Raw genomic sequence first — 144179 nt, forward strand, 5'->3', positions numbered from 1 at the left:
GTCGAGAGTCCCTTGCAGTATTTCATTTTAATATTGATGGTCATTCAATGTGTACACTGTCACTGAAGCTGTTAGTTGCGTCAATAAATGGTGTAGCGTTTGTCCTTTCCCTATTGTGTTTCGGTTCCAAATGTGCAGTCAGTATACTGAAGGTTTTTACATTTTATATTAATAAATGGCAACTTTATAGGGACTATCGTGTGTACTACGAGAAGATGGTAACAGGTTCATTACTGACTGAGCTCTCCAAGGGTGTTGATTGTTAGGTAATTGATGACAGTAGTAAATTTGTCTCGTAAAGATACATAATTAATCAAACAATGCGATTAACACGCAATATAAATCACTTTTAACGTTAATAACTAAGAAATAGTACAATTTCTAAGTGGAGAAAGAAATACTTCTACTTACGAGGATGTAACCTGCAGTTGTTTCTCCCCCAAATCTTCGAAGTACCATCCAATCCTCATGTGGTCGTGGTGCTAGAGTATTGTTTCTTTAAGTGAGGTTCATTCAATTGAATGTTTAGACACCAAGATCTACTGATGTTAATAGGAAATTAACACAAGCCACACAAAACACTGTGCCATATCTTATTCCAGTCATTCTTATATTTCAGGGCTGGCCACAACGAGGCTCGCGAGCCGCATGCGACTCTTGAGTCAGTCTTGACACCAACCTTAGCGTTAAATTAAATGATATAATTAATGGAATCTAACGACATCTCGCGGCTGGCGTCAGTCAGTAGCAGTGATGTGAGGCTTAACGTTATTAGCGCTGTAGGTCAGTGGTAAGACATGGGAGGTGAAGATAGTTCCGGCGCCTTCCATTTGATAGTGCTTTGAGCGGGAGCGTGTGTCGTGAGGTGAAGCAGTCGCGTTCACGTATAGGCAGTCGTGTGCTGTGCTGAAGAAATCAATGGCAGATTTAATGATTTGAGATCATTCCTGGAAAATCCTTTTTCTGTTGATGGTTTGAGCGATGGCAGTCCTGTTTCATCACCAATAACAAAGGATACAGCAGCTGTAGAGTTGGAGCTACAAGAACTGCAAGAGGACGAAGGATTAAAAGGACTCAAACGAAGTGGTATTTCTACCATTGAATTATGGAAGAGTGTTCCAGAAGAAAAATACGCACTAACAAAACAGTGTGCCAATAGACTAATCTCAATCTTTGGGACTACTTATGTGTGTGAATCACTGTACTCAACGATTAAATTCATTAAATCTACATATCGATCTGAACGAACTCATGAACATTTAAGTGAAATTGTGCGAACTGCGCTTACCAATTATCAGCCAGATTTCAAAACACTAACAGCAAAAATGAACATTCAGGAAAAGCAATTCTCAAAAGTAAAATCTCATTCCTTGATGTGTACCTGAATAATAATGTTCTGTGTAGTGTAGAAAATAAATGTTCCTTCATTTGTTATACAAACCATTTTCTAAACATGCTCCCAATTTTTTGTCTCCTAAATTTGCGGCTCCCAGATGTAACGTTAGTGGCCACCCCTGTTATATACCCAGATAATACTCTACACAAGATATTCAAAGTAATGAGTGAAGTTCACTCTCTCTCCCTCTCTCTCAGGGGAATAATTAGTCACATAGTAAATGTATATGATCTCATTTGATGAAAACTATGTTTTATGTCCACACATCGGGACATGTTTTGTGATGTGACAAACCATTTAACTTTTTTTTCTTTTAGCTGATAAAACATGCGGACATACTTAACATATTATTTATCGCCATTTTGAAAACATTAATTATTTTAAAACCAAGATACCGGGCTGAGTAGCTCAGACGGTTGAGGAGCTGGCCTTCTGACCCCAACTTGGCAAGTTCCATCCTGGCTCAGTCCGGTGATATTGAAGGTGCTCAAATACGTCAGCCTCGTGTCGGTATAATTACTGCCGCGGAAAGAGAACTCTTGCGGGACTAAATTCTGACACATCGGCGTCTCCGAAAACCGTAAAAGTAGTTAGTGGGACGTAAATCCAATAATATTAATACTTATTAAAAACCAAATTGTTGTTCTTGCAGCTGTGATCTTGCATCCGGGAGATTGTGGGTTCGAACTCTACTGTCAGCAGCCTTGAAGATGGTGTCCGTGGTTTCCCATTTTCACACCAGGCAAATGCTGGGGCTGTACCTTAACTAAGGCCACGGCCGCTTCCTTCCCACTCCTAGCCCTTTCCTATCCCACCATCGCCGTAAGATCTATCTGTGTCGGTGGAACGAAGAAAGAAATTCTAAAATCCAAATCAGGCTTGTATATGAACTGAATATCTGAGGTGATTTTTACTGAATTTCCCCAGTAGTTTAGACGTGATTGGGCGTAAAAGAAACAGTCGCCACCGCATTACAAGTTACCTTGCTTCTATTCCAAACAATTCTATAAATAGTATATTTTCAGATCTCCTTCTACCGCTTTTCCCACACTTTGTGTGATCTCCGGTGCGCACATGTGGATTTGCCCTGTTTTACGGCCGTATACCCTTCCTGATGTCAACCCTATGTGCAGGGATGTAATACCTATTGCGTGGTTCAGTGGTGCTTTGTAGTGTAGTGTGGTGTCTGAATATGAAGGGGAGAGCGTTGCGACAAACACAAACCATCACTCCCCGAGCCACAAAAATTAATCACCCGCTGAACCGAAGGCCTCAACGCTGACCACTCAGCAAAGGAGTCGGACATATTTCCAGATCAATCTTTTAAAATAAAACCTAGACTTGTGGCAGTTACCGCTGGAAATATATGACAAAGAATTCGTGAAATTCCGCCCAGAATTTTAGACAAAAGTATACAGACAGAAAAATAGACGCCATTTTTTTATATTCAAGCAATTTCGTTGACATAGGTAGTAATGACATTGATGATGAAATGATGATAATTCAGCTTAAGGGAAATTATAATCCAAGAATTCATTCCTTGAAGTATATTTTAATCTTTTATGATCCATCCTAGGAATTCTAAACGACGAGTTTCCTCGAAACAACTCTGTGAAAAATTCTGCGTTTTTTAAATAAATGGAATTCTGCCCTGCTCCCGATACAAGGCAGTGACCAATTTAAATTGGTCTTCCAATGGAGTGTTTAGATTGCGGTCTAACGTGGACAAGTGAAGCTTGTATTAGACAAGCGAAGTTTGAAGTTTATCAACAATTCCACACGTCAGAAACGGAGGTCGAATTACTGGAAGCCCCTCGAGTACTTAGCCTGAAGCTATGCCTCTCTGCAGTTGTGTTCAATGGCCGCCTCATCTCTGCATTGTTCGTTCAACCTGGAGTCAAACGAAGCGATGATTGTGTCCGTCTCCACCCATCCGCTAGCTGAACCAGGCTCTAATGCAGCACAAAAAGCTGTGTTCTGATGAGTGACTGGTACAACCCGCGTCGATCTTCCTGACTCCATGGTGCAGATCAATAGCGTTCAGTGAGGAATTAATATCTAAAAATAATTTGTCAGATGTGAGTTTGAACTGTGGTAGAGAGCGAAATTTGAACTCCATTTTATAAGCATAAATTGAGCTTTTCCTGTAATGGAAGCTATATCTGGAATTTTGAAGTCAGTCGTAGCTAGGAAGCTACTATATCTAAGTTAAATAAATAAATAAATAAATAAATAAATAAATAAATAAATAAATAAATAAATAAATAAATAAATAAATAAATATTCAAACCAAGCCCCATGGCTCAACAGCCCCTCAGGGCCATGGCCTACCAAGCGAACGCTGTTCAACCCGAAGGCCTGCAGATTTTGTGGTGTCGTGTGGTCAGCCGTTATTCTTGGCTTTCTAGACCGAGGCCGCCATCTCACTGTCAAATAGCTCCTCAATTGTAATCATGTAGGCTGAGTGGACCTCGAACAAGCCCACAGATGCAGGTAAAAATCACTGACTTGGCCGGGAATCGAACACGGGGCCTCCGCGTAAGACGCAGGCACGCTACTCCTACACCGCGGGGCCAGCAAATAAATACGTGAATAAATAAACAAATAAGCAAATAAAATACATACTTGTGTGGAACGATCGTATGGCTTTAAGGTCTCTCCCGCACTTTACGACTATACTTATACCACTTCGTTGAAATGCGGAAATGGTTTCACAAGTCATCTCAGCAGGCATATATCGTCTGATAGCGCTTTAGCAGGGGAAATATACGATTAATTTTGGAAGAATGTATATATTTTTAAATAAATTGCTTTACATCGCAGCGACACAGGTACTGTAAGTGTAATAATAATAATAATAATAATAATAATAATAATAATAATAATAATAATAATAATAATAATAATAATAATGTTATTTACTTTATGTCCCACTAAAAACTTTTACGGTCTTTAGAGACGCCGAGTTGCCGGAATTTAGTCCCACAAGAGTTCTTCTACGTGCCATTGAATCTACCGACAGGAGGCTAGCGTAGCCTATTTGAGCACCTTCAAATTCTACTGAACTGAGCCAGGATTGAACCAGCCAAACTGGGGTTGGAAGGCCAGCGCCTGAAACGTCTGAGTCACTCAGTCCCACACAGATAGTTGTTGCGACGACTATGGGATAGGAAAGGGCTAGGAATGGGAAGTTAGAGGCGATGGCCTTACTTAAGGTACAGCCATTTGCCTGGTGTGAAAATGGGAAACTACGGAAAACCATCTTCAGGGCTGCCGACATTGGGGTTCTTTCTTCTTCTTTTTTTTTTGGCTAGTGGCTTTACATCGCACCGAGACAGATAGGTCTTATGGCGACGATGGGTTACGAAAGGCCTAGGAGTAGGAACGAAGCGGCCGTGGCCTTAATTAAGGTACAGCCCCATCATTTGCCTGGTGTGAAAATAGAAAACCACTGAAAACCATCTTCAGGGCTGCCAACAGTGGGGTTCGAGCCCACTATCTCCCGAATACAGGCTCGCAGGTGCGCGCTCCTAACCTCACAGCCAACTCGCTCGGCTAAAATAATATTAGACATATCATTGTTAAATACCTTATTCTGTTAAAGACTGCAAATAAAAATGACTGAAATACCTGTCCATTGGACTTAAAATGGTAGTTTAGAAATGATTTATAGTCGAATAAATGGTAATAGTACTATAGAAATAAAGCATAATTGTTTTAGCTTATATAAGGAAAATTTATGATCAATAGGGTCCGGATGTTTATGCAGTAATAGGTTAGAATGCAAACTTACTGAAGCGAGTAATAAGTAGAGTCTACCCACATGACGGTAATACTATGAGGTTTCCATAAATATTAGGGCCCATCAGAACCCCTAGTATTTATGTTACTCCCACTACATTACGTTAGAGCGGGCTAGTCGACATTTCCTACTAACAAAATTATTTAGTAACAAAATTACTTACGTTAGTAGGAAATGTCGACTAGCCCACTCTAACGTAATGTAGTGGGAGTAACGTAAATTCTGGGGGTTCTAATGAGCCGAACCCCTAATGTTCATGCAAACCGCATAGTATTACCGTCGTGCGGGTACACTCCACTTATTACTCGCTTCAGTAAGTTTGCATTTGAACCTATTATTGCATAAATATTCGGGCCCTAATGATTAATATCACTACTGGACCTGCCACTGTAGGTAGAGAGTACTGATCAACAGGCCTAGTGTATTTTACAATACCTTTCGTTTCAACCATTCCGTGTAACGTTTTTCATCCTTACCTTCACTTCTCCGTTGTTCACAGCTTAGTGTTTGCGTGTCGGAGATTACTTCAAGCCAATAAAATACTGGCTCACTATAGAATTGGTGTGTTCAAGAAATGATAACGACTTTCTGCCAACATTAGATAAGAGAAGGCAACATTGGAAATTAGACGGTCCGGCACAATTCCGCGCTCTTGACTGTACATTTATGATTTTAATTTCCTTGACGATGTCTATTGTATGAAACAGACTTAATGACTGAGTAAATTACATTATATTCCAACAAGATATTAGAATAAATGTGTACAAACTGAATGTAAGAAGCAATTTACAGGGCGTACTAGAAATATTTCGATCTCGACGAAGACTACGCCCACGGTTTACCCTGCCTGTCGTAAGAGGTGACTAAACGGGACGACCAAGTGATGATATTAGATCCATGAGACTATTTGTGATTAGTACCATTCCGTGCGGAACAATTATGTGCGGAACACTGCGGCTCTGGCGTTACTTATGATATGATGTGTATTCCACTGATCGGTTCCACTGTGTTGAGAATGGGTCTGCGTTACCTATGAGTAGTACCACTTCACCATGTGTCTACAGTACGTTGCCAGTGATTAGTACTACTACGTGAGAACACCACGGGTTTATGCTGCCACCCGTTATTAGTACCACTTTGAGAGAAATATCATTGGTTTGCGTTGCCTGAGAGTAGTATCATTATCCCTTTCCCGCCCGTATTTTCACTCCGCTTATCCCCAGGTTTCAACCTATTATTTAGCAAAAACTGAAACAGAACTTATTGTTTCAGAAAAAGTTAAATTTTCAATAACATTAGAAAATATACCATCACATCCATTTCTCTGTTTATTGAGTCATAATATGTTTTTCGCCCCCCCCCCCCCCTCCTCGTGATACTCGACACAGGGACAGTCTGCATTTGTCACATTCCCATGTTGTCTGAATCCCTCAAAACCAATAATCACGTGATTTTGGAAGTGGAATGATGCCCATGTATATAAGATTTTATTTCATCTGGGCAAGCGTCTTCCCATTCTGTTTTTATCTTAGCGGAATGCGACTGTTTCAATGCTGCATTGTTATATGCGCAATACGCTATGTCACTGAATAACTTTGCTCCTCCTAACATACGTAAAAAACAATCTCTTTCCCCTAATACTCTTTCCGAATTATGCGCAGGTTCAACATCATCCATTTAATCATTCGGAGTAACGAAACGTAATATTTGTGTTACCTGAATTGCCGTTGCATCGCCATCAGGTCCGATTTATCGGTATTCGTTTTCATTCACATCACTGTTATCACTAAAATTATCTTCGTTGATACATTATTCACTCATTAAAAATTCACCTGCACCCCTACTCAAGGATTCTGTGTCACTTTTTTCGCCCATATTCAGCTCAGTTTCAATATACGCGATATTCAATCCCGCCATGTTTACGGACGAAACAGCTGACCCGCGCTCGCGGAAGTTCAAGACCGTTGCCTAGGCAACGTCAAGACAGATTATCTCTCTTCCCTTATTTCCTAAGACTTGTAGATTCCACTGCGTGTTCATAAATGCCTTATAAACACTTCACTGATGAGAAAAATAAAAAAAACTATCGCACAGATCGCAGACGAATGCAGATAATGCAGCCGGGCGCTTTCGGGCGCTAAGGACCGGAAGGCTAAATGAACAGTCGGGCGCTTTCAGGCGCTAAGGGCCGGAAAGGGTTATGTGAGGAAAACCATGGGTTAGTGTTACCTGTGGGTGTTACCATAATACGTGATATACCGTGGGTCTACATTGCGTATGATTAGTACCACTATGTGAGCGGCACCATGAGTATACGTGGCCTGTGATTAATCCCACTATATTAGGAGCATCATGGACCTGCTTTGCTTATGAGTAGTGTCCTCATGTGCGAAACACCATGTGTTTTTATTACGTGCGAGTGGTGCCAATGTGTGTGACATACCATGTGTCTACATTACCTGTGATTAGTAGCACCATGCGAGAAACACCATGAGTCTACATTACCTGTGATTAGTAGCACCATGCGAGAAACACCATGAGTCTACGTTGCCTGTGATTAGGAGGAACATCATGGTTCTGTTATACCAATGATTAGTTCCAGTATGAGGGCTCGGTGGCCTGTATTTTGGATCCCTTTAGATAATACGTATCATCCCAGTAATTAAGACCTTGTGAGTTGGATCCCCTCATAGTTTATGTTTCATTATCATTTTTCATCGCCATTCGTTTTAGATTTTAGTCAGTGGATACATGTTGAAGTTTTAAATTACATTTCGTTGCACCTCGTACCATTAGGGGCTGATGACCTAGCTGTCAGGCACCTTTACATAACAATCATCATCATCAAAAATATTTTGATAAGTGGTGAGACCGGTTTCTTCGCGTCAAACCATAGGAAAATTGTGGCCTTTAAACATTAACCCTGAAATCCTTTTTGAGATGATTATATTATTATTATTATTATTAAATTAAATGAAATGGCGTACGGATTTCTTTTGCTAGTGGCTTTAGGTCGCACCGACACAGATAGGTCTTATGGCGACGATGGGAGAGGAAAGGTCTAGGAGTGGGAAGGAAGCGGCTGTGGCCTTAATGAAGGTACAGCCCCAGCATTTGCCTGGTGTGAAAATGGGAAAACACGGAAGATCATCTTCAGGGCTGCCGACAGTGGGATTAGAACCCACTATCTCCTGGATGCAAGCTCACAGCTGCGCGACTCTAACCGTACGGACAACTCGCCCGGTGCGTACGGCTTTTAATGCCGGGAGTGTTCGAGGACAAGTTTGGCTCGCCAGGTGCAGGTCTTTCATTTGACTCCCGTAGGCGACCTGCGCGTCGTGATGAAGATGAAATGTTGATGAAGACTGCACATACAGTCAGCCATCGTGCCAGCGAAATTAACCAATGTTGGTTAAAATTCACGACCCTTCCGGGAATCGAACCCGGGACCCCTGTGAACAAAGGCCAGCACGCTAACCATTTAGCCACGGAGCCGGACATCATCATTATTATTATTATCTGAAGTGTTCGTTCGAAGTACGCTCCAAGAACTGAGTGTGTTAGAATAATTCCTTTTTTAGGGATAATCGAGTGATGATATAGATAGGTGGTCGGTGCGTGATTAGCGCTTTGAGCCCATAATTCCAAGATTGCATGTTCGAATCTGGCAACGTTTAGCCGATGGCAAAAACATAACGGCCATGTCTTATGTGGTAAAAGAGCAGCAGGCCTTTCCCACACGACAAACTTTAATTCGGCAATGCACCAACTTACGCTCTCCGGTTCCCACCACCATGTGCCGCCACTGTGACTGCGACAACACAGGGATCTAACGGAAACACGTGGACGCGGAGGACATCTTGAACATTTTCTATGGGCTGAACACTTCCTGTGAACTGCCAATGTTAAACAGGTGATGCGGAATTTAAATAGTTATTTTAACAATACCTACTAACCAAAGAGGAGCTGCCTGGCCGAGGCGGCAAAGGCGTGCTCGGTTCGCCCCGAAGGACGTGGGTTCGAATCCCCGTCAGGAAGTCGTAAAATTTAAGGAACGAGATTTCCACTTCCGGACGCGCATGTGGCCCTGAGGTTCACTCAGCCTACACCAAAATGAGTACCAGGTTAATTCCTGGGGGCAAAGGCGGCCGGGCGTAAAGCTAACCACTCTACCCCATCACGTGGCGAGGTTAACAATGGAGGAAGCCTTTACCTTTCCACTCCTCCAAGGGCCTTCATGGCCTGTACGGAGGTGACTTTGCTTTGCTACTAACCAAAGCACTTGTTTAAATTTATAGGACATTTCCCCCTGTTCCCCCTGTTTGGACGTTAGGAATCCCCTCCCCCTGACGTTTGTCCAATTATTCTGGTACCCCTATATATGCAGTGCATACGACGCAGAATTTCACCCCATTTATGAATGTGTGAGGGGGGGGGGCGGGTAATTACGAACTACGGCAAATGAAAAAGTAGGGAAAGTAATTATGATGATAATGATGCCTGTTGTTCAAAGGGGCCTAACAGCTAGGTCATCGGTCTCTAATGGCACGAGGTGCAACGGAATGACACGATAATTAAAACTTGAAAATAAATCCACTGACTAATATCTAAAACGAATTATGATGTAAAAATGACCATGAATCCAAAATAGTCAGTGGATCCATTTCTAATTATTTTCACAGGTGATACGTGGTATACAAAGGGTTCCAAAATCCAGGTTACCAGCCCCTCATAAACGTTGTCACTGGTGAAGCTGAACCATGGTGTTCCTCCTACAGTGGTACTAATCACAGGTAACGTAGACTCATCGTGTGTCTCGCATGGTGGTACTATTCATAGGCAATGAGGACCCACAGGGTATCACACATTATGGTACGACCCACAAGTAACGCAAACCCATTGTATTTCGCACATAAGGTCACTACTCACAAGCAACGCAAATCCATGGTGTTTCTCACATAGTGAGACTAATCACGGGCGTAGGTATTCCCGGGGTGTTCCTCACATAGTGGAAATAAGTACAGGGCCACGTATACTCATGGTGTTGATCACATAATGGTACTTTTGTTTTTGCTATTTGTTTTACGTCGCACCGACACAGATAGGTCTTACGACGACGATGGGACAGGAGAGGGCTAGAAGTGGGAAGGAAGCGGCCGTGGCCTTAATTAAGGTACAGCCCCAGCATTTGCCTGGTGTAAAAATGGGAAACCACGGAAAACCATTTTCAGGGCTGCCGACAGTGGGGTTCGAACCCGCTATCTCCCGAATACTGGATACTGGCCGCATTTAAGCGACTGCAGCTATCGACCTCGATCATAATGGTACTAATCATAGGCAATGTAGACCCACGGTGTATCACACATTATGGTACCACCCACAGACAACACAAACCCATGGTGTTCCTCACATAGTGGTACTAATAGCGGGCTCCAGCCAAACCTGGTGTTTCTCCCACAGTGGTACTAATCACAGGCAACGGAGACCCATGGTGTTTCTCATAAGGTAGTACTACTCATAGGTAACACAGTGGAACCGATCGGTTGAAAGCACACGATAACGCTCACCACAAGCAACGCCCAGAATCTTACTGTTTCTCGCATAATGGTACTGCTTCTATGTAACGTCGACCCACGGTGTTCCGTGAAACTTGTACCACAAGTAGTCTCGTGGTTCTAATATCATCCAGTGGTGACTCCTTTTAGTAGCCTCATACGACAGGCAGGGAATACCGTGGATGCATTCTTCGTTTGCCTCTCCCACCCACAGGGGTAGAAAGTAATTAAAATTGCGGATATCACATCGTGTTACTTAAATACAGGTTGTGCGGTCTTTAGTTCGTTATTTCGCTTCGGACGTGCCGGTGGTTACATCATGAGTTCTGCGCTATGGAATGAGGACTGCAGAAATAATTGCTCTCGGAGTCACGTCAATTGGTTTACCGTCGTAATGACACAGAGCTATCTCGGGTCCTCAGCACAATTAAAACAGCGAGAATCGCAGACAAATTTAATGCGCAGCGTACCGTAAATTTCCAATTTGCACATCCATAATAATTCGGTGGGGTCGGTTCAATTACCCCATCTGAATTTAAGTTAACCCATTTCTATGACATCTCGCTTTACAGCCGTTTGCTTGAATACCATAATTACTTATGAAATCTAGGTAAATTAAATTTTTCATATTAAATAAACCACATGTGACAATTCTCGGTAGTAAAGAAAAAGGGAGACCACGTAAATAGATGATTAAAGATGTGCAGAAAATCACTGGATGTCAAATCAAGAAATGAAGAGAGAAAAGGGGAAAATAATTTCATCGACATTTTAGAAGAAGAATAAGATGATAATCAGTCAGCGACATTTTCGACAGTATTAAATTAGAATGCAAAATTTAACAAGTATACTCTAGCCTGCACGACGGTTATGCCATGAATTTTGCTAAGAGTAGGGGTACGGCCAATCAGAGCCCCTAAAATGTATGTTACTCTCGCTACATTACGGAAGAGTAAGGTAGATGAGACGTCCTACTAACCAAATTAGTTCGATCTTTTGAATGACCCATGCATTTGTCTCCTCGGCTCTTCCAATGAATCAGAGCGTCTCATAATGTGACCAAAATATGACAGCGCTAATCGTATAATGAATGTCTCAAGAGAGAGATCTGGTTTGATCGTTTGAATGACTCATGCATTTGTCTCCCTGGCTGTCCAAGGAATACGCAGTATGCTTCTCAAACACCAGAGTTCAAATGCATCAGCATGCTTCCTATGTCACTTCCTTATGGTATAGCTTTCACTGCCAATGCAGCTATGGGAAATACTAATGCCTTAACCATTATGACTTCAGTGTGCAAAGATACATCTGAATACTTGAAGATCCTATTCAGGCCTTTGAGTGATGCTCTCCCAAGGCCAAGTCTAAGGCGAATTTCTGGACTGCTTGAGTCATTTCTACTATTGGTTGTTCCCATCAAACATAAACTATTCACCTGCTTGATTAACTCATTATTTAATAATAAATTTTATTGCGCACAATGTGCAAAATTTACATATTACATCAATTAAATTACAATTCGCTTAAGGAGCACTTTGTTCAGAGCAAAATTGCTTCAGAGAGACTGTTCTCTTCATGCACTTCATTACGTGATATGTATCACACTGTTCTTTGCACAGTACACATACACACTCCTGGCTGGCCCGGTGGTAGGACTTCTTGGCACAGATACGGTGATGAAAGCCGTGTATTGCAAAGCGTGTCACCAAATGTCTCAACTCATATTCCTCTTTCATCCAATCCTTATTTATCAGTGCGTCTGTACTGTAAAAGCTTTCCTCGATCGAGTCCCTTTTCTCCCGTAGTTCTCGTAACAGCTCCTCGTATGCCGGAGTTTGCTGTAGAGGCATTTGTAATCTTAAATCCTCTATCAAGAAGGTTTCCCGTGCTAAGACATATACGTACCGGGATCGGGTGAATTTAGATACCCCTAGGACCCTCTTAAGGTATCTCGGTTTCATGCTTTCCAGATCTCGTAGCTGTTTACATGATAGGTACTCCCATATTACTTCTAATCTGTATGTGAGCGTTGGTAGCACTTTGACTTGGAAAAGTTTCATGGCCGTCTCCAGCGACATTCTTTGCAGATGTTTGATTTCACTTATGCTTCTAAGTGCAGCAGCTAATCTCTTCTTTATGTGTACTGAGAAGGTCGTCCCGGAGACTTGTAGTGTGATCCCTAGATACGTGAACTGGTTTATCGGTGTTAATGTGTGTCCCCCACATACAATGTAGTCACCTTTCGATAAGTGTCCTCCTCTCCTGAATACCATTAATTCTGTCTTCTTTAGATTCATCCTTAGCTCGTTGTCATCCGCCCATTGCGTGACAAGCTCCATTCCGTTTTGCAAATCTTTTATGTTATCAGCGGCTAGTGCCATATCATCCGCATATATGTATATGCTTACATTTTGTGCTCCCTCTTTGATTTTTGTAGGGAGATCCTGGGTCAGCGCATTGAACAATAAAGGGCTCAAGGGGTCCCCTTGTAGCACTCCGATGGTCTGATCTATCCAGTCTGATGGTGATACCCCGTCACTGATTTGCACTTGGTTTGCCGCTAGTATATTAGCTATTAAATTCGTCATATCCGATCGTCCGACGAGGCTTTCCAGTTTATCGATTAATTTCCTTCTATTGACAGTGTCAAATGCTTTGGTGTAATCAATGAAGATTACATACTTCTTCCCGTGGGCTTGTGTTCTTTCTTGTATGTCCTTTAGCAGGCAGCTCGCCGCTATCAGGGTGGATCTCGCTTTCCGGAATCCAAATTGTTCATCAGGTAACAGTGGTTCCATCAGGTTACTTATTTTCTGTGCTAATAGTTAGGTGAGTATTTTAAATGCCACCGACTCCAGGGCTATCCCTCTGTAAGATTCTGGTTTGCTTGTGTCCCCTTGTCCTTTATATAGCATCTTTATGACTGCCTTCCGCCATGCATTAGGTATGTTACCAGATTCCACGCATTTGTTCATTAGCATTGTCCACACCGGTTCTAGGTACGGTAATGTAGCTTTTAGATGCTCTGCGCAAATTCCGTCTATTCCCGGTGCCTTGTTTACCTTGCTTGTTGAGATGGCCTTTCTCACTTCCTCACTTGTGAAGATTGTAGTTCTTTCTATCACTTTCCTCTCCTCTAACTTCGGTCTGGTTTCCTTAAGGGCTAACACACCTCTCATATGATTCTCCCAGGTCTCCATGGGTATGTCTGCTGGAAATCGCGGCTGCCGTGGTCTGAGTGCCTTATAAGGGTTCTTCTCAGCATCCTTTACAAGCTTTTCGTCTTCCTTTGCCCTAAATTCCCGTTTTTTCAGCTTTAGTAGCGCCTTGAATTTCCTCCTCGCTGTCTGGTAGCATTCCAGGTCTCTTTTGTCTTTCGTTCTCCTAGCTATGTGCAATTTTTCTAGTGTAATTCGCCTTTCAATGTAACACTCCCTGTCGAACCATTTTTTCGCTTTCCTGGTGTCCTCCCTTGGTGCATTTCCTTCTTCGATGAATTCCGTTATTCCTGCTATGGCCTCATCCAGATTTCCCTCGCTGATATCTTGTAGTATGCGTGGTATCTTACTAGTGTTCTCCTGGAGCATATGTGGGTCCAACCTTCTTTGTATCCTTTGTGTTTTTATTTGTTTATTCATGTGTGTGTTTGTCTTGAGTGTCGTTCTTACTGGTATATGTTTCCTGATTAACGCTGCCTCATTTCTTATTAGGACGTTATACTCCAATGCATCGAAACCTCTAATGAGTGTGAGGTCTATGGCGCTTCCTCCATTGTGGCATATGTATGTGAGTGCCTTTTTGTCGTTCACTAACGTGAGCCCTTCCCCTAGCAGATAGTCCAGTACTATGTCCGCTTTGTTATTTGCTTTATTTATTGGGCAGTTCAGGTCGCCTGCAATAATCACTCTTTCATTATCCTGTATAGTATCTAATGCTCTCTGTATACCGTCTACTATGTCTACTGCGCTGCACTCTGGTCTGTAGTATACGCCTACTAGTGTTCCTATTTTTGTTTTAATCACCAATTGATTCTCCTCCTTGAGAATTGTTTCAAACGGGGTAAATTTCGAGTTGATTAGGCATGTTATTCCACCTGACGGCCTTCCTCTATCGCCTTTCCTCGCAAATGCGTGAATGTTATAGAATCCTTTCACTTCACACTTTGATTCCACGGTAATGAATGTCTCTGTCATTATTTACACTAATGTTTGATAGTGAAACTGTATGGGTAGCCATACTACATAGTCTTCAATGTATTGGAACCGCAAGTTCATCGGTGAATTGCTCTTCTCGTAAACAGTTAATTATCAACCTTAATTCTACAATAGCAGAATAATGTTCTTCATTTCCATTCCCAATAACGAATACGTGATTCTCTTGTTTATAATTCATGTGTTTGTACTATTTTACTTTGCTGTTACATTCTTCAGGACCTCGTGAGGACGAGATCATCACCTACTCCTTTATGTGCTAGATGCACTAGCACCGTATTAGACTGAATTTTTATAATCATCAAATACAGGGTCCCTCATGTAAACTAAGACCGTCGAAGCGGCGTTTCTAACCTCCGACTGGAGTTCTGCAGTACGGGACGCGCGCGCATAATTCTTGAGACTGCAAGCAGCCTGCACGTGTTCGACGTCGACCTGGCAAGCATCAGTCGCCATTCTGATTATCAGCTGTTAACATGGTGAGATACTTAGCATTGCTAAGATCGATAGCAAATATTTATGCTGAAGTAAAGTGTACAGTGAGAGCAAACGAAGGAGTGGTAGTAGGAGAGATAATCTCTAAAATGGGACTAAAACAGGGGTGTAAATTGTCACCGATTTTATTTCTTTTGTTTATTAACGATATACTAGAATTTGAACGTGAGGAGAGATTTGCACTGCCATGATTAGGAAGTCAGGATTTTCCTGGTCTATTCTTTGCTGACGACATACTCCTGTTCACACTAATGCCAGCTGCAATGCATAAAACTCTTGATGGTATCGAGAAGTATTGTAAGGAATGGAATATGAAAATTAACGCACAGAAATCTAGAGTAATTGTGTGTAAGAAAGCAAAAATTTAGCAAAAGAAGAAAAATTATATATTAAAGGAGTGAATCTGGAAATAGATAACTAGTTAGAATATTTAGGAATTATATTAGGAAATAGAAAATGATCTGAACACGTCAAGAGGGCAAAAATATTTGGTGCAGCAGCTGTAGCTAGTGTACGAATATTAGATAACAGGATGTCTAATATTGACTTTTGAGTGAAAATTAATGTATTCATTGCTGTGATTAAATGTAAAATGTTATACGGTTCAGAAATACGGAACACAGAAAAGGAAATCGCAATGTTTGATTCAGTCACTAGTAGATTTAGTAAAATAATTACAGGCTTACCAACATGCACAGAGAATAGTAGAGCAAGATTACTGTGTACAAACATTGACATAAAGATGGATATAATTAAAATAGTAATAAAATATTGGCTTAGGTTAAAAAGAGGAGGATGAGGAGAAATTCTAGATATAGCTTACGACACCAAATGAGGATGTGTGCTGGACGGACAACTGAAATGAATTATTGGAAGTAATTGGGATGGGGAACTATTGGAACAAAAATGAAGAAGAAATTGAAGTCTGTACTAAAGTGGCACAGAGGATAGCAGATACAGAAATACAAACGCTAAGAGCTGAGGCTAATAATAGGAGAACTCTGGAGGAATTCATGAATATATATCCAGGTACGAAAACAGTAAAAGTAAAGCGAAGCAAAAGCAAAGTCATCTCCGTACAGGCCATGAAGGCCCTTGGAGGGGTGGAAGTCCGCAACCTTGGCACTTGATGGGGTAGATTGGTTAGTCGCCTTTGCCCCAGGAATTAACCTGGTACTCATTTTTGGTGTAGGCTGAGTGAACCTCAGGGCCATATCCATCTTCGGAAGTGGAAATCTTATTTCTTAAATTTTACGACATCCTGACGGGTATTCGAACCCGCGTCCTTCCGGGCGAGCCGAGCACGCCTTTACCGCCTCGACTAGGCAGCCCCTATAAAAGAGTACATGATAAATTAGCCAAACGAGATGGTAGTTTATAAATGTAAGGCATTTACAGAAGTTGTAAACACATGTTTACCGTGTGAGAAGGAGTTAAGAAATGCAGATTTCTCGAGACAGTGTGAAAGTGCAAGAGCATTACGGGTTAAATATTTGGAAACGGAAGAGATAAATAAAGTGGAAAGAGAAAGTGAATATTATACTCCTGTCAAAATAATTGTAAATCGGTTATAGTTTATATGTATATCCGTCATATTATTGTATTTATAGAACTGATTAGAAGATTCACTAATACAAGCACTGACATCTCCATGTAATGAATCTGTTTTACAGGAAAAGCATTATATTTGGAAACTGGAATCCTTTTTTCGTTCTCTGCTGTGGTGAAAAAGCGCTATTTGCCTATGTACAATATTTTTTCGCATGTACATATTGAATCGTTTGATTCAAAACTATTATAACAATTCCCTCAGCCTCAGTGGTGCAGTCTCAATTCGATCTTATTCTTTCCTTAAATGTAGAAGATGTTATCTCGGCTGAGGCTGGCAGCATTTTAGGTTGTTTACGTGCCACACTTTTTCGGCTTTGGCACGTCAGAGGGCTGCTTCGAATGAACATCATATCTCCTAACATCTATGGCAGGTACTGTAGCAGTGGTGAGGAAGTGCTGCAACTGGGCAGTCATCCTCTATTAACACTAATAAGAGGGAAAACATGGGAGCAGTCCGACATTTCGAAAAATGAAGGTAAGAGACAAAACCACGAAGGCCGTGAAAATAAAACTCTCTCTAGGTCTTGGGAACTCAATAACGTCGATGTAGGAAAAGAACAAGAGTTGACCAAAGAAGATTGAATAGGGTAGGTGATGGTAAGTAGCCTGGCACTAGTAAGTGAAATTAATGCCAGAACTCAGATAAGAATTCCGTGGTCATCAAACACGCTCTCAATTGTTATCTCCGTACAGGCCATGAAGGCCCTTGGAGTGGTGGAAGGTAAAGGCTTCCACTATTCGTAACCTCGGCACTTGATGGGGGATGAGTGGTTAGCTCTGTTGGAGATTCATAGAAAAGTACTCATACACACTCTATCGGGGAATATGTGTGTTTGAATCTGTAATCTCTTTGTACTGGGTTGTGGTAAGTAATATTTTTTTAAAAATGCTAGCCGTAACGAAGTGAAGTGATTCAGTGTTTTATATACTAGTGATATCCCCAACTTGAAGCCGTATTAAACACAAGACACTTGACATAACATGATGACAATGGTGGTGCATTGACTCCAGCCCACTTCCTCGTTGGCGATCGACTCACCACGATACCTATTGGACCAGAACCACCTAGGCGAGACCTTGTTAGAAACTTCAGACTACTCCAGCAAATGACTGACGACTTCTGTAAGCGTTGGAGTAAATATTATTTGCTACTACTACGGAATTTTCACGAAGGTCGCCAGCCCAGAGATCATGGCTCAAGAATTAGGGTCGGTGACGTAGTTTTACTACAAGAGGATACATGCCCAAGACACATGTTGAATAAAGCATGGGTCGAAGAATTACGCGAAGGACGTGACGGGAGAACTAGAACGGTTATTCTTCGTACCTTTGACGGAAACCATGTGACACGGCCTGTCCAGCTGGTCATCCCACTCGAGATAGACCAGGGTGGGGAGGATGTTGGAGATTCATAGAAAAGTACTCATACACACTCTATCGGGGAATATGTGTATTTGAATCCGTAATCTCTTTGTACTGGGTTGTGATAAGTAGTATTTAAAAAAAATGCTAGCCGCAACGAAGTGAAGTGATTCAGTGTTTTATTTACTAGTGATATCCCCAACAAGCTCCACGCCCGGCCGCCTTTGTCCCCAGGAATTAGCCTGGTACTCATTTTTGGTGTAGTCTGAGTGAACCTCAGGGCTATGTGCACCACCGGAAGTGGTAATCTCGTTTCTTAAATTTTACGACTCCTTGACGGGGATTCGAACCCACGTCCTTCCGGGCGAACCGAGCACGCCTTTACCGCCTCGGCCAGGCAGCCCCTATTATAAACTACAGTGCTGAAAAATGTTTTGCACATTATGATTTAGTGCATTTTTTATTTTGTTATGTGTATGTACGTATAGGGCCCATTACACATTACGAATGGTAATAACAAAGACAAATAACATGCGGTCAGCTACGCCAATGCAAAATAAACGCAACAAAATCACAAGGAGGGTTGGTTTTTGAACACAAAATTACCGTTCATTGTAGGATAAATGAATACCGTGTATAGTATAGCCACCGCGAGGCTTGAGGCGTGCTTGAGCACGATGAAGAATGCTTGCCACCCATATTTTTTTCTGGAATCGAAATCCAATTTATGATAGTCATTCATCAGTTCATTTAAAGTGAACAACATTTTGATATTTTATTTGGGCTGGTTAAATATATTTATACAACAATTTGTTTGTTTATATGTGATACATGCGTAATTAACTACATAAATCTACTCGGAAGTAGCATTCTCTGACGTGAACCTCTTCTTCAGGTTCAGGTGACGGCTGAGGGATCTAATGAAGATAGTAGTAGGTAAGTAATTAATACCATTTTATTTGCTTAGGGACATTGGAATGTGAAACAGGATTATGTTTCATTTGTGTGTTTAGATTCTATCTACTTCCGTATAATTGTTATCCTTTATTTATATCTCCCATTCATCTGTTACACCAGTTATAAAATATAAGCTCCGAGAATAACAATATATTCAATTAAGGGGAAAGAGTTAATAATTTTAACTCGGCTCCTTGGAGAAATATAAAATGCTATTTCAAACTGTATATCTTTATTTATATTGTACATTGATGGTAATTGAAGATACCTCTCTTAGAACTGTGAAAACTTCGCACAGTATGGTGGAATACGTTTAAAATTTTGACGCAAGTGTGATCAACTGATATAACTTGAAAACAATATTCTCTCACCCACTGGTAAATAATGCAAGTATCGAGCTCGAATTATTATTATTATTATTATTATTATTATTATTATTATTATTATTATTATTATTATTTATGTAGTCGGATGATCGCATTGTTTGTGAGGTTATGTCATGGAACATGTAGCCTACTGTATATAGACATTTATATGAGTTCAGTTAATGTAAGGACCTGTATGTAATTTATTATTACCTGTATATATTATTTGTAATCCACGACAGTATTGTGAAACACACTGTAACATCCAGAATGGCACCAGGTAGACGAGAACTATGGAGAATAATGTGTACATTATATCTATGTATTAAGCACTCTAGAATTTTCAAGAAGGTATTTTGTAACGTATCTTTCTAGAAGCCTGGCCAGGCACCTATATAAGGAGGGATCTTAATGGTCGAAACGAATTATTGTTTAGTAAGAGTCATGGTTTTGTTACTAGGGGTTTTACGTCGCACTGACACAGATAGGTCTTATGGCGACGATGGGATAGGATCGGCCTAGGAGTTGGAAGGAAGCGTCCGTGGCCTTAATTAAAGTACAGCCCCAGCATTTGCCTGGTGTGAAATTGGGAAACCACGGAAAACCATCTTCAGGGCTGCCGATAGTGGGATTCGAACCCACTATCTCCCGGATGCAAGCTCACAGCCGCGCGCAAGAGTCATGGTTTAACAGGAGTTGTACTTGTGACCTCGTGGCCGACATGTTTGTAAACAGTCAGCACTTTGCAATACAGCAGTCAATTGTCAATTAAGGATGCAATCTCCATGTGGCGTGTGCTTAGTGATAGGCAGTAGTTAAAATGGTGGTTGGTTGATGTTTTCCAAGTGAAGTGTTTTGTTTGCGATGGCAGTGTTTAAGGTTATGTGTATTTAATTACTAAATAATTGTGAATAAATCCGAGTACGCAAGTTGACAGCATTTTGCGTGTGTCATTGTGGAAAATCAGGTTTAGACTGTTAAATAGCAACAATCATTACCAGGTCACTGACGTTGAATACATATAAATTGCCTAAAAAAGACCTAGCAGAAGACCTAAAATTACCCATAGAAGAACCTATAAAGTGGCATAAATGACGTGAAAGTGCGATACAAATTCATTCATAATTTCAGTTTTACTTACTCTTTAATTCCTGGTTGTATGCAACATGCAGTGCAAAAAAAATGAGAGAAGTACTTCTTTTTCAGAGAGTAAATATTTTAAAATAAGTGCTTGTAGAATTTAGAATTTAGTTTGCCCGGCTGAGTGGCTCAGACAGTTGAGGCACTGGCCATCTGACCCCAACTTGGTAGGTTCGATCCTGGGTCAGTTCGGTGGTATTTGAAGGTGCTCAATCACGACAGCCTCGCGTCAATAAATTTACTGGCACGTAAAATAACTCCTGTGGGACTAAATTTCGGCATCTTGGCGTCTCCGAAAACCATAAAAGTAGTCAGTGGGGCGTAAAGCAAATAACATAAATATTATTTAGAAACATCTTTTCGAAGCCTCCGTTGCTCAGGCGGCAGCGCCTTGGCCTCTCACCGCTGGGTTCCGTGGTTCAAATCCTGGTCACTTCATGTGAGATTTGTGCTGGAAAAAGCGGAGGCAGGACAGGATTTCCTACGGGAACTCCGGTTTTCCCTGTGATCTTTCATTCGAGCAACACTCTCCAATATCATTTCACTTCATCCGTGAGCCATTAATCATTGCCCCAGAGGAGTGCGACAGGCCTATCCAGTAATCGGGAGATAGTAGGTTCGAGCCCCACTGTTGGCAGCCCTGAAGGTGGTTTTCCGTGGTTTCCCGTTTTCACACCAGGCAAATGCTGGGGCTGTACCTTAATTAAGGCCACGGCAGCTTCCTTTCCACTCCTAGCCCTTCCCTGTCCCATCGTCGCCGTAAGACCTATCTGTGTCGGTGCGACGTAAAACAACTAGCAAAAACAAAAGTACCATTATGTGATCAACACCATGAGTATACGTGGCCTGTGCTGATTTCCACTATGTGAGGAACACCCCGGGAATACCTGCGCCCGTGATTAGTCTCACTAAGTGAGAAGCACCATGGATTTGCGTTGCTTGTGAGTAGTGCCCTTATGTGCGAAATACAATGGGTTTGCGTTACTTGTGGGTCGTACCATAATGTGTGATACCCCGTGGGTCCTCATTGCCTATGAATAGTACCACCATGCGAGAAACACCATGTGTCTACGTTACCTGTGATTAGTACCACTGTAGGAGGAACACCATGGTTCAGCTTCACCAGTGACAGAAAAATATTTTCCGCTTAGAATGAATTCAGCGAACTTTCAAGGGACATCCTGGAGAAAGAAGTCGAAATTACTATACCCGGAATCATACGGTATTTGGCTTAACCACTCGATGGTTACAGAAATGAGAATTCGGTAAACTTACCTCAGTTGCCTCTACAGTACATCACAATAATCATCTCCAGATTCTTATGTGTAAAGAGTCGTCGGTTTTCAGACAGCGTGTTTCGAAACATCCACAAACTTCTGTCCATATCAACGGATGTTACTGGTTCATACTTCAATCAAGTGAGATCTTCCTCTTCAAAAACTCTCTCATCATATTTTTCTCCTTTCAGTACTTCATTTATGTTGCACATAATTTGTTACTTCGGTTTTTTAAAGCACTAGTTTCATTTTTACTTATTTTGTTCTTTCCGGATATGGTTCAAACACACTACTCACAAAAATTGTATCGCAACTTTGGTATGAACTAGCGTACACACATGCTGTTTAACATCCATGGTGCTCTGCAGGGTTGTTCGTTTATCCCTTGGTGACATTTTTGGGGTGGGATATTCAAGAAACTACATAGCACTCCAGTCGTAGCAGTGACCGCACCCAAACATGAGTAGTTCGTGACGTACGGCATGAACTGTCACTGCTGTGTGAGCTGTCGTATTGGTAAGCGGCACAGGCAGGACACAGCACAAGGCATGGAAAGGCATTTATCATCAGAAAGAGTCATGAGTAGTATAATTGGATGGTTCGGGCGCCGCCTCCACCTCCGGGCTCCCAGGGGCCCCTTCGCCTCCCACAGATAACTTGAATTTTGGCGGGAAATTTGAATTTTGGCGCGAGATTTGAATTTGTAAACAAAGCCACGTGCTTTTTGACAGCTGTCATCCGCCATCTTTAATTCAGAGAGCACCGTGCTGCCCTCTTTATCGCAGTAGCTGCAAATTCGTCACCTGTCATCGGCAGTGCTGCCATCTTGGCGGGCCTAAACCTTAGTGCTACCAACTTAACCTCACTAGCGCGAGATAAACAAATCCACGTGCTTTTCTGACAGCTGCCATCCGCCATCTTTAATCCAGAGAGTACCGTGCTGCCCTCTTTAGTTGAAATGTGGTGGCGGCAAATTCCACGTGCTATTGTTTGGAAACAAATTCCACGTGCTCTTGTTTGGAAACAAGCTCACGTGCTTTTTTCTGACAGCTGTCATCCGCCATCTTGCATCACAAACCTCAGTGCTGCAGTCTGTAGCTAGATACCTTTGAAATGTGGAGGCGGCAAATTGAAAAATTCTATGTGCTCTTGCTTGCAAACAAAGCCACGTGCTTTTTTGACAACTGTTATCCGCCATCTTTAATCAATAGAGCACTGTGCTGCTATCATGCGGGCAATTTCGTCAGCTGTCATCCGCCATCTTTCATCCACAGAACACCGTGCTGCCCTCTGTAGTAGCGGGCAATTTGAACAGTTCTGTTAGCTGTCATCCGCCATCTTTAATCAAGAGAGCCCCGTGCTGCCATCTTTAGCTTTGAAATGTGGTGGCGGCAAATTGAAAAATTCCACGTGCTCTTGTTTAGCAAACAAACTCACGCGCTTTTTGTCAGCTGTCATCCGCCATCTTACATCGCAAACCTCAGTGCTACACTCTTTATATACATACCTTTGAAATATGGTGGCGGATAATTTAAAAAGAAAAATTCTACAGCAGCCATCTCTCGACGCTAATTGCATAAGGTGGTGGCTATACATGACTTCTTAAGGGTGCTTACGCAAGATGGCTGCTATACACAGGTTCTTATGAGACGCCGTTGGGATGCTTGTGCAAGATGGCAGTTATACATGGCGCCTTATGAGATGCCCTAGGGATGCTTGCGCAAGATAGCGGCTGCTCTTATGGGGCGGCTTAAGGGTCCTTGCACAAGATGGCTTGAGACGCCCTAAGGATGCTTGCGCAAGATGGCGGACACAAGATGGCGGCTATGCACAACTCCTTATGAGACGCTTTAAGGGTGCTTGCGCAAGATGGCTGACGCTCTTAGCTTAGAGGCTAACGTGTCGTACTAGTTCGATTCATTAAATTTGGGGCTTAAATGCAAAATGTTAAATATTTCGAAAACGGTGCACCGTAGAGCAAAACGGACAAAATTTTTCTGCTTAATACCCAGGTTCGCAGTATGAGGAACATGATAGCATAAGAAGAACATAGTCTAATGATGGGATCAACGGTTCGGTTCCTACTTACGCCCTTTGGCATTTGCTCTGTTTTAGCTTGTATTGAAGCGAGTCTTCGTAACATGATCAGGTCTAGCTATGGTAGAGAGTATAACGTACCGTGCTGATTCGATTCATTAAATTTGGGGCTTAAATGCAAAATGTTAAATATCTCGAAAACGGTGCATCGTAGAGCAAAACGGACAACAGTTTTCCGCCTAATACCCACGCTCGCAGTATCAGGAACAAGAAAAACGTAGTCCAATGATGAGATCGACGGTTCGATTCCTACTTAGGCCCTTTGGCATTGGCAGCTATCTAATTCTACAAGATGGCGGCTATACATAGCTTCTTATGAGACAGCTTAAGAGCGCTTGCACAAGATACCTGCTGCTCTTATGAGACTCCCTAGGGGTGCTTGCGCAAGGTAGCAGCGACAAGACGGTGACTATACACAGCTCCTTATGATACGGCCTAGAGGTGCTCACACAAGATGGTGGCTGCTCTGAAGAAGAAAGCTAGCTTTGCATCGTGCAGGTATCTTTACAGCACTAAACCTCATACCTTTGAAATGTGGTGGAGAGTAATTTGAAAAATTCGACGTGCATTTTCTTAACAGCAGCTATCTTTAAACAATAGCGGCTGTACATAAGCTGTTAAGGCCTCCTCTTATGTCAAGGCATAGCTCTATCGAACAAGTTTAAACCTGCATCGGGATAGCTAGAGTAAGCACGTGCTGCAGTGATGACGTCATTAAGCATGTCTAGACTTGCAAATCACAAAAGAAACGTAACAAGACTAGAATCGAACACTGCACCCTATGCCGTGAACTTTGTCATGTGATCGGAACATTGATTGAAGTGTTTAGAACACTAAATAAGTAATCAAGACTAAAATAGAACACTGTACTCGATACAACATGTGTTTAGAACATGTCAGGGGATACCTTTGTTCTAAGAAGATTAGATTACCGCACATTCCTTGTAGGGCTAATAGGCTAAAGGGCTAATGGGAAAAAGGGCTAATGGGCTAAAGGGCTAAAGGGCTAAAGGAGCAACAACCTCATCGATCGCTATCAGCAAGAACGCTTGTACTTTGTTAAGTGTAGAAAATTAATCTTTATTTGTAAATGGTTTCATGTTCAGAAGAAGGAATGGAACCTAGGGGTTACGTCTTACATAATAAAATCTCCGAGGAGCGATGAGTTACGTTTTTCGAACTAGTGTTTGGAAAACTGAACTTTTCAAGATGATAGCAGAGAGTTTAGCAATGTTCTGTTGTTGGATTATAAATTCCGCGCTACAACATGCATAAGGTGACAGCCTTGAGGTTTACCGCCGTAAAGATGACAAGAGTGAGGTTAGCAATGTTCCGTTGTTGGATTTTAAATTCCGCGCTATAACATGCATAAGGTGGCAGCGTTGAGGTTTACCGCCGTCAAGATGGCAGCAGTGAGGTTAGCGACGCTCTATTGTCCTTCAAAGTGATGTTAGGGTCCGTCGAGACGACAGCTGTCTAAAAAGCACGTGGCTTTGTTTACTAAACAAGAGCACGTGGCTGTGACGTCACGGTCACGCCGTATGCTGCGTCAGCATGCAAAGTTCAATGTCTACATCTACGTAGTTAACATTCTGCTATGTTCACAAGATTTTTTACACATAACTATTCTTTATGCTTTAAGTTCATGTACATAGGTTATGTTAAGATAGCAGCAGATACAAGCGATGGTCACGTGCTCTAGTAGAGGATGCATGCATTATCAAAAGGTAGTGTGTACACGCTTTTAAACCTTGCTATTCTTACCGCTGCGATGTTCACAAAATTTTTAAACATCGTTATTCTTTGTACTTTAAGTTCATGCACATAGGCTATGCTAAGATAGCAGCACAAACAAATGCGAACTTTGTACATTCTAGTGGAATAAGTTTAGTACTGCGCGCATCATGGATACATGATGTGTACACGCATTTAAACATGGCTATACTTAATGCTGCTGCTTTGTTTACATGATTTGCTATTCTTTATGCATCAAGTTCGTGCACACGCAAGCGATAGTCGAACGCTCTGGCAGGAGAAGTTTAGTACGATATTCGATACATACATTATAGATAGGTGATGAGTACACGCTTTAGAATATAGCTCTTCTTTGTGCTTTAAGTTCGTACACATGGGTTAGGGATACACAAAAGCGATTGCTATATGCTCTAGCGGAAGAAGCCTAGTACGATAGTCGATGCATGTAAAATCGATAGGTTATGCTAAGATAGCAGCACACTTACAGGTTTTTAGCACAATCTACTGGAAAAAGTTTAGTATGATAGTCGTTTCGTGCAAAATCATTAGGTAATGTGTACGCGCTTTGAAACAAGGCTATTCTTTGTACTTTAAGTTCATGCGTACAGGTTAAGCTAAGATAGCAGCACAACATAGCGCAAGAAGTTTAGTACGATATTTGATGCATGCAAAATCGATAGGTGATGTGTACACGATTTAATACATGGCTATTCATTGTACTTTAAGTTCATGTGTATAGGTTAGGCGAAGATAGCAGCACAATCTAGCGTAAGAAGTTTAGTACGAGAGTTGATGCATGCAAAATCGATAGGTAATGTGTACACGCTTTTAAACATGGACATTCTTTGTACTTTAAGTTCATGTGTATAAGTTATTCTAAGATAGCAGCATAACCTAGCGGATGAGGTTTAGCACGATATTTGATGCATGCAAAGTCGATAGGTAAAGTGTACACGCTTTGAAACATGGCTATTCTTTGTACTTTAAGGTCATGCGTATAGGTTATGCTATGATAGCAGCACAATCTAGCGGAAGAAGTTTAGTACGAGAGTCGATGCATGCAAAATCGATAGGTAATGTGTACACGCTTTGAAACATGGCTATTCTTTGTACTTTAAGGTCATGCGTATAGGTTATGCTAAGATAGCAGCACGATCTAGAGTAAGAAGTTTAGTACGAGGGTCGATGCATGTAAAATCGATAGGTGATGTGTACAAGATATGAAACATGGCAATTCATACTGCTGCTCTGTTCCCAAGACTTTTAAGCATAGCTAATCCTAATCCTGCTCTTAACGACGTCGAGCTAAGGATTGATTACGTGACCGTGACGTCACAGCCACGTGCTCTTGTTTAGTAAATAAAGCCACGTGCTTGTTTGACAGCTGTCGTCTTGACGGACCCTAACCTCACTTTGAACGACAATAGAGCGTCGGTAACCTCACTGCTGCCACCTTGACGGCGGTAAACCTCAAGGCTGCCACCTTATGCATGTTACAGCGCGGAATTTAAAATCCAACAACGGAACATTGCTAACCTCACTCTTATCATCTTTACGGCTGTAAACCTCAAGGCTGCCACCTTATGCATGTTGTAGCGCGGAATTTATAATCCAACAACAGAACATTGCTAAACTCTCTGCTATCATCTTGAAAAGTTCAGTTTTTCAAACACTAGTTCGAAAAACGTAACTCATCGCTCCTCGGGGATTTTATTAGGTAAGACGTAACCCCTAGGTTCCATTCCTTGTTCTGAACATGAAACCATTTACAAATAAAGATTAATTTTCTACACTTAACAAAGTACAAGCGTTCTTGCTGATAGCGATCGATGAGGTTGTTGCTCCTTTAGCCCTTAAGCCCTTTTGCCTATTAGCCCTTTAGCCGGTTAGCCCTTTTGCCCATTAGCCCTTTGCCCATTAGCCCTTTTGCCCGTTAGCCCTTTAGCCTATTAGCCCTACAAGGAATGTGCGTTAATCTAATCTTCTTAGAACAAAGGTATCCCCTGACATGTTCTAAACACATGTTGTATCGAGTACAGTGTTCTATTTTAGTCTTGATTACTTATTTAGTGTTCTAAACACTTCAATCAATGTTCCGATCACATGATAAAATTCACGGCATAGAGTGCAGTGTTCGATTCTAGTCTTGTTACGTTTCTTTTGTGATTTGCAAGTCTAGACATGCTTAATGACGTCATCACTGCAGCACGTGCTTACTCTAGCTATCCCGATGCAGGTTTAAACTTGTTCGATAGAGCTATGCCTTGACATAAGAGGAGGCCTTAACAGCTTATGTACAGCCGCTATTGTTTGAAGATAGCTGCTGTTAAGAAAAAGCACGTCGAATTTTTCAAATTACTCTCCACCACATTTCAAAGGTATGAGGTTTAGTGCTGTAAAGATACCTGCACGATGCAAAGCTAGCTTTCTTCATCAGAGCAGCCACCATCTTGTGTGAGCACCTCTAGGCCGTATCATAAGGAGCTGTGTATAGTCACCGTCTTGTCGCTGCTATCTTGCGCAAGCACCCCTAGGGAGTCTCATAAGAGCAGCAGGTATCTTGTGCAAGCGCTCTTAAGCTGTCTCATAAGAAGCTATGTATAGCCGCCATCTTGTAGAATTAGATAGCTGCCGATGCCAAAGGGCCTAAGTAGGAATCGAACCGTCGATCTCATCATTGGACTACGTTTTTCTTGTTCCTGATACTGCGAGCGTGGGTATTAGGCGGAAAACTGCTGTCCGTTTTGCTCTACGATGCACCGTTTTCGAGATATTTAACATTTTGCATTTAAGCCCCAAATTTAATGAATCGAATCAGCACGGTACGTTATACTCTCTACCATAGCTAGACCTGATCATGTTACGAAGACTCGCTTCAATACAAGCTAAAACAGAGCAAATGCCAAAGGGCGTAAGTAGGAACCGAACCGTTGATCCCATCATTAGACTATGTTCTTCTTATGCTATCATGTTCCTCATACTGCGAACCTGGGTATTAAGCAGAAAAATTTTGTCCGTTTTGCTCTACGGTGCACCGTTTTCGAAATATTTAACATTTTGCATTTAAGCCCCAAATTTAATGAATCGAACTAGTACGACACGTTAGCCTCTAAGCTAAGAGCGTCAGCCATCTTGCGCAAGCACCCTTAAAGCGTCTCATAAGGAGTTGTGTATAGCCGCCATCTTGTGTCCGCCATCTTGCGCAAGCATCCTTAGGGCGTCTCAAGCCATCTTGTGCAAGGACCCTTAAGCCGCCCCATAAGAGCAGCCGCTATCTTGCGCAAGCATCCCTAGGGCATCTCATAAGGCGCCATGTATAACTGCCATCTTGCACAAGCATCCCAACGGCGTCTCATAAGAACCTGTGTATAGCAGCCATCTTGCGTAAGCACCCTTAAGAAGTCATGTATAGCCACCACCTTATGCAATTAGCGTCGAGAGATGGCTGCTGTAGAATTTTTCTTTTTAAATTATCCGCCACCATATTTCAAAGGTATGTATATAAAGAGTGTAGCACTGAGGTTTGCGATGTAAGATGGCGGATGACAGCTGACAAAAAGCGCGTGAGTTTGTTTGCTAAACAAGAGCACGTGGAATTTTTCAATTTGCCGCCACCACATTTCAAAGCTAAAGATGGCAGCACGGGGCTCTCTTGATTAAAGATGGCGGATGACAGCTAACAGAACTTTTCAAATTGCCCGCTACTACAGAGGGCAACACGGTGTTCTGTGGATGAAAGATGGCGGATGACAGCTGACGAAATTGCCCGCATGATAGCAGCACAGTGCTCTATTGATTAAAGATGGCGGATAACAGTTGTCAAAAAAGCACGTGGCTTTGTTTGCAAGCAAGAGCACATAGAATTTTTCAAATTGCCGCCACCACATTTCAAAGGTATCTAGCTAAAGACTGCAGCACTGAGGTTTTTTTTTTTTTTTTTCTAGCGGCTTTACGTCGCACCGACACAGATAGGTCTTATGGCGACGAACACTGAGGTTTGTGATGCAAGATGGCGGATGACAGCTGTCAGAAAAAAGCACGTGAGCTTGTTTCCAAACAAGAGCACGTGGAATTTGCCGCCACCACATTTCAACTAAAGAGGGCAGCACGGTGCTCTCTGGATTAAAGATGGCGGATGATAGCTGTCAAAAAAAGCGCATGGGTTTGTTTCCAAACAGGAGAATGTAGAATTTTTCAAGTTGCCGCCACCACATTTCACAGTTATCTAGCTAAAGAGTGCAGCACTGAGGTTTGTGATGCAAGATGGCGGATGGTAGCTGTCAGAAAAAATCACGTGAGTTTAAGAGGGCAGCACGGTGCTCAAAGATGGCTGCTGTCAAAAAGCATTTTTCAAATTATTCGCCACCACATTTCAAAGGTAAGTAGCTAAAGAGGGCAGCACTGTGCTCTATGGATTTAAGATGGCGAATGGCAGCTGTCAGTAAAGCACGTGGATTTGTTTATCTCGCGCTAGTGAGGTTAAGTTGGTAGCACTAAGGTTTAGGCCCGCCAAGATGGCAGCACTGCCGATGACAGGTGACGAATTTGCAGCTACTGCGATAAAGAGGGAGCACGGTGCTCTCTGGATTAAAGATGGCGGATGACAGCTGTCAAAAAACACGTGGATTTGTTTTCAAATTCAAATCTCGCGCTAGTGATGTTAAGCTGGTACTACTGAGGTTTAGGCCTGTCAAGATGGCAGTACTGAGGTTAGCGATGCGTTGTTGTCTGTCAAAAAGCACGTGGCTGTCAAAAAGCACGTTGATTTGTTTACAAATTCAAATCTCGCGCTAGTTAGGTTAAGTTGGTACCACTGAGGTTTAGGCCCGTCAAGATGGCAGCAGTGAGGTTAGCGATGCGTTGTTGTCGATGACAGCTGTCAAAAAGCACGTGGCTTTGTTTACAAATTCAAATCTCGCGCGAAAATTCAAATTTCCCGCCAAAATTCAAATTTCCCGCGGGAGGCGGAGGGGCCTCTGGGAGCTCGGAGGAGGAGGCGGCGCCCGAACCATCCAATTATACTACTGTAATGCATGCAGTATCCCTCTTGCAGGAAGGACGCACGCAGCGTTACGTGGCAGAGCGACTGGGAGTGTATCAACCAGTCATTTGCAGGTTGTGGTAGCGATATCATGAGATAACAAATGTCAAACGTTGACCTGATTCAAGGAGAAAACGGAATACAATGCCAGCTGAGGACCGATTTCTTCGTTTACAGGCCTCCGAAATCGTCACAGTACAGCCAGGAACCTACGAGGTGAGCTAATTAACGCACATGGGACTGTCGTCAGTACACAGACACATCGCAAAGGAAGGTCAGCTCAATTTCGGAGACAGCTCCAAGTGACCCGATTCATCCCTCATCACTGAAGATGCCGTGTCCAGTAAACACAACAGAATATCAATTGGAAGCTCCGGCACTGTACTCCTGTATTCTTTGCGAATGAATCCAGATTCCAGTTTTGTGGGTCAGATAGTTGTATTCGAGTCTGGCGACGTCAAGGAGAATGAAATTTGCCTTGCAATGTGCAGGAAACAGTCGCCTACAGTGGCGGATCAATGATGGTTTGGGGATGAATTTCTTTGAACCATAAAAGTGACCTGGTATTCATTCAGGGACGATTGATAGCTATGCGCTACACTGAGAAGGTTCTGGAGAACCATGTGCTATCAGTCGAAGACAATATTGGGCAACATTTCACATTGGTGCATGATGGAGCCACTAGGGATTCTGCTAGGGCCACCCGGGACTTCCTTGCTGCTCCTGGAATTCAAGTAATGGACTGGCCCGCATGTAGACCCGTCCACAATTGTATCGAGCATCTGTGGGATCAACTCGGTAGGCGTATCCAGAATCGCCAACAACAACCCTGCACACTCCAGGAGCTGACAGCAGCATTATTTGGAGATGGGGAGCCATCCCCCTTTATGCAATTTGGAGGCTTATCAGAAGCATATCACGCCGGTGTGCTCCTGTGCTACGAGCCAGAGGTGGAGACACAGAGTACTGAAAAATGTTAACTGTAAGTTTCAGTTTGTTTTTAGTTGCATTCGAGTGCAGTGACTTTCGGTTTTTGGACCACTGTGTCTGTTTGGGACAGTAGGTCGTAAACGTGTGTGTATTCTGTGTTCATTTTTGGTTTCTCTACAAATAAATGAACATGTTTTGGTTCTGTATAATTTACGCCTGCAAAATAAAGGCACACAAAATATTACCGCGTGTGTGTTGTGTCTCACTAATCCGTAAGTGCACCACTCACTACCGTCTGCTGCGAGTCAGCTGAATCGTGTGCCGTGAGCTCGCCGTTGCTGCGATTCGATTCACTCTGACAGTTGAATTAATAGATGAATGCTTCGAATCATACACTGAGTAGACAACGTACTGCACAGTAATTTCTCAACAACACTTACACTGTTGTAGATTGCTGCATGACTCCATTAGAATGTAGAACCATCTTTGAGAAAGTTTGAATGGTAGCTTTAAAAGTAGAAAAGTTCACAATATGAAAATTAAGTTGGATTTCAAGAGGACAAACTGGGGCAAGTGTTCATTTATAGGAAGGGGAGTTAGTGATTGGAATAACTTCCAAGAGATATGTTCAATAATTTTCCAATTTATTTGCAATAATTTAATAAAATACTAGGAAAGCAACAGAGAGGGAATCTGCCACCTGGGTGACGGCCCTAATTAAGCATCAGTAGTGTCTGATCTGACATCTGCCAGAACAATAATTGGTCATCGCCTTATGGAGGATTTCTAAGGGTAGTCGGCCTTTGGGCCTTCCGTCCCGTAAGTACAAATGCAGTGGTATCGACAACGACGTAGTTAAATAAAGTAATAGTGATCTAGTCCCGTGGTGTAGGGGTGGTGAGTCGGTCTTTCACCCGAAGGCCTCGGGTTCGACACCCGGCCAGTTCAGAGATCTGGCGGCTGCTTCGAGGTCCACTCAGCGTGCATGATAATAACCGACGGTGAGATAGCGCCCCCGGTCTAGAAAACCAAGAATAACGGCTGAAAGGTCCACACGTCGTCTCGCAATCTGTAGTTTTTGGGAAGAGCAGCGGTCGCTTGGTTCGCCAAGACACTTCAGGGCTATAGCGCTATGGAGGTTTGCAAAAAGGCTCTTCTGCCTGGACGTGTGTGAGGCGCGTAATTGTGTCCGTCATTGGCTGAAGACAGATTTCAGGCGCCTATTCTATGGGACATGTGTTAGTTTGGACTGTACAGCGTGTTCTACGTTTGGAACAAGGGTTCGCGATACGGTCAATAAACGGAGTTGCGCAGATTAAAGTTCGTTAAACCCGCACGTTCAATAGAGTTATGGCATTCTGTAGAGAATCTACTACCTGTATAGTCATTAGCAATCATAAAAAAATGTCGGTTGGTTGAATATCTTAGGTGAATCCTCTAAAAATTATTTTCACTTTACATTCTTTCTACAACATATGCAGGCTGCCAAAATAACAAATTTTGGCTCGCCATGAACCTATTCATTTTCGAAATAGAATAATTAAAAAAAGCAACAAGTGATAATGTTTAAAGTCCCTATAGCCTACTTGGTCCTTAAAAATGCAGATTACCGGGCGAGTTGGCCGTGCGCGTAGAGGCGTGCGGCTGTGAGCTTGCATCCGGGAGATAGTAGGTTCGAATCCCACTATCGGCAGCACTGAAAATGGTTTTCCGTGGTTTACCATTTTCACACCAGGCAAATGCTGGGGCTGTACCTTAATTAAGGCCACGGCCGCTTCCTTCCAACTCCTAGGCCTTTCCTATCCCATCGTCGCCATAAGACCTATCTGTGTCGGTGCGACGTAAAGCCACTAGCAAAAAAAAATGCAGATTGTGCCTTTTAGAGCGCTAATTTCAAACGTTAGTAATGAAAGTTTTGAAAGTCCAAACTGCTTACAGAAATCTGCAAAACGTTTTGGGATGGTGCATCTCACTCCAGTCCTAAAACCAGTGACTGATTTATCTGTGAAGGGATACTTTTCTTTGAAATATTCAACAGTATGTTCATAGATGATGTTCTTATCTGCTTTAACTTACTCGAATAGATTGACGTGAGTCTGAAACCTTGTGGTAGGGTCTATGACGTATTCCTGTGAAGAATTTGGCTGGTAGGAGATAATGTCTATTCACCGATTGCTGCTATCACAGGAAGTCAGCGGATGCAGAGTGGCCTACAATTGGCCACAGCTGGTCCGTGGTCCGACAGCTCTGCACTCCGACTAGCCATCAGCGCAGAGGAAGGGTGGACACGGCTCTACCATAGCTCTGCACCTCTGTATTCGGGAGATGGGGGGAGGGGGTTTGTTCCTCACCGTCGGCTGTCCTGAGAATGGTTTTCCATTCTCGTGCACGAAGGTGAATGCCAGTATACTCCACAGCCGCCAACTCCCTGATCTTCTCCGCACATCTCCGATACAGATCTCCTGGCCTGAGAGCCGGCCTCACTATCAAGGAGGCCCGCCTACTAACAGCAGTAGTAAGGAGAGTCCATGAACTTTTTGCTATACTCTGAATCCCTTATCCTTCAGAGCATCAGCGATGGCTGATTTGGCAACATGACACGAGTTACACAAAAGTTTATCTTGAGGAGAGGCTCCCATGACATGAACAAGTAGCGAGTCACACTGCAACGTTACTTACACGCAAAATGATTTAGAAAAGTTCATTATACATTATTATTAGTGACACACAAACAAGAGTAATATTACTCTAATGTATGTATGTATGTATGTTCAGTCTTCAGCCCTAAGGCTGGTTGGATCCTCAACAGCTCTGCCATCAGCTGTCATAGATGGCCTAGGCATCACTGAAGAGGCGTACTAGGGAAACGAGGAGTGAGGTAGTTTACCGTTTCCTCACTGAGCCAGAAGTTGCTATTACATATCAGTCTGCCAAGCCCACTGAAATGCATGCACCAACCAACCCTATGAGTAACGTTTTCACACCATTCATAGCAGGGACTGGCTGCACAAGGAATGACATTACTAGCATCGCTCATACCTCAGTCACTTTCATATTGTCAAAGCCAAGGATGAGAAAGTATATTTTTATAAATATTTCCTACCTACATTATTGCAGATTAACTATGCTTGTAAGTCAACAGTAGCGCCGTGTATTTTGGTATTATATTGTTTCTGGCAGGACCTAGTGTTTACAGTGCGCTATGTCTTCTGGTATGGGCTAGAGCAATTTTGTTACTTGAACAAGGACCTCCCTGCTGATAGGCTCGGCTCACAGCAAGCACGCTACAGTGGCATTGGCTAAAACCCACAGTGTGTTAGTGTTCGATGCTCATTTCTCGGCGTGACTCTCAAGGCCTGTATGAGAAGGATCTTCCCACCTATATGTCCTTCTACGAGAGTTTAATCCTGATGTAAACAATTAGGCGGTGCACGTTGCCTTTGCACGTGGACATAGTCATAGCTGATTGGAGAAGCAACCGTCACACTCACTCGACTGTATCCGAACACGAAGAAAAGTAGTACGTGGCATTAATTTTAGTTTATTACATTTAGAGTGTTTGGAAGAGTACGTAATCAAATCAAAACATGGTTGTCATATATACCGGTATATATTGAACCCATAATTCTACGATGGGTAAGTCTATGGTTCAATATATGGTTTTGTTTTAATAAAATAGTGATTAAATGACGAGAAATGAAGGCACAAGACGTGGTGGAATACAGGAAGACTTCTCGTAGTGAGAGAAAGTCCCAAGCTGTACAGCGTAGAGATAAGGTGTTGCATCTTGCAGCAGCAGTCAGTGTCAGTATTCACAGTGAGAGAAATGGAGCAAGAGGTAAGACCATCGTGTGTAGTGAAGCACAAAAGAGGACAATAAACTAAGTAAACAGAATGCAGCTTTAGTCGTTTATTCAGAAGTTCACATCTTCGCACTGTTGTATGCGATGCGCAGCCCTGTACGTCCGAACACGAGACGTTGGCGGGGTGGAGGTCGGTACTACACGCTCAGCGAATCACAACTCTTTCTTTGGCGGAGGCGTGGACATACCATGTTTACATCAGGATTAAACTCTCGTGAAAAGACATTTATCAAGGTGTTGCAGTCCAACAGTACGCTGATGATATAGCCATTTATACCTCTCAGAAGAGAAGTGACTATGCCATCGGAGCGCTGCAAAATGGATATCACTGTTCTGGAAATGGTGCGTCCGGAACAAGATGAAAATAAATCCTGCGAAAACCCAGGCAATTATTTTCACTAAGCGCCGGCCTACACTTTAGACCCACTGTCCTGGTCTAATAAAGTTAAATATCTGGGTTTAATTATGGACTGTGGTTTGACCTGGAGACAGAAATAGAACAGACCTTACAGCGGGTCGCGGCACGGGTGGCAGTCCTGAGACCTCTGCTTTACAATAAGTACATCTGTAATAGTATGAAGAGACCCCTTCAGTATAATTAGCATGTGTCAGGCCCATAGTGCTGTGGCCTGGTGCTATATTCCGAAAACTCACATGTCGAAAGTACAAACTTTACAAAACAAAACCCTGAGGAGAATGATAAAAGCCACACTCCTGAAATCGAATAAAAAGGTATGAACAGAACTTGGTATTCGGCTTAATAGATCTCACGTAAAGAAAATAGTGAAGATGGCCAAATCTACAATCCTCCTAAATCAATCTTCCGACCCTGGCGTCCTACTCTTAAAACAGGTGTGAGCACTAAGAAGCCGAACACTCGTTTCAAACATCGCGGCCCTTGACTAACTCACGACCTGTTTTAACTGGTCACCTTCCCCACTTTTAGGCCTAATCTGAATTAATAATCTAAATTACTAAACATCTAAATTACCCCCCCACCCCAAAAGGCCCGCTTGTTAAGAAAGGAAGCTTTCCACCCTCTCTAAATTCTTCTTCGCCTAAATTACTCCGACCCCACGATTAGATTTTTCATAGAGTAGCCCTTTCTGACACGGGGGATCATTTTCTTCTTCGTGACAGATCGCTTCTCCTCCTCCAGTGTACGTGATGGAGATTTTACGACTCACTGGCACGTCGCGGAAACGGATGAGTAGAAGGGTATAGTTTTCACCCTGGGGCTCACATGTACTCGCTCTCAGAAAGAAAAAAATCCCGACGAAGCCACGTGAAGATTTAGCAACATCGCATTTTGTAGCCCATTTGAATTCTCCCGCGATGAGATCTGACTGGTTAATTTCAGCAATTGATAAATGACACGGCGCGAGATATTCCTCAACAGTATGACCAACGCTCTCACGATCATATAATCGTTTCACATTGTTTCCGACCATTCTCGATATAATAAACTTCCTCTTATTTTTAATTATAACTTTTTAACCAAGAGTGTTACATGAATAATTACAATGTGAAATATTGATGTTGATCGAGATATGTATTTTAAAACTCTTCCTCCCAACCGGTCTTAAATTTGTAGCATAGTAAATAATCGAATATTCAAGTGAAATTAAATACACCGGGTGCCTCAGAAGTCACGCTTGAGTTAAATGCGTGACATTGATAACGTTTATTGCTACAGTGATATTTTTATCGCATTCTCCTAAAGGAAAGCCGAGAAAGTAATCAGAGAGAAAGAGAGCATCGAACAACGAATGAAATTTTGGATATCAATAGCCCATTACTGTGGCACCTCCACATTTGAGAGCTCCGTATAATTTTCGTTTGGGATATCTTAAAGAGTGCAGGTATGTCAAAAATCCACCAAAGATTCACGAGCTCAAGCTCGAGTTTAAATTCATGCACTACAGTCAGAAACTCGTGACGAACTTATTAAGAGTTCCCTAAAAATAACAGGTCTTCATGACGAAGCACCTGGTGATCACGCGAATGACATAATTTTTCACAAGTAGTATACAAGCATTTCCAAAGCATGCATTTAACATTCATCCGCTCGCGCGGCCCGGTGTCACGTTCGCGCGGACAGCCACTTGTCTGCCCTTCATGTTTGGTCATTTTCATTAAACTTTCTCCACTTGATCCTCACCGCTTCAAAATATTCAGGTCTGCAATTCTGACAAAACTTCACAAGCACAGTTTCGACCAAATATATTTATTAAATAATTCACAGAAATATTTATTACGTAGCCTACAGCGCAGAAGTCTTCAAAATGAATTTAGTTCTTATTTTTGGTTAGTAAAATGATAACACATTTTAAGTCGCTCAAGTTTATTTTTTTTTTCACTATTTCACCCAAAAAATAGGTATAAAGTGTATAAAATTAAAAATAGTTTAATGTCTGTGTACTGTAGTTACATTTTTTACATCATTGATTTTAAAATAATAACATTGTTACGTCCGATTCGTTGGCTGAACGGTCAGCGTACTGGCCTTCGGTTCAGAGGGTCCTGGGTTCGATTCCCGGCCGGGTCGGAGATTTTAACCTTAATTGGTTAATTCCAATGGCACGGGGGCTGGGTTTATGTGTTGTCTTCATCATTATTTCATCCTCATCACGACGCGCAGGTCGCCTACGGGAGTCTAATGGAAAGACCTGCACCTGGCGAGCCGAACCCTTTCTGGGATATCCCGGCACTAAAAGCCATACGACGTTTCATTTAACACTGTTACTTCCTATTTTTTTCTTCCCCAGTTCCTCCAGAAATCAAGAATATAATTGATTTATCATTGAGCTCGAGCAAAAGAGTACGTAACGTGGTCGGTAACTCATCGTTGGTATTTTCTTGCAAAAAAAAAACTATTTCAAAGAAAAAATTGCATTTTATGCTGCACTAGTTTACTGAAATACGAATATAGGTGACGTCTACAGTCTCCAAGTGATTCTAACAGAGTGGCGTCTTCCGAGCTTGGGTTACTGAAGAAGCTCCGGTAACGCCGTTGCAATTCTGGGGTTCCCGGTTGTCTAAACCAACCACCAATCAGAAAGCTTGCTATGTCTGATGACACAATATAAATTACAATACATTTGTGAAACACAGCTCAAATAATCGCAAATCTTTTCCTCTAATTATAATCTCATATTTCTGAATTTATATCACTTCTACATCTGTGGAAAACCAACGAATGACAGAAATTAACCTGAGCTACTGTACACGTTTGCCAGCCTGGAACGGAGACTTGGCGCGATGTCGACTCCATGGTTGCCGATTCCTTACATTCTTATTGGCTGAAAATAATGCTTATTCAGCATCTAGTGCACGTGCCGAATCTTGCCCACGCTTGGTTACGCCAAGCTATTCTCACGGTCAGAAGGAAGTGTTAAGCAACGTCCAGCGACATGATATCTCCATAGACATCCGGTCTCAGCTATCTGGGATTCAATACTTTACCATTTATGACTGTAACTTGTATGAATAAAATTTATATATATTTTGTCAAATAATACTCTAAATATTTCATATGGGCCGGCAGGATACGGCTCACTTACATCCTCTATTGAAGTATGGAAAAATTATTGTCTCTTCCGTTCGCAAGATGGCCTCTCGGCCGTCACCGTCAGCTTTCGTACAGTAATGAGATGGTAGGAAGGGCTGGACGTGCTGAAGTCGAACTCCGGCTAGCGACGAGATGTTCAAGTAAGGAATATCTGCCCCTCCCAGTCCTTTCTCAACTCTGTGGTGATATATGTGTAACGTAATACAAAAAAGCGGCCAATCTTCAGTCTGCGTGAGCGGATGAAGGTTAAGATTTTCAATGATTCAAATTCATTCAAGGACTTATACTGTGCTGGCCTTAAAACATGGCAGCAGACTGCTCTACTGTTTCATGAATAGGTGAGAGAAGTGCTCTGCAATGCACACTTTGATCGTGGAGGAAAACATATTACAGTATATTCAATTTGGCTTGACTTGAGAGCGTATTAAATGAGTCTGCAGGAAATCCAGTCCTTGGGTTGAACGGCGCTCTTTACAATTAGTTTATCTTCTCTAATGTTTGAATAAATCCCGGCGTTTAACGAACAGGAAAACGATATCTATTATTTCACTCTAAAAAGCATCTGGCTTACTAATTAACTGTGTGAAGGTAACTCAGCTTCTCTCAGCGTGTATATAACCAAGAAATAGTGATTCACTACCACGATGGAAGTCTTTTATCATTCGTATTCTAGATTCTGCTTTACCTGTACCGGTTCATGATATTTTCTGGCATGGCTCTGCTGCCATCTCAGCTCCATCCTCCAGCCTGGTACCCCCTGTGTGTGGGGACGGTAGAATAACTCCCACGGTATCCCCTGCCTGTCCGAATAGGCGTCTAAAAGGGGACCCGGGGGCTCTGTACTTTGGATCGTAGGTTGGCGACCACGGGGCACTCAGCTGAGTCCTGGCATTGCTTCCAATTACTTGTGACACGCTCCTAACTTTCATTGATCATATCCAACCTCCCTTGGTCAACTCTTGTTCTTTTCCGACCCGACGGTATCAGAGCACTAGAAGCCGTGGGTGTCTTTCATTTCACGCCCTTCGTGACTCTTGTCTTCCTTTGGACGATACCTTTATTTTTCGATGTGTTGGATCCCTTCCATTGTTATATAGTTGTACTCCTCTTAAAACAATAATCACCATCAATACCACTCCAGCCCGTTGTTTACTGATCAGCACCACGACATTTTTGATGAAATAGCACCATTTATATAGTAAAAATAATAATCTGATGACACTACCTGAAGATAAATAGGAGGCGAAAAATATAATTAAAAGTGCGATACCGCAAATACAGAAGCAGCGTAACTTCTAGGGGTTCCAGTGGGCTGGCTCCTAATATTTATGCAAATCTCATACCAGAACTGTTGTCCGGGCTAGAATATACTTGTTTCTCGCTTCTGGAAATTTGCATTCCAACCGATGCTTCAACATCCTGGCGATAGTTAGGGCATATAAACCTTCTGTTCTGGTAAAATATTTAAATACGGTCGAGGAGGCCCTAACATCTTTAATTCTAACTTATGTTCAAAGCTTAAATTACCGCCACTACTGAAAATACTATTTACAGATTTCATACCCCCTGTCTGCAAAAATCAGGACTAACATTTATTGTTCAACTACCGCACGTAAATAAACATTAAACACACGAATGAAGAAATTAACACGAGGCTTGCATACTGAAGGTAGAATTTACACTGTTGTTGAAACTGGTATGGCAGTGTATCTACTGAACACCTTCATTACCACTGTAATCATTCACTAAATTACATTACAATGGCATATATTTATACACGTTAAAGGCTGACAGCTAATGCAGTCACGATTACTGTGACACTGCACTGTTTCACTGATCACGTGATCACAAATGACATTCACAAACAGTGCCTAATGTTATCCTTTCTTTCTGCAGATGGTCTGAAAAGTTAAATCCCACTCAAATCTCAAGGCATAAAGACGTATGCAACAATCTGACTAACTTAAAAGTGGTGCCATCTTCTTATAGCTACATTTTAAATATTTATTTTAGCTTCTTTATAGAATTGAATGTTTAAATTGTCAGCACAACGGAATTAATATTATTTTAGTAAAATGTTTTGGAATGTATTTCTTATAAAAATTAACGTAAGGTGTAGAGGGATAATCCCTAGTGCACTGTTGCCGATGTTACTCTAGGCTCCGCCGGACCGTCCGCACACCTGCCTGCACTCTTCCTTTCTCTGACAAGTCCGTATCTCTGTTCAGGCTCCTCTCTTATCCCACATGGAAACTATCACTTGGAAGCAGACTGTGGGCTCCCCTGCCACAGCTTGAGCGCTTCCCTAAAGAGAAAAAAATCATGCTTCAATCAATCAGTTAATGAATACTGATCTGTATTTAGGACAGTGTTGCTTGCTGCCATTTTTTGATGGAAACAGTACTTTTATATCCATCTCTTGGTACAGGCCAGAGTAAAGTGTAGCTTCCACCGAAGTCCCAGTCTCATCCATGGCTGTGACAAAATGGAAGCTGCTGGGATGTGAGTGGTGCTGAGTAATAACATTCAGAGAACGACTAGTGCACCTGAGTGTTATGAAAGGTGTTGCTCATAGGGTCAGTCGTGCTGCAATAGCACTTTTTGACCCAGTGAGGAAAGCAATGGCAAACTATCTCACTCCTCGTCTTGCCTAGTACGCCTCATTTTGGTGCTGCCATTGGTTTTTGCGGTTTCCTTATAACCGCATAACCTTTGGTGGTGCTATTTGAGGATCCAACCAGCCTCCGAGCTGATGACCTAACAATAATAATGCTATTTGCTTTACGTCCCACTAACTACTCTTTTACGGTTTTCGGAGACGCCGAGGTGCCGGAATTTTGTCTCGCAGGAGTTCTTTTACGTGCCAGTAAATATACCGACACGAGGCTGACGTATTTGAGCACCTTCAAATACCACCGGACTGAGCCAGGATCGAACCTGCCAAGTTGGGGTCAGAAGACCAGCGCCTCAACCGTCTGAGCCACTCAGTCCGATGACCTAACAGACAGACATTTAAGACAGTCGCCCAGGTGGCAGATTCCCTATCTGCTGTTTTCCTAACTTTTTCTTAAATGATTTCAAATACACTGGATAGTTATTGAGCATCTCCCTCGGTAATTCAATTCAAAAAGCAGAAGTATTTAGTCAGCAATATGTAAAGATTGTTGGCTACAAGGAATGTCATTCTTGGAAACGTTTCCTGCCTTAAAGTACCTAAACATTCCCTTCCATTGGATACACTCGCGATCAGAAGAATTCTAGGTGGAAAGGAAAACAGATAACGTTAGGGCGTATATTTTGGCCAACCCTGAGGATGTAGGAGAACAAGCGAGGCAACGTCACATGTGTTCGTCTTCCAGAAGGTGTGGCTTGTCGCGTTGCGCACTCACAAGGGGGCATTCCCTACTCGTCACCACCGATTTCGCTCAAATTTATAGAACATGCAGGGCTTGGAGAGAAATGAAATGACCCAAAGTGAGAAGTCCAGATGGCCAAGCGTATAGAAAATAAAAATAAAAATGGAAATGTTGACGCGACTCTCGCACCGTATAAGCCACTCAATATTTGTGCGCACGCCGAGCAGTTGTTGGCGAAGCGGTAAGAGCTTGGAGTAGTAATTCGATGATCGTGGGTTCGACTCCCCGTGTGGAGAATATTCTCAATTTTTATATTATTCATTTACTTTATTTTATTTTATTTATTTGCAAAAGGCATATAGGACGTCATTTTTTTTAATAAGCGCACAATTGTAGACAATTTGCGAACATGAACATGAATACATAAACTTTCCTGACGTGTTCAAACAGAAATTCTTGTTTATTTTTTCTCCTTTATTGGCTATCTCCCCTCCTTGGGGAATGTGCCATAAACGTGAATAGCCGTTTTGCTGTAGGATTCGTTTTCACCTGACAAGTGAAGGTTGTTCCTAGCGGCTGTACACAAATAATACATTCTTGGCGCAGGTAGAAAAAAAGTCTGACAATGAAAACAGTTTTTTTTACCTTTTCAATGCCTTTAGCGTATACATAAAGAAATAAAATGAATTATTCACCTCTTTGCTTAATTGGAAAATGAATAATATAAAAGTTGACAGAAAAAAAACAGTCTCCACACGGGGGAGCCGAACCCACGACCATCGAATTACCAGTCCGAGCACTTACTGCTACGCCAACAATCGCTCGGCGTGCGCACTAACGTAAGTGGCTTATACGGTGCGAGAGCCGCGTCAACATTTTCTTTTTTTATGTATTTTCTATACGCTTTGCCATCTGGAGTTCCCAGTTCGGGAACTTTCATTTCTAGCCAAGCCCTGCATGTTCTATAAATTTGAGCGAAATCGGTGATGACGAGTAGGGAATGCCCCCTTGTCAGAGGTCACTTCGAACTCCATTTTCTCGGGAACTGATTAAGACGTTTCTATGGTTAAATATTCTTGCTATACTGGCTTCTCCTAACCAAGAAAAAACAATTAATTAACTGTAATTTAATTGTGAAGAAATGTGCACGATGTAATCCCATCCCAATACGTATGGAATTTATGTGTATGATCGGCGCTGAAAATAACGCCATAGGAACGGTTTTTTACACACCCTCGTGTCTCTAATGATCATAATTATTTAATGCTATGTTATTTTTACTCTGGTTGTTGAGGATAAAATACTAAAATAATAATAATAATAATAATAATAATAATAATAATGATAATGCATCTTATGGGAAATAAACTCAGCATTTATCCTGCTCCTGGGCCGATGACCTTCGATGTTAAACCCCTTTAAACAACAAGCATCATCATCAAGCATATCCTGCTCCGACGACATTTGGTTTGCAAGGCCGAAGGAATCTTCTCCGTGCACGTACTTCACGGATCTCGCCTTCTTGCCTGTAGAAAGAGTGGTCGTTAACTTATACGGTACTAAAGATTCTGATAGAATTTCTTCGTGAATTTGTTGCAGTGACTATCATTCAAGCCTTCGAGAACTGCTTTTAGTAGTCTTCAAAGAAAAGTTGAATGCTCCCTTTGATAACTATCCTCGAAGTAAATATAGCCTACTAAAAGATGTAATTTCTCTTTATAGTACCCTGGCGTTGGTTCGTACTCTATGCAGTAATACAGAAAAGTATTTGATGTCGCGCATGTATCTGAGTCTCTTCAGGTCGGCTCTCATGGGTCTCAAACATTATGGTAGCGGCTCTGATGTACCCTCGGGATGAGTTTAGATTCAAGCGATGATATAAATCTATGTATCATCCTCAGTGGAGAGGATATTTGTCACCTCAAAGGTGGTTTATCTCCGTACCTTAAAGGCACTGGTAATAGTTGATCTCGTTCTTTTATGACGAGCGTTGCGTTCAACTTGTCCTCGGGGACAGCTTCTAACGATATGAACAAGTTTCTAACTCTCTGTGGCAACACCGACCGAGGTTTACATCTATCCTCCCACACCTCTTCATTTCTTGGAGTATGTTGTTTGTAGAGGAATATTATGTGTCTTTGTGTTCTTGTTTAATTACCAAAAACACTAGATCTCAGTTGCTGTCAAGCCTGGTGTGGTTCACTCAAACTTCGACTCCCAGAGACTGACTTAGTTAAGCAAGTATTTATTTGGAGTAAGTTCTCAGAACGGTGTATCAATATGCCTCATTCAACAGTCGTTACACACTATTTGATAGTCGTGAACAGATTTTCGAATTAGTTAGCCTTTTGATTTTGGACGAAGTCATAGTTCGTGGTCTGTTGAAGCAACCAGTTCTTCATTCGCTGTTCATGGTACCAGTTAAAGTAACTTAGAGGACTCTGACCAAGACTACTTAATAAAATTTAACACCTCTCTATTATACGAGTAGATAATCCTTCTATGCAGACACATGTGGTCTTCACACCCTCCAAAAGTAACACTTCCATCGTTCTCCTGTAGACAATGTTATACTTCAACATCTAATACTTTGCATGTCGACTAGATGATGTGCGGCGTTGTGAGTGATATCAGCAATGTGTTTTACCGATCTGGAAATAATATCAGTTCCCCTGAAGACGAAAAACAAGTTAATAAAAAGAGAGCACATAGGACCAGACTTAATTAATCTTAAAAAGTGCAATCATTTTCCATTGGAAAAATGTTTTGTCTGGCTGAACAAGCAAACTATTACGTGTTCATTTCATATGAATAAAGCCCGGATTTTCATGCAGTAATAGGTTAGATTGCAAAATAATTTGGTTTGTAGGAAATGTCGGCCACCCGCTCTTCCATAATGTAGAAAGAGTAACATAAATTGTAGGGGTTCTGATGGCCGTACCCCTAATGTTTATGCAAACCCCATAGCTTACTCGTTGTGAAGGTAGACTATACTTGCTTCTCGCTTCAGCAAGTTTGCATTCTAAACTATTAATGCATAAAATTCCGGGCTCTGCATATGAACATTTCCAGTGAGAATTGTGAGTAGGTCTGTGAGACGTCTTGTATTTATCGTTAGAGTACTGGATTGGTACTTAAAAATGCAATCTGTTGAAATAATGAAAACGCTTAAAAATAGTAATAATACCAAGTACCCCAGCGAGCATGGACACACAGAGTATTTCTGCAATGGTTTTGAGTAAATAGTAGTCCATAAGGGGCCAAGTATTTTCAGTAAATAATAGTACAGTGTGACCCAAACGCCGTTAGCATTTGACGAGGAATACTTCACGGAATATAGGAGGTGGAAAGATAATAGTTGACACGTTTTATGTACCACTGGTACGTAAGCCTGTCTTCGACAGTCGAAATTACTGTCTATAAGGTACCGTAATTGGAAAGTATAACTGACTATTGTGAATAAAAGTTTCACCTTCCAAGTTTTATGCCACATTCGAATGGAATCAAAACAGAAATTGTAGTATTTCCTTACAAACCATAGACTGAGATCATGAACGTATAATTTCTTTTTCTTTCTTTCTTAATCTGTTTACCCTCCAGGGTTGGTATTTCCCTCCGACGAAGTGAGGGATCCCAACTTTACCGCTTCAAGGGCAGTATCCTGGAACGTGAGACACTGGGTCGGGAGGGAGGGACAGTACTTCGCCTAGGTGGCCTCACCTGCTGTGCTGAACAGGGGCCTTGTGAACGGATGGAGAGTTTGGAAGGGATAGATAAGGAAGAGGGAAGGATGCAGCCGTGGCCTAAAGTTAGGTACCATCCCGGCATTTGAATGGAGGAGAAGTGGGAAACCATGGAAAACCACTTCGAGGATGGCTGAGGTGGGAATCGAACCCACCTGTACTCAGTTGACCTCCCGAGGCTGAGTAGACACCGTTCCAGCCCTCGTACCACATTTCAAATTCCGTGGCAGAACCGGGAATCGAACCCGGGTCTCTGGGGGTGGCAGCTAATCACGCTAACCACTACACCACAGAGCCAGACATGAAACAGTTTTTTGTTTATTTTCAATGAATTTGTTTCAGTATATTCTTCATCTTAGGCAGCCTCCAAGTGGAGGAAGATTTTAATTTATTTTCTTTCATAGAGGCATTAAGTGGCTATCATAACTTGCTGAGACTAAACATATTACCTTGGAACTTTCGAAATTGTGCTGTTCATCTTTTTTATTACACGTTTTTTAGCTTTCCAAATAATTTACCACTTACTTTGTACATAAATTGATTGGTTCTTAATTAAGATTCACCGAGCTCGATATCTGCAGTCGCTTAAAGGCGGCCAGTATCCAGTATTCGGGGGATAATGTGTTTGAACCCCACTGTCGGCAACCCTAAGGACGGTTTTCCGTGGTTTCTCATTTTAATACCAGGCGAATACTGGGGCTGTACTTTAATTAAGACTACGGTCGGTTTCTTCCCACTCCTACTCTTTCTTGTCCCGTCGTCGCCGTAAGACCTGTCTGTGTTGGTGCGACGTAATGCAACTCGTAAGAAAAAAGAAAAAAGATTCCTAAGATTCTCAACTTCTTTGGGGGCACTTGAAGGAATGCCTGTGTGTAATTTAAAGAACATCCTTGGTGTAAGAACGATGTCTTCGGAACTACAGGAGAGGAGGGAAAGTACCTCATACAGAACTGGTGAAGCTTCTGTTTCTACTGCAGTTGAACTAAAAAAAAATCTCTAACTTCATTTATTTTCCCCGTTTCTGCTTCCTTGCAATGTACATCAATTCCTAAAAAGAATTATTACTATTTTATTCCAAGAAGTATTTTTTTTATTTTTAGAACTGGCTTTGCGTCGCACCGACACATATAGGTCTTATCGCAACGATGGGATAGAGGTCGAAAGGAAGCGGCCGTGGCCTTAATTAAGGTACAGCCCCAGCATTTCCCTGGTATCAAATTGGGAAATCACGGAAGAACATTTTCAGCTCTGCCGACAGTGGGGCTCAAACCCACTATCTCCCGGATGCAAGCTCATAGCTGTGCGCCTATAACCGACGGCCAACTCTTCCGGTAAGAAGTAAATTAGAATTAAAACTCGCATTTGTAATAAGTAACGATTACCAGAAAAAAATTACTAAGAATGTAATTCTTCCATGTAATTACTTCCCAAGTCTGCTTGTAGAGATGTATGTATGTATGTGAGTCTTTTAATGTATGATATGATATTTAATTCACATGTATTCAGCATGTCACGTTGATGCGCGAGAACTTCAGTTATGTGGCAAACAACATACCTAGTTGTGCAAGAAACGTAATTTCGCATGAAAGAAATGAATAAAGAGGTTATTAGAGGTAAGTGAAATTACTTGGGAAAATAGAGATCGTCCTGTCTCCACAGTGGCGGAAATGCCGGAGGAATCTCATTAATCTCCAGCTCTTCCTGCATACACAGCAATGCACTCTAAGAACGTTCTTCGTATTTTTATATTTTTAAATACATATTTTGCTACACGCCGTTCCGTTCTCTGTATTGCATTGCTTTTCAGCTTCTCTCTGCTATGTTTTATGTCTGTTACAAACTCATACAAGTGAATATATTTTTATAATATTGTACAGAGCTCAGCTAAAAAAAGGACAAAACACGGTTTGTGAATACATTCTCCACTTGTAAAGCTGCAGCCAGGAGTTAAGATACCTCCTAATTAATTTTGATGCTCCCTTGAACACGTTCATTTTCAGAAACAATACTAGCAATAGGCTGGGTTGAATCTGGACCGTGACGTGAATAAAAGTAAAAATAATTCAGATGTGGACCTAGTTACGTGGTTAGTTTTAATACAGTGGCCGCAGCGCTGTCATCTAAAAGGTGATAAATAACAGACAGAACAATTCTAAACATCGGCCAGTCAGTCAGTGTACTGTTCATGTAAATCAGTTTTAGGGGATTAATGTATTGGAGTCCATCACACAACCAGCTGGACAATACTGGGACATTGTAACTTAATGAGTTCTTCATTCCATCTTCAACCCCTTTATGATTCGCTATACTCCCTCATTTCTCGACAACGCACTTTTCTTTTTATTTTGACAGACTGTCATTCTGATAAGACTGTTAATTATGCGGTTTTTCACATTATGCAACAATAATGATAACAACCTCCACCGTCACCATTTAACTCGTTACCATGACTATTTGCTTGTCAATCCCGGTCCCAGAAATAAAAATATAAATTACTTCACATATCTGCTACCACAGCTCGTACAGTAAAATGTAGCCAAGGAGACATGCATGATCGTGCATTTTCTACAACTTTCTTTTATCAATCAATCAATCAATCAATCAATCAATCAATCAACCAATCAATCAATCAATCAATCAATCAATCAATCAATCAATCAATCAATCAATCAATCAATCAATCATCCTTGATCTGTTGTCGTCCAGATGGTAGATGTTCTATCAAATCTTTACCTAGTCTCTTCAAAGGACTTGTATATTTATCGAACATTTTCCTTAATAAATTACTTCAAAATTTGAAAATTCCATTCTGTGAAATAGACAAAATAGTGTTATAGATACTGAGGGACTCTCCATATATCATATGTTTCCATCTGTACCTCAGAATACGATTAATACGCCTCCCATAAAAAAGATGATAACAGAATTAACAATTATAAATTACCACTTTTTAATGTTTGTAAATTCTATTAATTTTGTAACCTGATTGTACTACGGATCTTAATTTTCACATTTATCGGAAATGTTACCAAAATAAATGAACATTTATTGCTTCTCTATTGTAAAGGTCGCCTTAGTAATCTCTTGACAGAATGTCAAGCATTTCAATTGGCAAGTGTTTCAACGTTAAATAAAATGGCAGTCGATGTGCTAATGCAATTCCGAAGAGGAAGTGTCTATTACGGATTTTATAACAAAAGACAGGGACCGGTGAATCGATATAACGTAGTAATCACAGCTCCTTAAAAGGTTCCATTTAAGAAATAATGGAGAAGGAAATCTCCAGGCATTTGAGGAACTCCTTTAAGATCCATTAAAAGATTACTTTTGTTCTGTAGCACTTAACTTCAGTCCATCACAGTCTGAGACATACGTACAGGAATGTGAAAACTGCCTTCCTGTTAATTACGAAGTGGTGTTGATAGATATCCTCGCTTGTGTTATTTCTCACAAGTGTTTTCTTAAGTACTGTCTGGATACTGTATCATGAGATTTACGGAATGGTCTGATGCACAACATGAGGACTGACTCAGATGTTGGAGAAAAAAAAAAGACAAATCTTGAGATTAAGGCTAAAGAAGAAACTTGATCCGGGAGATAGATGATAAAGAAAAGAAAATCGTATTACAGCGAGAAAGGAGAAATCACTTTACAAGAAATGAGTAAGGTTGACAAGTAAAAACAACTTTCCTTTCTTTCATTTTGCTACAAGGAGTTGGATCTCTTCCTAACTTAATATCTTCTTAATGGCAGAATGAGAATTGTACAGGTTCTCCAGAACTCCGTGATTAATTAAGGTTTCTATAAATTCTTTGTCCTTACTTATTTCCGGGGCTGCTCGGTAGCAGATTTGTTTTTGTCTTAATTCTAGTGACTAGATAGATTATTATTATTATTATTATTATTATTATTATTATTATTATTATTATTATTATTATTATTATTATTATTATTATTATTGTACCGGGAGGTACATCTCAACGCCGCGCATTTTAATCTTGCGCCTAAATGAACTCCTCCACTGGAGAAACCGTGAACCTGAAACTAGACCTACTTAAAACTTGACTCACAAGATGTCACCACTAATATCTCATGGAATTTTGTTATTTTAAAGTTTCCTGTACTGTGTGAATTTCTACTTGTTTTGTTTGCCATTCATCAAGTAGTTTGGACATTCGTCCATAGATGTCACTACAAAAAAGTATGATCATGCACCCTGGTGCGAAGTGAAAGAACTTTTGATTTAAAGAAATCTTGTATTCATAAGTTTCTTTACTAATTCATGTTCATTTATTTTTGGGTTGGCAATATTTATCTCTTATTTCCGGCAGTTTTGAATAGCCAATCCCAAATTTCTGTAATTAATTTTCAACCTATCACACCCTCCTTCTTTGATTTTGGAGTGTAACTTTTAAATTAACCAATAAAATTGAGAGGGTGTGGCTGGGTTAATCGTGAAAGCTCTCGAACTTTCCCCGAGGGTTTATAAACTGCGGATTTTCACGTCTCTTGGCCAATTCATCGTCATCTTAGTGAGTGTGTGTGTCAAGCAGGAGGCTCGAGGCCTCTTCGTCAGCTGCTAGAACTTCTACCAGGTAATGGCCACTTAACATCTTTATTTCTTGCTAGCTCTGCAGTTTAACCCGAGGGAAAGGTCCGAAACTTTATCTAACCAACTTCTCTAAAATGTAAATCTCCTTTCGGCTAATGTAAAAATTTCATAAAACTTTGATGGTAAATCGGGGATAGAGAGTGATATACCCTCTCGAGCTCCCCTTCATCTTGGTTTGAGTTGCCACACATGTTTCTGCAATGTATTAAAGTTATCTCCATCCGCGCTACCTCAGTAGTTTGGGATTAGCCCCTGTTTCGTCGGCCAAGTGCCCTACAGGTCGTGAAATTTTTGGAGCTCAATCTTCGACTCCATGCAAGTTGTACTCTGGCCGTTTATTTAACCTGTTCTTTTTCACTAAGGCCCTGTAGGTTGGGTACTAGATACCTCTGTGTAATAAGATTTCTATTTGTAAATAGTGCCTTGTAAGGCCAGTGATTATTAGATTTTCATGTTGTGTTGCCGTGAGTAGGCTTGGAATACCGAGAGCACCCTAGCCCTTTTTCAAGTGTTGTAAAAGTGCCTCTGGGAGGCCTGATATTGTAGTTTAAGGAGCTAGTGCTCCATGTATCAGGGGATTTATGCCCTTGTGTAAATTTGTGAGCTTTGTAAATTTGAGCTAGGGGCTCAAGAATTGTAAAGCTAGGGACTTGTAGCCCAAGAGTGTTAAAGTTCTGAAATCTTGGATTTTTCTTCTACCCGGAACAATTATTATTGTTACGGGGTTACCCGTGGACCAGCAGAGGTGAAAGAAGGTGCCGGGGTGAATGGATCTAACTACAATGTCCAGAACAAAATCTAAAATTCAAACTGAAGGTTATATTTTTGTTAAAAACAACAAAACTTTAACAACCTTTCACTTAGTGCGATAACAATAACAGTTCAGGTACAAGACTTAGGAAAATTCCAAGATTTCGGAACTTTAACACACTTGGGCTACCAGTCCCTAATTTTACAATTTTGGTGAGCTCTTAATTCGAATTTATAAATGTACAAAATTTACACAAGGGCAGAAATCCCTCAATACATAGAACGCTTGCTCCCAACTCACCATATCGAGCCTCCCAGAGGCATTCATTATTCTTAAAAAACTTTGAAAAAGAGCTGACAGGCTCTCAGTTTTCCAAGCCTATTCAAGGCAGCATTAAGTTACAAATTCTGGCTTCTGAAGGCACAACTTACAATAGGAAAAATGATTATACAGGGGTATTTGGTATCCAACTTATTGGGCCGTTGCGGAAAGAAACAGGTTAAGTAAATGGCCCGAAACACAAATTGTATGGAGGCGAGTATTTGCACTCCTAAGTATGCATCCTTAAAACCTAAAGAGCACTAGGCCGATGTAACAGGGGCTATTCCCAAACTAGGGAGGTGACTCGTATACGAAAGAAAATTTAAGACATTGCGGAAAGGAAGAAAACCAGTTACAAAACGTAGTCACCTCAAACCAATATGAAGGGGAGCTCGAGAGGGTGCATCACTCTCTATCCCCAATTTGCAGTTAAAGTTTTATGAAGTTATTAAAAAAGCCGGCAGAAGTTACATTTACAGAAAAGTAGGTTACATAGTTAAGGTTTCGGACCTCTCCCTCGGGTTAAACTGCAGAGCTAGGAAGAAATAAAGATGTTAATTGGCCATTACCTTGCTGAAGAACTGCTGCCTGATGAAAGAGGCGCCTCCCGCCTCCTGCTTGACACACGCATTAAGTTAGATGACGATCAAATGGCCAAGAGCCATGAAACTCCGCAGTTTATAAACCCTCGGGGGAAGTTCGAGACCTTTCATGAATAAACCAGCCACACCCTCTCACGTTATTGCAGAATTTAAAAGTTACACTCAAAATCGAGGAAGAAGCCTGTGATAGGCAGAAAATTAATTACAGAAATTCGTGATTGGCTAAATTCAAAACTGGCGGAAAGAAAAGATAAAATTGCCAACAAAAAAATGAATGAACGAAATTTAGTAAAAAAACTTATGAATATCAAATCTCTTCAAATCAAGGGTCTTCAACTTCGCACCAGGCTGCATGATCATAGTTTATGAGCAGTGACATCTGTTGAAGAAAGTCCAAACTTCTTTATAAAGGGCAAACAAAACAAGTAGAAATTCACACAGTACTGGAAACTTCACAATAACAAAATTGCATCAAATTTTAGTGGTGCCATCTTCCGAGTAAATTTATAAGTTGGTCCAGTTTCAAGTTCACTGTTCCTCCAGTAGAGGAGTTCTATTAGGCGCAAGATTTAAATGTACGGCGTCGAGGTGTACCTCCCGGTACAATTATTATTATTATTATTATTATTATTATTATTATTATTATTATTATTATTATTATTATTATTATTATTATTATTATTATTATTATTATTAGGGGCTGCCTGGCCGAGGCGGTAAAGGCGTGCTCGGTTCGCCCGGAAGGACGTGGGTTCGAATCCCCGTCAGGAAGTCGTAAAATGTAAGAAATGAGATATCCACTTCCGGAGGTGCATATGGCCCTGAGGTTCATTCAGCCTACACCAAAAATGAGTAACAGGTTAATTCCTGGAGGCAAAGGCAGCCGGGCGTAGAGCTAACCGCTCTACCCTATCACGTGCCGAGGTTAACAATGGTGTAAGCTTTTACCTTCCACTCCTCCAAGGGCCTTCATGGCCTGTACTGAGGTGACATTGCTTATTATTATTATTATTATTATTATTATTATTATTATTATTATTATTATTATTATTATTATTATTATTGAGAAAACCTAGAAGAAGCGGCGATACAGATCAACCTCCTAGAAAAGATCGCTAGCAAGACGGGACTTCGGATCTCAAAAGAGAAGGCCAAATTCATGATGAACGACAAACATGGACCACAATTCCTTGAAACAGAGATTGGACGAATTCGGAGGGTTAAGAAGTTCAAATATCTTGGTGAAATCCTACAAGAGAACGGACTAGAGAAACCTGCTGTAGACAATCGTATCTGAAAAATGGAGATAGGTTATAGACTGACTAAAACATCTACAACAAGAAATGCATCTCACCCCCTGTGGGTGGGATACACAGACGAAGAATACACCCACGGTATCCCCTGCCTCTCGTAAATGGCGACTAAAAGGGGCGACCAAGCGATGATCGTACTAAATCCATGAAACTACTTCTGATAAGTACCACCACGTGGGGAACACGGTGGGTCACTTTTACTTGCGCGTAGTACCACTATGTTAGGTACCAAATAGGTTTGTGATTAGTAGCAACATAGTGGTTGGCGGCTTTTACAGTACCTGTAATTAGTACCACTTTAGGAGCGACACCATGGTTCTGGCTTGCCTATGATTAGTACCCACTATATGAGGAACACCACGGTATAGTGCAGGTCCCTGTGGTTAGTACACGTATGTGATGAACACCATAGGTTTGCGTTGCCCGTAAATGGCGCCACAATGTGTGAAACACCATAGGTCTGTATTCCATGTGCGAAATTCATTACCTGTGAGTAGTACCATACTGTGTGGAATGCCGCGAGCCTACGGTACTTTTGATTAGTACCGCAACATGGCAAATACCATGGTTCAACTTTCCTAGCGATAAGTACCATTATGAGGGGCCCAGGACTTGGATTTTGGACCCCATTAGACTAACAGCATCATCGATTCAGTATTATGCTATAGACGCAATATCTTGGTCAGTAATACTATTGTTTCACGTCAGTTCCTGTGAATGCGAGACATTGCTGGTCGGATCCACTTATTGTTTTAAATTCATAGCCATCCATTCATTCTTCGTCCTCACGTTTTGAATTCTGGTCAGTGGAGGATTTTGGACTTTTAATTTGTCCTTCCATTTCGTCTCATTTCGTACCACTAGGGGCCGATGGCCTAGATGTTAGGCCCCTTTAAACAACAAGTATCATCATCAGAAATGCATCTCATGGAATGCCAAAATAAGACATTGCAACTGTGTAGTTAAAACAGAATGTCTGTATGCCAGGGAATGCCTCTCGATGAATTACAAGTTGGAGAAGCTGGAGGTCCTAGAAAGGAGGATAATACGGAAAATATTGGGCTCGATCCAGACTGAAACCGGCTGGAAACTTCGGAACAACGATGAAGTCTACAAAAATGAGGAGAAAATATCAGAGACCATGAAAAAAAGGGAAGGTTATCATTTCTCGGACATTTGTACAGAATGGACAAAACCAGACCAACCCAAAAGTAAGAAGAAGACAACGACGGCATTGATTAAGGAAGTTCGTAAGATCTAGAAAGTCCCACATCCAGGACGTTCAGATAACATACAGGAACATATTCCGGATCATAATTAAAAATTTGGATGGGTTTCAAGTTGAAAGAACGAAAACAATAGGAAGAGCCTGGGCGTATGAACAGAAGAAGTAGCATCATATGAAGAAGTACTGGAGGAGGAGGATACTTCAGGCAAGGAAAAAATGAAATTGTAGCGTGATCCTCAGTGGCCAATTCGCAAATAAAAGAATAAGTAATAATAATAATCCAGTTCCCTAAAAACTTCCAGCGTCTGGGTAATCTGGATACAGAGCGACATTTATGCCCCTAGGCACCACATGACCATTTTAATCGCCTGTTACAACAAGCATGGCCTATGTTGAGACAATTAACCCTGGGTCAGTAAGGTGGGGTGCAGCCACCCCAGAACATTTTTATTGTGGGGTGGTTTGAAGTAGGTAGCACTGAAATCTTTCATCTTCCCTGATTTTTTTTCTTCTCTCTCGCGGATAGTCACTGTCACCTTCGGTCTGCGTGTTTATCTCTTGTCTGGACACTGACCGTGGTCCAAATTCTCACCCCATCTTACTCAAGGTTATGCTCTTTGTAGTGCAATTTCACTGAACCTGTTTATAATTTCTGGACTGTATATTTATATGCATTACACACACATTTAACCATTTCATATTTAATTATGTACATGCTTTTTTGATATAATTGTGTAATACAACAAGACAGTGATGACAAACATTTCTAAACAGAAACACTGTTGAATGAAGCTTGTCTAAATGGCTACGTCAATCTTCGCCATGACCTAACATCAGCAGGTCGAAGTTTAACAAACCTAGACGTGTTTTCATAGATGTTAGGAGAGCAGTTGACGGTTCCTTGGATGGAGAAACGACTTCTGACTGAAACTCTCCCTATATCTATCAAGACGGCACTTGCAGAGCAGTTAGGCAAGGGAAGATCCAGTCAGAGCTCCAACTCAGAGGCCTTCTGGATCTACTGTCTGAGCAGTAAAGACTGCAAAACCAAACTCTTCTCTGGTGTTTATAATAGGACGGTACGCCAAAAACAAAAAGTGATCACCTGCAATAGCTCCATAGGTTGTAAGGTGTAAAAAAAACATTATTTCTGAAAAATACATTTTAGAACCTTCTTTTGTGACCATTTCCATTTTTGTATTTTATGTACTGGCTATAATTTTAAAAGAAAATAATTTTATTTGCATTAAATTGAAAATATTAGATTAGTAAATTCAATATATTAAAGGAATATTCAAAATGTTTCGGCTCATTATATTTAAACTTCAAAGTGTGGGGTTCGCAAGCACCCACCTTACTTCATAGTGCTGAAACAAGTACACCTTACTGATCCAGGGCTAACAAACAATGGTCACCTAACTGGTAATAATAATAATAATAATAATAATAATAATAATAATAATAATTGTTACGGAGTTATCCGTGGTAGTTAGAGGTGAAAGAAGGTGCGGGCTGGAATAGGTCTCAACTACAAAATTAAAGTTATTTTAAAACTTTAACAAAGGTTATATTTTCTTTTCAAAATCAACAAATAACAGATAACATTTAACAATTTCCACTAGGTGAAATAACAACGAAAGGCAGGTACAAAATAAGTTTACCCGTTCATGGGTTTTTTTTACAAGGTTTTGGGCTTCGAATCCCCCAGTCACAATCCTTGAGCTATTAGCCCAACTTTACCAAGGTACAAAATTGAACAAAGGGGCAGAAAACCCCATCATGCCAGGGAGCACTTGCTCCTAATTACAATGTTAAGCCTCCTAGAGGCACTTTCCAAAATACCAGAAAGAGCGGACCTGCTCTCAATTTTACAAGCCTATCCAAGGCCACAACAAACTTCACTTATAACTGCCCTCAAGGCACACAAAGAAGCAGGGGCATTTAATACCCAACCTACAGGGCCTTCACATGAAGAAAACATAACATCAGGTTAATTAAATGACCCAAAATACAAAATTGAATGGAGGCGAATACATGCACTCCTACACTTAAGTTTATTAAAACCTATGTAGCGCTAGGCCGATAATACAGGGGCTAATCCCAAGCTAGGGAGGTGACTGGGATGAGAAACTTTAATACATTAATGTAGAGAAGAAACGGTTACAAAAACGTAGTCACCTCACTTTCAAAATGAAGGGGAGTTCGAGAGGGTAAAGCACTCTCTATCCCCGCTTTAAAGTTCAAGAAAACTGAAGTTTACCAGGAAAAGGGTTATTATTATTATTATTATTATTATTATTATTATTATTATTATTATTATTATTATTATTATTATTATTATTAAAGCGTCTTTATTGTGGCGAAGTTAGGGCTCCCGGCCCTTTCTTACACTTAACCACTTCATGTATATACAGTGTATATTTTACATAAAATTTAAACATATGAAATCTTTACAACCTAAAGTATAACTAAAGCAACTAAAGTATCACTAACTAAACTAAGGTGAGTAAAGTATAACTAAATTATATACAGGAACACATTGCAATAAACAACCATATTCACTCTCATTCATGCATCCCATTCACACTCAAGAAAGACTGGAAGTGCTTAAAAGATGACGCTGGCAAAGGATTTTAAATTTTGTCTTAGATTTAGCTTCCCTGATGTCATTGGGGAGTTCATTCCACCAGCTCGTGGCGGTGATAGTGAACGATCTGTTGTAGGTTGCGGTTCGATGCACAGGAATTTCTAGCGTACAGCCTGACCGGGTTTACATGTTTAATAGGTTACATATTAAAGGTTTCGAACCCTCCCCGAGAGTTAGACTGCTGAGCTAGCAAGAAATCAAGATGTTAAGAGGCCATTACCTTGTAGAAGTACTGCTGTCAGAAGAACTAGGCGCTTCCCGCCCCCTGCTACATATTCACACACTGAGTTAGATGTTATACTAGTGGCCCGGAGACAGGAAAATCAGCAGTTTTTATACCCTTGTGGAAAATTCGAGACCTTTCAAGAATGAGTAGACACACCCCCTCAACTTTATTGGATAGCTTAGAGCTACATATCCGTATCGAAGAAGACATACATGATTGGCTGAAAATTAATTAAAGAAATTCGGGATTGGCTAAGTTCAAATCTGGCGGAAGGAAGGATTAATATTGCCAACCCAAAAATAAAAGAACAAAATTTAGTAAAGACAACAACTTTTGAACACAAAATTTCTTCAAGAAGGTTCATTCCATTGCACCAGAGTGTATTACCATAGTTTTTTTGTAGAGACATCTGGTAGAGAACGTCCACACTTCTTGATCAATTACAAAGAAAAACACATCAAAATTCCCACAGAGCCATCTTCGGAGAAACTGTTGAGTTAATACAGTTTTTTAAAGTTCAGGCTTTCTCCTGTAGAGGAGTTCCAATTGGCGCAATATTTGAACTAGCGGCGTGGAGATGTACCACCCGGTACAATAATAATAATAATAATAATAATAATAATAATAATAATAATAATAATAATAATAATAATAATAATAATAATTTCCATCCGTTTTCCTTTCATTCAACGAATCAGGTGTACTTTTGCAGGGAAACAAGGGGATTGCTATTTTTAATATTAATAATATTATTATATATTATTTTACGTCCCTTTAACTACTTTTTCGTTTTCCGGAGACGCCGAGGTGCCAGAAGTTTGTCCCATATGAGTTCTTTTATGTGCCAGTAGAATGCAATTAGCCAGAAATCTTAAGTTACAGCAATTTTTTCACGAACAGTTCTTCTTCTTCTTCTTCTTTCGGTGCCTATCCGTTTCGGATGTTGGCGATCATGATGGCTATTTTCGTCTTGTTTGTGGCAGAGCGGAACAGTTCAACTGATGACATATTGCACCAGCCTCTAAGATTGTCAAGCCAAGATATTCTTCTTCTTCCAGGACCTCTTTAGCTGTTGATTTTCCCCTGGAGTATTTTTTGGAGTAGGTTGTATCTATCTGTGTTGCGCATTATATGTCCCAGATACTGCAGCTTTCGGCATTTCACTATCTTGATCAACTGAGGTGTTGTGTTCATCCTTCTCATTACTTCCACGTTTGTAATTCTCTGGGTCCAAGATATTCTCAGGATCCGCCTATAAAGCCATGTTTCAAAAGCCTCCAGCTTCTTCTCTGTGTTTTTATTTAAGGTCCATGTCTCTACACCATATAAAAGAACAGAAAATACATAACAGTGCAGAAGTCTGATTTTAGTTATAGCTTCCCTAAATGTTGTGTCTCCCTTGCTAATTTTGTTATCAGACAGAGTAAATATTCCAAATCAGGACTGGTCGTTCTTAAGCAATCTTTAAATCTTCCATCACAGTGAATTTCATAACACAAAGGCCAGTCTTCTTCTCTATCAACTTGATTTAAATCTTTAAAAAAGTCATTACCACCGTACTTATCTCCCGCCAGCAATGATGGTTTCGCCTCAATCCTCCGTTCTCTTCTTTGGGTTGCCTGTATCAGTGCTCCAGCCGCAGCCGCAGCCGCGATAAGTACTGTACTTTCATATTTGTCATCTTCAGGTGAACTACTGTACTTCTAGCTTGTCCTTTACGAAGCCGCTACACAAACTTATCTGATGAATTTTTGATCACATGTAGCCAGTTATATAACTAGAGATGGGAATTATAGGCACGAATAGGTTAGAATGCAAAGTGTTTGAACTAGGCGCAAATGTTTTCTACCCGCATGACGGCCCTACAATTAGATTTGCATAAATATTAGCGATCTGAACTATGAAAATCGAACACTCCTACAACGTCACTATGGAATGGTTTGTTCGAAAGTAATCACCGAAAGCGTTAATACATTTATCCCACTGAGATACGAGAGGATCAATTTAAATTTTTTAGAAAGAAGTAGGTCGCTGACGGATCCACAGCCGCACTCACTCTTGCACTTCCTCGTCCGAATGAAACCGACGTCCACGAATGTCTTTCTTCAGGTCGCAAAAAAATGTGAATATCACAAGGTGAAATATCCGGTCTGTACGGAGGATGTTGAAGTGTTCCTCGACAATATCGGCGGGAAGTAGCTGGGGAGTTAGATAACTTTGTTCTTTAGCATGCCATTCCTTTGGTTCATACATTTTCTGATACTGCTGGTACGTAACACACCGCTTCATCATAGCGTTGGAGCTATTCAATCCCTACTCTGAGGCACTGATTGGAATGATCAGTGTGCATATTTAACAGAACAATGGCAGAGGAGTGTTCACGGCAGTCTGCGGCCTGTTCATTCCAGCTCTGGAACTTTGGACTGTTTAGCTAGCCATAAGCTAGCCATACACGTACAGCAAATCCTCAAGGAAAAATCCTCCGGGATTTCCTTGGTGATTTCCTCAATCGAACGCTCGCCCACACACGGAGAGGTTTTCCTGAAGGAAAACCTCAAGGAAAAGGTCTTGGGGATTTTCTCAAGGTTCAACACCAAGTCAGCACACTTGCCACAAGAAAGGTTCATTCTGGTATATTTGTATAAATGCTGTTGAAAGTCTCGAGACATGACGATATAGGACACTCCCGACAACCCACTTAACAAATCCTCAAGGCCTACTGCCCTAAGCACATTCACGTAGCAAGAGACTGGGAAAATCCGGCCTGCTTGGCCTCGAGGCGGAAAAGAATTTAATTTTTTTCGGGATTTTTGGATCTCTCGCACACAGCGTGGCTTCAAGGACGCCACCACACACGTTGAGGAATTCCTCAAGGATTGGACCGTTCAGGCCGAACCTTGAGGAAATCCCGCTCGTGTATGGCCGCCTTTAGATCGGCACCGTAGTAGTGTTCGTTAAAACTGAGAAAATGTGCGGTTTTTAATTTGATCGAGTATTTTATATGATAATATTGCTTATATTTGCTAAATTCCTACTGATGTTTTTGTAATGACCTATGTTGACTTCAGTCAGGAAAACCACAAAGTCAGCCATTCTGAGAATCGCGTAGCGAAGCACGGGTATATCAGCTAGTTCGATATAAAATTGACAAATGATTAAACGTTTTAGGTACATGTATGTGTTTTTTATTAACATTAATGGAATTTTGAAGTGAGATGCAGTGGTTTCGTTGATGTTTCAATGTTTGCCTTTTATTCACAAACTGTAATAATTTCGGTGCTTGTGCATTCGTGTGAATTATTGTATAATTGTTGGCAGAATATCGTGTGTTAACCGTGTTAGTGTTCTTTGTACCTTGTGAAAAATTTACGCTTCGTTTGATCCACATCGCGTGCATTTTAGTTCATACTTTCCTGATTCCGAAAACGGATCTGGTGCGTTGAAATTACATTCGTTTTATGTGCTTTTGTAATGCGTTACTTGTTTCTCAGCACCATCACCAACACCACCTACTTTTATTTATTGCTTCTAGAATATGTTTTATGTTTAGTTTTTTCGTTCACTAAAGTATAAATTTTCTAATTATTCCAGAATGAAGGTATTTCTGCCTTTGTAGAATATCTTTTGAGTATCATTCCACAAACACATGTCCAGACGAGGTTTAAGGGGACCAGAATCCCACTCCACAAAGTATTCCTTGCCATTTGGAACGTTCAATTCATTCACGAATCTTTAACATTACTACCTGATCAACACGCACTGGAAAAGACGTTGTCTGCATATAATATGACGATACACACTAAACTACATTTTAATGCAAGTTGAAATTTAGAATTTTTGCTTGAACTTATACTGCCAGCCTACAGTGATCTGGACTCGTTCTAAATACTGTACAGTAATTGTTATTGTGGTGGCAGAAATGTAGGTTGGTAAGGGGTGGAGAACACATCATATTATTGACCGTCGTGGTAGTGTCCGGCTCTATGGCTAAATGGTTAGCGTGCTGGTCTTTGGTTGCAGGGGTCCCGGGTTCGATTCCCGGCAGGGTCGGGAATTTTAACCTTAATTGGTTAATTTCGCTGGCACGGGGGCTGGGTGTATGTGTCGTTTTTATCATCATTTCAACCTCATCACTGCGCGCAGGTCGCCTACGGGTGTCAAATCAAACGACCTGCATCTGGCAAGCCAAACTTGTTCTCGGACACTCCCGGCACTAAAAGCCATACGCCATTTCATTTTGTACCTTCGTGGTAGTTTTTACCAGACATCAAATGACTTGTTTTTCAATTATTTATAAGAATGAAAGTGTAATAATGGTAACATTCGTTGTCGGCGCTTACAACGAGGTAGAAACTCTTGCTCACGACCTCGGTTACTGCTCGCATGGAGAAGGTGTAGGCACCACAATATAAGATCTGCCATTGCTCAAGCGTTGAGGGACTCAGACTTTACAGTCTTAGAGGAGTTTCATGGTCTCTCTGTTACAGCACTGCCTTCGGGATGCACAGGCCGTACTGTACCTCCGATGACGTCACACAAAGGGACGAACTGATTCCCCCGCCCGACCCGTGTAATGCAAGGACATGATGCGTCTGTACCTTTAGTAATTATGAAACATTTACAGATGTTGTATTAATATTACAGGTGAGATCACTAAAACCTGTAACTGCATCATAACTTGTAAGTCAGGTCTATGTAATTTTAGGAGAAGTAGGTTTGAAGTGCGAGCTTCAGTGTTTTACTCGTCAATGTACCCAACAAATAGTTATTATGCATTAATACAAATATGGGGACAAAAACGTGCAATAATAAACTTTACTTCCATACCTGTAGGTGCCCATAAATACAGTGGCTTTATTGGTCCTTTTGTTGTTGCTGTTGACACTTCTGGCACTATCCTTCGAAGACTCTCTTGAGACCCTTTCTTCTATACAAATATTTTATCACTTTTTGTATACGAATAGCCCATGTTTTCCCAAATATTAATGCTCTGATCAGCGAGAACGATTTGTTACTCCCCACATTCACGGAAACTGCCGAGGAATGGTTTTTACTCGCATTAATTTTGGGGAGAAAAGACAGCGCGTACTCTACATCATCATCATCATCATCTTCTTCCTTCCAAGTGTTGAGCCATGTGTTCCGTTACGGTCTTGAATTTTTCTTTTTGCAAGACTTCAAAGCAATCAAATGTCGTTCCGACGGGTTGCTAGCCTGAAGGAAGTAAGACCATTGGTGGGGCTGCCACCTCTCAGCTAATGGACTAGCTGAAATTACAGCATTTCCTCCGTAATTGATGTAACGGTTATATCACCGTGACTCGGTCGACAGGGCGTCGTCTGTGGGAACAGGTTTGTTCATCGCGGGAAGGTGAGGTTGGCATTTGGGTAGGAGAGGTTATATCATCATCATCATCTTCATCCTTACAAGTATTAGACCATGTGGCCCGTTACGGTCTTTCCATCGCTTCATTGGACGTCCTATAGATCTCTGTCCTCTTGGTTGATAGCGTAGGATCTCCTTTGGTAGTCTTCCAGATTCCATCCTTTGAACGTGACGTTTCCAGTTTTCTTGGTAATCATAGATGTAATTGATTACTGGTTTCACATTCAGTCCCTTAAGCACATTTTCATTTCTTATACGATCCCATTTCGTATAGCCTGCTGTTCTGCGCATGAACGTCATTTCACGTGCTGTAATTCTGGAAATGTCTTGAGTTCTTATTGTCCATGCCTCACTGCCGTAGCAAAGGGTTGGTCTGGCTAAAGTGTTATAAAAACGTAAGCGAGTGTGTTTTTGGACAAGAGATGGCTTCATGATATGATTTATGATTCCTGTTGTTCTGGTAAAATTTGTGATTTTTGCAGAAATATCAATTTCCCCTTGGTAAGATAAATTGTATCCCAGATGATTGAATTTCTTGACTCTTTCCAAAATTTTATTATCTAAACAGATTTTACTGGGGATAGAGTCCTCCCCATTAAAGGCCATTATTTTGCTCTTTCGTAGTGAAATTGTCATGTCGAATTTTGAAGAGACTTTCTGGAGATTAAATACTGACCACTGAAGGTCATCTTCTGATGATGCTACCAATGCAACATCATCAGCAAAGATTATAGCATCTAGATGTGTGAGATATCTGCTGACTGCGATTGATCCATGCCTTTCAAGCCTCCATTCCTGTATTATGTTGTTCATATAGATTATGAACAACAAAGGAGAAAGTCCACAACCTTGTCTCACACCTCTGCTGATCGGTTCCCATTCAGTCTGATAATTACGTAACTTTATTGCAATAAGGTTTTCACTGTACATGTTGTATATGTTATCCATTAACTGTTGTGGGACATTATCTTCTGCTAAGATATTAAGAAGTCTGTTACTGTTAACCAAGTCAAAGGCTTTCTTAAAATAAACAAATGCTATGCGAGTTTCCAAGTTAAATTCCCTGCGTTTTTCTACTAAGATTTTCAAGGTAAAGTAAGCATCAGCACATGAGCGTCCCTTTTGAAATCCTTGTTGTTCATTTCCAATTACATTTTCATAATACTTGAATAATTTTTCTTTGACAATATTAGAGTAAATTTTGTAACCTGAGTTGAGTAAACTTATCCCTCTGTAATTTCCACAATCTTTCACACTGCCTTTCTTATGAAGAGGAATAACTATAGCTGTTTGCCAATTCTCTGGTGGTCTGTTGCCATTCCAAATTAAATTGATGAATTTGACAAATCTTTGCTTGAAGATGTCACTGAAGTACTTGAATAGTTCTGCATTTATTGAGTCTTCTCCAGATGCTTTTCCATTTCTAAGTTTTCTGAGTACTAGCTCCAGTTCTTCGAGTGTAATGGTTTCCGAAGACTTATTACGTTGGCAGAAGAAATGGCTCAATATTTGAACCTTGCCAAAGGTTCCGAAAATAAATGAGCCACTCCGTTAGAGGTATTGCATTAATGTGTATGTCTTCTTTTACATCATTATTCAGTTTCTTGAGTATTTTATAGGTCTATGGTTGTGGTCTAGTTATATCAGTCTCCAGGTGTGAAACAAAATTTTCCCAACTCTTTCTGTGCTTTCCTCGCACTTCCCTTTTTTGCTATTGCTCTTTTGTGGTGATACTCTATTTATCTTTTAATTTACTAGTTGACAAAAAATTTTGTTAAGCATTTCTTTTGTCTGAAAGAACTTCTTCAATTTCTTCATCACAGATTCTTAAACCATTTTTCCTCCGCCATTTTCTCTTAACTCCCAAACTCCCAAAAGCAGACTGCTTTAAAACTGAACACAAATTAGACCTCTCCATTTCCACGATGTCACTAACTGGTGTCATCTGTGTAAGATTATTAACTCTGTTCTGGTACAGCCATGTTACACTGGGGTCTCGTAATAGGTTAACCTTGTAAGAATTTTAATTTCTTGTGTTGTTTGTTTGTTTGTTTCTTTTACACCATCTAGGCCTCAGACGCAGAGGTGCCACTAATAGATAGTGATCAGTTTCCAATTCAGGGCCTCGATAGACTCTTGTATCCAAGAATAAATCTGCCAATTTACCATTACAAATTATATAATCTATAATCGATTTCTGATTTCGTGCAGACCACGTGTACTTGTGACTGTCCTTGTGTGGGAACATTGTGTTCATAATCTTTAACTGATTGAAGACAGTGAAATCTATTCAGTTTGTTCCATTGTTATTACGGGTTGTTTTTCCATGAATTCCGATGTGATTCTGAATTTTCTCATTACCATCTCTACCATTGAAGTCTCCCAGTAATAGTAGCGTATCTTGTTTGTTAATTTTATTGACTATCTTTTGTAGATCATTATAGAACCCATCACTTTCTTTTGAATTGCCCTCCACTGGAGCGTATACCCCTATAACTGTAAGATAACCCCTGAGTCTTAATTGGATAATCCTTTCATTCCCAAAAGTGTACCTATCAATTGTTGATCTGAATCTTTTGTGTACCATGAGCAGTACACCCGCCTGTGCTCTAGTATTTCTGTCAACCCCACTGTAAAACTGTAAATAATTTACTGTCTCTTTTGATCCATAAAGCTTTCTTTTTGTTTCTGAAATTGCTGCAATTAAAATGTCTTTTTTGCGAGAATGTCGTCCAGCTGGTCATCTTTGTGTGAGATACCTTGTACATTCCAGGTAGCACATGTAAAAGTATTTTTCTTCTTCCAATCTTTGTCCATTTCACTGTCCTTTTCTTTGCCAGGAGAGGTTATGTATTCCACATAAAGTTAATGTTGGTTGTTATACAGAACAATAACAAAAAAGTTCATATGCCAAGTTCTTCATGGTATAGGGAAAAGACATACAAAGTGTATAAAATTTCATAATTTTAAAATATTCCCTGTATAAGGACAATTTTACCTTCAAAGAATATAAATGACTTGTTTATAATAACCATAGCAACTGTCACTAATCCTGCACAGCGCAATAATTTTCATATTTTCAAAAAAAAAAAACTACTATAAAATTCAGGACATCAGTAAGTGTATATTTCAAAGATGACTTTTAGTTTCGTAACAACAGCATCAAATCTCTATCAATTCAGAAAAAAACAGAATTATAGTAGTACTAATACAGAGCTCCTCATATATGCAATCGCTCAACATTACTAACCCAAGAAATAACCATATGTAGGTTCCATTGGTTACTGTCCACTTTTGTACTTGTTCTGTATCAACAATAAAACGCTCTGCTGTAAATCTTTGTAACAAGAAAGTCAAAAGCAGAGCTCATCATCAGCTCCGGAAAATGAGTGAAACATACACCTTTAATCTTCGAAACAGTATTTTTTCGGTTGAGAGTTTCGTTTTTCATAAAGGTAACCTGCCGCCATACGAAGAAAATGAAAATATTAATGTCTATTTACTTGTATAGTTGTATTTTGGCCGTGGTACGCACAAGTTCTTAGCATTGTGGCAAATGCGAATATTCACACACTGTATTTAAATTTGTAGCATATAATATTTCCACAAAAACGTGTTATACGATAACAATTAAATGAATGAACTACACGAGAAGTATTACGTCACTTGAATTTATATTACTCACCACGTGGAGATACCACGCCTAACCTAAACTATGAGGTCAATAATAATAATAATAATAATAATAATAATAATAATAATAATAATAATAATAATAATAATAATAATAATAATTTTAGTGACAAAGTTTTACTGTAGTTCTTCAACGTCTCGGAATTCGAAGAAGTGAAATTGTTTCAATTAAACATTTCAGTAATGTCCGGCTCCATGGCTATATTGTTAGCATGCTGACCTTTGGTCACAGGGGTCCCGGGTTCGATTCCCAGCAGTGTCAGGAAATGTAACCATAATAGGTTAATTCCGCTGGCACGGGGGCTGGATGTAGGCCAATGTGTCGTCTTCATCATCATTACAGTACATCCTCATCACTACGCGTGGGTCGCTTACGGGCGTCAAACCAAAAGACCTGCATCTGGCGAGTCGAACTTGTCCTCGGACACTCACGGCACTAAAAGCCATACGCCATTTCTTTTCATCTCAGTAATGATCGAACCCTTATCTTAGGAACAGAAGGCCAAGGGATTCTTTAACGTAGACTTACGTTTCTCAACAACGGGTACATGGAAAGAAACATTTAGGACGCTTTTAGTGTTTGGGTAGAACGCGATTATCGCCGTGTGTATTTAACTTAAGATGATGATTAATGTCTCAATTAACAGGTGAAAGAAACTACCTGTTGCAAAAAAATGAATATCCAAAACATATCTTTCTTGAAGAAGCGCTTCAAAATAACGCAAAATTTGTGCTAAATATGTGACGTCACACGCGTACTCTGTTATAAGATGGCGCTGTGTTGACTTGTGCGATCATTTGGAGGTTAATTGTCCTTGTGAATACATCGTGCTCAGTTGTATAGAATTTCTCATATTACAGACCCACACTACACCGAGTTATTACCCATATTCCAAATCTACGATGTTCTATTGAATAACATTTATTGAAAATTTAATAAAAGAAAATAGACAGTTCACCCATAAGTAATTTCATGAAATAAGATAATAAACGAAATTAAACAAAATAAATTAATAAAAGAGTTATAAGAAATTAATTCAAACACTGAAATATTTTTAAAGAAGGGATCTTCCAAAATACGTTCAGAATAATTTTAAATAAGGTAACATTATAATTAAATATAGCTGCACATTTTAAAATCCTCAAAAGGATTCACAATATCTTTTGAGTTGAAACGTGCCTCTTGAATACCAATAACAAAAGTTTATATATGATACCTATTGACTTAATCATAATTCCGTTCAATACTTTTTAAAATTTTACACACGAACTGCAGTGAGAGACACGACCGAGTCAATCGGCACTTTAGTGAACACGGTCTTCACATCGAAACTCACCAAATGCTTGAACACCTGTTCCCTGAGGACATTACTAAGCTATTTTACCACTGCATGACTTCCAGCTATTTCTTGTGAGGTGGGAATTTTCACGAAGAGACGGACGGAGTGGCTATGTGAAGTCCACTTTCGCCCGTAGTGGCCAATTTCTTTATGGAGCATTTTGAGGAGGAGGCTATTGCTTTGTCGCCCGTCAAACGTATGATATGGTGGAGGTATGTTGATGATGCATTTGTGGTCTGGACAGAAGGACCTGGGAAACTTCATCTATTTCTAAACCACCTAAATCAGCAACATCCTTCTATAAAATTAACTATGGAGATGAAGTCGGACGTATGCCTTCCTTTCTTGGATGGTCTAGTAAGAAAGAAACCGGACTGCTCCTTAGGATGTACCATCTATCGTTAGCCTACCCACAAAAATCGCTACCTTAATGCAGATTTTCACCATCATCCGGCACAAAAACAAGGCATTCTCACGACACTCGTCAAGAGGGCGAGACGAATTTGTGAGCCATCACATATCCAGATGGAGATGGACACGCTCAAAGAGGCGTTCAAGGGTACTGGTTACAGCGATTTGCAGATTCATAGAACCCTGCATCCCAGAGAATCAACCAAGCAAAGCTCACAGAAGTAAGAAGTGGAGGGAACTGCCTACTTGCCTTGCATTCACAACACCACAGATCGAATTACCAACGTCCTCCGCAAACACAATATAAAAACCGTGTTTGGCACCGCCACTAAAATTGCTCACAGTCTGAGTAAAACCAAGGACAAATTGTCCCCACTTTTACACCCTGAGGTATACGAGATTCCCTGTACTTGCGGTAAGGTATACATCGGCCAAACATGCCGGTCCATTGGTACCCGTATCAAAGAACGCGAACGTAATATTCGTCTCAACTAACCAGACAAATCGGCAATAGCTGAGCACGCTCTATCGTCGGGTCATGATGTCATGTTCCAAGATGCTCGAGCTCTTACCCACACTAGACACTACAGGTCCAGGATTATACGGGAAGCTGTGGAAATACGTAGAAATCCTAACAATTTCAACAGGGACACCGGCTATCAATTAAGTAATACCTGGTTGCCAGCCATTTAAGAATGTACGTAGGTAGTTCCATTCCCTGTCCTTTCACTATTGTTATTTCGTCTCTGTGTTTTCCAAATTCGTACGTTCCTCGGCGCCAGATGTTTCATTCCAGACTTGTGTCTATATCTTACACCTTTCAAGTTCATATGTTACGTACACACGTTATGTGAACAGCTTAGTCTGATGGTTCGGTCAGCTTCCGCTTCGAATGCTAGCGTTGTGCCACGTCCTGGGAGCCATCTGGTGGCGAATGAACGTACCATTTCCACTTCTATTATAACGTCTAAATTTAAAAGAGTCAATTTTTAGGAAACCTTTCTCGTGGACAGTGGAGATTTCTTCTGAGGACGCAGGGCACAGTTTCCTGCGAAATGTAAAGAATTTCACCTTATTTTCTTGACGCGGCATAAGCCCAAAAGCCTATACAGCATCATGTATATAAGTACGGGCCGTGAAAGCATCAATGGCAGTAATAATATGCTATTGGACAATAACTGCACTCATTACAGTCTTTAAATTATAATACCGGGCAATATCAGGTAATTACGGTGACCACGGTTTTAGTTCTTGCTTTAAAAGTTTTAAAACATAGACCGTCTTTCGCTGGAAAATTTCCCTGGAACATATTAAAATTTATTCAAATATTATTTCAGACGATGAACTGCAAAATTTAAGTTATTTATTTCATAACGAGTGTAGGAACCATGTACACAATTGGGTCAGTAACTTAAATATTATGTCTGACATCTTGAATTACAGGCTGCCAGCACGCCGAAACGGCAACAGTAGAACGTTGGCCTTCTTAAAAATAATAGTAGATAATTACTTACGGATATACAAGAATAATCCATTTTAGGTACACTATTAATATGCACAAACCTTCCAAGAAGAAACACAGAAATGAAATGAAATGAAATGGCGTATGGCTTTTGGTGCCGGGAGTGTCCGAGGACAAGTTCGGCTCACCAGGTGCAGGTCTTTTGATATGACGCCCATAGGCGACCTGCGCGTCGTGATGAGTATGAAATGATGATGAACACGACACATACACCCAGCCCTCATACCATCGAAATTAACCAATTATGGTTAAAATTCCCGATCCTGCGGGAATCGAACCCGGGACCCCTATGGCCAAAGGCCAGGACGCTAAACATTTAGCCATGGAGCCGGACAAGAAACACAGAGAAATAGTAAGATAAAAACCTGGTGATTAACTTCACACCCAGTTTGAGAAAATAAATAGGTTTAGACACCGATAAAATAATAAAAATATCACACTTATTAAGGAGAGCCTCCGTGGCTCAGGTGGCAGTGAGGCTCGAACCTACTATCTCCCGGATGAAAGCTCACAACTACGCGTCCCGAACCGCACGGCCAACTCACCTGGTAACCACAATAACAAGAAGGAAACTCGAGTTAAAAAGTGGATTAGGAGAAGGGCTTTGCATGGTGCATCTAACAACTTGTTCAAAGAACTAGCGGGAGAGGATTTGTTAGCTTAAAGGAACCATAAATGTTTGGTACTGTTCATAAAACAATGTCGCCGGGCTGAGTGGCTCAGACTGTTGAGGCGCTGGCCTTCTGACTCCAACTTGGCAGGTTCGATCCCGGCTCAGGTAGTATCTTGAAGGTGCTCAAACACGTCAGCCTCGTGTCGGTAGATTTACTGGCACGTAAAAGAACTCCTGGGCGACTAAATTCCGGATCATTGGCGTCTCCTAAAACCGTAAAAGTAATTAGTGGGACGAAAAGTAAATAACATTTTTTTTGATTCGTTTTACCCAACTGTGGAGCGCGTTTGAACTTATTTTGCACAATGTTTCTTCTTCTTTTTTTCTTCCCAATATCTCTTCATTTTTTCACTGTGCTCCTTTCTGCGTGTTTCTGTCCATCCTGTATTTTTTCTTGTTGGTTTCTCTGCAAATTTATGTTTGTTTACTAAGCTTCTAAATTTCATTCTATCTTGAATGGTTTCGTCCTCAATACCCATTTCTTGTAGATCTTCATGAATTTCTGCTAACCAATTGTTGCGGATTTTCAGGGTTAGATCTAGATTTAGAATTTTCTTTGTCAGCCTGTTGTTATCCATTCTGTGTAGGTGTCCGTAGAATTTTAGTCGTCTCTTTCTGATGGTATCTGTGATTTTTTCGTGTGGTTTCTTTTTCATCCAAATACCATTTTCGAATAATAATGTACCGGGCGGTACACCTCCACTCCGTTAATTTAAAATGTGCGCCTGTTGGAACTCCTCTGCTGGAGGAGGGCTGAACTTTATCTACGCTGTTAATTCTTTACTTTCTCAAAAGATGTCACCATGTGGAAAAATTTGAGTTTTTGAACTGTGTCATTTTTGATGTGTTTTTGTTTCGCTTGAAGTAAGAAGTGTGAACTTTCTCTTCTAGAGGACACTACTGAAGATCTACAATAGTGCAACCTAGTGCGGAGTCAAAGAACTATTTTGTTGGAGAAAATTTAATTTCAAGAGTTTGTTCTTTGTTAAATTTCTTTCTGTCATTGTTTAAGTTGGCAATATTTACCCCTTTCTTCCCCTTGTTATGAATGTAACCAATCCCGAATTTCTTTAATTAATTTCTGACCTATCAGGGGTATCTTCCCCCAACTTGAATCTGTTGCGGGGTCCTATCCAATAAAAACGTTGTGGGCGGGTGTTTTCTTTCCCCTAACGCCTAGAACCTTCCACGAGAGGTTATAAACTGCTGATTTTTGGGTCTCCGGGCCACTTCTGTTCCATCTTTCAGTGTGTTAAGTACATAGCAGGGGGCGGGAAGCGCCTCTTTCTTCGGCAGCGGTCAACAACAAGGTAATGGCCGATTAATAACTTCTTTCTTTGCTAGCTCAGCAGTTTAACTTTCGGGGCGGGTTCTAAGCGTTCTACCATGTAACCTTTTCCTAAATGTAACTACTCTTTTATATATTCTCTTTTAAAGCTTCATATTGGGATAGAGAGTGCTAACCCTCTCGAGCTCCCACTCATATTGTTGTGAGGTGAACTTAGTTTTCTCAACCTATTCTTCGATAACGTAAAACAATGTGTTCTCTTCTTAAGTCACCTCTTTAGTATGGGATTAGCCCTTGTGTTAACGGCCTAGTGCCAAGTAGGTCTTAATCAAAGTGTACTAGGAGTGCCAGTTTGCCTCCTCCCAAATTGTCATTTTAGAGGTCATTTAATTAACCTTCTTTTTCATTCAATAGACCTCAGTAGGTTGGGTATTTTACCCCTGTGTATATGTCCTGAGAGGACAGCTTGAAGGTGAAGTTTGGTGTGGCCTGTGATTGGCTTACACTTTGAGAGCAGATTGCGCTTTTGGAATTCAATTTTTGTATGCCTCGAGGAGGCTTTACTGTGTAATTTGGAGCAAGTGCTCCAGGGTTTGATTGGGGTCTTCTGCCCCTTGGTTAAAATTTGTATATCGGAAAGTTGGGCTAGTTGCTCAAGAATTGTGAACTCAGGGCTCGAAGCCCAAATTCTGTAATCTCTGTAATTGTACATTTCAAATTGTGTTTCGGCTACTAAGTACCTGTTCTTTGTTATTACTTAATTTTGAAAAGAAAATATAACCTTGTTAAATTTTACAGTAACTTTGATTCCGTAGTTTGAGACTCATTCACGCCCGCACCTTCTTTCACCTTTACCTACCACCAAAACACGGTAACAAGTGGTAGCAGAGCGTGGTTGAATGGGTCTCAATTTAGCCCCTTTTGACGGCTAAACATTGTTTTGATCCGAACTCTAACTATTTTCCCAGTTGCTGGAATCTTTTGAGTTTTTCTAAATTGTTCTGTCATCATGCCAGGCCCTCGCGATGTTCTCCATCTTAATTATTTGCGCAAAGAGGAGTTGATCTATGAATTAACTATCAGAAATGTACAATCTGGAGGCACGGTTGCAGTAGACACTAACAAGCTTAGAGAGTCCCTAGATTTGCCCATTTCCATCCCCAATTTGGGAGAGAAAGAAATTGATGACTCTCTTTCCACGATCGTCGAGAATATTACTGGGCTAGCTTCTGTAGTTAGTTTTTTTGATGAAAATGATCCGTCTCCTAATCAAATTAAGCGTGTGCAAGGCAGGCTATATCATTTTTCGAATAGGGTTAACGATCTGTTGTCTCTAAAACTGAATGACGTTCAGAGGAAGGAAGCTAGTACGCTCCTGGAAAATATTTCCGAATTATCTAGTAAGGTCACTTTATTGTTGACTGGGGAAGTCCCTCCCAAATCTGATCAACCCACCATAGTGAATGCAGGTAGTGAGGAAGCGCCTCCCAAGGGAGAAGTTAATAGGATAACCGTTGCTGCTCAAACTATCTCTGCCCCATTGGACAACGAGCCTGAACGCCGTGCATCGTTGAGTAACATTCGTTCTGAATTAACTTCTTTGCCATTGAAACCTTTACCTACTATGTCACCCGGGTTTAGCAGCTTGCCTCATCCATTGGCAATGTTGCTCAGAGGGATCTCTAAGTTTTCCGTTAATACCACCAGTGATGTAATTTCTTTTTTAAGATTTCTAGTTGAATTTCAGGATCATGCCCTTGTGTTTTCTCTTTCTCCATGTCAAATTTTGCAAATTATCTATCCGTATGCTATTGGTATTCTCTCTGATAAAATCGTAAGAGCCATTGCCGAGCAATCATCTATTGAGGATTTCCATGCCCATTTGCTAGCTAACTTCATCCCTGCTAGGGCTAGGTCCTCCCTTATTCAGAAGTACTATTATCGGGTACAGCGCTTGGATGAAAACTTGGCTGATTTCATACAAGACATTAAGTTTTATACCAGGGTGTTTGCTCTTCACTTCCCTGAGGATCAAATTGTACAAGCTATTGTGGAAGGGATTTCACCACCCTACAGGTCATATTTGTGTTTCGCGGCGTGCCCGCAAACTTTTTCTGAACTTGAAGCATTGGCCGTCTCAGCGGAAGGAGTTAGATACGCCGATTCTTTGCGTGTCGCGAAAGAACCCCCTCCTTCGTTTAGTAATACTCGGCCTCCACCTCGCCGACCAGTCACACCCCGTAAATGTTATGCTTGTGGGTCGCCTGACCATCTGCGCAATAAGTGTCCACTGATCAAGTCTAGTAGGGCAAATAATGGAGCTGGTTCAGCACAAGGCTGTTTTAAATGTGGGGCTTTCTCACATATCGCCAAGAATTGCCCAAACTCGAATAGCACCCCCTCCTGCTCAACTTCTGGTGCAAATTCCACCTATGCCAATAATAAAAAGTGACTAGTGGCTTCGGCTGAGTCGACTAATCCATCTTCCCGAGACTCAGCCCCGGGTAAACAGGTTGTAAATTCAGGGAACGAGCAATTTTCAAATTCATCTTTTGAATGCCCCAAAGAGTGTCTTAGGATTGCGGCGGATTCCCCCGCACCTATTCCTTTTCTTAAGATTGAGTTAAATAACGAGCCTATAACAGCTCTCTTAGATTCAGGCAGTGTTTGTTCGATTATTTCGGCTGAATGGTATTCTAAATTGAAAACGGTTTGTAATCTTCCTGACTATGTCTTTTCTCCTGTTCAATACGTTTCGGCTAATTCATCTCCATTAGAAATTCTAGGTTCCTTACTGGTCAAAATTCGTGTTTTTAAGTTTACATGAAAAGTTAAATTGTTTGTGGCCAAGCAATTGTCTAGCCCCATTATATTGGGAGCGGACTTTATTTCTCACACTGGTCTTGTGCTCGATCTCCAGTCTAGGTCGTGCACATTCAAATTTGCTTCTAATTGTAAAATACCACTATTAAAGTGTAATTCTGTGTCATGTTCTTCTATTTCGCCTACCCAGGATGAGATGTTGTTAGACCTTAGACATCTACCTGAGGAGCAGGCTAATAGTATTCGCAAACTGTGTCAGTCGTTTCCCGAGGTGTTCTCTGATACTCTTGGTGTTACTGACCTTATTGAATACAAAATTGAGGTCACGGATTCGATTCCTGTCCGTTTTCCACCTTATAGGCTATCTCCACCTAAAATGAAGGCTCTGAAAGAAATTATCGATCAGATGTTGAAGGATGGTATTATTAGGCCCTCTAAGTCGGCGTATTCATCGCCTATTTTTCTAGTCCCGAAACCCCAAGGAGGCTTCAGGCCTGTCATTGATTACAGGGCTCTCAATCGGAAGGTGGTGTTGCAATCTGTGCCCCTTCCTGACCTTCATTCTTGTTTTTCATGGTTTCGTAAGGCCAAGTTCTTCACCATCTTGGACTTGAATCAGGCCTATAATCAAATTCCCCTTGCCGAAGAGTCTAAACATCTTACAGCGTTTGCTACGGACTGGAATTTATACGAATACAACCGCGTGCCTTTCGGGCTCCCCACGGGGGCAGCTGTGCTCACTAGGCTACTAGATAGGGTCTTCTCCGACATCAAATTCGAGTACTTATATCACTACTTAGATTATGTCGTCGTATTTTCAGAGACTTTTGAAGAACATCTAGATCATCTGCGAGAAGTTCTCGGTCGCCTTCGTAAGGCTGGGTTAACTGTTAAGTTGTCCAAGGTTGCCTTTGCTAAGCCCTCTATGTCATTCCTAGGGCATATTGTGTCACCAGATGGTGTAGCAGTCGATCATTCTAGAACACAGGCCATCCGTGATTTTAAACCTCCCAAGGACATTAAAGGTATCGCCAGGTTCATTGGTATGGTGAATTTCTTCAGGAAGTTCATTCCTAACTTTGCTAATAGAGCGGCGCCCTTAAACCTTCTTCGTAGGAAAGGCATCAAATTCGAGTGGGGACCTTCTCAACAAGCAGCTTTTGAAGATCTTAAATTAGCACTTTGTAATGCCCCTGTACTTGCTATGCCTAATTTCTCGAAGAAATTCATCGTCCAAACCGACGCGTCGTCGTCAGCGGTAGCTGCAGTCCTTCTGCAAGAAACTGAACTAGGGAGGCGCCCCATCGCCTATGCATCTAGGACTTTGTCGGCTCAAGAAGCCAAGTATTCCATCTATGAGCTCGAAGGTTTGGCAGTCTTATTCGCCTTAGAGAAGTTCCGTCTCTATCTGGAACATGTTAAATTCGACCTGGAGACAGATAATCAAGCCTTAAGCTGGGTCTTAGGTAGGCCGCGTCGTACTGGTCGTATAGCCCGTTGGGCCATCCGTATTTCTGCCTTCCAATTTGACGTCAGGCATATCAGAGGTACCGAAAATGTTGTCGCTGATGGACTCAGCCGTATGTTTTCAGACGACGTTGAGAACCATGAACAGGTCGACAGTTCATCACCTCCCGAGTCCATGCTATCTGAGGTTAATGCCATCCTAACAGATGCTCCCATGCTTTTTAGGGATATTGAGAAATACCAACGTGAAGATCCGACGCTGGCTCCGATAATGGAAACCCTTTCTTCTGGGGAACATGTTGTCCCTTATGTTCTGAGGAATGGTGTTTTATGTTGCCCTTCGAGGCATGATAAGATGATGAAAGTTGTCGTTCCAGCTGTTCTTGTGCCTATGATCTTCAAGTATTATCATGAAACCCCATTAGGAGGGCATCTGGGTATCTTTAAAACTCGTGAAAAGATTCGTGAAATGTTCATCTGGAAAGGTATGGACGGTGAAATCCGTGAACTTGTAAAAGCTTGTAAATCTTGTTTGCTCAGTAAACCCACCATGTCCACCAAGGTAGGCCTTTTGTCTTCGCATCAAGCATCGCGCCCCATGGAACGCCTGTATATTGATTATATAGGACCATTCCCCCAGTCAAAGGGTAATGCCAACAAGTTCATCCTTGTGTGTGTAGATGGCTTTACTAGATTTTCCTGGTTATTTCCGACTAAGCTGGCTACCGCTCAGTCTACCATTACTTGCTTAAATTCTATTTTTGCTTCTTTTGGTCCGTGCCAATATATTGTATCTGATAATGCTAAGGCTTTTACATCTAATTTATTTCGTAAATTCTGTTTTGACTTGTCCATCTCTCATGTAACTACTTCGGCGTATTACCCTCAACCATCTCTGGCTGAACGGGTTAATCGTAATCTCAGGTCCGCACTGATTGCCTATCATCATGATGATCATTCCAGGTGGGACACGTCCCTGCATTGGTTAGCTTTTGCTTTGAATTCGGCGGTTCATGAATCTCACAAGTTTACTCCAGCTTCTTTGATGTTTAAGTTTGTTCCCAACTCGCCGCTCTCTAACCTCTGGTCTCTGAGTGACATTCTACCCGAGACAATAGATCCGGATAACATTAAAGATCTTTGGAAGAAGGCTAAAGCCAATCTTAAAGTGTCTCATGAAAAGGTTAGGGAAAGGTATGATCGTGGACGGAGACCCACCCCTTTGAAGGTAGGTGACCAAGTTATGGTCAAGAATTTTGTTCCCGCGGGCAAGCTTGCCAACAGATTTCATGGGCCTTGTATAATTCTCGATTTTCTCACGCCGGTTACATTGTTAGTAAGCAATCCAGCCACCGAGAGGATATTTAGGGTTCACCTGTCCCAGGTGAAACCGGTGTAAATTTTGTGTCAACTTGCTTCATATAATTTGAAAGGAATATGAAGGTTATATTTTTTTTTTGAGTTCAACTTTAAGGCTTTCTGCCCTTTCTATAATATTTTGGTCTTATATGTAATCCTCTTGTAAAACCTTCCCCGATCCGTTAAACTGCCATTCTGTCTTTGCCTCGGCCATTACCACGCTCCCGTCTCCTGCTTCAATACACACTGTGGCTTAATTTGAGTAAATGCCATGGATATCTGCACGCCGCTGACCCCTCGACCTCCTCACCAAGCCTGTGCCCTCAAAGAAACATGATGGTCCAACACAATTCTGCCGCCGAGTTTTTATGTTTCAGTGCCCCCGCAGCCGCGCAGCGCCGTGCAGCAACTGGGGAGGGGGATGGGCCCCCTCCTCTCCAGCGAGGACGACATGTGCACGGCGAGCCGGAGCTCTCCTCCCGGCCAAGGCTGATGTGCGGCGCACAACCTGCTACTTGCCCGCAGCCTGTATATGTTCACCGCGGGCGCGGCGTACTTCAACACCTCTGCTCCCCTCATAGTGCGGGCGAGCGGTATCTCAGGGTACTTGAGGGGTCCGAGCGGCCTCCTTTGGACGCAAGCTGCAACGGCCGGTCTGGCCATTCAACTTAGCCTACATCAACTACATGGACAGTCACTATAAGAGATGACTACACTTGGGAATTCAACAACAAATTTGGTGGACATTGCAAAATTTTTCATCACATTTTAAAAGATTATCTTCAGAAATTCGCCTTCTACAAACATAAAAACCTTACGTTACCAATTACAACAAAAATTTTGGAACTGAATTAAGAATTTCTCAAATACTTCTGCAAATTATTTTAATATCAACATCAAAACTTGGACTTTGTTTTCAAACTGACTTCATGTGAAATCCCTGGAGGAACTTTTGGGGGGGGAGGTCTGTACCGGGCGGTACACCTCCACTCCGTTAATTTAAAATGTGCGCCTGTTGGAACTCCTCTGCTGGAGGAGGGCTGAACTTTATCTACGCTGTTAATTCTTTACTTTCTCAAAAGATGTCACCATGTGGAAAAATTTGAGTTTTTGAACTGTGTCATTTTTTATGTGTTTTTGTTTCGCTTGAAGTAAGAAGTGTGAACTTTCTCTTCTAGAGGACACTACTGAAGATCTACAATAGTGCAACCTAGTGCGGAGTCAAAGAACTATTTTGTTGGAGAAAATTTAATTTCAAGAGTTTGTTCTTTGTTAAATTTCTTTCTGTCATTGTTTAAGTTGGCAATATTTACCCCTTTCTTCCCCTTGTTATGAATGTAACCAATCCCGAATTTCTTTAATTAATTTCTGACCTATCAGGGGTATCTTCCCCCAACTTGAATCTGTTGCGGGGTCCTATCCAATAAAAACGTTGTGGGCGGGTGTTTTCTTTCCCCTAACGCCTAGAACCTTCCACGAGAGGTTATAAACTGCTGATTTTTGGGTCTCCGGGCCACTTCTGTTCCATCTTTCAGTGTGTTAAGTACATAGCAGGGGGCGGGAAGCGCCTCTTTCTTCGGCAGCGGTCAACAACAAGGTAATGGCCGATTAATAACTTCTTTCTTTGCTAGCTCAGCAGTTTAACTTTCGGGGCGGGTTCTAAGCGTTCTACCATGTAACCTTTTCCTAAATGTAACTACTCTTTTATATATTCTCTTTTAAAGCTTCATATTGGGATAGAGAGTGCTAACCCTCTCGAGCTCCCACTCATATTGTTGTGAGGTGAACTTAGTTTTCTCAACCTATTCTTCGATAACGTAAAACAATGTGTTCTCTTCTTAAGTCACCTCTTTAGTATGGGATTAGCCCTTGTGTTAACGGCCTAGTGCCAAGTAGGTCTTAATCAAAGTGTACTAGGAGTGCCAGTTTGCCTCCTCCCAAATTGTCATTTTAGAGGTCATTTAATTAACCTTCTTTTTCATTCAATAGACCTCAGTAGGTTGGGTATTTTACCCCTGTGTATATGTCCTGAGAGGACAGCTTGAAGGTGAAGTTTGGTGTGGCCTGTGATTGGCTTACACTTTGAGAGCAGATTGCGCTTTTGGAATTCAATTTTTGTATGCCTCGAGGAGGCTTTACTGTGTAATTTGGAGCAAGTGCTCCAGGGTTTGATTGGGGTCTTCTGCCCCTTGGTTAAAATTTGTATATCGGAAAGTTGGGCTAGTTGCTCAAGAATTGTGAACTCAGGGCTCGAAGCCCAAATTCTGTAATCTCTGTAATTGTACATTTCAAATTGTGTTTCGGCTACTAAGTACCTGTTCTTTGTTATTACTTAATTTTGAAAAGAAAATATAACCTTGTTAAATTTTACAGTAACTTTGATTCCGTAGTTTGAGACTCATTCACGCCCGCACCTTCTTTCACCTTTACCTACCACCAAAACACGGTAACAAATAATAATAAAATAACGTCGAGAAACTGAAATATTTGGTTTGCATTCCACTTGTTATTAGGAACATTATTATACAACAAACATACTCAAATTCTCGAAAAAATGCACGTGCTCTGTTTTCAAGTTGATTTGCCTACATGTCGGGGTTCAGACTGGGCAAATACTGGAGTCATGTCAGTTACGTGACGGGAAAGTGGACGCAAAGGTTGATGGCTCGGCAACTCAAATTTACTTGCAAGGAAAGTTACAAATTGACTGCGCTGACTTAATGATACGTGGAAAGTTGAAGGAAAATTGACTTGCTTCCAGTACTTGACTCCAGTCAACTATCCCAGTGTGAATTAGACTTAAATACCCAGCATTTGCCCGATATGAAATGGGGAACCATGGAAAGCCGTCTTCAAGCCTGCCGACTGTATGGTTTGGACTCGCTATCTCCCGAATGAAAGTTCACAGGTATGCGGCGATGTTCAGAATCTTCTTCCGCTACTCCGCCATGGCCTTTAACAAATTATTTTGATTGGAACTAAATGTCTATGAAGCCCAGTTTACGCCGGGATGTCTTTCGTAACGCCAACCATACGTAGAGGAGTGTATTCAATATTGGGTGTTAATACGGAGTTGTACTGCGAGTAAATGAAACTGTGTTTTAAATCGAGCACATCTCCCGACCAAGATGAATTAACCAGACGCGTGTAAAATCCCCGAACCCACTGGGAATCTAAACCATGGCACTGTAAAGTGAAGGCCACTGCATTGACCAGACGTTGAATCTCATCATTATAATTCTGGATGGAAAACCAATAGGATACAGCATATTAATTAGAATCGAGACTGTCCGTTCTCGTAGCTTAACGGTTATTAGCTCTATTAGCTGTCGTCTTGGAGGACTAGATTCGATTCCTGGCTATTGCCAGAAATTTAAGAATGGGATGTAGGCTGGTAAGCAGCCTCCGTGGCACAGGCAGCAGCGCGCCGGCTTCTCACCGCTGGGTTCCTTGCTTCAAATCCCGGTCACTCCATATGAAATTTGTGCTGGACAAAGCGGAGGCAGGACAGGTTTTTCTCCAGGTACTCCGGTTTCCCCTGTCACCTTTCATTCCAGCAACACTCTCCAATATCATTTCATTTCATCTGTCATTCATTAATCATTGCCCCAGAGGAGTGCGACAGGCTTCGGCAGCCGGTATAAATCCTATCCTCGCCACTAGATGAGGGCTTCACTCATTCCATTCCTGACCCGGTCCAATGACTGGAAACAGGCTGTGGATTTCCATTTTTCATGTAGGCTGGTATGTGGTTGAAATGGTACATGCAGCTCACTTCCATTGGGGGTATGCTTTAAGAAAGCTGCACCATCTCGGGATGAGGGCACGGGTTTAGTCCAGCTCTTAGCTGAATGATTAGCGTAATCACCTTCGGTTCAGAAGGCCCTGGGTTCGATTCCCGACCGGGTCGGAACTTTTAACCTTAAATGGTTAATTCCCTTGTCTCGGAGACTGGGTCTTTGTTCTGTCCCCAACATCACTGTAACACACACACCACAAACAACACAATAACACGCAGTGTCCTATACAGGGCATATTCCGCTCACCCTCGTCGGAGGGTCTGCCTAACAAGGGCTGCACAAGGTTAGAAATAGTGAAGTATCAATTGATAATAAATTGCCTTTTACGTACTTCAGAATTATACCAAACATATAAAAAGGGAAATAGATTTGTACTGTAGCTATGCTATCCAAAGGTAAAATGTTTAAATCCATGCCCATAGTTTGTTTAAATAACTGCAAACTGTTTGAAAGTTTCAAAATAATTTAATAAAATAATGAAAGATTATCACTTTGAAAAATGCTTCTGCTATGATTAGAGATGGGAATTATAGGCACGAATAGGTTAGAATGCAAAGTGTTTGAACTAGGCGAAAATGTTTTCTACCCGCACGACGGTCCTGCAATTAGATTTGCATAAATATTAGCGATCTGAACTATCAGAACCCCTAAAGTTTATGCAACTCATCTTACACAGTTGTTGAGCGGCTCGATGATACTTGCACCTTGTTCAAATACTTTGCATTCTAACCTATTCGTGCCTATAATTCCCATCTCTAGCTATGATTGCTGAAGTATATATAGTACATGATTAAGCATGCATATGCCCAGAGAATGGTGAATCATATTTTAGACATTTTTCACTGAGGCACGATCAATACAGAACACACAGTTTTGAGTGTTTGATAATTAACTCAACCATTCATACAAATATTCAAGAATACTCTAGAAATAGAAAAAAATAAGGAAACTATGGAGTCTACCACATGGAATGTTCTTGTTCCTGGTGTTGTGGGACAGAGTGAATTGCTGCGCCGTACGGATCGCTTAAAGTAATCTTATATGCGGGAAGAAGTGATTTTCAGTCTTACCTGAAATTCAGTAATGTAATTTAGCGTGCTTCTTTCCGCGCATAAAATCCTCCTGCTTTTGGTTACTTCTGCTATAGGTAAGGGTTATTCTGCCCGAAGGTAGGTCCGAACCTCCGCAGAGGTGTTCCTGAGCCGGAGTTTACGTGCGGTAGGGTGGCCAGTTCCTTTCCGCTCCTCCATTCCCTTACCCCCCACCAACAGCGCGTGGCAACCTATCCAACTGCTGACCACGCCCAATGTTGCTTAACTTCGGAGATCTAACGGGATCCGGTGTTTCAACACGGCTACGGCCGTTGGCACTTCTGCTATACCTTACATTGAAATCCACGACCTGAATATTTAGTGAAGCTGTGCCTGAGTTTTAAATTTGAAATCATTTCTTACTGTACTTTCCTGGTATCCGAAATGTTGAAATTTTCTGAAATAGCCTCTCATTTCTGCTGGTTTCCTTGTAATACTTCACCACAAGCCTTGTGACTTCCCCTCTCGGAGAACAATCATCAAATGAGAAATGCAACCATTCAAGCTAAGGGCGCCAATCTTTAAGTTGAAGACTTAAAGATAAAAATTTATAATCAAGCTTGGACGGACTCTTATCACTTATCACTTATCACTTAATGATTAGTGCACTAATCATTAAGCAGGAGAATTAAAAATCAAAAGGCTAATTAAGGCAGATTGATTAAAGTGAACTCGAAAAATACTATTTAATAGATTTAATATAAATGACGACGGTTTAACGAAGACTGAATTTAAAATAGAAAATGAATTTAATAAAAAATTGAATGACTCTACTTCGCGAAAACTTGCAATATCTTTAACTCGCTTGCTCACCATTTAGTCTTGTTCTGCTGGTCCTTGGAAGGCTTCCCTCCTTGTAGCTGGAACATCATCGGTCGTCTTTGATATCTCTTCATCTGCAGCGAAGTACCATTCCTGCCTTGCAAATTGCATCCACCACTAATTGGAAGATGACTTCAAAACTAACACTCCCTATTATGCTTTATCCCGTATATTGGAGATAAGCCCTAAGTCATAGTTAGAAGAACCACCTTGGGTTATTTGGAGAGGATACTCAATTAAGAATCCTTCCAACTTTACTGAAAATATTCTCTGAAGTTTCATTTCTATCTAGATTAAAACTATCTATTGACTTATACTGGTTCAAACCGGTCTTGTAGCCGAGCTGTACGTACTTCCTGATGAGAGTGGCTCTACATCCCTCATTCAGAATTTCTAAGTACCACGTTGTGGTAATGAAGTAGAATGCTAACGCAGAATCAAACGAATAATAATACCGAAGAATGCAGCAGAGTCCAGTAGTAGAGATCAAGATATAAGATGAGGCCAAGAGCTGCAGCATGCCCTTTTATAACCTTCTCTGGTGCTAATTACAGGTCGCAACACGTGGTCCAATCAGATGACATGTCTCTCCCCACTCCAGATATTAGAGTTGACGGGTCTTAACTCTGATATTAACTGTTCTTCTATTGGTCCATTCTCTCAGTATCCATGGCAATATGACGCTCCTTTCAAAATATAGGCGTTGAATAGTTTGAATTATTCTGGTCGAAAGACGGTAGCTTACGTTAGGACGCGTGAACACGTGCTCGCTTTCCCAGAACTTGGTGTCTAAATCTGTCCTTCCTCCCTCCTCGGTGATGTGGCAAGATAGCGGAAATCTACTGCAAGTTAATTTTAAACAAATGTCGCAAGAATCTAAGTGAATATTAGAATATTCAGCCCTCGTTTACAAGTCGTAGTTACAAAGTAATGAAATGATAGTGAGCAAATGATTAAACATGAATTATAATACAATTACATACCAAAATAAATATCATGACGTTAAATTCTTGAATTAATTACACATAATAAAATTAACATAATTACACTGTAACGTCTGGAACGTTACATACGCCCCCATGAGTTCTTAACAAATATCATATGAGTTGAGAACTCACACACTTACTCCCACATTGACTTGAAATACCTCTATCACCTGCCCATAACGAGCGACATTATTTACATACAATTAATTATATCTCACTCTTTCCATATCTCTCTGAGACTGCTTACCATTGCGACTGTCTGTTATTTCAGTTCATCTTGAGGTATAGATACAAAATTATGCCCAACATGAGCAACTTTTCACTTTTGTAAAAAAAAAACAAGATTATCCTAGAAAATATAACATAATATATATATACAATTCAGATTACAGACTCTGCCGAGTGTCTATCTGTCCTTTTTCTCCCCATCTCTCCAACATTCTTTGCTAGATAGCAATAACACGTTCTTTTCCAATCTTATACATTAGAAACATAGAAAACAAATGATACAAACAATTTACACTTTTATCACTCTTTCGAATGTTTCAACCTTATCTTGAAGCAGGATGTAATACACTTCACTCGAATACACACGTGATTTAAGCTCACGGTAAAATTATTGCAAGTTAGAAATGCACATACGGAAAAATTAATTATTTGCCGTCGTCAGCTTTAATTAGCCTTCTGTAACATCTCAGAAAACAAATATATAAAATTTCATGGCCTCACATACGGAAAACAGATGATCGATCGTCAATGAACAAGCGTAAATCTACCGTCACACAAACACCTCCCTTGTTTACAAACACAACTAGGAAATACCACCACAATTGAGACGTAAACACATCCCGCTCGTAGTCTGACATAACAAGTAGCAACTTCCCCGAGTTACTGACCTATATCTCACAATCCGGTTCAGCCACCTCACACGACAGGTATCTCCTCAAACTACTAATGTTATATGAACCATTCATTACGCTCTCGCCATCCGCTAACTTGTAAGCACAGGGTCCTAGTTTACGATGTACTTTATAAGGGCCTTGATATAACAGAAAAAATTTCTTAGTTACCTTATCCTCACTGTTTGACAACATGGGAACTCTCACCAAAACCATATCACCTACCTCAAAGTTATCCAGTACCTTACGTTTTTGTTGCCTTTTACGTTTCTCTCCAGATTTAATCAGGTTCTCCCGTGCCAGTCGGACGTAAAATTCAGCATTACGAGGTGGTTCTTCAGGCAAACCTAACACTTTCACTAGTTCATTCTGAGGCTCTAGTAAGTTACCAAATCTCACTACAAATCGTCTGAAAAAATTACATACACCAATATACGATCTGAGCTCCTTAATATTTCTAGGTGTCGTAGTATTCAATATTTTTTCAATTCTTGTGCTCTCAGGCGTCACTCCCATTGCCGATACACGGTGCCCCAAAAAAGTCACCTCTCGTCTACTGAAAACACATTTGTCAAGTTTCAGAGTAAAACCAGCATACTCTAATTTAGAAAAAACCCTCTCCAAGTGGTCCAAGTGCTCTTCAAAGGTACTAGATCCTATAACCAAATCATCGATATAAATAGTAGCATAATCTCCAGTATCGTCTCCCAAGGCAATACTAAGTGCGCGAATAAGAGCTGCCGAACTCGTACGGGTCCCAAAAGGAACACGCCTAAATTGGTACAAACTATGCTTATAGCTGAAAGCAGTAAGAGGCCTGTCTTCTGATCTTAAAGGTATCTGCCAAAAACTACTCCTAAGATCTAACGTAGAAAACCAACTCTTACCCTGAAAATTCTGTATCAACTCTTCAATGGTTTGTGATCTCAACTGATCAGCACCAATACGTCGGTTCATCTCCCTGCCATCAATACACAAACGTATTGATCCATCAGACTTAGGCACGACAATTAAGGGATTAACATACTGACTGTTTGATAATTCAATCACATCGTCTGCTAACATAGCTTGAATTTGATCCTCTACGGCTTTTGCATATTTGTGTGGTATTGGATACCGCGGTCCGCTGAATGGAGTCTTATCCAGCACAGAAAAAGAATGTTCATACAGATGGGTAACACCAGGTTTCTCGGAAAAAATCTCCACGTGTTCACACAACACTTCAAATAACTTGTCCTTCTGGATTTCATTTACTTCACTTCTACTTACGGCTTCTTTCAAGCCACATATCTTATCCTCATTAATCCACAACTGACACAACTTCAGGCCCTCACTAGCCTCTTCATTTACTTTAGAAACCTCTCTCATTCTCCACACTGTACTAACTTCCGTTTTCCTCTGAATTTCCTCCTCAAACTTGACCTTGATATCCTCATTATTCCACCTCAAATTTAGCACTAGATCATTGTAATTTAACTGAGCCAATTTTAACGTTAACCAGTCAGATCCCAAGATAAGATCAAATATTAAATGTGGAATTACCAAACATATCTGAACGCTAATAGAATTATTAATGCAGATCGGGACAGCTACTTGTTTACAAATTTGCTTAGACCTCTTTCCAACAGCCGTAATGATGAAAGTAGACTTAACAGGCATTTCCTCCAACTGAATACCCTGTTTCACTAATGACTCATACCACTGAGAACTAATACATGATATTTGGCTACCAGAATCAATCAAAACTTTAACCCACGCCCCCCATACTTTCAATTTAACAACGGGATTGACTACTTTATTACTTGAATCTCCATTATTCTGCTCGGGTTCATACAACAAATCGTCTCTAACATCTAGGTCATATGGTAACACTTTCATGGCAAGACACTTCGCTACCTTCGCACTAGGCTGGAATTCTGACCTTACATTACAGCCTCTAGTTAGTTTAAAGTCTCCCTTTATGTATTGACGTTGGACTCATTAGTACATTGCTCTGGCCTCCGTTGGGAATTTCCTGTCCTATATTCCGGTGCTCCGCTCCTGCTGTTCTGCTGAGGTCTGAACTGATTACGAGCTTCGTGATTCTGTGTACTACCGTTATGTCTCATTCCGTTGTGATAACTAAAGTTTTGAATATTCTCCGTTCTACTTCTAAGGTTACCTAACGCATCAAAACTGCCTAGTAGGTTCTCCATCTCCTGAATAGTTCCAACTTTTTGCATGCAGGCTGCTTCTCTCACCCTGTCCGGAAAATGTCTTAAAAGTAGTCTTACTACATCAGACCCCTCGGTTATACCATCTAAGTTCTGACAAATCATGACATGTGCCAGGAAGTACTCGGTCATAGTAACTCCTTCATGCTGTTTGTACCTCCCAAATACCACCCTTTCTCTCTCCCGAGCTTGTATCGCTTCATTCCAGAATTTCTCTCTAAACTTATTTCTGAATTCTTTCAGGTTCGTCATCGTCTGCCTATATACCATGAACCAAGACCGAGTTTCTCCTACAAAAGCATGGTCAATATTTTCCATAACGTCTTCCCAGTCCATAGACCCTTCCTCTAGACGCTTTTCAAATCGTTTTTTCTATCATCTTAAGGAAATCTAGCGGGTTCGTTTGTTTCCCATTAAATTTAGGTAGTTCTATTTCCCTAATGTAGCTATTTCCTAGACATTGCCTTCCCGTAAAAACCTGTTTATCCTTTGCCACCTGTTTTAACTGATTTTCTGCTTTCTCCATCCGGCATTCTACATCTCTGTCTCTCCTATCAATTTCTCTCTCCAAATTAACCTGCTTCTCTTTCAATGTCCTAATTTCAATCTTATTCTCTTCAGTTATCGCAAACCTTTCTTCACTTGCCCGGGTCTCATCTTCTATTCTAAGCTTTACAGTGTCAATCTCTTGTTGGACGTGGTCTTTAAATATCCGTATTTCCCCTCCTTGAGTCTCAACTCTCTTATCAATACTAGTGACCTGCCTCATTACTTCCTCCCTAGTAGAGTTGTTTTCCTTCCCCATTAATTCCAGGAATTCACTTCTCTGATCCGCAAACTTTTCTTCTACCTCTTTCCCTCGCCGTTCATATTCACTTTTCTGGTCCTCTAATCGCTTATTAAAATGTTCATTTTTTACCACCAGATCTCGTAACTGCCTACTGTGTTCGTCCATTCTCCGATTCGCTTCCTCCTTATTTTCCCTCATCTCCCTGCTTAATTCAGCTTTAGTTTGCTCTAACTGTTCTTTAAGTTCATATTTAATATTCTCAATTTTAGTGTTAGTTTGTTCTAATTCACCTTTAAGCTCAGCTTTAGTTTGTTCTAATTCTCTTTTAATTTCAGTTTTACTGTCCTCTATCTTACTTAACATTAATTGCATCATTCCCATTAACTGATCATTATTATTACTTTCATTGTTAGTGTTTACTTCCGCTTCGCCCCCATCCTACTATCATCTGACTCCATACTGACTTCTTTCTGCTTGCCTTCACTCTCCATACTACTTACACTTCTATCTTCAATTTCCTCTACTAGACTACACAACTCTTCCTCTGAACTCAATACATTATTGCCTTTTATCGCCCGTCCACTGCGCAACATCCTCTCCTCTTTCGTCTGATCAGCCATGACCCTTCCCACAATCAAACACTCCTAATGAAACGTGGATATCCAAATTTTGCCCATAATACGAATTCTGATATCGTTACTGTCATTAACTGCTCCGTACTTAATGATTTTCTCGCCACACGTTGGAGCGGCATTTATGTGACTTCCCCTCTCGGAGAACAATCATCAAATGAGAAATGCAACCATTCAAGCTAAGGGCGCCAATCTTTAAGTTGAAGACTTAAAGATAAAAATTTATAATCAAGCTTGGACGGACTCTTATCACTTATCACTTAATGATTAGTGCACTAATCATTAAGCAGGAGAATTAAAAATCAAAAGGCTAATTAAGGCAGATTGATTAAAGTGAACTCGAAAAATACTATTTAATAGATTTAATATAAATGACGACGGTTTAACGAAGACTGAATTTAAAATAGAAAATGAATTTAATAAAAAATTGAATGACTCTACTTCGCGAAAACTTGCAATATCTTTAACTCGCTTGCTCACCATTTAGTCTTGTTCTGCTGGTCCTTGGAAGGCTTCCCTCCTTGTAGCTGGAACATCATCGGTCGTCTTTGATATCTCTTCATCTGCAGCGAAGTACCATTCCTGCCTTGCAAATTGCATCCACCACTAATTGGAAGATGACTTCAAAACTAACACTCCCTATTATGCTTTATCCCGTATATTGGAGATAAGCCCTAAGTCATAGTTAGAAGAACCACCTTGGGTTATTTGGAGAGGATACTCAATTAAGAATCCTTCCAACTTTACTGAAAATATTCTCTGAAGTTTCATTTCTATCTAGATTAAAACTATCTATTGACTTATACTGGTTCAAACCGGTCTTGTAGCCGAGCTGTACGTACTTCCTGATGAGAGTGGCTCTACATCCCTCATTCAGAATTTCTAAGTACCACGTTGTGGTAATGAAGTAGAATGCTAACGCAGAATCAAACGAATAATAATACCGAAGAATGCAGCAGAGTCCAGTAGTAGAGATCAAGATATAAGATGAGGCCAAGAGCTCCAGCATGCCCTTTTATAACCTTCTCTGGTGCTAATTACAGGTCGCAACACGTGGTCCAATCAGATGACATGTCTCTCCCCACTCCAGATATTAGAGTTGACGGGTCTTAACTCTGATATTAACTGTTCTTCTATTGGTCCATTCTCTCAGTATCCATGGCAATATGACGCTCCTTTCAAAATATAGGCGTTGAATAGTTTGAATTATTCTGGTCGAAAGACGGTAGCTTACGTTAGGACGCGTGAACACGTGCTCGCTTTCCCAGAACTTGGTGTCTAAATCTGTCCTTCCTCCCTCCTCGGTGATGTGGCAAGATAGCGGAAATCTACTGCAAGTTAATTTTAAACAAATGTCGCAAGAATCTAAGTGAATATTAGAATATTCAGCCCTCGTTTACAAGTCGTAGTTACAAAGTAATGAAATGATAGTGAGCAAATGATTAAACATGAATTATAATACAATTACATACCAAAATAAATATCATGACGTTAAATTCTTGAATTAATTACACATAATAAAATTAACATAATTACACTGTAACGTCTGGAACGTTACAGCCTTTGTATTGAAATACGTGTTATCTTTATTTCCAAATGAAGTATTCGGTGCCTACTAGTGATCGGAGGAAAATGTTTACAAGCATAAGGTATCTTCAAATACTTTTTCTTGTCATCTTTGATAACGTACATGCTATTACAGCTAAAGTGCTTCCGTAAGTTTCTACTGGAGCATTTTAGCGTCGAATGTTACGCAGTTACTATCGATAACGCTGTCAGCTGTGAAACTTCATCCATCGCAAGAATAGCTGCTGTCACTCAGTCTTTAAACTGCATCGTGTATGTTTTCTTCCCTTGGCTTCTCAAAGAAGGTTGTTGACCATTTTAGAGTAATCTTTCCTATTTTGTGCTTCCAGATTCTAGGATGTCAAACCATATTTGGTGCTTGCGTTCCGTGCCCCGGATCTTCTATCTAAATATAACAAAGTTTTTCTGAAATATTTCGAGGTTTGTGAAGAAGGTATTGTTGTTGTTGAGTCATCAGTCCACAGACTGGTTTGATGCAGCTCTCCATGCCACCCTATCCTATGCTAACCTTGTCATTTCTACATAAATACTGCATCCTACATCTGCTGTAATCTGCTTGTCATATTCATACTTTGGTCTACCCCTACCGTTCTTACCACCTACACTTCTTTCAAAAAACAACTGAACAACTCCTGGGTGTCTTAAGATGTGTCCTATCATTCTGTCTCTCCTTCTCGTCAAATTTAGACAAATCGATCTCCTCTCGCCAATTCGATTCAGTATCTCTTCATTTGTGATTCGATCTATCGATCTCACCTTCAGCATTCTTCTGTAACACCACATTTCAAAAACTTCTATTCTCTTTCTTTCTGAGCTAGTTATCGTCCATGTTTCACTTCCACACAATGCCACGCTCCACACGAAAGTCTTCAAAAACATCTTTCTAATTCCTATATCAATGTTTGAAGTAAGAATATTTCTTTTCTTAAAAAAAACTTCCTTGCTTGTGCTAATCTGCACTTTATATCCTCCTTACTTCTGCCATCGTTAGTTATTTTACTACTCAAGTAAAATTATTCATCTACTTCCTTTAAGACTTCATTTCCTAATTTAATATTTCCTGCATCACCTGCCTTCGTTCGACTGCATTCCATTAATTTTGTTTTGGACTTATTTATTTTCATCTTGTACTCCTTACCCAAGACTTCGTCCATATCATGCAGCAGCTTCTCGAGATCTTCTGCAGTCTAAGATAAAATAACAATATCATCGGCAAATCTCGAGGTTTTGATTTCATCTCCTTGGATTGTGATTCCCTTTCCAAATTCCACTTTGATTTCCTTTGATGCCTATTCTATGTAAACATTGAAATGAGGGGGAACAAACTGCAGCCTTGTTTCACTCCTTTATGGATTGCATCTTCTTTTTCAAAGCCCTCGATTCTTATCACTGCAGACTGATTTTTATACAGATTGTAGATAATTCTTCGTTCTCGGTATCTGATCCCAATCACCTTCAGAATCTTAAATAGCTTGGTCCAATCACCATTATCGCATGCCTTTTCTAGATCTACGAATGCCATGTACGTGGGCTTGTCCTTCTTGATTCGATCCTCTAAGATCAGACGTAAAGTCAGGATTGCTTCACGTGTTCCTACATTTCTTCTGAAGCCAAACTGATCTTCTCCCAACTCAGCTTCAACTTGTTTTTCCATTCTTCTGTAAATAATACGTGTTAAAATTTTGCAGGCATGAGATACTAAACTAATGGTGCGATAGTTTTCACACCTGTCAGCACCGGCTTTCTTGGGAATAGGTATAATAACATTCTGCCGAAAATCGGATGGACTTCTCCTGTCTCCTACATCTTGCACACTAAATGGAATAGCCTTGCCATGCTGGTTTCTCCTAAGGCAGTCAGTAATTCAGAGGGAATGTCATCAATTCTAGATGCCTTGTTCCTATTTAGGTCGCTCACAGCTCTGTCAAACTCTGACTTCAAAATTGGGTCTCCCATTTCATCAGCATCAACAGCCTCTTCTTGTTCCAGAATCAAATTATCTACATCTTCACCTTGATACAACTATTTTATATGTTTTTGCCATGTTTCTGCTTTGACTTCTTTCCCTAGAAGTGGCTTTCCATCTGAGCTCTTAATATTCATGCACCTAGATTACCTTTCTCCAAAGATTTCCTTGATTTTCCTGTATGCAGCATCAACCTTTCATAGGCCCATACAACCTTCGACATCCTTGCACTTCTCCTTCAGCCAGTCTTCCTTAGCTACCTTGCACTTTCTATCCACTTCATTCTATAATCGCCTGTATTCTTTTCTGCCCTCTTCATTTCTAGCATTCATGTATTTTCGTCGCTCATCAATCAGGTCTACTATCTCCTGAGTTATCCATTGATTCTTAGTTGATCTTTTCTTCCTTCCTAACATTTTTTCAGCAGCCCTGCTGACTTCATTTTTCATGACTCTCCACTCTTCCTCTACTGTGTTTCCTTCGGCCTTTTCATTTAGTACTTCTGCAACATGTTCCTTGAAACAATCCCTCACACTCTTTTCTTTCAACTTGTCTTTTTGCATTCTTTCCTTTCTTCAATTTCTTCAGCTTCAGATGGCATTTCATGACCAACAAGTTGTGGTCAGAGACCACATCTGCTCCTGGGAAAGTTTTGCAATCCAACACCTGATTTATGAATCTCTGCCTAATCATAATGAAGTCCATTTGATACCTTCCAGTGTCTCCAGGTCTCGTCCACGTATAAAGCCGTCGTTTGTGGTGTTTGAACCAAGTATTGGCAAGGACTAAATTATGATCAGTGCAGAATTCAACCAGCCGACTTCCTCTTTCGTTCCTTTGTCCCAATCCGAATTCTCCTACTGTATTACCTTTTCTTCCTTGGCCTACCACTGCATTCTAGTCTCCCATCACAATTAGATTCTCGTCACCTTTTACATATTGTATTAAATTTTCTATCTCTTCATATCTTCTTTCGATTTCCTCATCATCCGCTGAGCTAGTGGGCATATAGACCTGCACTATTGTGCAGGGCATTGGTTTGGTGTCTATCTTGACGACAATAATTCTTTCACTATGCTTGTCGTAGTAGCTTACCCGTTGCCCTATTTTCTTATTCATTATTAAACCAACTCCTGCATTTCCTCTGTTTGATTTTGTGTTGATAATTCGGTAGTCGCCTGACCAGAAATCCTTTTCTTCCTGCCAACGTACTTCACTTATACCAACTACACCTAACTTTAGTCCATCCATCTCCCTTTTCAGATTCTCTAGTCTACCACAACGATTCAAACTTCTAACATTCCACGCTCCGACTCGCAGAATGTCAGTATCCATCTTCCTGATGATCGCCCTCTCTCGTGTAGTCTCCACCCGGAGATCCGAATGTGGGACTAGTTTACCTCCAGAATATTTTACCCGGGAGGGAGCCGTCATCAGTACCTCATTCATGCAGAGAGAGAGCTGCAGTCCTCGGGAGTTAGTTACGGCTGTAGTTTCCCGTTGCTTTCAGCCGTGTAGCAGTATCAACACAGCTAAGCCATGTTGAGTATTATTACAAGGCCATATCAGTCAATCATCTAGACTGCCGCCCTTGTAACTTCCGAAAGGCTGCTACCCCCTTTCGATGAACCTTCCTTAGTCTGGTCTCTCAACAGATACCCATCCGATATGATTGCACCTGCGGCTCGGCTATCTGCTTCATTGAGGCACGCAAGCATCCCCACCGCGGCAAGGTCACATGGTTCGCAGGGGAGAAAGAAGGTAATAATCGTGAACATTTCCTTTGTTATTACCCGAACAGTTTATTTACTTGATTACGAAATACTAAACAAACAAACAAACAAACAAACAAACAACAATAGCAAACACTCGAAAACGAGCAGGTTGCTCTTCCAAGCAGAACTCTTTTTCATCTGTGCGTCCGTAGGTGAATGTGCAGCCCAATGCATGAGGCACACAATTTTCCGCAGATATGGCAGATATTCCCTGGTTTGAGCACCCACTATTCTCCTCTTCCGCTCCTTTTCTTATAAAAAGACATGTATAAATTTCTGCATGTTTGCCTCATACGGAAGAACGCATGAAACATAACATGATGGAAATTATACAGAATTGGCCTAAATGGACCAAGCGAAAACTGTAAGTAAATTGGAGATAGACTAGATAGTTTTAACCAACAAATACTCAGATAATGTTAGGGGCACATATGATCACCGGGAAATAAATATATTTATATTGAGGTCAGGAAATGTCATGCAGTGCAGTTGTATTTATTTAACAATATTTGCTTTACTTCGCACCGACGCAGATAGGTCTTATAGCTACGATGGGACAGGAAAGGGCTAGGAGTGGGAAGGAAGCAGCCGTGGCATTAATTAAGGTACAGTCCCAGCGTTTGCCTGGTGTGAACATGGAAAGCCACGGAAAACCATCTTTAGGGCTGCCGACAGTAGGGTTCGAACGCACTATCTCCCGAATACTGGATACTGGCCGCACTTAAGTGACTGCAGCTATCGAGCTCCGTAAGTGAAGATGTAAAAACTGTACATGTAAATACTTGCAGTTCACATGACCCATGTAACCCAGGTGACGAATGTGGCGGTAGAGTATTGATTCCTGTCTTAATTATACTTTTGTTTTCGATGCAAGCTTTCACACCTTAGTCAGTTTGCTCGGTCAGTTATCACCACTCTGAAATTTGCACAAATATTGAAACGAACAATTTTTCGACGCAAATACACTGAGTGGCCAAAAGTTATGGGAAGACGCTGAATGTGATGATAATAACTAGTTGCTCCTCCACGGTAGCAATAAGGCGAGACATAGACTCTACAAGGTGTTGGAATCGTTCTGGAGGGATCTCGGCTTACGCATCTTGCGGTGCTACCCACAATTGGTCTTGTATAGTTGGTGCGGGGTTCATGGAGTGTACACGAGCATCGACAGCATCCCATAAATGCTGGATTGGATTAAGATCGGCGGATCTGGAGGGCCAATCCACGGTCTAACTTCATTGCAACCTCTTGCGTGCCACCACAGAGCGGTGAAAAGGCGCATTTTCCTGTTGAAACACAGCATCTCCATCAGGGTACTCTAGGGCCAAAAATGAAATGAAATGGCGTATGGCTGTTAGTGCCTGGAATGTCCGAGGACATGTTCGAATGTAATGCAGATGGTCTGAAAGAATGCTCACATAACGTGCACCTGAAAGCGCTCCCTGCAGCCGGACAATGGGGCCTAATTGCGAGTATCAGAACGCCGCCCACACCAGAAATGAGCCAACTCCCGCCTGGACACAACCATGTCGACATGCAGGATCCGTAGCTCCATGGCGCATATACCACATTCTCACGCACCTATCAGCTAGATAAAACTGGAACCGGAATTCATCGGACCATACCACAAGCCACCACTTCCATGGTCCATTGCCGATATTCGTGGGCCCATGCACGTCGTTGAGCTCCGTGTCGAGCTGTCAGCAAAGGGAGACACGAGTTGGTCGTTGGTTACTGAAGGCTATGCGATGCAGTTGCCTCCTTACAGTCCTGGTAGAAATTGGTTCCTGACTCCCAGCACTACACTGGGCGGTGATCTGACTGACAGTAGCCCGTCGAGCGCCCAGTATGGTTCTTCGGAGGCGACGTGATGTCCGTTTCTTAAACACCTGTGGTCTTTCCGTGCGGCGCTTTACGCGGGTGGTAACTTTATCTCTGCGATATTGAAGATCCACCCTCGAGACTTTTGACCTCGGAAATCAGCATTGTGTGCAATCTCCGCAATTCTATGACCCATGCGTCGTGCGCCGATGATCATCCCATGTTCAAAGTCGGTTAATTCGCGACTTGTTGCAATCTTCGCGATACTGGTGTCTGTAACAGACTGCTCAGCGACGGCTCAGCTAGCCGCATTTAGTCGCAACGCTCAGGGGTCACATGAAGCACATTTTCTAATGTGAGACCCCTTCCAGTGACTCTTTGGCCACTCAGTGTAATATTATAGGAGAAATTTGACATTTCCTGCTTTTTGCATTTTTAATATTGCAAATAACTGTGTATATTAATAAAATAATAAACAGACTAACGCGTAATTGCCTGAACTTAAATACCGATTTAGATGATATTGAATTAAGCAGTTTTCCTGTAATCTCGTAAGAAAAGAAAGGAAAAGAAAAATCAATCAAACAAACAAACGAACAAACAAAGAATCAAGCAAACAAACTAACTAACTAACTGAACTGAATCCACATTTGACCTGTGTATAATTTACGAAGGGAGAGGTTTGATACATTTTCAACTTCCTTGAAATCGCTTAAAGGAGAACACAACGCAAAAATCAAGTTGTCTCAGAATCAAAGAGTTAATCAGACAGTGTTCAACTATATATTTGCTCTTGCTGTGAGCCGCTTCGCGGGCCGGTGAACTAAGGAAACACGAGTAGCTGTGACGTCACTGCGCTGTAAGCGCTAAGAGAGCCATCCAGTTGATTATTGCAGTACGCACTCAGCCGCTCTTCCATTTACTTGAAGTGTTGTTTATTAGAATAGTGCGGTGACTGTTTGTCGAAATGCCTTCCTGTAGTGTGTACGGCTATAACAACACAACGAGTAGAAACCGAAAGTGTAGAGAGAAAGAAATACATTTCCATAGGTTTCCAAATCGAAGTAAGTCGCCTCGAAGGTTTAGCAGTTGGGTACAATTTTGCAAGAGGAAACACTTTTCTCCCGGTAAGGGAGCTGCTGTGTGCTCAGTGCATTTTAAAAATTCAGACTATGATGAAACGCGACTTTTGAAAATGAGGGTGATGCCTACGGAAAGGCTGCAAGGTCCGAAATTGAAGCCAAGGTCTGTTCCTTCAATAAGATGTCTGGCGTCGACAGATGGAAATACTTCTCAGGCAAGAATGCTAATTCATACGGAAGCCGCTTCACAAAATATACTGTGGGAGTACTCGTCAGAAACTAAAAAGAGCAGGACGGAAAGGTATGAGGCTAAAAGACGAAGGGAGTTTGTTGACACAGTATTAAACGAAAGTGATAACGATAATGGTGTACACGAAGTTCAGAATGATATGAGTGAAAATATTTCACCAGACAGACACGAATGTAGTGTAGAAATACAGTGTGAGTTAGGAAGTGAAATAGCTAGAAAATACCTCGACGTTGCAACTTCCGGCACAGCCTTGAACAGTGACGTAATGGGAGAACAGTTGAATAACAGTTTCTTTGAACCAGGTGAAAGTGACAGTGAAAGTTATATTAGTGATACTGATAACGAACACACTCAGGACGATGTACATATTACAGGTTCATATTTCTTTGTAGCGGGGACAAGTTTGCTCACACTCTTTGAAATTTGTTACATTTGTAAAAGTAAAGTGACAAATTTTCACATTACATTGAAGGGACTATGTTGTGCGTAAAATCACTTTGCGATTGTGGTAATAAAGTCCCTTGGTATTCTCAACCTATGGAAGGAAAGAAACCGGAAACAAATGTCCTAATATCATCAGCATTATTGTTGTCAGGCATTCTGTTTGAACCTTTTTGACCGAGCTCGATAGCTGCAGTCGCTTAAGTGCGGCCAGTATCCAGTATTCGGGAGATAGTGGGTTCGAACCCCACTCTTGGCGGCCCTGAAGATGGTTTACCGTGGTTTCCCATTTTCACACCAGACAAATGCTGGAGCTGTACCTTAATTAAGGCCACCCCAGCTTCCTTCCTATTCCTATTCCTAGGCCTTTCCTGTCCCATCGTCACCATAAAACCTATCTGTGTCGGTGTGACGTAAAACACAGAGCAAAAAAAAATGAACCTTTTCGGTCATTCTGCAAGTCCATTAACTTACATATGATGTCACGAACTGTATATGATAGAATTATTCATAGAGTAACTGGTCCGATAGTGGAGGGTGCTTGGGATCAAGAAAGGACTAATGTTATTGAATGTTTGAAAAGCAGTGCCAAACCCATTTGGTTAGCCGGAGATGGCCAGTACGATTCTCCCGGCTTTTCAGCCAAATATTTAGTGTATTCACTAATGGATATAAATACAGGTCGCATAGCTCATTTGGAACTTGTTCAGAGAGTGATGGTGAAAGGTGATCTTGAAAGGGCTGCGTGTGAAATCGCGATGAGGAAGATTGTACAGGAATACAATTGTAATATAAAACTCTTCCTTTCCGATAGACACAAAGGAGTAGGGTATTTACTGAGAAACGCAGTATCCTGATATTGAACACGAATTTGATGTTTGGCACATATCAAAAAGTCTAATGAAAAAGATGAAAGCTCTCGATAAAAATCATCCAGAAGTTCAAGCGTGGAAGGCCGGTATAAATAATCATTTATGGTGGGCAGCGCTAACATGTAATGGAAACAGTTCTGTGTTAATCGATAAATTTACGTCAATTTTGCACCACGTAAAAAATGAGCATAAGTGTTTAGAAGACGGTGAATGGAAATCCTGTGAGCACGATACATTAACGGAGGAGGAAGAGAGGAAGAAAATGTGGATTAAAGGAAATTCAAGTTCATATGAAACCTTGAAGAAAGTTTTAGACAAATCTTTTTTTTAAAGATGTGGAACGTATAAAACACTACGTTGACACCGGAAGCCTAGAAAGTTATTACAACCTTCGTTTGAAATACGCTCCTAAAAGAGTTCATTTCTCGTACAGAGGCTTAAAGCTCAGGTCAGTGATTGTTGCATTGGACTATAATTAGAACATCAATAAATTGAAAGCTGGTATCAAAACTCAGTACTCAAAATCAACAGGAGCCTGGGTGATAAAACAGAACTATGAGGCGTCAAGCGATGGATGGAAGTAGGCAATAATGAACAAAATAAATCTTTTGCAAACTAACTGTTGTAGAGCCTCACCTGAATATCAAGCAATGGATCTGTCACTGCCTAAAAACATCGCTCCCATACCTCGACCTTCTAATGACGACCTGATCAAGAAGCACTTATCACGATTTCACTCGCAACAATAAATGAGGTGCCGTACTTCATGTCAAAATAATACACCATCTATATTTATCATGCAAACAAGGTTAGAAAACTCTTACATAAAACTACTGTTTTAATTTCATTTTTTCATTTACAGCTTGAAGCCCACATAGGTGCCATCGGGTTCCGGAAATTTGTTCCTTATGGTGTTGACAACACATGATGGTATGACAACTCTGTTCTTTTTACCAATCGCAGCCCATGAATTTACCGACGAAGTGAACTGTTTGTAACAAATAAAACGCCAAGTTCTATTTGATGGATTTAAAGCTGTCAGTAAACGTTTTCTTGCCACGTTCTTTGTTTTTAAGCCTTGTCATTGTCAATACTTCACGGTCTAAAACAAGCCTTGTAAACGAGGGATTTCTTGTTATACACATAAATTTCTCAGATTTCACTGCTTTTACATTGTCTAATTCACAACAGCGTACACTTTCTTCATCCGTATCGATGATGGCACAGTCATCACATTTACACCAAATTCGCGTGCCGGCACGGCCTGTAGTGTTTAGCATATTCATAAACAGAACAGATGTAAGGCTTTTCAGGTGTTTGCTCTATTAACCAGCGTTTCGTCTTAGGTCTGACACTAGACTCATCAGAGTGGGATGTGTCAGACCCTACCCACTGACGCTGGGGTGTATGCAGGTGAACTTATCAGAAGCCCATATAAGAGGCACAGTCTGATAACTGCATACAGTCAAGATCGCTATCTGAATGGACATCGGCAAACGTCGTTCGTTCTGGCTCATACTGATACGGACGAATGATATTTACATCTATTATAAATAAAAATAAGCCCATTAACACTGGCAACAGAAGAACACGTCAGTAGCAGATGGAGTGCGGGAGAAGACTGCGCGAGTTTACTCCCAGCGTCAAGGCTGCCAGGTAGACACTACAGCGCAGTGACGTCACGACCAGTTACTACTTCCGCACATAACTTGAGAATGGTTGGACATAGAGGCACCGGATTAACGGCATTGATATTACATTCCCATAATACATAATTAGCAATGAATAACGAAATATGTGTTTTTGTGTTGTGTTCTCCTTTAAGAAAAGTCAAGGTAAAGAACTGTCATTCAATCTGCCACCTGGGCTCTAAGTGCGTATCAGTGGGGATTAACTATTAGCTCATTCGAGATAAATCCAAGGTTGAAAAAAAATTTTAGTGTACAGAAATTTTTTAATTAAATGAATATAGGATAATGTATTCCTTTGGTCCATACGAATAGTTCAAACGGAATTCCCCTCAAATATTTAGCATTATTATAATTAGTGCTCCTCGGATATAGGCTGAGAGCATTCAGTTCATTCTGTCATTCAATCACTCATTCAATAATGAATGTTCTCTTCCCAGGTGGTGGTTATCCGTGACGGGAGAGACGAGTGTTTATTCATTCATGCATGCAAGATTACAATTCATCTAGTCATTCTGTCTTTCATAATGTATATTGTAAGTCGAGGATAACCCTGTTCATACTTGTGACATAAATAAATACTTGCACTAACACAAATTAATAAGGGTAAGATACATGTTGTCTTTGGCTATATAACACTGTTAACACCTAGGACAAAAATAAATACAATTAAAAAACTAAAATTTAAAGATCGGGTGTAAATCGTGATTAGTAGGGTGCGGATGTTAAGGAACAGTCATATTTTTTTCCTGAGCTCGCTGAAGAATAACTGGGCATGATGGGAGATCCCCCCCCCCCTGCCCCCACGTTTAAAGCAAATTTATTGTGCATATATTTCGGCCATTTCGTCACATTTTGCTCCTTTTAGTCATGTAAGGTCATATTTGGTTAAAATTTGAGCATATTTCTTTAAATTGAGGCGTTGTTTTTAACAAGGTACATGTTGTCTGCGTCGAGATTCAAAGGAATTCAAAACACTGTAGTAGATGTATTTTTATTTCTTTTCCTGAAACAAATGGGTGGTACGTTTATAAGTTATGATTCGCAGAAGGTGATTCTGCACAAATGTACATTGACAGATACCAAAATGCATGCAAATACTCCGATATTTTTGGTCTTTCTTTAGTAAAACAGAGTGAGAACTGTGCCTCAGGGCTATGATACTGAATGAATGTGTAATGTTTCAACGTACCTGTTATAACTCTGTCAGTTTGCATGATAAACGTGTTGCTGTATTATCGCTATTAACTTTTTTCATGTTTAATGTTGGTAATACTTGCTGCCTGTCCCTGAAATACTTAAGGAAAACTAGCTGACCCGTGCGAATACTGTATTTCGCACAGTAGTCATCATTCTGCTCTATGATGTCTTGAAGATTTTCGGGAACTTAAATGGGCCTTAAATTAATCCTTCCCTTGTGGCAACACATGGTCGCTGAGTTGAAAGTGAACTCCCCTGCATTATACGCACTTTTTGTTCATATCACTAAACTTTGTGTTTGCACTTAATTGTCTTTAGAGAATAGACGGGCAGAACAGTAGTTGTCTTCTTGCGCTGATGTTTTGATGGAGGTGAAGTTAGGTAAATTGATGACGTTTTTTATCTTGCACTAACTGTTGTCAATGAGCATTGTATCTGTCTTGTCTGCGATTGCTCTGAGCTTCGTTATCTTTGTGAAGTCGAAGTTGTTCTTGTTCGTCACTTATGGAATTTTTTCTTCTGTCATCTTTGACACGTTCCAATGGTGTGGGACGGCCTCTGGTTGGAGGTCTCCCTCTCAGACTGCTTCTTGTGCCTCTTGGCATCGAGAAATGAATTGGCAGATCAATATTATTGAGGTAAAGAATAATAAAAGTATACGCATGGCCGACTTGATGCGTCGCTCTAGCTGTGGTATACGGTAGGCCTACTTACTTGATTTAAAAACAGACTGTAAACAGATGGCGCCTTCTACATTATTTAAACAATATACAGTAAACAACTCCAACCGACAGCTGTCTCACAGGTTAGTTAAACGGTATTTGCAACAGATGGCGCTTTCTACATTCTTTATGCAAATAAGGTTTTTAAATTAAAGTTTATTAACGAAAACCTTTGAGCCTCTGTGGCTCAGGCGGAAGCGCGCCGGCTTCTCATCGCTGGGTTTCGTGGTTCAAATCCCGGTCACACCATGTGAAGTTTGTGCTGGACAAAGCGGAGGCGGGACAGGTTTTTCTCCGGGTACTCCGGTTTTCCCTAACATATTTCATTCCAGCAACACACTCCAATATAATTTCATTTCATCCGTCATTCATTAATCATCACCCCAGAGGAGTGCGACAGGCTCCGGCAGCCGCCACAATTCCTATTCTCGCCGCTAAATGGGGGCTTCATTCATTTCATTCCTGACCTGGTCGAATGACTGGAAACATTCTATGGATTATCATTTTCATTCAACGAAAACATTAATTTTAATCTATTTGTTCATTTTTCGTCACTAGAGGAACTTAATCTTCAAAATGATGTGTCACTCATTAATTTTGATAAAGTATTAAGTAAGATATGGCGTAGCGACAAAAAAACTCTTTGTGAAATAGTATATATGATGATTATGCATGTATCAAAAATAATTTGGATTACAATCAATGATTACTCTCTCCCCAGTTCCAGACGATCAGGAACTATGGGATAGATAAACTAGATTTTCTTTTTCTCTTCCGGCCTCCACTGTTTGAAAAACTTAATTATCTCATCACACTAAGAGCATGTACCGCTGAATAGATGTTTGTTCTTGTGATCTTCGAACTTGTTTCCAGAACAAACAGTTTGCCTTCCGGTTGACGGACGGAGCAGTAGAGCTGACGCCTAAAAAAAACCCAGGCTATTCTTCTCCGTGAAGCTACAGGCCAAATGGAGTATAAAATTAATGTGAGCACAAGATAGGAGTTGACCTTAGATTTGTATACCGGAAAGCCTGGAACATATTTTCATAGTGATTCCTTCTTTTTTCTTCCTTTTTACTAATAATGAAAGTAGCTCTTGCATGGTATGCAGACAACACACAATTCCTCCGTCACTGTTGCTCAGTTAGTGGATAGCTGTATAACCGTATTCTCGTGAATTTGTATAATTTATCAGAAATTTGTATTTGTTCCTGACAAGCTTATTGTCTAATAATAATGATGTGTATTTTGGTAAACCCGAAGGGTGGTTTGATCCTCCACAACTCCACCATCGGCTGTCATACATAGGCTACCGGTAGGCGTCACTGAAGAGGCTTACTAGGGAAATGAAGAGTGAGGTAGTTGCCCGTTGCTTTCCTCACCGAGCCAAAATTTGCTATTACATATCAGTCTGGCAAGCTCTCTGAAATGCATGCACGAACCACCCCTATGAGTGGAACTTTCACACCATTCCTAAAATAATAATAATAATAATAATAATAATAATAATAATAATAATAATACTTAAAAATTCCTAGCAAATTATTTCCAAGGACCTCTTATACTGTGAATTCCCCAAAGAATAACCAACCTTTGATAAACCCACACCAAATCCAAACTCATAACCCCCGTAGGTTTAGACTGGTTCATACACAGTAAGACCTGAGACCACGCTACGTGTGGGTGGGAAGACAGGGATTCGCTCTGTTTGCCCTAGCCTCAGGAGCAAGATGAATCCTTCCAGTGAGGACCCTGATGTGGGATGGCTCCTTCCTCGAACCTGCTATTCGTAGCGGCTTTCCAGTCTCTGTGCGCCCAGCCCCCGAGCAATAATGGTGACAGATTTTGAATTCAACAATGGTTGGTAGTTGCCTAGGTGGTTGTAGCGTTGACAGGGGTCGAAGCAAGGCACCAGAGAACCAGTGGCAGTAAAAACGATAATTCGGGATCTATAGCAACAAGGCCCTCCTCGAAGTACCGCCGCAAGCCAGTGAGCAGGTAGTCAGTGTAGCAACTATGATTTGGAGCACGCACGTTTGACCCCTCTCAAGTCTCCGTAAAGAATGAGCGGGAAAAAAGTAAATTCTTTGTTATTGGAGTGATAAGTGATCTTTGGTCAGAACCAAGGGCACCCATGCTCGGGGGAAAGGGGGAGCCGCGGCCCCCGCTAGCTCTCAGGGAAGGGCAAAAATCTAATGTAGCCAGGTGTTTTTCTTTCAAGATGATAGTTTAAAAGTCGGTATTGCGTAGAAGTGGAAGTACCGTCCCCACCAACAGGCAGGGGAAACCGTGCGTGTTATTCTGCCGCCATTCATCTTCCAAAATTTTAAGAATACTACAAACCCCCAGGTCTAGCCCCCCCCCCCTAAAAACTGTCATATGGGCACCCATAGTCAGAACCAAAGGTTACATAATATTTCTGTACTCAATCAAAATCACGTATTTTAAAAGGAAGGGGCTATCTGAACATTTGCGCTTCCTAGCGATAAGGAGTAGCGAGATAAATGACTTTTGTTATACACCGAACTAATTTTGAACCCAGTAAGTATGTCTGTATCTGTATCGAACATTTTTCTAAAAATCATATAATTCGGGTAGACACGGCAGAAAGTCTAAAGCGTAAAATTTTAATATACAGAAGTTGTATTCTAAAAAAAGACCATTTAGCGTATGATTTATTTAAAGGGTGCACTGTCTGTGGAACAAAACTGAGAAAAAACGCATTGTTACGGTAAAACGGAACCATTGGAAACCTCATTCTGAGCCCAGGTTAGCGTATTCAATCCAGGCTCAGTCCACTGGAATTTGAAGGTGTTCAAACATGTCAGACTCATGTCGGTAACGTAAAAGAACTGCGAGACGAAATTCCAGATCCACCGAAACTCCTAAAACCCTAGAAGTAGTTAGTGGGATGTATAATCCAATAACATTATCACCTCTTCACGCTATTTATGCTACTGTATTCAACTCGGACTTCGCGAAGTTATCTGGTTAATTTCAACAGAAGAAGAGCCCTTTTTCATTAATATGGTAATTTCATTCTTTTTATTCCATTACTTATCAGGGTTATCAGCGTATAGCAGTAAAATTACCACCCAGTGCAGCACCTAAAGTACACTCTTAAATAGAAGGGTAACATTAATATTTTTTATTTAATTCGTTTACCCTCCAGAGTTGGTCTTCTCCCCCGGACTCAGCGAGAAATCCCACCTCTACCGCTTCAACGTACTTCATAGTTTAACATTTCCTTATTTAATTACAATTAGTGTTATCATGTGTTAGTGTAAGCTTCTCTTTACAGTATGAGACGAACGTGTAGTGTGCATGGTTTTGTATCTAATTACCCTTCAAAAAAGGAAAGGGCTATGTGAACATTTGCGCTTCCTAGCGATAAGGAGTAGCGAGATAAATGACTTCATGTTATACACCGAAATAATTTTGAACCCAGTAAATATGTCTGTGTCTGTATCGAACATATTTCTAAAAATCATCTAATTCGGGTAGACATGGCAGAAAGACCAGCAGGTTCCGATTCAACCGTGCCCAGGGAAAGCCAAAATTAACTGACGATGGTGTGCCAAAAGTATTTCGTGGGCAGCCGTTATTTATATCACAACACAGTGGAAAGCATAGTGATTTTTCTTTTAATATTTTGAGAATGAAAGTAGAAGAACCTGGGCAATTTCTGTGACAAGCGTTGGTGTGTGGTGTAGAATTAATGATCGTTGTGTTCAAGATCTGTCGTATTTTGGGAAGCTTTTAGCAGCTATTCTTAAATAATTAACAACAATATCATGTGCTGAAACGAGTATAAAACAGTGCCATTATTTTGAGAGATAACAATTCCCATAGTGACCGTCATCGCACAGTCCAGAGGAGTAGCCTTCATTCGAACATTTTACAATATGTAATGTACCTTAAGTGCATTTATTTGTATATAATTTCGTTTGATAACGTTAATGTTATGCGTTTATGGGCTTATTATTGCATTTCTTCTGCCGTACTACGCTAAAAAAGGTCTCGTATGAATGGTTTAGGACTTACACGCGACGAAGACGACTTAGCACTAAGCGTGTGACATCACAACTCTTGGTAGCAGGCTTCTATATCAAGATGGCTGTGGTCCAACCCATGTTGCGTTTCTCTAGGGGAGTCGGGTATGAATTGTTCCTTGTGGGAATCATTGTAAGTACCTAGGTGTTAATATAAGGACGGATTTTCATTGGGGTAATCACATAACTGGGATTGTAAACAAAGATTACAGATCTCTACACATGGTTATGAGGGTATTTAGGGGTTGTAGTAAGTATGTAAAGGAGAGGGCATATAAAGCCATGGTAAGACCCCAACTAGAGTATGGGTCTAGTGTATGGGACCCTCACCAGGATTACTAGATTCGAGAACTATAAAAAATCCAAAGGAAAGCAGCTCGATTTGTTATAGGTGATTTCCAACAAAAGAGTAGCGTTACAAAAATGTTGCAAAGTTTGGGCTGGGAAGACTTGGTAGAAAGGAGACGAGCTGCTCGACTAAGCGGTATGTTCCGAGCTGTCAGTGGAGGTATGGCGCGGAATGACATTAGTAGGCGAATATGTTTGAATGGTGTATTTAAAAGTAGGAAAGATCACAATATGAAGATAAAGTTGGAATTCAAGAGGACAAATTGGGGCAAATATTTGTTTATAGGAAGGAGATTTAGGGATGGGAATAACTTATCGAGGGAGATGTTCAATACATTTTCAATTTCTTTGTAATCATTTAAAAAAAGGCCATGTGGGCGATTGCCCTAAATGCAGATCAGCAGTGATTGATTGATTGATTGATTGATTGATTGATTGATTAATTGATTGATTGATTGATTGATTGATTGACATGAATCTTCCCCAAGCGAGATGTCCTTGCGGTTAAGGTCGCGAAGCTGTGAACTTGCATTCAGGAGATGGTGGGTTCGAACCCCACTGCCGGCAGTCTTGAAGATGGTTTTCTGTGGTTTCCCATTTTCACGCCATGCAAGTGCTGTTAATTAAGGCAGAGGCCACGCTTCCTTTCCACTCCTAGCCCTTTCCTATACCATCGTCGCCATAAGACCCATCTTTATTGAATCGTGTCAGAAATACTGTAACATATCGTGTAATGTCAAAGATATTAAAAGATAACATAAAATACATCCAAAAATTGGTACTACAACCATATTATCATGTCTAGAAACAAGGTAATATCACAACACATGGGCCTACCCAACAGGAAGCCTCCGTGGCTCCGGCTGCAGCGCGCCGGCCTCGCACTGCTGGATTCCGTGGTTCATATCCTGGTCACTCCATGTGAAATTTGTGCTGGACAAAGCGGAGGCGGGCAGATTTTTCTCCGGGTACTCCGCTTTTCCCTGTCATCTTTCATTCCAGCAACACTCTCCAATATCATCTCATTTCATTTCGTCTGTGATTCATTAATCATTGTCCCAGAGGTGTGCGACACGCTTCGGCAGCCGGCACAATTCTTATCTTCGCCGCTAAGTGGGGGCTTCCTTTATTCCATACCCGACCCGATTGAATGACTGGAAATGGACTATGAATTTGCAAATGGCTACCCAACACAAATAAAATGTAAGTGTAGTGTGACCAGTATCAGCCAATTCGCTCGCTTCAATCAGGTTCTGAGGAGAAAATGTAGTAAGGCGCAATTTGCAGACAAGGAGATGATTCATAGTCTCCTCTTCACAGCATTCGCATAGCGTGGAGCAGCGGGCGAACCCGCACTTTCTGAAGTTGATCATAGATCTGCCACCTCCAGCACAGTATCGGTGCGACGTAAGGCAAATTGTAAGCAAAGAAAAAAAAAAGAGATCTTCCTGGCGAAGTTTTACGGCCGGATGCCCTTCCTGGCGTCAACTTTATCCGAGGGTTAACGATATGAAACTGTGTGGCGTCATATGTGACAGCAGCAAGGGGGAGGGTAAAACCCAGTGCCAGCACATAATATACTCCCGTCACATAGCAGCAAATAGTCTGTTCAAAGCTTAACGTCCGCAGCCGACGGAAGAATCACAGCCAACTGCGTCATATACTCTCACTCTATACGAATACTGCAGCGAGATCTGGAATCGAATCCAGGCTTTAGGCACGAAATTTAGTGTTTATAAATTGAATACCACGGCCTCTCCTACCCTGCCCGCCAACATTCTTAGGTGATTTTTTTTCGAACAATCAAACATGAACCGGCTAACGACGGTCGCAGTTTGAATAGAGTTTGAGACTTTAACAATCATGGCTACCAGGTGGGCTATGAAAGCAGTTGTCACATTATAGCGTACTTATTTATTTATTTATCGTATGGCATATACATGAACAGTACAATAAATTACAGGTTTATATCTACATTATTTACATAGGTAATCGCCTGTGGTGTCGCCAGGAAAAATTCACTTGTTTCTCCATTGAAACGTCTCAGTGGGCATTCTTGTGTGATGTGCTTCACAGTTTGCCTCTCAGAACCACAGTCGCAGCAGGATGACGACTTTTTCTTCCATTTATACAGAAGATCTGCACACACACCATGGTTAGTCCGGATCCGGTTTAACTTGGACCATACTTTCCGCGGTTGTTCAAAGCCAGGTACCTTCTGTGTAATGCACAGTGGCGGCCGGTCAGTACGTGCTACCGGGCTCCAGCACGTAGCTTGGAACTCTAAGGAATATTATTTATGTACCGTACAATTATCCTGGTGCCTTTTCGTTGTTTTGAGTACGATATGAATTTGTGTTTTGTGAAAATCAGGACGAGATCTGTCGAACACCTAGCGCCGTTCTCCCGGGGAACAAGGCTCGTGCTCATGTGAAGTGAGCCCTTGCCTGTAGCCTGAAGGAAGCAATACGCAGGCGCAGCCAAGCTTGCAACACTCCCCCTAGCCGGCGGAGTATACCGTAAACCGGGATCAACTTTCACTGATCCCGTTTATAGTTACTTCCTCTCCCGCAAGGGGGTAGAATTACTCGATGTCTCCTGCTACCCGGAGCGCAGCGAGGGATCCAGTCGGCCGTGCTTATGTTGAACGTCGTAAGCGAATCTGCCACTAGAGAGTAGCATCGTCTGGGTTCGAAAGTAAAGTGGAGGCAATCTATCTCACACATGCTTATTAAAATATCCATCTTCCTTTTGTGTCAAAAATAAGGAATTCGTAGGTGAGTCAAAGAATCTTAGACTGACCCTAAATGTTATCCCGCATTACAATGTAATTTACTCTGGTGAAATGAAATAGCGTATGGCTTTTAGTGCCGGAAGTATCCGAGGACATGTTCGACTCGCCAGATGCAGATCTTTTGATTTGACACCCGTAGGCGACCTGCGAGTCGTGATGAGGATGAAATGATGATGACGACAACACGTACACCCAATGATGGTTAAAATTTCAGACCCTGCCGGGAATCGAACCCGGGATCCCTGTGACCAAAAAGGCCAGCGCGCTAACCATTTAGCCATGGAGCCGGACATTTACTCTGGTAACCTAATAGGGGAGGTCTCAATGAATCAGTTGGCAGCTCTTTCAGTTGCTTTGTGCAGTTTTTAATCTCGCGGTTATATTACTGGTGCGTGTTTTTCCTGTCATTGTGTTAGTGCTAAAGTTTATACGAAGATTTATCAAATTATTTATCCACTGCAGTGTATATAAAGTGAAATTAAATTAGCGTTCTTAGTGGGGATCTATATTCCCACGATTCTATTTGCACTTATGTAAGCTGCGCCATTAGGTTAGTAAAAACAATATTTCTTCAATGAATTATTTATCTGGTAGACAGTTGTCGAAGAATTCAACTGCTTCCAAATTAATGTTGTTTTTGTTTGTTCTGAGTAATAAATTGCGAGAAAAGTTGTATTATTATTATTATTATTATTATTATTATTATTATTATTATTATTATTATTATTATTATTATTACTATTTCTATTATGATTATTAGTAGTGGTAGTATTATTACCAGGTTTGAAGTATGCGTTGTTCATCATGGCAATATGCAGATTTAAAACAGCGTATTTAGCTTGTTTTTTGTAGCACGTAGGACGATTTTTTCACGAGCCGCCACTGGTAATGCATGGCATATTTAAGGATTCTGCTGAAGCAAATTGTCTCCATTCATTAGACCATCTCTCAGTCAGATTGAAATGACTGGCTACAAGGTTCTCCGCCGTACAGATGGGTGGACGTCTTGACTTAAGTCTGTCTATATGTAGGTGGGGGATATCCTCATGAATGGGCAATCTTTGATTATTCTGGATCTTATTGTATTCATTCATCAGAGCAATGCTTCTACGGAGGTGGTGTAGAGGAATATGGCTTAGTACGGGCAACCATTGAATTGGAGTTGATCTGATCGTGCCAGTGATCATTCTCATTGTGTTATTTAACTTAACGTCTATTCTCTTCACATGAGGACTGTTCATCCAGACAGGGGCACTATACTCCGCAGTAGAGTAAACTAGACTTAGAGCTGAGCAGCGTAGAGTATTTGCACTTGCACCCCAAGAAGAACCACACAGTTTTCGAATTATGTTGTTACGTGTCTGAATCTTGGCAGCGCTTTTTCTCAGATGTTCTTGGAATGACAGCGTTCTGTCGAGTGTAACACCTAGATATCTGGAGTGTCTATTGTGGCGGAGGAGAGTGTTATCGAAGTAAAACGTGTGCATGGTCTTAAAACATTAAGAATGTCCGGCTCCATGGCTAAATGGTTAGCGTGCTGGCCTTTGGTCACAGGAGTTTCGGGTTTGATTCCCGGCAGGGTCTGGAATTTTAACCATAATTTGTTAATTCTGCTGGTGAGGGGGTTTGGTGTTTGTGTCATCTTCATCCTCATCAAGACGCGCAAGTCACCTACGGGAGTCAAATCAAAAGATCTGTATCTGGCGAGCCGAACTGGTCCTCGGACACTCCCGGCACTAAAAGCTATACGCCATTTCATTTCATTTCTTCATCATAGTTCTGTAGGATATTCTCCTTTTAGGACGTTTCCGCAGAAATGCTAATTACTACTGGAGCTCAGATCTGTTTCGCCAGGTATTTTATTTTAGTTATCTTCACTTTCGGCTACATTCGTCTAACCACATTCCTCTTGAAAAGTGTCATTTTTATCAGTGAAGTCTAATGACATCTACATGTTTTTATTTGAGATATTGTGGTACTTTAGTTTTATTATATCTAGAGAAAGCTCGCTAATTCGTTATCATATTCTTCGTAGAACTGCATCTAATTATAACCCACACGTAAAAACAGTTTTACATAATTTCCGTGTGTCATTTAACTGTATTGCAATGTTGGCCTGTCCTATGCAGACCGGAAAGACGACCCTCAGGATGTTTTTAAGCATACAAAAGCATGTACTCCAACTCAAAGGTAAAACGCCGCGCTCAAATGGGAGGTAGTATTTCGGTTGAATTAATAGTGTGGAAGCATTAAAGGTAGTGGCGTGCTGTGAACACATTTGTTACCCTAGTTGCTAAATAAAACATTTAAAATGAAATCGCAGCCTGACCACTCTTTTTGTATTTATACTTTAAAAACCAAACCTAAAATGAATGAGCAAAACTAAGCAGGTATTTTACTGTCGCCGAAGTTTCACAGTTTCACTCACCCACCGAGCGTAGGTACAGCAACGACAAACGACGGATAATATCCCTCATGACGTATACCACTGTTATATTCACGAAGAATGCCACAGAACTCACGAAAACTTCACATATAATCCAAGAGGAACGCTACAAAAATTCACAATTACAGGGTAACTCATTTGGACAGAGCAACGAAATAAAATATTCTTGTACTTCGCGCTTGGCTCTGTGTTCAGGCCGGGCAACCTAAATATTTATCCGCGTGCATCGAAAAATATACTCTAAACGTGCCATCAATGAGTCGCTTCCAAAAACTTCATACATGCCGTAATCCAAAATAAAATAAATACTTCTATTACAATTGATTAATTGACCTCATTAAATGGCTATTCTTATTAGCAAGATTATGTACAAGTATCTACACTGTTTTTTTCTTGTAGCTTCTGGCGTGTGATGCTGAACCCTTAGAGTGTTAACTGTTATAACGAACATGTGCCAAAGCTAGCTGGTCCACCGCCTTAAGATGCTGTGAATCTCGAGCGAGGCCGACAACTATCACCCTGCCTTCCCAAGAGGAGGAGGCTTAAAGCTCATGCGTGAACCGAGCGACTTGGATTTCGCGCTGGCAAGGGAACCCAGCTTGCTAGAGAGACATGGACTTCGGTAGAGGGAACTGGTTATCGAGACAGCTGTACTTGCCTTGACTTAGCTGTCTGTCTGAAGTTATTTCCTAACTTGATAAAGAAACGTTCTGAGGAATAATAGGAAAATGTAAATACAAAATATCTGCCCCGGCAGCGCTGAGGTAGCTGGGGTTCAGTGTACGCCACTGGTCAATTGTGTTCTAAGCAGTATAGTGCACCCTACGGGTCAGGGTGACCACAGTATTTTTCCCAACTGGTCAGTTACATATCTCAGGGTATTCATGCCTCCAGAAAAATGGTTAATTTTTCTATGTTTTGGTTTAACGTGCGTTCAAAGAGAAAATAATAACACCATATGCGGTCCAGCATTACGTAATTCAACGCTCAGTAGTGGATTTCGCGTACGCAAACTTCAGTCAACCTTTCGACAAACACATCTGCATAACGAGAACCTTACTCACTAAGTATAACTACAGACTACCAATACAAATGAAAACTCATTCCATTCTATAAAAAATCAATCAAGAAACACATTTATTAAATTATCAAGACTTGTGAAAGAAATGGTTAATGTCAAATATTGCTCATGATCTTCCAATTGTCAACCTAATAAATAAATATTCTAATTCCTAAATCAAATATTCTAAGTCAGCGCTGGCTTATTCCTAAACTAAGTTTTTATATCTTAACATTCTGGGTCGCGTATTCCTGAAATTAATTGTTGCTTTGTTTCATCTTCCTATTAAAATTTACATCTGGTCATTTAAGTATACAGTATATCATAGTCTTCTGATCATGGTCAAAATTCGGTCTATCAGTAAATTATTACATCATTCACGGTGTTAATTATACACCCTCATCAAAAATACAATCATTACATTGTTCAAATTATCGTGGAAATGAACTGAATATGAATAAAAGTGTTCTGAATACTAATATCAGTGACCTAAGTTACATTGAAAATTATCTGAGTTCGTTGGTGCAGACTACAGTGAAGAAAATGAAATATTGAATGACGCACTAAGCTTCTCGGTCCAATTGCCACTTAAGTATGGCTCCTAGCTAAATATTCGCTCTAATAATATTTCAGATTAATAAAGCATCAATGATATCCTACGTAAATCTCAAATAATTTCCCTACTCTAGCTATATAATTTCTTATGTAACGTATTCCAGTTCAATATGCACGTAGCCAATAAGTATTTTTTTCATATATGGATGTGCAAGTGCCTACATTAAGATATTTCAACACTACATTACCATACTAGTTACATCCTAGTTTGATCTTCCACGCCATTAACATTCATTCAGAATACGACACAGTCATGCATTCATATACCCATCACCGGTTGTTATAATAGTCAAACCACTTTCATACTTCATTAAAATATGCGTAATTTTATTGTCCATACCTTGCTATAGTTCCTTCCTGGGGCATACTTATATTCCGTAGTCGCTTTACTTGTGCTCCTATATCGCACATTATATATATATATATATACACGTTTTACTTCCTGTTAATCTGCGCAATAATACATTTAAAGTATCATATATACTTCATTATTTCATTACTAACCTTCGTTTCAACCCATATTTAATTCATTTAACATCTATAATTATCGCGTTTAACCTCCAATATTAATTGAACACAACGATACGTATCACTCCAATAGCGCAGAACTCGTTCCTCAAAACGCATTTTGTCATACAATTTAACATATAACCCCAAATTCAGTATCTATTTTTTTTCAATATAATAACACAGCAAAGAGTATGGTAATTTAACTTAACCAATTCAAACATGCGTCCCTCTGTGACGTAAACTGGGTTTGACTGGTATTACATCATTCATGGATCTTTCTAACTAACCGGGATTCTATGAAACATATGTTACACTACGTCACACTTTTAAATCGTATTCTTACTTCCTTGGATAAGATGATATAATAAATACGTTACCAATCTGTCACGAGATATCGTCTTAAATATTTCACACTGCACTTTCTTGTATTCACTGCACACTTAATTATCTCACGTTTAGGCTATTCAGATCTATTGCATATACTGGTAATACTCTACATAAGAAATTATACTACTTAATACTATTACTTAGCTCGCCATTCAATATCTCGGGCCTTAGTTGCTCTTCGGTCTGGTCACAGGCCTTGGATTGAGAACTGGGCAGGTTCTCCATAACTGGTATCTCGGGTAGAGTGACCTCCTCCACACGGGTCGGGTGGTTTCAACTGCCAGGATGACATCTCCCTCCAGGTTGGTCTATGCCGATTTAGCAAGCCATTATCTGTTCAGGAACACAGTAGACAATATCCATCGATACTGGAAAATGTGAATTCATCATGGTTCTGCGAAGTATATATATATTTTTATAATGATTGCCTCTTTATTTAGGCTATCGTTGCTATTATTTCCACTTAATATAGCTCAATTTCAAGCTCTCGCGACTCAATCAACTTCTTGTTTCCGAACGATTTTGCGTCTAAGTATTTTGACGACCTTTTCGAAATTTCTGGATTTTATTTCTTCTTTACTGTATTTCAACGTTTATCTCTTCGTTTTTTTCAATATTACCGACCTCTGAGCTTAAAATTCACATTAGATACTGCAAATCTTGCTTATTTTTTTAGAGCGATGTTCAGGAAGTCTTATCCTTACGAGGTCAATTTTTTAAGTCAGTTTTTATAATAATCCGATTGACCCTTCCTATTTTTTAAAAACAATTCTATCGATTCTACACCATTGTACAACGCCTTCATAGTGGTAGGTTTAAGTTAGTCATGGCCTTCTGACATATATAAGTATCGATATCCTACTACACATTTCTTTGCCTTGGCTGCCCTCTATCTTCCGTAGGCGCCATTTTGTAATACGTCCAGTAAATGCATCGGGTACAATAGTGAGCGTCTGAAATGGCACTACGTGTAATGTCGACATGTAAACGTGTTCATTTAATCACATTATGTCAAGAAGGGTGGTTAACAACGGCAATTACTCGACGTGTGTGCCGTAATGGCAGTTGCGTGGTTGAAACATGGAAGCGGTGCAGGATGTTGATGCTTTGCCTCGCACAGGTTATCCAAGGGCTACGGCTGCTGTTGATGACCGTTACTTTCATATCTTAGCTCAGGGAAACCCTGAACGCAATGCCATCATGTTGAATAATTACATTTGGGTAGCCACAGATCACTGCGTTTCAGATCAATGTGCGAAAAGCAGATTGCACGAGGCACAACGTCATTCTCGACGCCCATGGCGAGGACCAACTCTTAGACCTAGCGTGGTACAAATGAGTGAAAGGAATAAATGGAATACATTTAGGGAGGAAAGGACAGAACTTAGAAATTAAGTGTTTGGCTTTCACGGATGATCTTGCCCTCTTGGCTCACAACCGAGAAAATGCCCAAATTATGCTGAATACTCTACATGAGATCGCTGAGGAAAACGGGTCTCAAAGTATCATATGAGAAGACGGAATACATTGAATATGGACATCAAGGGGAGAGACACTTAGAAGTGAAGCATGGGACTGTAAAAAGAACTGATACATTTAAATATCTAGGGGAATGGATAGAACCTAACGGACTGGATAAAGAGAAGAATAGGGCAAGAATTAGAAAACTAGAATTGGCTTACAGGTTAACCCAGAGTAGATATAACAAAAGAGCAATATCTTACAAGGCGGAACTTAGACACTACAGCACATTGGTAAAGCCAGAGAGTCTCTACGCTTCAGAGAGCCTGACAATGAATAAAAGGGGTGAGCTTCAAGATCTCGAATAAAAGGAGAGGAGAATCTTAAGGAAAATTTTAGGACCACAGAAGAATGTTTATGGGGAATGGAGGAATAGAAAAAATGATGCTCTTTACAAATACACCGAAAATATCACTGTCACCATGCAAAAGCGAAGGCTAAAATTCTATGGGCATCTAGAAAGAATGGATGAGAAATGGTTCACTAAGACAATATTCAAGTATATCACTGGAATGAAAGCTTCGACGAAGTAGGTAGAAGAGGTAAAAACAAGATGCAATAGAAAGTGGACTTACAATGGATATGATTCACAACAGAAAAGAATTTCGAAGCCGAGTGGACAGCATCAAAACATTCCAGGAGAAACCACCAAAATGTAGACCCAAACTGGTCATATCTGAGAAAGAAAGGAAGATCAGAAGTGAAAGGATAAAGAGGTTCTGGGAGAAGAAGAAGAAGAAGAAGAAGAAGAAGAAGAAGAAGAAGAAGCCTTAAGTTCAATGCGGTCCATAGGCGGCCAAATTCGGAAACAAGAAGAAGAGTCCGATATTATACATAATGGTCTCTTTAGAATTGACATAAATTCTTTTTAGCCGATGAGAGTCGCATAAGCCTTGTTCATGACAATCGTCGGTAAAGTGTTTGGAGGCAATCAGGTCAGGCGTGCCAGACACAACGTGCAGCACATGAAGCAAGGTAGTGGTTCCATGATGTCTCCGGGTGGCATTATGTAGGGCCACTACTCAAGCAAGGCTATGTCACAGCTGTACGCTACCGGTATGACATCAGCCGACCCATGGTGACACCCTGTCGCCAGCAATTTGGAGGAGAATTTGTCTTAATGGGTGATAATGGGCTTATTCATCGCCCGGTTCTTATCCTTCGTGATTACTGTATCGCTCTGTTAGATTGGCTGTCGTGTCACCGGACATGAACCCTATCGAACATCCCTGGAATATCGAACATCCCGCTAACTAATCTGCAAGTTCGATCACCTTTGAAGAGTGGAAAAATTTAGACCAACATTACCTTGATGTAATAGTGGACGGGATTTCAACACGAGTTAAGGCATGCATCAGTGTTAGGGGATGTGTTACCCGATAATGATGTGTACTGTATTCAGTAACTCAATTTGAGGAAGTAAATCTGTGTTGCTCTCGAGGTTCTCATTTGTTGTTTTGTTGGGAAATAAATAACGCTGACATGATACATCTGTATGTACTTCTTTCGGTCCTTTTTATTTTGTGAAGAGACTAAATCTTCCCGAGGTAATTCAAAACATTTTTGATGTGTGTACACTTGTAAGAATATTCATTGGATTAACCCAAAACTAGGAGCACTGGTGAACTTCGATCACCAAATCGCCGTATTGACTCCCTGATTGGTAGTTTCTAATTGTAACGGCCGTGCCGCTGTTAATATCATATGGCTAACTCTTAACTCAAAATATGGATTTATCACTTTAGAGAGTCGTATGTGATTTACTCAAGTTGCCAGCTGGTGAACTCTTTCGTCCACGCAGCGCCCGGAAATATGAGTAAATTGAAATAACTCTGAATTTTTATTTTAGAGCAAAACATTTTAGCAACGAATACATACAAAACCTATTGTAGGAGTTATCTGATCAGGAGAATAAAATTGAAGAGGCTTATTGATGATTCTGATTTTTCTGATAGGCTACTGAAGATGAAGTTGTAAATAACTCTGACGTCGATTACGGCAGTGATCATTTGAAGTCCTACATCCGGCTTCTTTCTTGTACCAGTTAATTAAGTATTAATCGATTTTACAGATTTTTCTATTTTTATTGCTCAGATTAATGGATATTTTTCATGTTTATGGTATTAATTATATACTGTCAATTGTATTTTTGTACTAAGTTATTTCAGTTAAATGCTGTTATATTTTGCTATAGGGTAGCAGAGCTCAAGCAATTTTTATATTCTAAAATTACTTGTCCGCTCATGGAAATGCTATTCATTCCTGTGCTTTGCTAGTTACATCATAAGGAATATTACATTAACATATTTTGAGTACCCGAAATCTCAAACAGGGCAATTAAGTTAATTAGTAGCAATTTATTTTCATCTCTTTGAAGTTCCGTCTGATACGCTTCACTTCCATACTGTCAGCTTCATGCAGACCTGAAACTGCCATCAAAGGGGATAATTAACTCCGCAAGATTGTAGAATACCCACGTCAGAGCATAACAACTCCAGCGAGGGTCCATGGCGATAAAGCAGTGGGTGAGTCCAACAGTTTACGGATTTTTATCACTTGCAATATTCAGTGGAAGGCTCTTGCTTCTAATCATTTATAGATGCTACTGCGTGAAGTCATTAATCTTCATGAGTTGGGGTAATAATATTTAAAAGGGGCTAACTCAGAAAGACAAAGAAAATTCCCAAGAGCAGAAGAAATGCAACGAATGACTCAGCCAGGAATGATGTCAGGGGTAGAAGAAAATGGATGAGTGCCGTTGATTTTCTTCAACATTACATTACAACAAGAAACATTTCCTTCAAGAGGGCGACCATCTATTGAATTAAGAGGCAAAAAATCGATAATATTGGAAAGAACTAATATCGTATTGGGGTGATAGGAGATTTTATAAATATAATATGGTAAATATAACTATTACATTCCATGCTAGCCCGGAAAGGACGTGATTTTGAAGTTTACAATGTTAACCACTTAACACTAACGTTTAACCACATTAAATACTTCCAGTCATTCTAGACATACTCAAGGGTCAAATCTAAGCCCTTTTCTCGTTTATTTATTCATTAATTAATGATGTTTTAACAGTTGTTAGTCATTCTTGATGTCTTCTATATGCCGATAATTTCAAATTGTTTTAAATACCAAATAATAACGATTTAATTGAATTACAACTGGATATCAATAACTGCTTACAGCGGAGCGTCAAAAGAAGCTATTTTTAACCATAAGATTTTTTTGCTTTAACATTTCTCGAGAAAAGTACCCCTCTTTGTTTAAGTATTTAATAAATACACGAACAGTTCAGAGACTAAATTGCATAAACTATCTGGGTATTTTTTATCAGTTGAAGCCTCTCTTTTATTATCCATACTGAAATAATGACGAACGAAGGATATGGGACATTAGGATTTATTATTAGTAATTCCAAGGAATCGATGATGATGGTGATGCTTGTTGTTTTAAGGTGCCTAACATCGAAGGTCATCGGCCCCCAAGGAATTGAATGTCACTTATTTGTCGCTTACATTGTTCAATTCAATCGTTAGAAGTAAACTTGAGTATACCTGTTTAATACCTGTAAGCAAATTTGAAAGTGTTCAAAATAAGTTTCTGAGTTAACTTTAATTTTTTTTAAATACCAGTGTTCGTCATATCGGGGCAAAATATCATGAAAGTGGTTACTTTAGGAATTTAAGTGTGAGTCCTTAAGTATGTGGAAGGAAACTTACAGCTAGTTCCTTTTGTGAATGTGTTAAGGTGTTATCAACAATGCAAGATTTCTGGGAAGTATAAATTTAAACACCAATGTGTCCAATCTGCGTGTGCGTCAACCATTTCATTGTACATGTTCACGCACATTGGCACATAATAAATCGCCCTTAATAACAATGTGCAAGACTTATAACAGGTTAGCATCTTCAGGGAAGCCGGTAGACTTTGCTTTAATATTGACGAATCAACTGGATTGCATAGGCATTATTTAGTTATATTTTATTAATGTATATCACTATATTGTTGGAGATTATTCTGTAATTCATGACACTGTACATTTCGATAATTCGTTTTGGATTGTAATTTTTATACTTATAAAAATGATCTTTTAAAATTTTCAGTTTTATACATTGTATAGAGTGTTTGTTTGGATTACTTTCTCTTTTCCTATTCTTGTATTTTATTTTTAAAATTATTGTATTTGTGGGCACAACATCGATTGTAATTTGGATGTCTGTTGTAATTGGAGATGTATTCTATTACGGAAAAATAAATAAATAAATAAATAAATAAATAAATAAATAAATAAATAAATAAATAAATAAATAAATAAATGGGTTGATTAAAGTCGAAAAAGCTAAAAAGAAATTTCGTGTGTCTATTTCTAGCCGAGTGCATCCTTTGTAAGGCAGGCCCAGCGATGTGGGTGGACGGCATCTTCCATGTGTAGGTAACTGCGTGTTTTTTGTGGTGGAGGATAGTGTTATGTGCGGTGTATGAGTAGCAGGGATGTTGGGGACAGCACAAATACCCAGCCCCCGAGCCAATGGAATTAACCAATGAAGGTTAAATCCCCGACCCGGCCAGGAATAGAACCTGGGACCCTCTGAACCGAAGGCCAGTACGCTGACCATTCAGCCAACGATTCGCGGACATAATATGTGGTGTAAATACAAGCTTGTGTGAAACAAAGCATGTGTTTATTCTGTCATACTTCGAGCAATTTCTATTTATTTTCACACCAGGCAAATGCTGGGGCTGTGCCTTAATAAGGCCACGGCCACTTCCTTCCCACTCCTAGCCCTTTCCTATCCCATCGTCGCCACACTACCTATCTGTGTCGGTGCGACGTTAAGCCAATTGTAAAAAATAAAAGAAGGTCTTCCTACCGACAGAAATTTCAGCGAGGCAAGACCAGTCATCACCGAAAAAAGTAGTACAGTTAGAATGTAAATACCGAGCTCGATAGCTGCAGTCGCTTAAGTGCGGCCAGTATCAAGTATTCGGGAGATAGTAGGTTCGAACCCCACTATCGGAAGCCCTGAAGATGGTTTTCCGTGGTTTCCCATTTTCATACCAGGCAAATGCTGGGACTGTACCTCAATTAAGGCCACGGCCGCTTCCTTCCCACTCCTAGCCCTTTCCTGTCCCATAGTCGCCATAAGACCTATCTGTGTCGGTGCGACGTAAAGCAACTAGCAAAAAAAATAGAATGTAAATGATCTAGTAGGGCACAACTGTGTATACATTGTTTAAAGACTTGACCTTGCATAAGCCGCTTCATCTCGCTTTTCTGGACCTTGAGAAGGCCTTTGATCGGGTGTCACATGACCTAATCTGGCTAGCGCTACGAGAACATAGCATTCCAGAGCACCTTGTTCAGTGGGCACATATGCTCTACGTAGAACCAAGGAGTTATGTTCAAGCTGCCGCAGGAGCGTCCGATGCTTTCCGCATCACTGTAGGATTCTATCAAGACTCTGCCTTTACACCACTGGTAATCATACTTGTGATGGACACTGTTACATCAAACATGCACAAGCCAATCCCATGGATACTTCCCTATGCTGATGATTTCATATTGACTGCTGAGAATAATCTTAATCTGCAACGCCAAACAGAAGAGTGGAACAACCTACTAGCACAATACGGCCTGCGCCTCAACAAAAAGAAGACGGAATACATAACATTAGATCCTCGAGAATTTGGAACCATCCACGTTGACGGTGAAGATTTACCACGTGTAGAGATATTTAAATATCTTGGCTCCACAATTTCTGACGATGGCCGAATTACTGACGAGGTCAACATAAGAATACACGCAGCCTGGTTGAAGTGGCGAATGAAAATGGGCGTCACCTGGGACCGTGGGATGAAGGACCATCTGCAAGGAGTGTTATCCGTCCTGTCGCTCTCTACGGCAGCGAGTGCTGGCTAGCTACAAAGGAGGTAGAACATCGACTAAGTGTCATGGAGACTAAGATGCTGGTTCACTAGACTGGATCATATTTCAGAAGATGATATTAGGAAACGTTTGGGCGTTGCGCCGATCCAGAAGAAAATACAGGAAAACCGTCTGCGCTGGTTTGGGCATGTGTTGCGTGCAGAAGACAATATATTGGCGAAGTCAGCGTATACAATGAAAGTCGCTGAAATGAGGCCCAAGGAACGACCAAGACAGCCATGGATCGATAGAGTGCACAACGACCTGAAAGCTGTCAGACTACATCCAGACCTGGCCCGAGACCGAATTAAATGGAGACAGTGGACCCTGCCGCCAGGCTGGACAAACGCTAAAGAATAAAAAGAATAAGAATATTGACTTTGACTTTGTACTTGTACATGCTCTGAAGGGTGGACGTGTCCCTGTGTACTTACATTATAAAGCTTTATGCATTGATTATTTTCTACGTATATATGGATACAGTTCGCGACTAATGACCTCCAACTTTCCCTAGTTTTTTTTCTATTATGCTACAGCAATATCAAATTTTTATGTGAAAATTTATCAAGTACAATATTTGAGAAGAAATGCTTTTCCCACATCGACAACTTATATAGTTGTGCTTATCATAGGTGTGATTAACATATAAGTTTGAAATCGTATGTGTATTACACTAAGTATTAGCATCTTAGTCACATTCTTACACGTGGTTTTTCAGGATAGTAAAAATGTTAGCTCGCCACTCTATTCCAACTTGGTGATAAGCGCACTGCTTTGCGACTTGAATTAACTCAGACGATCTGACAATCCGTCAGCTCGCTTAATACAATTGAAGTATCGAAAACGATCTGGTAAGAGTTGCACGAGCGCAATGCATGTATCTGTTCAGGGATGGTCACTCTGGATCGACAAATGGCTTAATGCCGTCTTCGGTGATTAATCGCACGTTTGTCTTCACCGCAGAGACCGTCACAATCGTATCCGATGGCGTAGCGAGGACAGAGTTCGAGGCAACCTTACTGCCGAGCTGTTCTTGGGACCGACCAAAGGCACAATGAATGATCGACAGTATGTAGACAGGGTTGTCAATCCAGTGGTTGTCTCTCTGAAGGTGACCGTTGAAAACGGGGTGTTTCAGCGGGACAACGCTTGCTCTGATACCGCAAACATCTCCAGGGAAGATCGACAGGTCTCTGGATCTAAACCGTATTGACGTGTGCAGAACTACATTCAGCCACCGCGAAATATGGGAGAACTGACTCTCGTGGTGCAGCAAATATGGATCTTAAATCCTTAGGACGGGATCCAGGTCTCATACCGTGCAGGATTCGGAAATTTAGTGCTATAACAAATAATGTTATTGGAATTATATTCTACTAACTACTTTTACGATTTTGGGAGATGCCAAAGTGCCGGAATTTTGTCCGACAGTTCTTTTGCATAAGTGTACTGGCACGAGGGTGGCGTATACCACCAAAATATCAAGAGTGAACCTGACAACTTGGCCTCGGAAAGCCAGCGCTTTAACCGCCTAAGCGACACACCCCGAGAAATTAATGCTGCCCGGGTTGAACAAAGATTGTACTGATCTATGTCTACAAGTGTGCACGTAGGCGGACATTATATCACTGCCTTGTTTGTGTTCACCAAGCACACTTGGAGCGTTGTAGGTACCTCCTTTCTTAGCGTTGTATTTTTTAAAAATTTGCTTTACGTTGCACCGAGACTGATAGGTCTTATGGCGACGATGGGATAGGGAAGTCCTAGACGTGGGAAGGAAGCGGTCTTGGCCTTAATTAAGATACAGCCCCAGAATTTTGCTGGTGTGAAATTGGGAAACCACGGAAAAACATCTTCAGGGCTGCCGACAGTGGGGTTCGAACCCACTATCTCCTGACGTAAAGCAACTTACAAAAAAAAGAAGAAGACTATTCTCTGTCGTTGTAACGTAGAAAAACAAACAGAAATAAAATAAACTGGATTAAACCCTGCTTACTTTTCGTCTGGTAGGAGGGCTATTTCTTCATCCCTCAGTCCAGCAACATATGAAGAGTGTCTGTTTAACTACAGATCATTGGACATCTAGAACTATAGACAGCCAGCTGTCACTGCATATTTTATAAATTAGGATTTCAAAATATTAGTTCTGTGAATGTAAATGGGTCATTATAAACAAATCTTGGAAGAGTTAGGAATGTGAGTGACGAGTTGGTGAAAGGGACAGTGGAATTGAAGAAAGCGAGATGGAGATTAGTACAGGTATTTACGAACTTACAGTAGTAAGGTGTTGTAAGGGGCTGCAAGATGCAACAGGCACAGAGACTGTTCCTCCGAAAAGCTGACCTGCACCTTGTCTTCTCTTACTTTTATATCCTAAAACTCCAACCTAATACTACAATGTAACGGTTACACAGGAACATAATACTGTAAAGTAACCTTTTGTCCCATCGCTATATACAGGCCACTTGCTCTGGACTGAATACGGAAAATAAGAGATGTTGCTATGATTATGGATAAAGTTTGCTATTTGCTTTACGTCGCACCGACACAGATATGTCTTATGGCGATGATGGGACAGGAAAGGCCTAGGAATTGGAAGGAAGTGGCCTTAATTAAGGTACAGCCCCGGCATTTGCCTGGTGTGAAAATGGGAAACCACGGAAAACCATCTTCAGGGCTGCCGATAGTGGGATTCGAACCTACTATCTCCCGGATGCAAACTCACAGCCGCGCGCCTCTACGCGCACGGCCAACTCGCCCGGTACTTTTAGATCTTAAGGGGACCTTGTAGCCTAAAGGGGTCAAATTTGGGAAATTTATGTTATTGTTTAGTTTAATTACGCACACTTTTCTGAATAAATCTTACTTTGTTTCATGAAGATCGGACTGTTAGTTTTTGAAATATAAATTAGTTTGTGCCCCTTTTATACATGCCGAAACTAAAAGACATAGATCTCTGTAAAGCAGTGTCACAGAAGCATATTTCTCACAAAGGTAATATTTAAACACGTGTATTGGCAGTACTGAATGCAATGTTTATTTATTTATTTTTGCTATTTGCTTTACGTCGCACCGACACAGATATGTCTTGTGGCGACGATGGGATAGGGAAGGCCTAGGAAGTGGAAGGAAGCGGCCGTGGCCTTAATTAAGGTACAGCCCCGGCATTTGCCTGGTGTGAAAATGGAAAACCACGGAAAACCAGCTTCAGGGCTGACGACAGTGGGGCTCGAACCCACTATCTCCCGATTACTGGATACTGGCCGCACTTAAGCGACTGCAGCTATCGAGCTCGGTAGTACTGTATGTGCAGTTGCCTTGTTTATTCTCTGGATACAGAGTTTGGACGGGAATACATGTCAGTTCTCAGCTTGTTCGTAATTTGTGTCCATGTGTTGAATTGTGTTAAAAATAGAAATCTTACAATGCCTAGGATAAAGGAGTTCTCCCCCATAGCTAAATTTAGAGGCAATCAGTACACCTCTAACATAAGTCAGTGTAGTGAGTCTAAAGGACCTATTATTGAATTAAGAAACAGTAAGTGCAAAAGTGAACCTAACCTCCAAGACAAACCAAGTGCTTCCAAGAAAAAGTTGAACTAACATATACATGGTGTAGGTTCCGATAAAATTAAAAAGAAGGAAGCACCTAGGTATGACCACAAACATTCCTTACCTGGTCCAGTAATTGAGGCAATAAAGCCTATTTACATGAAACTAAGCAGGCCAGATCTCCTAAAATAATGCTTGCATGCTGCCAGACAGAATACAAATGAATGTTTCAGTTCCGTAATACGGACAAGGTTACCAAAACCTGTGTATGTGGGATTGGAAAGTATGAAATTTGATGTGTATGATGCAGTTTTGTGATTCAATGAAGGAGTATCTGGCAAGAAGAAAGTGTTAAAGCTGTTAGGTATTGAACCAAGTGTCAACGCACAATCAACCCTCAATGATATAGACCATTAGCGAGTGATCAAGGCTGAAAAACGAACCAACGTTACTTGGCAGGATGCCAGAAAGAATCGGAGGAACACTAAAATGAAGAGTGAAGAAGCCAATGATGCAGATGATCCAGATTATGGGGCATGATTGTTCTAATTATGAAGACAATACAGTATTTTCATTGGTAAACATTTAAATTTAAATTACAAGAAAAGTGATTTTTTCAGTTTTAGGTACATATTTCTTGAAAAGTAAGAGAGCTATAACAATGAAACTGGGCCGATGACCTTCGATGTTAGGCCCCTTAAAACAACAAGAATCATCATAACAATGAAATTTACTGAACTTACTTTCCATACCCAAATAATGAATGTGATGCAAATTTAGGTCAATTATGTTGTGTAGAAGTTTAAATACTTGTGTGAAGGGCATTGAAAATTATGATTTTGAAAAAGAAATGCATCAGCTAATTATTTATTTTATTTCTCAGACCTCATTAGTGCAAATGTTCTAAATATGCATGGCATTGTTTAACATGAGCTACCCTACACTCATTCATTTTTTAAAGGTAGTGTAATGGTTATATTGTCTACAGCGTGTATCTAAATATGTTCACTTTTAGCATTGAATTAAGTGGGACATTCGCTACATACAAGGTCCTCTTAACGATGCTATGGACAGAACTAAATGGAGATTGGAAAGCTCAATACCGCAAAGCGGACCCTGGCGCAAGTGTGGGGCAAACGCTAGGGAGATGGGTTTAATGGATTAATTTCAATGGTTGGAAATTAATCTAACACCTTTCTTGGTAAATTAATGCACACCCTAATTCCACTTTTTATGAAAGAATGGTTGCTCCAGTTAGTTCTATTAAATTCCAGTTTTTCTCAATATTATGATATTTCCTACCCTTAGAAGCTCATTCAAACTTATTCGTCTACTAACATTATTCCACGCCATCTCTTCGCTGATAGCCCGGAACACACGCTTAGTCAAGCAACTCGTCTCCTTGCTCCCAAGTCTTTCCATCTCAAACTTTGCACCATTTTCGTAACAATACTAGTTTGTTGACCGAGCGAGTTGGCCGTGCTGTTAGGGGCGCGCAGCAGTGAGCTTGCATTAGGAAGATAGTGGGTTGGAACCCCACTGTCGGCAGCGCTGATTTCCCACTTTCACACCGAAAAAATTCTGGGGCCATTCCTTAATTAAAGACACGGCGGTTTCATACCCTTCAAAATACATCCATGGTATCCCATGACTGTCGTGAGAGGCGGCTAAAAGGGGACTTAGGGGATTTCATCAGGGGAAAACCGATACAGGAATTTTCACGAAATTTGGTGTTTAAGTTTAGGGTAAGGGCGAATAGGATCTAACTATAAATAGTTCAAAATACTTCACCAGGATCTAGGGTTGCCAGGTACACCGTATTATATGGGATTTCCTGTATTTGATAGTCTGATGTACCGTCACATTTTTACAGCATGCGGGACGTCCATTTTATCCATATTTAAACAACTCACTTCTGCCTTGATTAAAATTATCTGTTTACAGTAGTATTTACCGACCTTGCAGTTCAGTTCATTATTCTTCATCTAGGCATTCTGCACTGAAATTGAAACGTGTAGTAGGCGAGCAAACCTCCGGCGCCGAACCCAGGCGTGGGACTCGCGATACAGAGCCATCTGGTTTACGTCGACGCAACATTTAACGAAACCCTGCATTCTTTCATTATTTTTCAAACGTTTTTCTCGCATATTGTTAAAGTTGGCAATTTCTACTGTGCTGTGGTGAGGTGAGAGTAGGAGAGTTCTAGTGTTATAATGCGCGATTAAGTGGGAATCGACATTTTTGAAAAAGGCTAAAAGTGCAGAAAAATAAGGGTTTTAAACCTTTTATGTAGAAAATAAAACAGAAATGTACTCTAATGAAGTGTTTTCCTACAATGTAATTATAATACATTAAATTATATTTCAGTATTCTGTTGAACAAATGTCGTTATGTTTTGTCCCTTACTGGCATTTCAATAATCCTGGCACCCCTACCAGGATGGGCTCTTTAAAGGGAGCCTGAAACATATAATTCAGTGTATCTCTCTTAATCCAAGAACCAAGAATCCTAACACTCGTTACAAACATCGCGGCCCTTGGCTAACTTACGACCTGTTTTAACTGGTTACCTTCCCATTTTCAAATTCCAAATTAAAACACTAAATCACAGAAAATCTCGATTAAATCCCCCTGTTTGTTAAGAAGCGAAACTTCCTCACTACCCCAAACTCTTATTCTTTTTATTCTACTCCGATCCAAAAAATTATAATTTCTACAGTTTAGTGAAGAGAGATTTTCATCCCCGACATGGGGGTAAACATTTTTTTCCCTCCATGACAGATCGCTTTTCCCCCCGCCACTGTACGTGATGGAGATTTTCGGAGTCATCGGCACTTCGCGGAAAAAGATGAGTAGAAGCGTACAGCTTTCACCCTGGGACTCAAATGTACTCGCTCCCAAAAAAAAAAAAAAAAAGGCTCCTGACAAAATTCCTGTATTATTTTAAAGCTATTCTGTTCTCTACTTCGTTAGTTATAGTGAAAAATAAGTGAAATATAAGTAACAGTCGTGTGGAAGTCTAAGAGCCGATAACTAACTCTAGATATCATACCGCTGTTTTAAATACTTTGTACATCTCTCTGTACTTTCGGAATGTTAACCTGATACTTGGTATTTACGCCAGAAGGAAGATGCGAAAGGTATGAAACTGCAGAGAACCAGAGAGAGTCAAGAAACGAATTCGTCAAGAACAGCCACTGACAGGGAGAGGTTGTTCAGCAACAACATGAGGGGTTGACAGATATGTAATCGTACACACGCTAAGGGATACTTCCGTCAACGACAGGTAAAACAGGTAATTAAAATTAAAGGCAGAATTAATTTGTTCTTTGCATAAATAAGGTATTTTACCATCGCGTGGGCTTTCTAATTATTGTTGAAATGTTCTGCCTCATTTCACAAATTATTGAAATGTAATTAGAGAATGAATTTTTTCTTGGTATAAATGAGGTATCATTTTGTCCACGCGTGGGTTTTCTACTTAGCATACTGTTGATGTGTACTGCTCCATGTCAAGAATGATTAAAATATAGTGGTAACATGAAATTAGGATTTGTATAAATGATCCTCCCATAATTACTGTTTACGAGCTTGGCTTAATTTCGTTATTCATTATGTCGGATTATATCTTGCTTATTGACAGCGCCCGGATTTTGATGGTGACATTGTCATCGTTTATCCGGCGCATCATACACAATCAATCAATCAATCAATCAATCAATCAATCAATCAATCAATCAATCAATCAATCAATCAATCAATCAATCAATCAATCAATCAATCAATCAATCAATCAAGAGCTGTCGCCCAAGTGGCAGAATCTCTATCAAATGTTTATCCAGCATTTTCTTAAATATTTTCAAATAACCTGGAATTTTATGGAACATTTCCCTTGATCATTTATTCCAATCCCTTACTCCTTGTCCTATAAATGAATATTTGCCCGAGTTTGTCCTCTTGAATTCCAACTTTATCTTCATATTATGTTTTTTCCTACTTTTAAAAGCTCCACTCAACCGCATCCATCTACTGATGTCATTCCACGCCATCTCTCCACTAACAACTCGGAACATACAACTTAGTCGAGCATCTCATCACCTTACTCCGAAGTCTTCCCAGCCGAAAGTCTGGAACAATTTCGTAACACTTCTCTTTTGTCGGAAACCACCAAGAAAAAATCGTGCTGCTTTCCTTTTGATCTTTTCCAGTTCTCGTATCGTTACTCCTGGTGATGGCCCCATACACTGGAACCATACTTTAATTGCGGTCTTACCAGAGACTTATACGCCCTCTCCTTTACATTCTCACTACAACCTTCATAACCATGTGCAGAGATCTGTAACTTTTCTTTACACCTCGTTAATATGATTACCCCAATGAAGATCATTCATTAAAGAAACACCGAGGTACTTACAGTCATACCTGTGAATTAGGGCCACACCATCAACAGAGTAATTAAAACAGAGGAATTTTGCTCTTTGTGAAACTTACAACTTGACTTTTAATTCCGTTCACCAACACACCATTGCCCGCTGTCCGTCTCGCAATATTGTCTAGGTCACAATCCTGCAACTTATTTACTACTCTCTACAGTGTAACATCATCCGCAAATAGCCTTATAATGGTGGTGATGGTGATTATTGTTTTAAGAGGAAGTACAACCAGGCAGCCATCCTCTATTAACACTAGTCAGAGAGGAAAAAATTGAAGGAGTCCGACACTTCGAAACATGAAGGTGTCAGCCAAAGGAAGACAAGGGCCACGAAGAGCGTGAAAATGAAAGACTCCCCTGGCCTCCGTACCTAATACCGTCGGGGTCGGAAAAGAACAAGAGTTGATCAAGGGATGAGGTCGGATAGATAGATGATAGTGAGGAGCCTGGCACAAGTAAGTGGAAGAAATGCCAGGACTCAGGTAAGGACCTCGTCGTTCCAACCCACGCTCCCAAGTTGAGAGCCCCTGGGGCCCTTTAGTCTCCTCTTACGAAAGACATAACGTGTGTGTTATTCTACCACCCCCACCCACAGGTGTGGGGGGTAAATATCTATGATTCCTGTTCTTGCTCACTTATACATAAATCCCGATCATAACCTCCTGATTACAGAAACACGTATGTATTAAATCACTTTTTAGTATTATTTGCTTAAATATGTCTTAAGAGCTGAATGTCATCCGAAAATATGTGTAACGGAATAGTGTCAGGTAACAAAATGTGTGACGGAAATAAAACCTAGCAAACATGCATGCTATGCCTTAATTGCTGGCGGTCATCTGAAATTAGAAACCATTGATGGATCGCCGTAACCGAGAGACAAGGCATGATTTGACACCACTTTCTCCATTTCTTTTACTTTTAGGTTTTTAAATAAATGTTGCCGCATTATTGTAGTATTAAGGCACCTGAATGATTTAAGGTATGTTTGAATTTGTATATGAACGTGTTGTATTTACAATGCTAAGATAATAGTTACTAATTGGACTGCTCACTCTACTGCAGGGCCTCTCAAACGCCCAAAATCTCACGCGTGCAGATAGAGGCGCAAGAGCTCCGTGCACTGTGCATCGCTGCCGCTCGGCATGGCTCAGATCAACGCTTCGTCTCTGGGCTACTCGGCTAAGCTCGGCTCAACTCGCCTATTCTCGGCTCAAGTCAGCCCCGGATATGGAGCGCTACGGCGCAAGTGGGGCAGAGGGAGACAGGCGGAGCGAGCGAGAGAGGCGTGAGGAAAGAGAGAGTAAGCGCTATTGCTCCAAATCTAGGAGTGGGGGGTCTGCACTCTGGTCAACCAAGCCAAGTCGTCTTTTGCACCGTGCACAGTGCATGCACCACGCGCATGCACCCTGAGAGGCCCTGCTCTACTGTAAGTGATAGTGTAAAATGTTGAAATAATTAAGGTACATGTAAATTTGTAGCCTATGTGACGATATTGTAATGATGTTAAGCTGGTAGTAATTTCAATCTATAGTATTGTAAGCCGTAGTGTTAAGCACTGGAAATAGGCCTACTTAAGTTTTGTGTGAATTGGTATATGATGATGATGGATTTATGATGTCAAACTATATTATTTCTTGTAATATTTTCTTTCCATGGAATTGTATGTTGCACTCTTGTTGTAGTCGTTGCTATTATTGTTGTTGCGTAATTATGTTTAAACTTTAATTTATGATCACACTACTGTACGTTACCATTGCAACCGTTCTCAATTGTGATGTATTTGTTGTTAATAATTAACTTTATTCAGCTTGTCCCAGTTATTTCTGGAGTCACAGGAGCCTCCCAGGCTCATTTTGGTTTCGGCCGTGGTTTTAAGACCGGATGCCCTCCCTGACGCCACGTGATTTTTGAGATGAAAATCTCAACACAGAATCGACCAGGATTCGAACCTCGGCCTTCTGGGTGGGAAGCCAGAAGCTAAGCCACTGAGCTAATCACGCCTCCCGTTGTTAATAATAATAATAATAATAATAATAATAATAATAATAATAATAATAATAATCCGGGCCAGTTGACTATACGGTTCGGGGCGCGAGCTGTGAGCTTGCATCCGGGAGTGAGTGGGTTCGAACCCCACTGTCGGCTGCCCTGAAGATGGTTTTCTGTGGTTTCCCATTTTCACACCAGGCAAATGCTGGGGCTGTACCTTCTTTAAGGACACGACCGATTCCTTCCCATTTCTAAGCCTTCCCTGCCTCATCATCGCATTAAGACTTATCTGTGTCAGTGCGACGTAAAGCAAACAGCAAAAATATTATTATTAATAATAATAATAATAATAATAATAATAATAATAATAATAATAATAATAATAATAATAATAATAATAATTTAGTCATTTTCAGCTATCCGTTACATTAATGTCCTGTTTTATTTCATGGCGACATCTACATCCACGTTTCAGCTATATGCAGCCACACTGAAAACTCTAGATATTCTGAAATCATACGCTAGGGAACATTTGATTGAATCCGACAGAAAAGTTCAATTTGAGACCATGTGGGGCAATGTGTTTTGTTTATTTCAGAATAGAGATGAGGAAAATTTAATTTCCGGCATGCAATACCGTAGTAGCAATTAAAGCAGAGAAAGCGCTCAACATATGTTTATCATCGTTTGTGAACAATATAGTTTGACAGTCATGGGTTATGAGATGATTTGCACAATCTGCGTACCAAGTAGTTTACGTTCAATTTACTGTGGTATTTAAAACGCAAATAAAATTCTCGCATTTAGGCAGGTCGTTAATTCAAACGGTTACCGAAGGTAGCGGAAGAAGTTCGAGTTGTGTTAAATGAATGTTAAGGAAAGTCTCACCGAGAGAAAGACAGCAAGAGATTGAGTAGGCTATAATCGTAATATTAAAAGGAGTGTTCTGACAGCTAACGCAGGAAGGTCCATTTACTGCCTGCCTGACTGTCGAGAAGGGAGTGGACGGTATGGTTGCTTTGGAAACGTGGGTGGATCCAGGGCGGTCACCATGGAGACGAGCCTCCTGTCCACTTGGAGTTGCTTGGAGTTGCCAGACCTTTCACTTCTCGGGAACGGCACTAAAGTAGCTCCTGCCTCCTGCGCTACATGTCAAAACGCTTCTTTTAACGTTAGGGCTATAGCTTGTCTCAGTTCGGCCCCGCGTTGTAGGGGGCAACGCGTCCGCTTATCACTCGGCGGCCCGGGGTTCGATTCCCGGCTGGGTCGGGTTTTTTAAATTGTAATTGATTAATATCCCTGGCCTGGGCACTGGGTGTTTGTGTCGTCCGTAACGTTCCTTGCCTCACATCCAACACTCTACACTTCAATTCCACTTACACGCAGGTTCCTCTCAAACGATGAAAATAGTGACAAATGAAATGTCGTATGGCTTTTAGTGCCGGGATATCCCAGGACGGGTTCGGCTCGCCAGGTGCAGGTCATTCTAGTTGACTCCCGTAGGCGACCTGCGCGTCATGATGAGGATGAAATGATGATGAAGACAACACATACACCCAGCCCTGTGCCATTGCAATTAACCAATTAAGGTTAAAATCCCCGACCTGGCCGGGAATCGAACCCGGGACTCTCTGAACCGAAGGCCAGTACGCTGACCGTTCAGCCAACGAGTCGGACAAAATAGTGGTAAAAGATCTTCATAGATCGACGCCACGAACTTTGCATACTGCACGGTTACTTCGGCAGTCAAGTTCCATTTCTTCACTTTTACAAAATACTGTAAACAGAATATAATTTAATATTTTCAAATTCTGAACATGAGGCAAATATTTGGAAAATGTCGTGAGTTTTGTGTTCCTGTTTTTATCTGCTTTGTAGATTACAAAATAGCTTTTGACTGTGTTGAGTGGGACTAACAGTTGAAAGTATTAGATGAATTCGCTGTTCCAGCACATCTCATATCACTGCTGAAAGGTCTTTATGACCAGTAACTTGGAGACCGTAAGGGTGGATGGTGATACCTCAGACTTTTTCAGTGTATCCAAAGGCACAAGACGAGGCTGTGTTATACAGTAGCTATGCCATAATGAGGGGAGCGCTTGTTGGTTGGTCTGCTGGTACCTCAATTGCTTGCGTTTTGCTGACGACACCACACTCATTGCCAGTATTGAAGATGAGCTTGCAGATTTACTTGCAGGAATAAAGGATGCAAGTCTCATTTACGGATTAGAAGTCAATTTCAAGAAGACCAAACTCACGATCATTGATCGTGAAAATCAAGTGCACCTCACAGGTCGATTAAAAGGACTGCAGTTAGTTGATGACCTTGTATACTTTGGGTGATGTATAAGTGACACAGGAAATTCCGATAAAGAGATAAAAAGACGTATTATCCTGGGACGTGCATCCATGAGTAAACTAATGATCTGGCAGAACAGGGCAATATCCAAAATCACGAATATTCTCTTGGTTGAAGCACTAGTATTTTCCATGTTCTTCTACGGTTGTGAGACATGGACCGTCAAGGCTAAGGACAAAGAACACATCGATGTCTTTGAGGTGTGGTGTTGGCGTAGAATGCTACGTGTAGCGTGGACGGAAAGGAGAACAAATGAGTACATCATTAAAGAGCTGAAGATAGTGAAACGTCTGTCTACGCATGTCAGTGAAAGAATACTTCAGTTCCTTGGACATATCTTAAGGAGGGATGGAGACAACCTAGAAAAGTCTATCATAGAAGGCAGAAGACCACGTGGAAGGCCAGCAGGAAGGTGGCTAGATTAGGCTAGGAAGAACGTCCTAAGAAAAGCTGAAGATCGTGTTGGATGGCGACGCTTTGTGAAGCATGTAACTCTCTAGAGACAAAACAATGGGGTCACGACACTCAGTAGTAATGAGTAATACGACTGATGATGATCAAAGAGCAGTTTAATATTCAGGTTTGTTAAACTATATAAGGAAGGGTTTTTAAAATTACCGTATCATGAAAACTATGACAAAATTATTGTTACGTGCCAGCCCTGTATTAGTCCCTTTAAGTACTTCCTGGAAGGGGCTAGCGAGTCAGACGACCGGGGTTCTCGCAACCGGCCTTTCCGTGTATTTTTCCCGTCGTCTGTTTTACCTGTGAGTTTCTGGGAGATACAACGAGAATGCTCCGTATCTAGTGACGTCGCGAATATACTGGTACATATCATCCGTTGTATAAAAAGGAGCCTAGCCGCCGACAGCCAGTTTCACTGTTAGTCACTGTGGGACTCAGTGTTGGAGTCACTGTGAGACTCAGTGTGTTGGGATTCAGAGGCTGGGCTGAGGGTGACAGTCGATAGTGTTTCACCGGAGTGAACGAGGAGTTGTGGTGGTTTTTGTTGCGTCAGAATGTCGATTGAGTAGCTGGACTGAAGACGTACGGGACTTCTGTGGAGTTAGGACCAACGTGAGTGAGCGATTGGAGCAGCTATCGTGAGTGTATTTGGAACAGTGTTAATGGTTCTTTTTGTGAGGAGCACTGTATTGCTGTTTAGCACTGTTGAACTGTTGCTGTTTGTTTGTTCACTGCGTTTGATTCTGTGAATTCAATTGTCTCTGCAGTCGAACTAAGGAGCAGTAATCGTGTACCATGTACGAGTAGCTTTGTATTCAAATCAGGGGCGTAGCCAAGGGGTGTTACTGGGGGTTAGAAAACCCCATCCCCATGGAATTTTACAAAAAGAAAATATACATAAACTCTCAGTAAAGTAAATAAACATTCAGAGACATATAATGGTAAAACCAACAGATCTATAATTCACTTATATCTGTGCCCTTGTAACGACAAGTCATACATGCACTTTCATTGCGTTCTACAATCATTTTGTAACTACAACCCCCCTCCCCACCTCCCATCGGACGATCCCGGCTACGCTACTGGTTCAAATCTAGCTGTCTGCACGCAGTTGCTATGTGGGCTGACTGGACTTGAGATGTAAAAGTAAGGTGAGCCTGTGAATAGGAATATAGATCTCTCAGGTAACTCAAAAGAGTCGTGACTACCTACTGTGTGTAAAGAGCAGAGACTTGTAAACAGTCAAAAGTTAGTAATAGTATTCATTATGGTTGGATGAAATTGACTGTGTGTGTGTGTGTGCCCTGAAATAAATTAGAGCGATTAAAAAGATGAGGATTTATTCGTAACATTATTATGAAATAGTCTTTGATAAATTATGATTCTGTCTAAAACTTTATTCATTTTCACACAGAAGAACTTCTGAAAATTTCCGACTAGCCGATAGTCTAATATTTAGAACTTTCATATATTTTTGTTCCGTTTTCTGAAATTTCATATGGTAATTTCAAGTCACCTTTAATTTCTCCCTAACATATTGCAGTAGCCTACTACCTAATACAACGTTAATAGCAGTAATCATGACTGATTTTTCTTCAAAGGATTTTTTTAAACTGGGATATACAGTATCTCGACTTTAGCAAAAGTCACTCTCCTTGGATCTCGCGTGGATGCATCTTACCTTCATCTCGAGCGCAGGTTTATCGCCATTTGTATGCAGGCATCACACTTAGCTGCAAATTAACTTCCTGCGTCGACCGTCTTGTAGAGCCATAAACTAAAGAACTGTTGAGTTTCCTTCTGTATTTTGTTATAAACTTAATAAGAGTCTTAAAATGATACTTCTTTATCAACACACTTTCATATATGTACTCTTTTAGAAAAATTAGTACAAAGAAAACAAAAATTAAGTACGAAAGAAATATCGTACTCTCTTTTCTTTTCAGTTACGGTACATTATTTGAAAGTAATAATTCTAATTTCGACTAAAACATATTCAATGTAATTGATCGCATTCCATTCCATCCCTACTCTTAGAAGAGTACGACGCAGTTTCTGCGCTGGTAGCCATAAAACTAGAGACGGTGACGTTTGCAGCTCATAATGGCTTTGGTCTGCAGCACACCGGGATTGCCAGACGTGGTCTTCGTTTCATTGCTTCTCATATGAAATAACTCCTCGGTTGGTGTGATGAGGTTGAATGAACGTCCTTCTATCCTTCAGGCTACAACTGAAATGCTTTGACGAGCCAGGAATCGAACTTTGTACCTTTAGTTAAGAGATAATCATGCTATCCGTGAAACTTGCTTATAAATTACACTGTTTTCAGCAACCATCAGTAGCACAACCTTTTACGAATAGTAGACTACAGACAGCTCCTTCACAAAGATTTTTTTGGTCACATTTTGCTTTACGTCACACCGACACACACAGGTCTTATGGCGACGATGCGATAGGAAGGGGCTAGGATTAGGAAAGAAGTGACCATGACCATAATTAAGGTACAACCCCAGCATTTGCCTGGGGTGAAAATAGAAAACCACGGAAAACCATATTCAGGGCTGCTGACAGTGGCGTTCGAACCTGCTATATCGCGAATGCAAGCTAATAGCTACGTGAGGAAGTACAACTGGGCAAGCACCCTCTCTTAACACCAATCAGAAGAGAGTAATGAAGAGGTCTGAACGTTAAAACATGGAGATATTGGTAAAAAAAAGGGCCACGAAGGGCGTGAAAATGAAAGACTCGCTAGGACTTGCAAACCTAATACTGTTTTGGTCCGAAAACAACAAGAGTTGACCAAGGTAGGTCGGATAGGATAGAAGAAAGTCAGAAGCCTTGCAAAGGTAAGTGGAAGCAATGCCGAGACTAAGGTAAGGGCCCCTAGGTAGCCTTCAAGTCCTTCCTTACGACAAGTAGGGGTACCGTGCGGGTTTTCTACCCACCCCCCACCCCCGCAGGCAACAACCGGACAGACAAGGAAATCAATAGCCTAATCTCAAGAATTGAAAAAGTGCTCGTAGGGTATACCTCCCACAGACAGAGGAGGATAGAGAATAACTAGAAGGCAGGTAAGAATGCAGGAGATGAGGAATACATTGCTGTAAATATATGTCACAGCGATGTTTACACAACCCTTGTGCTCTTTCTAAGGCAGCGAATATTAGATGCAGGTAGCGCTCTGGGAAGCATGTTATTACATATCTTCGTTCTCAGTCTCTTTGTATTCACCTCTATCTTGTGTAATGACGACTGCAGTGCGGATATAGTTGACAGAAGCAGCCTATTACAAGTACCATTGGATGACAGGACAGGATGTTATCGCTAGCCCAGTTCCCACGCAAGGCGCGCTGAAGTAAACTTTCAGAGGAGAGGCGACTTCTCTGATGCAGTTTTGTTCTCCCGCCGTCTCTTCTACTGACTACCAAATCGTACTAAAGTTTATTGGAGTACTAATTCAAGATGTTAGATAACGTTCTTCCTTGTATGATGGCGACTGAGTAACTCGGCAACATTGCTAGGTGATTTATTGAGAAGACGACCTATGCCGCGTACAGAAAGTGAGAAAACTAATCACAAAATAATGCTACGTTACACGATTTTACATTTATGGAAACTAATGATATTTTCCTGAAATTCTTTTCCTGGTGAATTGGAAATTTGTTTCTATGCTTCAGGCTGCAATTTTGAGAGGAAAACAGGGAAATATTTGGATGATTTTTTACATAAAGTACGCCTACTGTTGTTTCATATGGAATAATAGGGAGAAAGAAAATCACTACACCGTGAAAAATAATCCGGTCTTCCTCTACTTATTCCTCCTTACGCTGAATAAGAACTATTTTTTTTTAATTCTCAAGAAATTATCTTGCCTCCTCTAGACATAATTTACGTTTATTCAAGATTATTGTCCGCCTTTGTTGACAGGACCTAGTGTTTACAGTGCACTGTGTCTCCTGGTATGGGCTAGAGCAATTTTGTTACTTTCATAGATCTGTCTCTTATCCTTGGCTTTGACAATATGAAAGTGACTGTGGTATGACCGATGCTAGTAATGCCAATCCTTATGCAGCCAGCTCCTGTTATGAATGGTGTGAAAATGTTGCTCATAGGGTCGGTTGGTGTATGCATTTCAGTGGGCTTGGCAGACTGATATGTAATAGCAACTCTGGCTCGGTGAGGAAAGCAACGGGAAACTACCTCACTCCTCATTTCCCTAGTACGCCTCTTTAGTGGTGCCTAGGCCATCTATGACAGCTGTTGAGGATCCAACCAGCGCCATCGCTGACGGACTGAACATACATACAAGATGATTGTAGAGCGAATGAATAAAAAACATCAGTGTATCATTATCGGAGGGAATTTATTTCTCCTTATGATAGGAACGATATGGAAAGAAGGTGACTTAATTGCACCTCAAATACAACAGTTATTAAAAGATTTATGTTCCATTAAATTGACAAAAGTATGACTCTCTTTTAGAAGGTCCCAGAAAATGTTCAAGTCAGAAGGTAATTACGGCATGTGTGCCACTGCTGTCGCACCATTGTATGCAACATGTCGCTGCGCCACTTGACGTGTTTAAAACTGCTCTTGCTTGAATTTGAAACCAAGCACGTCACAAGATACATACAAATGGTACCTCGATGTATGACCTTCTGTGTTGTAATAACTTGCAGTGTCGCCTTCAACTTTGCTTTCTTTTTTTATTTTGCTATTTGTTTCTCGTCGCACTGGTACCATCTGGTCATGTGATGACGGCGGGATGAGACAGCACCAGGAAGGAAGCGAGCGTGACAGTTATTTCCTGGCGTGAAAATGTGCAACCACGAAAAACCATCTTCAGGACTAACACAATGTGACCGGAACCAACTGTCTCCCGAATGTAAACTCACAGGTACGTGACGTAAACTGAGTAGTCAAATCGTCGGTGCTTTGCTGTCTAGTGTCCGGTATAAAGTATCTCCATTGTCTATGACATATGTATTCCAGTAACTAACTACTAAATGTTTTCGTTCCTTCCCTGAAGGGGGAGGCGGGCCTCGTTGACGGTGACGCCGTCTCTCAGGCCAGGAGATTTGTACCGGAGAAGGAGATGTGCGGAGAATGTGAGAGGGTTGGCGGCCGTGGCCTATATTAGGAACTGTCCCGGCATTCGCCTTAGTGCAAGAGAACAGAAAACCACGGAAAACCATTTTCAGGACAGCCGACGGTGGGGACCAGCCCCTCTCTGTCTTCCGAATGCAGAGGCGTAGAGCCGCCGAGGCCATCCCTCCTCTGGTCGATTGGCCAGTCGGAGTGCAGAGCTGTCGGACCACGGACCAGCCGTGGCCACTTGTGGACCAGAACCCGCTCTGCATCCGCCGACCTAGGCATATGTATTCTTTTTCAATTTTTTTTTCATTCGCCACCCTGAGGGGCTGGGGCGGACCACCTAGGGGCAACACTCTCTCTGTGGCCCAGAGATGCGGACGGGTTTAGGAAATGTGATGGAAAAGAAAGGTGGTGTAGGATGTGAAAAATCAAGGAGGTGGCTAAAGTTTTTGTTTTTAAATTTTATATTTTATAATGAAGTAGAAGAAAGAACAGATCTTCATTACACAGTGGTTTCTATTCGGTGAAACTGGAAGTGCGTGTTTAAGCCGATGTGAAAGTGCAGATTTAATACCTGATTGGCTGCGGCTTGGAGGTGAGATACAATTAGGGTGCGGTGCTATGGGAAGATATTCATCAAATATAAGGTGAAAAATCGGATGATGTCTTCTGTGGTGGGCGATGGATAGATGGAGTCTTTCGCGGGTGTGGTGGGGAGTGTGGTGTGGTGGTGAGGTTGGGCGAGCCGTACCAAGGCCAACTAGATATACAGGCCATAAGGCTCCCCCTCCACTTCGGGCGCTACGTCACACTAGTCGCCAGCCGCTTCACTTCTCGCCAGTGACTTTTAAGCTGATCTGAACTTCGCAGCAGTGAGGCTATCGATGGTGTTGAATGATTTAAACGTGTGTGAACATTTTGAATTATGGCCACGTCGTGTTGTATTCCTGGTTGTAGAATAAACTACAGTTCAAAACAGCCTAATATTTCAGTGTTTAAATTTCCTACTGGCGTGTTTCGGAAACAAAAGTGGATCATAGCTATCCATCGAACCGAATTCATCCCTTCAGCAAGCTCGGTTGTGTGCATAAAACACTTCGACGAAGTTTCGTAATTAGGGACGATTCCGTTAAAAGACCTGATGAGTCTCTTTTAACTGTAAAACCTAACCATTTAAAACTCTCAAACGATGCTATTCCTAAGTTTTAAAATGTGCCTGCCTATCTGTATAAAAAATCTTCCAACAACGAGCAACGAGCAAAAATCCTATTCAAAGACAAGAAGAAATTGAAAAACGGGAAGAGGAAGGAAAGAAAGAAAGCTGAGGAAGAATATGACAGGATCAAGGACGACGTTCATGGTAATTTCAGTATTAAACGCAAATTAGATTTGGACAAAGTTTCCGTCAACTTTAACAGCCAAAGTCTGTATTTTCAAAATGTATGTGACTGAGGAAAATATTCCGAAAATTGGTACTTCCTTAACATTAAACGAGGCTCTTGATTTTAAATCCATTAAACATGATATTTTCATGAGTTATAACCATGATATACGTGCATTAGGTGATGGGGGCAAGATATTAAAATGGTCAAATTAGAAAAGTATTTATAACTTCCTGTTTAGACCTGCTCGTAACTCAAAAGTGACTGTCCACGACAAAATAGAATCTGTACACAAAATAATCGATGAAATTGAAAGTGAAGTTAATGAGTGTATCATTACTGATAATTTTTTTTTTTTTTTAAGGAACAGTTAAATATAGCCTTTGCAAAGAAAGTATCTTACTCCTGTATTCTAATAACATGGTTCACTTCAATATTTTTCGCATTTCCTGGGGCGTAAAAGAAGATAAGACAGTCAACGTTTCTTACAATGCCCCACTTGGTTATTCACAGTCTTTTACTGCAAAACTAGGCACGGGAAATTCGGGTATTGATGATTCACATTGGAATTACTTGAAAAAAGAAACTAAAATTGTTAAAGGAGCATGAAATATTTTGTAACTTGTTGAATGGAGTCTACATAAAACGTGAGCTGATCTATAAAGGAGGAAAGGTTTTATTTTTGTTTTTGCCAGTGGCTTTACGTCGCACCGACACAGATAGGTCTTATGGCGACGATGGGATAGGAGAGGCATAACAGCTGGAGGGAAGCGGCCGTGGCCTTAATTAAGGTACAGCCCCAGCATTTGCCTGGTGTGAAAATGGGGAAACTACGGAAAACCTCCTTCAGGGCTGCCGACAGTGGGATTCGAACCCACTATCTCCCGATGCACGTTCACAGCCGCACGCCCCTAACCGCACGGCCAGATCGCCCGCTAGGAGGAAAGGTAGAGGGAGTTGCTTTTAGTAGTAAAAGCGGAGAAAATAACACTACATTAGCTACAACTGCACAAACTTTTATGTTGTCATCCAGTCTTTAAAAAAATAAAGACGTTGTTGATTTGTTTCCATGTAAGAACCTAATATGACATTTCTTAGAAGAACTAACTTTGCAAGTCTTTAAAGTATTAACAGATAGTCCTATAGCTTATAAGGTAGCATGCATAATTTCTAATAATAACAGGAAAATGTTTGAAAAGCTGTGCAAAAGCAATTTACAAACCACTTTTCAAAATCCATTTGACGAAACACACACACAAAAAAAATTGTTTGATACTGGTCATTTATTTAAAATCTTAATAAATAACTGGCTTAATCAAGCTGACAACTTATCCTGACTTTTACAACTCTGAGTCAGACAAAAAAATGCCTGAGTCTATCTAGTGCGGCCTTGGCTTGCTCCTGCCCGGTACCAAAAGGTGTTGTACCAGACTATTTTAGAGCTACAAAATGTTAACCTGTATACAAATGTTTTTACATGAGGATTCTCAGAGAAAAATTCTGACTTCGCTTGTCAACAATGTTCTGGAAAACGAAAATGTTTAAACATGCTGTGATTAAATAAATAGTTTTAAACATTTCGTTGACAGATGTATATACATCTTTTGTAATATATTATTGAATAACAATAGAAAAGTTACCGTAGATAAACTCATCGCTGAGAAGAAGAAATCCTCAGGAAAATAAAAATGTACAAACTGAAACCTTAGGAATTCTTAGGTAAGTTTTAAGTTGCAGCTTAATTTCTAAGAAAGGTTTCAGACTTGTTGTGAATTGCCATCATGCATTTTCCTAGTAACATTAAAACTTTTTGTATACGTATTATGCGTTCTAATCCTTTAAAGATACCGTGTTGAGTTACAAGTGACAGATGTCATCATAATTTTACGTAAAGAAATGTACATGTACTGCCCTTCCAGTTTTCTCCCCGCATAAAACTCGTGTAGTATACAAGCCTAAGTAAAACCACAATTGAAGGAGTGTTCAATTTTATCGTTAAGGTTGAATAAATGAACAATATCATGGTGAAAGTGAGAGCGGGCCCTACACTGCCATGCTGAACGCCAGCCACTAGCGTGACGTCACGGTCCGAGCCTTGTGGCCTGTCTATCTAGTGCGGCCTTGGCCGTACACTGTCTTCAGTAAGTTTTATGAAGTAATCCACTGTGCAGGCGCCTGCTTGTTGGGGCATTGAGAAATGTAGTGAGGCTAATTGCAGTGTCCGCTCGACATTGGGCCGTGCCGTGATCATTGTACCGTAAGTAGTGCTCACAGTGCAGGGACTGCAGGCGAGGAGAACGCGAAGGCTCTGCTCTGTGATGTTGACGAAATCTATATATAAAATAAGAGATGTGTCTCCACATTGCTCAGAATTTAAAAAGGATGATATTTCTGTATCTGCTGTGTCCA

This window comes from Anabrus simplex, chromosome 7 (assembly GCF_040414725.1).
Source record: "Anabrus simplex isolate iqAnaSimp1 chromosome 7, ASM4041472v1, whole genome shotgun sequence".
NCBI classification, from domain to species: Eukaryota; Metazoa; Arthropoda; class Insecta; order Orthoptera; family Tettigoniidae; genus Anabrus; species Anabrus simplex.